This window comes from Mytilus edulis, chromosome 13 (genome assembly GCF_963676685.1).
Source record: "Mytilus edulis chromosome 13, xbMytEdul2.2, whole genome shotgun sequence".
Classification (NCBI taxonomy): Eukaryota; Metazoa; Mollusca; class Bivalvia; order Mytilida; family Mytilidae; genus Mytilus; species Mytilus edulis.
The window spans coordinates 9,121,364-9,265,542 of record NC_092356.1 but is presented as its reverse complement, the minus strand read 5'-3'; the positions used below and the strand labels follow the sequence as shown (position 1 = coordinate 9,265,542).

Below are 144,179 nucleotides of genomic sequence, written 5' to 3'. Positions count from 1 at the left end.
TCATACATCATTTGAAACGTCATGAAAAAGGAAAATGAGAAACAAAACGTAGTATTTGTGATAATTGTCTTTGTTGCATAGGGCATAAATACGTTGAAATTATTTTCGCCGTTATACAGCATTACATTAAATATTGCTCGGTCATATTTCACTATCGAATCACATCTAAAAGCTCAAATTTCAATAATTGTGCATTTCAATATAATTGATTCTATTTGCAAATAGTGTACCACGTGCCAAGTTTAAATTTTAACAACCACAAGAGTGCACTCATTTGAAAAGTAAGAAGAAGTTTTAGATTTTGAAGAGACATTCAAAATGCTTATGTCATAAGGAAATTGAAAACTCCATGGTGAAAAAACGACAATGACGATATTACAAACATAAGTTAACAAAACACCACTTTTAAAACTAGACCTTGCATCTGCAACATAGATGCTCCGGAAGAGTAACCAGATTATGTTCTATATATGGCACACGTTGTGTCGATGACTTTTTTTTCAATATGGTTTTTGAGAAAGAGAGAAGAAAATTGTGGTAACGTCGTTCTTTTTTTTTTGATAATTCTATTGTACACTAAATTTTACCCAATTAACATGTTTTCTATTACGTTACAAATTCATAGTCTTAATATTCCCATGTAGTGCATAACTGATTCGTTTTTTCTTGTCACATTGGTTTTGTTAGACTTAATATGTATTATTAACCTTTTTTTGCAAAGACAATATTTCGTCACTTATTAAATGTCTTGTTCTTACAAAAACTAACAGATGGATTGACTGTGAATGCATTTGTCTATTTTCATTCATATAAACCCTAAATTTTAAAGATTTAATGCAAGTGGGCTTCCAAACTGTTTTATTTAGTTTAAAGTTCTTGTTAAAGTCAAATACGCAAAGACCTTTTCATGTATCTAGCACATTCTAACATTGCATGAACAAGCCATGTTGAGTTATTCACACTACTTTGTTTATATTCTTTAGACTAAGTAAATTTTTATATACATTAGAAATATTTGAACTCTTGGTGTGTGTCGACCAGCTCATGTGTACCCGTGCACTTCTAATTTGAATTCAGATAAATCCCGGCATCCACCTATTTAAATGTCCTTAAATCATTCATGCCAATCTTAATTTCAACAGCAAAAAATGAATATACTCCTTTCTTTTAAATGTTTTTTCCATACTTATTTTGTGGCATGAACTCCATGCTCTTTATTATCCTTTACAAACGTATACGAGATATAAGCATACACTTTACTGCACTTATATACTATACATTAATTTTAACATTAACAGAAAAACAATTTACACTTCTTATTGGATTTTGTGATTCAAGACTGAGGTACAGTGCATAAAAACCGACAAATCATGTTTTATCGTTTCTTTGACCAGATGAATTAAAAGTTAGTCAATGCTCAAACTGGGAAAAAACTAAGAATGGAAATTGAAGATTATGCTGACATGTTTGACATTAGATGAACACAAAAAATAAAATAGGAAAATTCGAGATACAAAATAGCACTTTCAGCCAAATATCAAATAGCTAATTATCAAACGTGATACTAAACTATTGCCTACAATATATGTTGGTTCATTTTGTCCATTAGTCAATTTCTATGTGACATGCGTACATTTTGTATTTGAAAATACTATGTAAATGTATTTTTACGTCAGGATTAAAGTATTATTGATCTGATATATTGTACATTATAATATTTCAACATTGGAACAGGAATCTCTTCAAATTTGTTCCTCGTGTGACCTCTTAATTTTTTGGGATTCTAGAGTCACTGGTGGGTCCCTTGTAGACGAGAAACGCGTCTAGCGTAACAAAATATACTGGTTTCATTGATTGTAATGTTTAAGCTTCTTATAAATACATTTTTTTCTTCTTCAAAATAACACATTTGATTTTGTTATCTTTTTCTTAATGATTCATTTGTCAATAACAGGTTTAAAAAATGACTCGTACCCTTTTCTTAACCGCTCAAATAACCACATAATTTTCAAGTGAACATTAAAGACAATCATTATAAGTTATGGAATATAATTTCCAAGAACATTAAGATTATAAGGTGACATGATTTCTATGTTTCCTGCAAAAGGATGCGTGCCTTCAGTATTATTTTGAGATTCATATTGTACTGGCAATATATTCAGTAAAGAATATAAGCCGATAACAGTCCATTCTCTAAAATATTGGACAGGTCTGAGGCCGCAAAAAAGCAACAAAAACAAGACTTTCAGCGAGTATAATCAACCAGTTGAATTAAAGTCAAAGGAGACAACCCAACACATGAGAAAAATGGCTGTGACATAAGCATAGGAAAAATCGATTTGAAAGTGATGTTTTTTCTAAAGAAACCGTTTTGATGAGTATTGTTTTGAAAGATGATTTTAATAAAAAAAAATTGTAAATGTCATTTGTTCTTTGGTTGTATTTTTTCTCACACGAAGAAAAATTTGCGGAATTGACAGGTTTATTTTCAGTGTTGGACTATCATACCTGTAAGAAACCATTATGCTACCTTCATTTGTCTGATATTTTTAAGAAAGAAGAGGGCTTTCTTTTAAATGTTGCACAGTTAAAGGTAACATAATGGTTTCTTACAGGTAAATGATATTTCAATTACTGAAATAAAGAACGGTTACAACATTACAATGACGTCAGTACAATGTTTTAATGCATAAAACAGATAAGGCATAAATCCCCCTTTTTAATAGCATTTTTAAGTATTCATATTCCTAGCTCACTTTTCCATGTAGCATGTATATTTCTCAATGATGTGCCTACTTTGATTTTTTTTATTGGTCAATAGTAATCCTTTTAGCAGCTTGACTGCTCATGCTTTAATGTTTTTCTACTTTAAGGAGGCTCGCGGGTATAAGATTTTCAGGAAAAAATTAAACATTTATTTTTCATTACAAATTTTATTAGTTACCTTCAGTAGTTATTACTTTATCATATGGTACAAAAATCATTCCAAAAAATCATTCCGTGTTGGCCCCAGGTGACTTTTAAAAATCATTGAAAAAGCTCCAAATTATCTCCCTTTGGTGCAAAATACCATTTTTTGGCATTAAAATTGAAATATCTTTTTAAACTCATTGATGACCTATATTTTTTCATTGCTGTTTCGAATAAGCTGTACATAAACTAAATAATTGTAAAATTTACGCGATTTCTGAAATTTAGTTCTTTCTTTTTAGTTCGATATTACCACTATTTCTCCTATTAGTTCAACAGAAAAAAGGGACATTAACAAAAATGTATGCTTTTTTAGAAGGAAGATTGTGAGCGTAAATAAACAGTGACCCCATTTTTTTATTTCATTTTTTTTATATTAGTAAGTATAAGATAAAGTTCATTTATAGAAAAATATATCGAAATCCTATATTAAATTTAAAAAAATGATTTAGACACGCGAGCCCCCTTAAAGATAATTGTTCAATGTAAGAGCTTGTCTGATCATGGACAACATGTTATCTACACCACATTCAGTAGTGTCTGTTCCAAATCTCCGTGTTAAACCGTACCTTGACCTATAAATTGTTATTTGGATGGACAGTTGCCTCATTGGCACTAGTACCACATCTTCCTATATCTATACCATGATGATAGTTTATTTCTTGCTGTTATGAAATAAAGTTCTTGAGAAGTGGGATATCGGTGGTTAGTGTCGATTGTTTTAGTGTCAACATTTGTTGGTAACGCCTTACACTGCTAATATAGTTCTAAAAAATAATAAGTACTCACATTGCCGGACAAAACCATTGAAAATAACCTATGCTAGTGTATTATTTTACTCATGCACAAGTACTTTTTTACCATGCTATATTTGATATTTTTAGATATGTCGGATGCAGAGGTTGTCGACTTTGTAAATTCTGGTGTAATAATGGCTAAACCAGATGTTGGAATTCCTTGTCCTGACCTGTACTATGCTAGGATGTCCCAATGCATGAATGGGAATGCCTCAATGAGGCCGACGTTTGTCGATCTTTATCATTGTTTTGGTATGATATCCTTCTACATAGCAATATCAAACTCATCTATGTAAAGTATAGTTTTCTTACTTTAATGTACGAAACAATGACTTTTAATACGCCCGTCAAAATTTTGACGGGACGTATTATGGTAAACAACTGTCCGCCGTCCGGCCGTCTGTCCGTCTGTCTGTCCGTATGTCTGTCCGTGTGTCTGTCTGTGTGTCTGTCCGGCGTTTACATGTCGCACCTTAACTTGAGAACACCTTTTCCAAATGTCAGGAAACTGATCATAGTTGTTTCTTATGATGGTCAAACGATCTGTATACTTTTTGGTGCAAATAGGATTTAAACTTTTTGAGTTCCGGGTTTTTATAATTAAAACAGGGGGATGTTTTTTTCACATGTGGCGCCGTATCTCAAAAACGATTTATAATTATTGCTTAAAACTTTATACACTTCTTAGTTATATCAATCTCAAGATCTGTATTCATTATATGTATGGTGATGATTCAAAATTTTATTTTAGAGTTAATGAGTTTTTTGTAAAAAAAAAAAAAGCGGGGGTTTCACATGTCGCACCGTATAAAAAACAATAAATGATTATTACTTAAAACTATACAAACTTCTTAGTTATATTAATCTAAAGATCTGTATATATCTTTTGGTCATGTTTCACTAACGCACACTTGCATACTCAACACTTACCACTTTCTTTTGATAGGTGGAAGTACAATACATAAAAGTTATTTGAGTCAGAAAAAACACACTTAAAGATTTAATTGTAAGAACAATAATATTTATTGTATTTTATTCAATCATCAATTAAATTATTCATTGGATTGGAAAACTCGTATCATCCTTTTCACACAATGTTTCATTCATCCCTTACTTTTTTAACAGATGGATATTTTGACCTGCAAATGAAGTATGAAAACATGGTAAAAATTTCTATAACAGAACTTAAAATAGACACTAAATTTAGTGGCGTAATTCAGATTTGGAAAGGTAAATATTGTTATCACTTTTCAATAATTTCCCTTTATTGATGTTGATCGTTAGTCAAAGGTACCATGATTATAATTTGCTACGCAAAACACGCGTTTCGTCTACACATGACTCATCAAAGACGTTCAGGTCTAAACAGTTATAAAGCCGAACAAGTACAAAGTTGAAGAGCATTGATTATTCAAAATTTCAAAAAGCCGAATACAGTTACGATAATCTGTGCATGGCATAAGAATATCCTTAGTATTTTGAAAAAATCTTATTTTTGTAAACAGGAAATTTATAAAAAAATAACCATATAATTGTAATTGATGTCAACCCAGAAGTGCTGATTATGGGCTAGTGGTACCCTCGGGGTAAAATCAACGATACCATTGATAATCATTTGTGGCATTAAAAAGAAGAAAAAAAACCTTTCGCTCTCTATAATTGAGTAATACTCTTTCAAACTGATGTTTATATTTTTTGGTTCTAAGCTGTCTCAGCAGTCTCAATGGAAGGCAAGAGTTGGATATTCGTACACATACAAATCTTTGTTTTTCTATGCGACTGAAAAAAGGAACAAACATAATAAGCCAAATTAAAAATAAAGTCCATAAGAAATGGCAAAATCAAACGTTATCAATCAATGGAAGTAAAAACAAACTGCCATATTCTTGACTTGGTACATACATTTGCAGAAAAAAAATTGTGAGTGAAACCTGGTTTTATAGCTAGCACAACCTTCAGTGGTATAACTGTAACTTGTAGTATGTTATACTGACAAAACAGACATAATAGGTTAATGAGACAATAATGTGGATGAAGCAGTCAAAACTGATTAAACATTTATCACAGACATACAATAAAACTGACTAAAAAAATCAAACAAATATACAAATAAATCTAACAAAGACTGCATAAAAGGCCTAGTAGATAGTACATTTGACAATCACAAAAAAAATTGTCGTTAATAGTACATACCGTATGTACAATACAATTCTCGATAAGGCAAAGATTTAGTAAATATGGAAAAAAGGATACATAAAATAAAAACAACACTGAAGAAACGCTTTGTGTCCAAAGCCCTCCCCAGGACCCTTAAAATCAGAGATCGTCGTTGATTGCAGCCGTCCATATTCATCAGGCTGTTGACTTTCTCTTTCACAATTTATTCACTTATATAATAAAATTACAATGTTAAGGTTTCTACTAGTATACGGTTTGGGTTTTGCTTATTGTTGAAGGCCGTACGATGCTTTATATTTGCTAATGCTTTCGACGTTGAGCTAATAGTTGATAGCTGTCTCATTCAGTAATCATACCACTTTTGTATAGACGTGGACCTCAAACCTTAAAAACTCAGTGCTTTCGTACGTTTTCAATGAACGTGGACACATGTTAGTAGTTTATGTCGTAAAAGAATGACTTATACCTTATTAAACAGACATTTTTCACTATAAAACTTTTGTTTGTGCTACGTATATTTCTAGAACATAGTACATTTGAAGAGTGAGAAAATAGGTGAGGGGTTCGAAGAAATAATTTTACCAGAAAAATGTACATCCCATATCACTTTTTTTTTCTTTTCAAAATTTTTAGATATGTATTTCATCAATTGTTTATATCATATAAAAAAAGTTGATATTGAATGCTATATGTTCAAAAAAGAATAGAAAAATCCCAAACTTTATTTTAAATATGGCCCAATGGCTGAAAACATTATACATAATTAACCCATATGGACCAATGGCTTAAAACATTATACACGATTAACGGACAACTATGGAAAGGTTTATTATAAATCTTATCTAAATACTTAGCTTGTAATACCCTCAGGTACTTATAGTCCACAAGCAGAAATATCGAGCTCGACCTACTAGTGTAAAAAATGAAAGCAAGATGTTAAATAGTTCATGCGCCCGGAGCGCTTCTCTGTTGTTACTTTCATCAGAAACGCTCAAAGTCGATTATTTGATAGCCAAAAGATATATTAGAACTTAAACATTTGAAGAGCTATATCACCAAAAAGGACATAAAAAATTGAAAAATCTAGCTAACCAAATTTGCCTGAGGGAGATGAAAGTTTTGGTTTCTAACAATTTATCAAGGGACAAATCAAAAAAGGTTTGTTATAAACCATGTCCGTATCGAAGTACTGACTACTAAGCTAATGATACCATCGGGTACTTATAGTCAATCAGCAGAGGTAAGACCTAGTAGAAATTGGTGATACGTTGGAAAATCAGTAAAAATGATGTACTTTCAAAAACCAGTAGAAAAACAACAAAGAAATGCACCGCCATGTTTTTTCCTTCATTATTATTTTCTTGTAGTCATATAAATTCAATAATGAAGTAATAAAAAAAAATTGACTCAGCAGAGGTATACATCCTTAAACGTTTCTTCTTTAATTTATAAACTGGTTCTTCAGAACACGTTTTCATATAGATGTAATCTCCAGTAAAAGTATATTTTAAACTAAAAAACAGGGTGTTTTCACGTCAAACGGTTCATGACTGCCCCACCACACAAACCAACATTAATTATTTGTGTGAATGTATGATATTTTTATTTTTATTTATAAACTACTCGGAATAATAACTGCTATGAAATCAGTTTACAAAATGATATGTAAATTATGAAGAGATTTTTTTTATTTACTGAACATTATATCCGGCATCTGAACAGCAAATAGGCTTTGCATTTAGTTCCAGAATTTTTCTTTCCTCTTATACAAAATGAGGCAACTAAAACCCGGGGGTGAACTCACGGGCTTTCAAAGGGTTAACAGGTCCTGCTCTACATGTGACACACACGAAGTGTAAGTATAAGCCCCGTGATATGTCTAATACGTTGGTTTATATTGGAAAAAAGTGAACGGAATTGTGGCCACAAAAATTGGAACATATCCGTGGTCACCTGTAATACAGATAATCCATAAAGATCAACCTACTCATGAATCTGCTCGTAAACTTTTAGTCCCCGAGGATGAAACTAGCCAAACAGTCAGTACTCTAGTACTGAATTACTGATATTGTGTTATTGTAAATTTCTGTAATAAACTTTTTGAAATTATTTTTAAATTAATTTACCAGTATATCATAGAGTTTGAAATAAAACCATTATTAATTATCTGTAAAATATCCCTATCAACATCACAACTTATACTTAAGTGTACATGTAATATTCCAGTTTTCGTTTATAAACAACATGTTATTTAGTTTGAATTGAATATCTAACAATGTTCATGAAGCAGATAATGGACCTTCTGAAACGCGCTACTATAAATTTCATCACAGGAACCTGGTTGAAGCAACAGTCCAAACTGGTGCGTATTTATGGTTCTCGTCTCGAAAATACTGCCGTAGACATTTTATGCCAAGCTGGAGTAATGCAATTGTGTGATCACAATAATATAATTCAACTGTATGGTATTACGCCAACACTTGATTTGATGGTAACGGAGTTCTTTTCCGAAATCGATCTACAAACATTTCTGCAGCAGTCAGAGAAAAGAAATAAGGAAGAAAGGGTAGACATCGCAAAACTCGTTCATATTGCATCACAGGTAAGTATTAAGGTTTTTATTAATTTCGTTTATTATATGGAAATAGTATGTGCATGTTATTCACAACCTTTTGTTGGAATGGGAATGTGCACAATAAATATCATCAATTTATTTTTCACAGAAAAGGAACAAGGCTGCGCTAGGCTTGTAATATTTCAAAAATATATAAAGTGCCACAACAAATGAACAAATATAGGATGTGTTTGATGTATTTTGTAAGCAGGTGCCATGCACTTATGTAAACTCCAAAACAAAATAAAAGATTAATTAACTCTGCGTGTCAGATGTGATATGAAGAATCAATGTATCAAGATAACCACGTACCTTTCCTTTAAAACCTCGATTTTGTGACGTCAACAAATGCCCATTCCGAAGCTGCGGGGGATAAAAATTTCGGAAGTTTTTATATTAAAATTGTGCATATCCGACCAATTCCTGATTATCCCTACGACCCATTGTCGATCTGGTCTGGTCGAGATCAGTCAGAGATTGTGAATAGTTGATTTGGTATAGATATTCAAGTAAAGATTGTAAACTGATCGGAATTATTGAATAAGTATTCATTTTGTTGTCGGGTTTGAGTCTTTAAGGAGTCGTGAAATGTCGATTTATGGTCGTTTGCAGTCGGATGGCGATCGGATAATAGTCGTAGACAGGCCCGATCAAAAATTTGGTTGAGCCTGGTTGTGGAAATTTGGACAATCAGGATCATCAAGTTGATCTGATTGGCAGTGTGCACCTGGCTTTAGGTAGAAATTGGTGGATAAAACCTGGTTGTGTATCTAGTATGAAAACAGTTTTACGATTTGGGCAAGATTTTTTCTTTATCTTTGTAAAATATTTAACTTTGATTATGTTGATTGCACTTCACCTTTTATATGAGGTAGAACATTTCAGATATCCGCAATATACATACAGTTACTTTTAGTTTTTAGATTAGTTTTGGTTTGAGATTTGACCAACTAGTTCAATCTATATCAATACAGATTAAGCGACCGGGAGACTTGTCTGACTCAATCGACAAGAACGTTCGAGATGGTCGACCTTGGTCGTCATCGATTTGACTTTCTACCCGAGAGTTTTTGACATAAAAAAATATTCGAGTACGGATCAAGAAGAGATCGAGAATTTGTCGAGTAACGGTCGTATAAATTGGAAAAGGATCGTGTTGAGAGCAATTATGGTCGGATTACAAATATTTGACCGATCAGTAATCGATTATTTCGACCTTTGCTCGACTATCCGATCATATCCCGATCAACGCCAACCTGTTTGATATGTGGTCCAGATTAACGCAACCAATGCCCGTTCGCTTCATGATTACTGCGGCTTCTACATTTTTCTTATCCCAGACCTACTCCACGAATACCCGATCTGTACACGACCACATTCGACTACTCTTTGATCTATACTCGGCAATACACGATTTTCTAAACAACATATTTAACTTAAAACTTAGCAACATGAAACCGTACAAAACCTTGGAAGATCGCAAGTGTTTTGGAAGAAAAGCAGATTCTGCATTTTATGCAATGAAAATTATTAGGCAGCTGATGACTAATTTTGCCTTCAAAGTTGGCTTTGAATAACATCAAGATTATATTGACAATTTTCCACAGAACACCAAATGAAACAAACTAACAACTATATGTAACCGTATGGTCGAATGTGTCCAAACAATATTTTTCACGCGAACTTTTTGACACAATTTCCGCAAGTATGAGACAAAAGACAAATGATATTTTTTATTTAAAGATATGATTATGTTTCATAAAAGCTATCAGTCCATGGGATTGAAATTCTATTTTTTTGCCAAATTTTTGGGAAATATGTGATATATTTACCCCCTTTTGTAATAATATTTAGCATGGACAAGCAGGTTGTTGCAATGGACACACCATAAAGAAATATAAATAACAATTCAAGTACTGTATATCAAATCAATGGAAAAACCGATTACATACATATGTGCATGTATGACACAAACAGTAGGTTCGATTTGTAAGAAAGCAAGGAGAAAAGGATGGTAACATATATGAATATTGCTATCTAATATTATTTTTAATTCAGTGACAAATCTCATTTTGTGGTGTCATTTTCAAGACAAGATTAGTTAAACTCCCATAACATGTCAGCGTCCTACTTCACTCTTATAACTGTTGGGGTCATTGTGTTGCGCTCTTGCAAGTCTCTCATACCTATGATTTTGCCATTTGATTGAGGACTTTCTGTTTTTGGATTATCCTCGAAGTCCGTTATTCTTGTGATTTTACTTCATACTGCCCACAAATTTTGACGATTATTCACATCTATCAATGCTCTCTCCCTAACAAATAAAATCAAGTAAAATTTAAAACATACCCTCAATGAACGCCTTATTTGACTTTCACTATCGTTTTTTTCTGCTTCTGGTACACACCCATTTACGTTACCGTAATAGAAAAAAAATTGGACAATTTGATCAATAATTAAGAAACAATTCCTACATGTCATGCTCTATGTCAATTTTCACATCACATTAAAAAAACTAAAAGCAGGTTAACTATATGTTGTTTGATAAACAATATAATATAATAAAACTTTATGTTGGCTGCTAAAAGGTATATTAAAATGAAAATAACGATAATATAGACAGTTAATTTATGCGCATGTGTCAAACATGTTTTGTACTAATAAGAACACGGCTTTTTACAAAGCGTTATAATGACGTCATAAAAGATTTACATTCGATCATGACTAAAAACGCTGTAGAAAATTTATTCATCAGACGAACCCATATGTATGGTCTCCAGCGGATCGGTATTGCCTAAAAATAGTCGGTGTTGGATTCTTCGCACGAAGAATAAATGTTATTTTCCATACTCAGTAAATGGCATAAACTGATGAGGTCAGTTGTCTTTAGTTTGTCAGTAGTTTAGACAGCTGCTGTCAGTACCGTCTATTGTGTACTTGTACAGAAAAGTTATCGACATCGTCCAGTTTAAGACATTTTCTCAGCTTGGAACCCGTGAAGTTAGTACAATCATGTGACCATAACACTACAAACTGTTCAGAGCCTGAATTGACCAGTTTTTGTGCACGACCAGTAAAATCGAGCACACATTTTACTCGACTGTACTTAACTGTACTTAAGTGTACTCGAATAGGTCTCGACTTTACTTAATTAGTCTGATTCAGTACTTGAAGATCTTGTAGTCTGTAATGGTCTCGACCAAGGCTCGATCTGTCTAGACCTGTCTCAGTCTCAACCAGTTTTGACCTGTCTCGACTAGTCTTGACCTGTCTCGACTAGTCGTGACCTTCAAATTTAGTCTTGACTATTCGTGACCTTCAAATTTAGTCTTGACTAGTCGTGACCTTCAAATTTAGTCTTGACTGGTGTAAATCAGTCCATTTAACTAAATTAAATATTGATCTAACAAAATTCAAGCTCATTTGGTAAATTGAATTATTGCTTTGAAATGAAAGAATTTAATTTGACAATAGGTAAAAATAAAAATGATTAAATTCAGATAGGCATCTTTATTTGTTTATATATTTTTTTCAAATCTTCTTGGATTTTCATCAAACTATGCAGCTATCTTAGATATATATTAAGCTTACTGAATCCCCGGTCATTATGTAGTTCGGTGAATTGCTGTCAAGTTTAAGAATCAAATTGATCTAGGTCAAAACGGCTAGGATTTGCGATTTCGGACAAAATAGAGATAGTACACTTTAATTTGTTCAATAACTTTTTCAAATCAACTTGAATTGTCATCAAACTATGCAGTTATATAATTAATATATTGATTTTACTGAATCCCAGGTTGAAATGTAGTTTGGTGTATTGCTCTCAAATTTAAAAATTAAATTAATCTAGGTAAAAAAATCTAGGATTTGTAAATCTGGACAAAATTCAGCTAGTACACAAAATTCAGCTAGTACACAAAATTCAGCTAGTACACAAAATTCAGCTAGTACACAAAATTCAGATGGTACACAACATTCAGATAGTACACACAATTCAGATAGTACACTTTAAATTTAATAACTTTTTCAAATCAACTAAACAGCTACCTTGATAATATGTTAAGCCTACTGAATCCCAGGTTGTTATGAAGTTTGGTGTATTGCTGTCAAATTTTAGAATCAAATTAATCTAGGTAAAAAAGGCTAGGATTTGCAATTTGGACAAAATAGAGATAGTTCACTTTATTTTTTTTAATAAATATTTCAAATCAACTTGGATTTTCAAGAAACTATACAGCTATCTTATATATATATATTAAGCTTACTGAATTATATACACTATTAACTAGGTCATTAAATTTGACAACACCAACATACAAAACAACCTGTTTTTGTGTGAGAAATATATAATAAAGATTTCATTCCAAAAAAGTTTCATTACAATTCAAGCTGATTTTGAAAAGTGATGAAATCTAAAAAAAAAACACCTTTTTTTTTGTTAAAACAAGAATTTAATATTGTGAACTTTCATAACAATCCTTGATAACCTTTAAAAAAAGGAAATGTGTTCCAAAGTTACAGTAAAAAATATTTTGATCAAATTTTTAAATATTTTTTTGGCAAATTTAATGACATGGCACTTCAACATTGTTTAATTATATCAATACAAGTGAGTTTTACAGGTAAAAAGAGAGCCCTACTTTTCTTAAACACGTGTATTACTTATCTAGTGAATTCAAAAACCCTTGCGATTTAGATTTAACAGGATGTTGCAACTTTGAATGAATGTTATTTACAATTTACAACTCTCTGGTAGATGTGATCTTTTTAATAAGTTTGCCCCAAGCAGGAGGTATTGCTTTATAACTCACCGAAAATCAGAAGAACTGTTTTAATAATTTCTTTAATGTTTCATCCCTTTTTTATATATATTTATATAATATATATCAAAAAGGAATTAAACGTTAAAGAAATTATAAAATTATTTTATATATACTTTTTCTCAAATTATAAGGAAAGATATATTTCTTATATCGTAGCTTTTTTTACCTAGATTAATTGAATTCTTAAATTTGGCAGCAATACATCAAACTAAATAACCAATGGGATTCAATCAGATTAATACATCACGAAGGTAGCTGAATAGTTTGATGAAAATCCAGGTTGATTTGAAAAAAATATTAAAAAATTTAAATTGTACTATCTGAATATAGGCCGAACTGCAAATTCTAGTTCTTTTTACCTAGAATAAATTGATTCTTAAATTTGACAGCAATACACCAAACTTCATAACAACCTGGAATTCAGTAAGATTAAAATATCACCAAGGTAGCTGTATAGTTTGATGAAAATCTTAGTTGATTTAAAAAAGTTATTAAAAAAGTTTAAGTGTACTATCCCTATTTTGTTCGAACTGCAAATTCTAGGTTTTTTTTACCTAGATTAATTTGATTTTTAAATTTGACAGCAATAAACCAACAAACATAATGACATGTGATTCAGTAAAATCAATGCATTGGTAAGATAGCTGCATAGTTTGATGAAAATCCAAGTTGATTTGAAAAAGTTATTGAAAAAATTAAAGTGTACTATCTGTATTTTGTCCGAAATTGCAAATCCTAGCCTTTTTTACCTAGATTAACTTAATTCTTAAATTTGACAGCAATACACCAAACTACATAATGACATGTTATTCAGTAAAATCAATACATTGCTAAGATAGCTGCATAGTTTGATGAAAATCTTAGTTGATTTAAAAAAGTTATTAAAAAACTTAAAGTGTACTATCCCTCTTTTGTTCGAACTGCAAATTCTAGGTTTTTTTTACCTAGATTAATTTGATTTTTAAATTTGACAGCAATGCACCAACATACATAATGACATGTGATTCATTTAAATCAATGCATTGCTAAATAGCTTCATAGTTTGATGAAAATCCAAGTTGATTTGAAAACGTTATTGAAAAAATTAAAGTGTACTATCTGTATTTTGTCCGAAATTGCAAATCCTAGCATTTTTTACCTAGATTAACTTTATTATTAAATTTGACAGCAATACACCAAACTACATAATGACCGGGGATTCAGTAAGCTTAATATATATATATCTAAGATAGCTGCATAGTTTGATGAAAATCCAAGTAGATTTGAAAAAATATTAAAAAAAATAAAGACGCCTATCTGAATTTAATCACTTTTATTTAAATTAAAATCTTTCATTTCACAGCAATAAATCAAACTACCAAATATGCTTGAATTTTGTAAGATCAATATTTAATTTAGTTAGATGGGCTGTTTACACCAGTCAAGACTAAATTTGAAGGTCACGACTAGTCGAGACAGGTCAAAACTGGTTGAGACTGAGTCGAGACAGGTCGAGACAGGTTGAGCCTTGGTCGAGACCATTTCAGATTACACCGAATCAGCAAGTACTAAATCAGACTAATTAAGGAAAGTCGAGACCTAGTCGAGTACACTTAAGTACAGTTAAGTACAGTCGAATAAAATGTGTGCTCGATTTTACTGGTCGAGCACAAAAACTGGTTAATTTAGGCTCTGAGCAGTTTGTAGTGCAATCTAATTTAAAATCATTTATTGTTACAAGCGTTACATTCTTTGACCAAAAAAATAGCGATTGATCAGGTTTTAACCAGCGAAATGGTAAAAAGATACTGTAAGACTAATATTTATTGATTTGAATTTAAAAAAAAATTAGAACTAAAACAAGAAAATCGTGTCTCGTCTCCTTTTAGAAACAATGACAGTTGTCAATGAATTTGATGAGACTGTCATTAAAGTGAGAGGGTTAGCGCTATAGAACCAGATTTAATCCACCATTTTCTACATTTGAAAATGCCTGTACCAAGTCAGGAATATGACAGTTCCTGTCCATTCGTTTTTGATACGTTTTGTTATTTGATTTTGCCATGTGATTATGTACTTTCCGGATTGATTTTCCTCTAAGTTCAGCATTTTTCTGATTTTACTTTTTTTTTATCATTAGTTTCTGATGTTGAAATGGTTGTAAACTAAAAATTATTAATAAAATTTCGTCAATATGACATTACAAAATTAGACAATGTTAGAAAAGTTAATTTATATCACATTATGTGCTTTTTAAAATGAAAGATTTTATACATATAAGATTAAGGTGAATAATTTTCCTTTTTTGTTTTCACAATACGATCTCATTACCCTTCCATTCTATCTGTGGAAATGGTAATTGAATTTGATTAACATTTCTTTTTTTAAACATGCTTACACTTGTGGTGAGGTAATATAAAAGTTGCATTATTATAATGAAGTCAAATTTTGTCATGTCACTCGAAGGTGTGAATATGTTCTAAATTAGTCAGACAATATTTTGTCATGTTTTTTCTAACCTATAAATATCGATGTTATTATCAATAAATCAAAATATAACTAAGTATGATTTTTGTAATCCTGTACAGTTACGAACACTAACAGCCAGTGTTCCAGCGAAAGATATTTATCAAACATTGTGTTTATTTGCTGAATATCTGGTTATAATACAAGAACAACATCATTAGTCCATATAGAACTTTTTAGACTGAAAAACTTGTCAAGCAGCTGGTCGCACAAGTTTTTAAATCATTACTTGGCACAGTTGAGCTTTATATGAAGTACATGTATGTTTTGAAAGTGGACCTGCTTCATTCTGTTTCTATGGTCTGACAGACTTGACCAGTTTCACCTTTCTACATCTGCTGTGCTTAATAGTAATACAACACAACACAGCTGTGCTCAGTAAATGCACAATGTTAGAAAATTTGTATTAAAAATAAAGACTACAGAAAAAGATGACCAAGGCACCCTACCAACACTGCTACTTAGACCCTCTTAAACTTTTCCCATAACTCAAAATACCCAAACATATATATTCTTAAGCAAGAAGTACGTAGACATATTTAAGAATATGTAAAATTGGTTACTCAATGCTAGGACAAAATGAGATTGAGTTATCTTTCTTTATTCGTGTGTGCTCCTTCTTTTGAGGATTATATACAGTACGTAGAAGATGTGCATATGATCAACAATATGGCGGCCGATTTTGTTATTTTCATATCAAAAATGAGGGCAGTCAATTACAAATACCTCTGAATTTGCTATTTATTTCACGGGAACAAGTAAAATGATGTCTTCAACGAGTTGATTATGGTTTTCAACTTTCTGTCATTGAAACTACGGTAAACATTGCAAATTGTGCCCAAGTTGTCGTATGCACATTTCTTCAAAGATAATTGCCGACTGATCGATTCTTTTTGAATGAATTAATGAATTAATGTTGATGATCATTAATGACCAATCCGATAAACGGATTATCTATAACAACAGATTGTAACACCAGTTGTAACCGTTAATTAGCTTGGGGTCGTAAACAAAGTCATAAACTTTTTGGCAGGTAAATTTAGTAATTAGCGGATCATATCAATACGAACAAAATAATATACAATCGATCTTCAAAAAGGCAGGGCGTCGTGGAAACTGTAAAAAGAGCACAGGGCGGCACTCTGGAAAGGGCGGACGCCGCGCCCTCTGAAAAAATCATAGTTAGTAACGGCGATATTTATATTAAGACTTTGTACAAGGAATTGTTATCTCACATCCGTTTCACCTTATACAACTGGTGTATACTGCGTGGTTTCATGCATAGTCCAGCTTTGATTGCATTTGAAAATATTTATGATCGAGATGAAACGATATTCCAATAATTGCATGAGTTTACAATTATGATTTTGTGGTAGATTGTTTCTGCTTTCAATGAAGCTAATTAACTAAGAGGTCCAAGTTTTACAGGCACCATCACGCTTTGGTTGACCGTTATAGAATACCTGTGTCACAGTTACCACCGATATGTTTCAATTATCAATCTCATTCTCTTTTGTGGCATCTCAGATTTAGACTTATAACCGAACTAACATAATCAATACGACAGGTGTCAAATATGTATCAGGAACGGCTTACCGCTCAAGCATCAAGTATTTGTCGTTTTTACCCCATGACGGCTGACAAATTGGACCTCGTTATTTTAGTATTATAGATAACGCTATGCGGTGCATTTGTTACTGTTTCATCCAACAAATATAAAAGTCATCAGGAGATTAAAAAAGAATAAAAGCAAACATGTCTACGGGTTTTTTTTATCATTTTGTTTTGTATCTGGGGGTTGTAATTTTCCCAAATTACTTATTCATTTGGGTCATTCTTAATTTTTTTTTATTTGTGTATATATAAAGGGAGAATCTTAAAACCCGCTGATGTACACCTCTTTGTCTTAATTTCTTCTCAGTACCGTAAGGACTAAGGAAAATAATTTGTTTTGCCTTTGGTATAATGCAGAGTGCACGAAGTCTGTAGTAATAAAAAATAACGGGCGCATATAGCGACAAATCAGGATAAGCCATACTCTTAATTCTGAATAACATAAAATTTAATGGTGTGTTCTAACATATATACGTCGTTCTATTTTTCAACCCCCGATGAATTGGCTGGTTTAGATAAAAATTGTACTGCCTGGTTATCTTTTGTCACGACGAAAAGCCATCCCCCTATCTTTTTGACATATACCACACACAGAATATATTCTATTAATCCTTAACTGTGACATTTTTCAATTCGTTCAAATAACACACTTTTTGATGAATTTAAAATTGAGAATGGAAATGGGGAATGTGTCAAAGAGACAACAACCCGACCAAATAAAAAACAATAGCAGAAGGTCACCAACAGGTCTTCAATGTAGCGAGAAATTCCCGCACCCGGAGGCGTCCTTCAGCTGGCCCCTAAACAAATATTTACTAGTCTAGTGATAATGAACGCCATACTAATTTCCAAATTGTACACAAGAAACTAAAATTAAAATAATACAAGACTAACAAAGGCCAGAGGCTCCTGACTTGGGACAGGCGCAAAAATGCGGCGGGGTTAAACATGTTTGTGAGATCTCAACCCTCCCCCTATACCTCTAACCAATGTAGTAAAGTAAACGCATAACAATACGCACATTAAAATTCAGTTCAAGAGAAATCCGAGTCTGATGTCAGAAGATGTAACCAAAGAAAATAAACAAAATGGCAATAATACATAAATAACAACAGACTACTAGCAGTTAACTGACATGCCAGCTCCAGACTTCAATTAAACTGACTGAAAGATTATGATTTCATCATATGAACATCAGGCACAATCCTTCCCGTTAGGGGTTTAGTATCATACCATCATAACATATATGAGAAGAACATAACCCGTGTCATGCCAACAACTGTTTTTAAAAAAAATAATGTGTTTAGTTCCGATGCAAAGACCTTATCAGTGACTCAATATTAACGCCAAAATATGCAATCTTTAATGACTTGACAACAGTATCGTAATTATATCCCTTCTTAATAAGTCTATTCAAAGGTTTTGTAAGTTTCTGAGGTGAATACTGACACCTTTGTGCTTTATAAAGAATATTACCATAAAAAATTGGATGTGAAATACCTGAACGTATTAGAAGTCTGCATGTTGAGCTATATTTATGAATGATGTCTTTATACCGATGATAAAATTTAGTAAATGTTTTGACTAGTTTGTGATATCGAAAACCCTGGTGTAATAAGTTTTCAGTAATACATAAATTTCTCTCGTTAAAATCGAAAACATTGTTACATACACGAGCGAATCGTACAAGTTGAGATATATAAACACCGTAAGATGGTGACAAGGGAACGTCACCATCTAAAAACGGATAATTAACGATAGGAAAGAAAAATCATCCCTTTTATCATAAAGGAGTAGGTCCGGTAAGACCCCTTTTTGGCCCCAAAATATAGCAGTTTTACTAAATTGTTAAAATGTAAACGTTTAGTTATTTATTGGACAGTAGAATGCTTCTGCTACATAAATATGGGCTGTTTTTGACAATACAATGCACATATATCGGGTACTATCACCATTAAGTCATGCTAAATTACTGAAATCTTCACATTTCTAGCATTTTAGTTAAATTTTAGACGGTTTTCGTGTAAAACGAAAGTGGCCGCATTCGTGTTCATCCTTACTATTGAAATGTAAGTTGTATTTTATGATAACACATAACATATATAAAGGTTGAGAATGAACACGGATGCGGCCACTTTCATTTTTGACAAAAACCATCTGAAAAGTGACATTTTTCGGCATATTTGGTAGATTTTTCATATTTAAGCTTGAATCGGATCGTTTTTAATTACTAAATCAGTTAAAATCTTTCACATAAACTAATTGATTCAAATTAAATAGACACTTAAGTGTTTAAAAAGTGGTCAAAATCTTTCGTCAGATGAACCTGAAATTTGAGGCCAAAATCGGTCCTTACCGGACCTACTCCTTTTAGTATTCAGCTTTCCATTAGTGATATAGATATCAAGATCGAGAAAAGGGCAGTGGTCATTGTTAGTATTAGCTTTATTTAAAGTAAGTTCAACAGGATAAATTTCATTAATGTACATACTGAAGTCGTCATTATTGAGAGCCAAAATATCATCCAAATATCTATATTTAAAGTAAGTTCAACAGGATAAATTTCATTAATGTACATACTGAAGTCGTTTCATACTTTGAATGAATAGTGAATAGTTGTAGAGCTACTTATATTTCAATGAGCATGTTTCTTACTATAGACAAATGTCTGTATTATTTTGCAAGCCTAAGAACACCCCCCCCCCTTTTACACGATTAAAGAAGCTTTATAAATAAGTGTAACATAAACTACGAAAAATCTACCTTTAACAAAGTTTGTTACATAAGCATTCGATAAAGTAAACTACAATTGTTGGCATTCAAAACTACAAATCTTTAATCGTTAGTTTGATTAAATCAACGGAGATATGCAAGGAAATTAATAGTAAGGATCATCCAGGAGAACGGAAGATAACAAATGCTGTTTTTAAGGGTTAAAAAAAGTTATAAAATGCACACTTCTTTATAATACCAAATCAAAATATTCAATGTTACTGAAAGGAACTCAAAATTCATTTTTAAGAATTGAATGCTTCTTTTTGTAAATTCATTGGGGTGTAAAATCGTTGATCGAAATACATTTTTTATGAAGCGCGGAAGCACTTCATTCTAAAAATATGCACACGGTCAACCCTTTTACAACCCTATGAAATTACTAATAGAAGCATTCAATACTTATAATTAATTTGTTTTCGATATGATCATGAAAAAGCCGATTTTTATCATTTGTTTCTTTAAATAACCTGTGCACTTTTTTGAGATAGCACGTGTCATCCTGAATGTTAAATGTTATTGGGACATGAAGGTAAATTTTAGTATGACGCACAAGCGTTGTTATCCAATCAAAATGACGGATTTTTCTGAAACATGCATACAATGTAATTATTACCTAATGAACAGTCCAGATCAAAAGACAAATGAGTTTGACTTATAATATAGCTGTTCAGCGTTTTATCTAGCTCGTCCGAATATATGAAAATATTTGAATGAACGAATCTTTTCTATATCCTATGTCTTTTCATGTCACTTCCTTTTTTTACTCAGAGTCAACTTTGTTTTCTCTCGTAAAATTGAAAATGGAAATGGGGAATGTGTCAAAGAAACAAAAACCCGACCATAGAGCAGTCAACAGCCAAAGGCTACCAATTGGTCTTCAATGCAGCGAGAAACTCCTGCTACCGGAGGCGTCCTTAATTGGACCCTTAAACAAATATGTATACTAGTTCAGTGATAATGGACGTCATACTAAACTCCAAATTATACACAAAAAAACTAAAACAAAAATCATTCAAAACTAACGAAGGCCGGAAGCTCCTGACTTGGGACAGGTGCAAAATTTGGGCGGGGTTGAATATGTTTTTTGAGATCTCAACCCTTCCTCTATACCTCTAGCAATGTAGAAAAGTAAAGGCAAAACAAAACGAACTGCAAAATTCAGTTAAAGAGAAGTCCGAGTCCAATGTCAAAAGAGGTAACAAAAGAAAATTAAAAAAATGACAATAATACATAGATAACAACAGACTACTAGCATTTAACTGACATGCCAGCTCCAGACCTCAATTTAACTGATTGAAAGATTATGTCTTCATTATATGAATATCAGGCAAAATCCCTCCCGTTAGGGATTTAGTATTATACCATCATAAATTATATGAGAAGATAACCCGTGTCATGCCAACAACTGGTTTTTAGATAAATGTGTTTAATTCCGGTGCAAAGACCCTATAATTGAATCAATATCAAAGTAAAAATATGCAATCTTTAATGACCTGACAACAGTTTCGTAGCTATATCCCTTCTTAATAATTCGGTTTAAAGGTTTTGTTAGCTTCTGAGGTAAATACTGACATTTTTGTGCTTTGTTAAGAATATTACCATAACAGATTGGATGTGAACTACTTGAACGTATAAGATGTCTGCATGTTGAGTTATATTTACAAATGATGTCCTCATACAGATGATAAAATTTAGTATGTTTTGACTAGTTTGTGATATCGAAAACCCTGGTGTAATAAGTTTTCAGTAATACATAAATTTCTCTCCGAAAAATCTAAAACGTTGTTACATAAACGAGCGAATCGTACATGTTGAGATATATAAACACCGTCAGATGGTGACAAGGGAACGCCACCATCTGAAATGGATCATTAACGATAGGAAATGAAAAATCATCTCTTTTGTCATACATTTTTGTATTAAGATTTCTGTTAATGATAAAAAATATCAAGATCGAGGAAAGGGTAGTGGTCATTGTTAGTATTAGCTTTATTTAAAGTAAGTTCAACACGAAAAATTTCTTTAGGATACATACTTAAGTTTTTAGTATACATACCGTAGTTTTCTTGTATGCGTGTGACCTGCTTTTACGTTGTGACTGACATTTCTGCAATTATTTATTTCTTTCAGCCGAGTTTGTAACCACGATCTTGTTTTGTCTTCTTTATGTCGTTGAGACAATTTGCATATGTCTAACGCAATCGATCAAAATAGAAAAAAAAATATAATAGCAAATATTTTCTGACAAAAGTAACAAAAGAAAAGATTTTTGAAAATTTGTATCATCACACTTGTAAATAAAGTTTCTATTTGCAATTGTTTTAGGGATAATTGCCATTCTATTTGCTGTAGAAATAGAAAGACGGCTGTAGGTAGTTAAAGTGTCATCATCTTAACTTCTAATAACCTGTTGTCTTTACCCAAGTCGACACCTATTCTTTTGATAGTACTAAATGTGAGTATACAGTTCTTTACCGTTCTGACGTAAGTATTTTTATACGAAATTAATCAGTCTATTAGCTACAAAATTAATACACATTGAATAAAACATTTGGTGTTTACATTTTTCCAGGTCGCATATGGAATGGACTATTTAGGAACAAAGCGAATACTACATAGAGATTTAAGAGCAGCTCACGTCTTAATCAATGATAAACTGGAAACGAAAATTTCTGGATTTCATCTTGCTATAGTTCTGAAGGAAGACGAGGATCAATACAACCCAACCCATGGTAACTTCTCTAAAAAAAAATGGGGGAGGGGTTCAGATTTAAGAACATAACAGGAAACAGAAAACCTGAAATTTCAAAATAACAAATACAAAACAATCTACAGGAATTTTATGACACCTTGTTTAAAGATACTTCATAAGACTCTAAATTTTGTGCTCGAAATTCTAAATTGTATGTATGCGTTAACTTTGAAAGTAAATAAATATTTCTTTTCGTTAAAATACCTATTTTATTTTCAAAAGGTTTAAATTATATAATACTCAAGTACGAACCCATTTATTACTTGTATTTTTACATCCTGTATCCTGTTGTAACTACTTTTTATAATGTTCATATTTTTTTCGATTGTTTTTATTATGAAGTCTTAAACGCAATCATTTTGAAGTGATTTTGATGATAAAAGTTGGTGTTTGTATTAGTTAAAATGTGGCATCGAATTCACAATAAAAATAAACATCCGGTATTTTAAATATTTATCTTTTTGTAAGTTGTTGTTTATATTAAAAAAAGAAGATGTGGTAGAATCGCCAATGAGAAAACTCTCGACAAGATACCAAAATTAACAACTATAGTTCACCTTACGGTCTTCACCCATGAGCAAAGCCCATACCATATAGTAAGCTATAAAAGGCCCCGAAATGACAATATACAGTTCTGATGAATCAAACCCTCTCAAATTTAATTTCACAGTTCTAAAACTGACATATCTGAAAGTGTGATCTTTTCAAATTTAGTTGACAGTTCTAATTGTGTGCCCTATCAAAACTGTCTCAGGGTATGGTAAATGTTGAACCCTCAGAAACTTTATAAACCACGCAACATTCCTTAAGTACCTGTCTCAAGCAAGGACCCTGTAATCTAGGATTGTACTTGTAGTTGTTGCCGTCGTTGATATATGGCAATTTCGTTTAACTGAGAATGTATATAAAACTTTTTCTCGAGGAACATTTTACGTGATATGCTGTTATGATACATGTACATTCTTGATTTGTTTCACTATATTTTGGATTTTACTTTTTAGAACGTCTTGGTGTTAATAGTTATCAAATGTACCAGGATTATAATTTAATACACCAGATGCGCGTTTCGTCTACATAAGACTCATCAGTGATGCACAGATCAAAAAAGTTATAAATCCTATAAACAAGTACAAAGTTGAAGAGCATTGAGGACCCAAAATTGTAAACTTTGAAACAATAAACAAACTGTTTATTAAAATTGAAATTAGTTAGACAATGATAATATGTGTTCTGAAACAATAAACCAAAAAGATTGATTTTGATGAAAATACCTTAATAATTCTATTATTTTCTCTTGAAGGACAACTATTTGTTTACAAAAGAATTTTATGATGTTGTTACACTATAGCGTGATAAAGCGATGAGCGTTGAAAGTGACGTGCAACACCAAAAACAATCAATCAATCATAAAAAAAGGTATCACATATGACGCACCAATATTCTGTGAATACAAGAGACAACATCAATTGTCAATATTCGACTATACAAGCAAAGACAAACAGAAACTAATAACACATAGATAGTCTGACATGGCACTGACACAAAATGTTATGGGGTAAACTCAATTAAGGATTATGTACCCTTGCGTTGATTCAATGTTAAACATATGGAAATTTTATAGAAAATCCACAGCCTCCATCCTTGTAATCTCATATTTGGTAATTTAAAGACTGATAGATATAGGATTGTTGCATGCCGTGCTAGCATTGATTTCCTTAAAACAAGTTTATTAATGTAGTTATTGGTTAAAACAAATACAAATAAGGACCAAATCAAGTACACCTATTATGGTGCGCTCGACTTTAGTGACTCAGCACGAGGTGTTTTGGAATTTACAGGTTATTTAGAACTTTTTGTAAAAAATAAACACTAGCACATCATAGAGAAGCAAGTGAGTAATCTATGTTTCAATTTTTATAACAAAAATATCTGTATTAAAGGCTGTGGATTTTCAATCAAAATCTTGGTTTATTTGCCACAAAAGCCTCTTTTCCTATTAAATGCAATGAAACAGTAAATAGTAGTGATTTGCGTCAAGTTTCCCCTTGGTATATGTACAAAATGGCATATCCCTATTATTCATTATATCTGTAGTTGTGATATAATTGAAGTTTGAAAAGTTCGTACAAAAATGACAACAGAAGGGGTCATAAACCTTAACCTTTACAAAAAAAACTGTTCAACAACAACACAAAATATAAAACCCTTCACAGTGCATCTTACAACAGCATGATGGCTACAATCTGTAATCTTAAAAAGGAGAAGAAAAAAAGGTACATAATTTGGAAACAACGGCAAAAAGTGCTCGCTGCTACATAAAGCTTACTAGTATAGTTGCTACCCCTAATATATAAACATTTCCGTTTAAAAAAACAAAGTTTAAAGCAAAATAATCAGAAACAACTCTTCCTAAAAATGTTAAGGTTCTGATCCGTTTTTTTGCTCCAATGACCCAAAACGGCTCATTGAGATCGTCTAATCACTTGGCGTCCGTCCTCGTCCGTCGATGACAAATGTGTCAAATGACAAACCAACATGGCTGACATGGTTAAACATAGAACGTAAGGGTAAAATGCAATTTTGTCTATTATCTTTTTAACCGTTCTAAAGAAATAGTTTCATCATTCGTTTATTTTGTCTACTGTGGATTCATTTATTTGCGTGGGTACCAATTTTCGTGGATTAAGGAAAATTTGTAAGTTCGAGGATATTTTATTTCGTGGTTTTGCTGAAGTCTACATTAAAGCCTTTTGAAAATTTGATATTCGTTGAACATTTGAATTCGTGGTTCACCTGTAACCATGAAATCCACGGAAATTGATATCCAACGAATAATAATGAATCCAAAGTATATGACCTTTTTACGAATTTTGTTTCGATGTCTATGTTTCGTAGAGGAATTAAATTGTAATACCCTTTCAGTAACAGTTCGTATAAATCGATATCTTATCATTTGAATCCATGTGGTAATATTATTCCTGCGAAAACTTGTTTAAACTATTTTTCAGGTGGCAAGTTCCCTGTAAAATGGACAGCAATAGAGGCTGCGTTGTATGAAAAGAAGTATACGATTAAGTCGGACATTTGGTCCTTTGGTATCCTTTTAGTGGAATTGACAACATTGGGACAGATACCATATCCGGGTAATTTATTAATCATTATCAAATATTACTGTTTCAAAAACTTATCAGTACATTGAGCTAACAGGAAGAGAGTACAGCGCACAGGTAGGATTTCAGGCCCAATAGAAAGATTCTCAATTTGTCAGCAAAACCAATGATCACTAGAAGTTCTAAGAGGGCTACGTTGCTAACCTGTACATGCATCTTCAATAATGGCCACCTTTCAACATTAGAGACTAAAATCTCTTTTTGATGGTCTTATATTGCTGATATTGTTTTCTAAAAACATAAAAATGGGTAAAATTGATCATTCAAGGGCAGTTTCCCCTTTGTTGGGTGCATTGGTTGTTATTACAAACTTCTATCAGGAGTCAAATGAATTTTTTTTAAATGTTGACCTTTTTGTAGAAGTTGTCTCGTTGATTGACCCCTCTTCTATCTTTCTATTATAGTTTTCAAGATGAAAGGCAATTAATCGTCATTTATATGAAGGGTAATTACTCCTATGAGGAGTCATCTGCCGATTTTGGCCGTGTTGACTAAGTTCTGGATCTAAACCATCGTGTTATGCAGATCATTTTTGTTAATCAAATTATTATTCAACATATTGTAGTTTTCAAAATTAAAAGATTACAAACACGAACTAATCTTAAATGTCGTCATTTCGGACCTATAACTACTAAACAAATTTAATCAATTGTAAGCGATTCTTCTAGCTTGAGAGAAAGTTCAAAAGCAAAAGTAGTTAGTAAGACAAGATATTAAAATTAGTCAAAACTACAATCATAAGCCGTTAATGCTATCATGTGTATGCAAATAACTTCAAAATGACTTAAAATGAAATATTATCAAAACAATATCAAAACGATGTAAACAATAAAAAAAAATCTGATCAATTAAATACATTCTTAATTTGTATCTAATAAGCATCACAAATTCAGATTACTATATCCGCGGTTAATAAGAATATAGAACATTCGAATATTGCGATGCAATTAAAACAGGAAGGCATACTATATGAACATTTAAATATTTATATCCGTTAATTGGTTAATACCTCACATAATAAAGTAGCATTTGATGTAGAGAGAGGCATTGGTTATGGAAAAATAAATACAAGAAGTTGTTACTAAAACTGAAAATTTATTGATTTCAATTGTAAATAATCAAAAAGATAAGTCTTTGCGAAAAGATTAAATGATTTACATTCTTACTCAAAATAAGAATATCAAACCATTCCTACCATTTCATCCTAATATTGTGTCAATAATTTCTAAAAATCAGTTCCTGATTCCTCTAAGATTTAGCAAAAAATGAAATGCCTGAAAAGGAAGTCATTTTAAAAACTTGAAAGTGATGATAAATGACAAATCTTTTTCGGCAGTTGAGGTAGATATTTTGTAAATATTAACAAGGGTAAAACCAATGAGGGTTTGTAAATACTTCACAGCTGACCAGAGTTTTCTATCACAACTATTCTTACAATTTCCAGACACCTTTACAACATCCGTACATATTTTAATAATGGTAGGCTTTTAACATTACGAATTGGATTAGCCTTATAACTACAGAAGAAGGAGTGCAATAATTCCAATTAAAACAAAATTCCAATTGCTATATATATATCCAACAGATATCGGAGAATGTTATATAGGGCAATTTAGGATCATGAAAAACAATTTGAAATGTATATATTCGTGCAGATAAAACTGTTTTTAAATTTTTTAATTTTATTGAAAATATTTTATGAAAAAAGTGCATTTTCGATTTAGTTTTCAATGTACCCTTGATGTCTTCCGCCTCTTTCTAGCTAAATTGTTTTATGTCTATTTAATAAAAATATTTTTTCTAATAAAAGTTGTTTATATTGCATCATTAGTTAATTTGACAATTATGTTGCATTTTAATCTTTATCGAAGTTCCATATCACATGATCACATCAAATTGGAACTTTAAAACATTTTTGATTTATTTTGACAACGGCATATCAAAGGTGAATTTGAAGATAAACTACCATCATTGTACTCGCCCCAAAGGTTGACTAGAGAATAGAAGTATGGTCACTTGGTCTTCTTCCGACCGGCAGTAAAACGCTTGCCAAAGTGGGGCGTCCGTTTGGCTGTGGGGGATGTATCAAGTTTGCAGTCATGTCTGGTCAGAATGGAGACGTTAAATCCGATGCCTCGTGCAAAGATTGTTCCACGCTCTTTGCACGTTAAGAACACTTGCAACAACTCTTTGAGGGGTCCGTAGGTGGCCTGTTGCAAGGCAAAATGTCTGTCCCTATCCAATATACCCTCATTTCCAGTGGCAGTCAAAAGTTCCCCGACCATCATCCCGGACGGGCTCTATTACAAGACCTGCCTATTGTATTTATTGTTAACTTGTTCTCGTCCTGAACATGCATGAAATATTTACCACTGGACGTTAAGTATCCAACAATCTATCAATCAATAATTGTACTCATATCAGGACGTGTTTATCAATACAGTTGGCATTTACATGGGGACCGACTGCTAGCAGATTTGTTCCTGTATTCATATGAAGCTGGCTTCATACAGAACCAGTATGCGAATAAGCTAGCATTATATATTCATTTCGATTTCCGCTACAAAGATGATGTGCTCTCACTAAATGATTCAAAGTTTAGTGACTATGTTTAATGCATATATCCTAATGAACTTGAAAGAAGGGACACAACAGATATATGTAAGTGTGCCTCATATCTTGAACTACATTTAGAAATTGACATTTTCGGTCGGTTGAGAATTACAACACTTGACGTCAAAAGATATGATTTCAGACTCCCATTTGTGAACTTCACATTTCTACGTAGCAACATTCTAGCTACAGCTGCATATGGAATTGAATATCCCGGTTGATACGATATTCGGGGGTTTGTATTTCTTATTATGATTGCCTTTGTAGAGGATTGCTGATTACAAAGAAGCTATAACACATATAAATGTTGCTCACTTGACAAATGATTGTATTTCATATGAATCTCATGTGAAATTCACGTAAAAATATCACGTCTTAAACTTACAAGAACTGATTTCACGTGAGTTTTACGTATAAACTCGTTTGAAGTGAAATTCACATTAATATCACGTGAGATTCACCTGAAATAAGTTTCGTTTAAGTGAAATTTGACTGTGGAAACCAGGAGCCCTAATTGGTGAAGTTGAACTCATCCGTTATAGAATGTTTGTTTCACAGAGGACGACATATAAGTTTAAATTGACATAACCACAATCCGTTCGTAATTTCCCAAACTGTGACCTACTCACATGAACAAGATGACGGGTGCCACATTGGAGCAGGATCGGATTATCTTTCTGCAGCACCTGGGTTCGTCCCGATATTTGGTGAGGGTCGTGTTGCTCAGACTTAAGTGTTGTATGTTGTAATTTGCATGTTTTTGGCTATGGCGTTGTCAGTTTAGGTTCGACTTTTAGTTTGAATGTTTCTTTGGTATCATTTGCATTTTTTTTTATATGATGTAAGTTCCTGTAAGGAGATGAATGTTGATTTTGGCAATGTTGATATTGTATTATATTTTAAAAATCATCATAGAAAAAGTCCTATAACGAGATATACAGATTAACCGCACCGCGGGTAAATCATCACGTTGTGGTAGGTCTAATTCTTGCATTAGGTGACTTACTATGGATCCGAAGGGGGTAGTAAATTTCATAGGGTGTTCATGACGTCACGTCTACTGTTAGTGGTGACGTTATCTATTAATGTTGGTTTTTTTTTTTATTGCTTATTTTCTACAAAACATAACAGAATAAGTACTTCGTGCAATTATTTCGTTATACGGTTTACTACTGACCCCCTACGAACCAAAGAGATTGAAATAAATTCGTTGAAATTTCGGCCTTCGGCATCCCCCACTATGGATTTTACTTAACCTCTATGGATCCGTTGGGGTCGGCAATGAACCATATAGCTTATAATATCTGTTCGTGTTGTCCTATTGATTGGCTAAGCTACTTATAATATCTTTAATATTAGCTATTTACATGACAAAAACAGATATCAAATAAAAAATAGTCATTTAAGAGCGTTAAATAAGCTGTCAACTTTAGGCTATTTAATTGATTTGTAGAAATTGTCTTGTAGATCATAACTGCTATTGAAATTTTACTGTATCTATCGATTCGTAAAAAAGAAGTCCTCTGACATTATCTGTCAGATTTACAGTAAGTGGATCACAATATTCTGAACATCACTGTCCTGTCATATTTATGCTACTTTGAAAGATTTCAAAGACAAAGTTAAAACTTGCATACAAGCGGGATCTTCGGACATTATTTTCTACAACATAGCCCAATGATGACTTGTAAAGTTTGTTTTCAGGGGAGATGTAATTAGTATAAGTTAAAAAACGAATGACAACGACGACACATAATGGACGTTATGTAATTGCAAAAAGCTCATTTGAGCTTTTCATAGTAAAAGTAATGACAATGATTGGAATGAAAGAAAATAGAATTAAAACAATGCAATAAATTACAGAACGTCTTTCTGTATTTGTTAGGTATGGATAACAGAGTCGTAAAAGAACAGGTGGAAAGAGGTTACCGACAACCCCAACCTAGTAAGTGTCCTGACAATATATACAAGATAATGCTCAGCTGTTGGCATAAAACACCTAACAACAGACCAACGTTTGATTATCTTTTTGATTTCTTTGATAATTACTGTGTGTCTACGGAAGCAGAAGTGGGTAAGATATAGTCTTTTTTATTGCATAACCGTTACATCTTTTAGACCAATATCATTAGATTCGATATTTCTACATATTACTTTTTCAAATGAAGGCTTTTAAATCAAGTCCATTTTTTTTTATCCCTTTTGCATAATGCACATTTCAGAGATGGCTATTTCCAGATCTCTACAAAGCTACAAGTGAACTTTCTATAACTGTTTTTCAAAGTTGAAGTTAAGAGGTTTTTTTTATTTAACCGCGAAACGCGATTTGTTGATTTGAATCGTGAAGAAACAAACATACGTATTTGATTTGAAATCGACTTTAGGCTAAAACTCACATTTTATTTTGACAAAATTATATTATACGTCTGTTTTTCACATTCTAGTTCTGATTTAGTTTCCATTATAAATACGCATCGCGCTAATCGCACTAAAATTAAAAGTCAGGTATTGGTTGTGATTTTTTTTTAATTAAAGTGCACAGTCACGTTTCTCATACATTTTTATCCTATCATGCCTATGTTGAAATACATATCTTCCTTATTTCTTCTTCACGTTAAACGAAAAAGACATTTTAAACACAACGCGTCATATATACTATAAATTTAATCGCTAAAAGATATTCTAGAAGGTCTCATTACGACACTAGTATGCCGCTGTTCGAAAGTCATAAATCGACTGGGAGAAAACAAATCTAGGTTACGAACTAAAACCGAGGGAAACACATCAACTATAAGAGGACAATACGTTGATATATTGATATTCATCAACCTTAAGTCATCTTCTGAGTCATATTAAGCTGTTTGTAGGCAGATGAGATAAATATTTGATCTTTAATGGGTCAACACTATATTCTATCATGTTGCGGCTTGGTTTAGATGTTTGAAGATACCTTGCTCGAATCGCTGCAGGTGTCGTCTTACAATATACAAACATTTTCTCCAACTATGGAACTGATTATTACAAAACTTGACAGGAATGCTTGAAAAAAAACAGTTGAACAAACAAAATTTTTGTGTCATTTTGGTCTTTTGTGGATAGTTGTCTCATTGGCAATCATACCATATCTTCTTTTTTATACATTCAGTTTATTCAACAAAAAAGTCTTCTTTATGTATATTACCACCAAATCATAATACGTCACATCCGGTTGCATAGGAAAATGGGTCGAAAAAAATAATCAATTGCATTTGACAGTTGTAGGTAATTTATCCTACATTTCATTGCAGTAAAACATTTCTGGGTCATAGAAATTTATCTTGGGTATTTCAAAGCACCATTATTTTTATATTTTGGGTTTCTATAGAATATGTTGGACGTTTGAGTGTTACATGGTTACTAAAGCTTGACACAATGTACACATGTTGACAAAAGGGGAACATGTGATTGGTGAAGGCTATTTTTTTTTATATGCTATGAAATGCAATGTGATATTTTTCTATAGAACTGGACAGGATAATACTTAACTCATGCCAAGTATTTTTAATTTGAAACAAAGATAAATTCGTCTTACTTGTGTTAGTATAGCATTCTTAGTTGATCTGGACTGATAAGTTTTGAATTTACGTTTAACATTGTGTGTCTCTTTTTCATGAATATCAACAAAACATTACTCAATTATCTAAAAACAATAAAGATAAACAAGTTACGGCTATACCCGTCTTTAGTTTTTCTATATTTTATTTTCCAAATTGATTTTCCTCTAAGTTCAGTATTTTTGTGATTTTACTTTTTGTGTAGACTTATTATGTCTTTCGATCATTTTCTCGTATTTTTCTATGGCATTTCAGTTGTTTTCGATTAATGATTAAAACTCTTCCATTGGTATCATTTGCTACTATTAGTGTAAGTCCAATTTACTAAGTGTGTTGAACTTGAGTTATATACGTCAAAATTGAGTAATAAAAGGTATTTCCGTATCAATAAAGCGAAGTTAGAAGTTTCGTGTGTGCCAAATGGTGATTTTAAAACGTTAATAACAATTTTTTTCTAATTAAAATTCTTAATCCATTTATAGACGCAAATAGATTTTAAAGTACCTTTGATTGGTTAAAATGCCAATCGACTAATTCTTCTGATTATGATCTGAGGGAAAATGTTTATCATTTCAATGAAAGAGATTGTTTAACGGAGATATTGGAAATTAAAAAAAAACCTTTGAAAATATAGTTGCAGGTTACAAAGCCGACTAATAAGGGAAAATGTCAGAAAGGTTCGATAACGATATAAGACAGGCTATACCAAACCGCTATAATTCTTCCGCAAAAAGATATATTACCAATTCATAAATCGATTGAGAGAAAACAAATCCGGGATACAAACTAAAACTGAGGTAAACACATCAATTATAAGAGAAAAAACAACGAAACAACAGAAACACTGAAGTACAATAAAAAAATCTAAGCGACAATGCAACAAACACAGAAACGAACAATAAGATAATAATTGCTTACATCCACTTCATTTAAACTCTGTCGGACAGTTGTGTCATTGGCTATCATACCACATCTCTTTGTTTTGATATAAGAAGGAGACGCTTCTTCGCGAGTAAATAGGAGAGATGAGGAGGTCAGTGAATGAGTGATAATAAGAGAGTAAGAAGGCATTTGGCGCCTTAGAAGATCCTTCAATTATCTTTTGCGTTCAAAGTTTAAATTTATTTAAGAATTGAATGCTTCTTTTTGTAAATTTATTGGGGTGTAAAAGCGTTGACCGAAGTACATTTTGTATGAAGCGCGCAAGCGCTTCATTCTAAAAATGTACGCACGGTCAACGCTTTTACAACCCTATAAAGTTACAAAAAGAAGCATTCAATACTTATAATTACATTTTTTAGCTATGATCATGAAAACACGAATTTTATATATTTTATTATTTAATTCACCTGTGCACTTTATTGTTGGAGCACGGGTTATCATGAATGAAAAGTTGTATTGAGCATTGCAACTGCTTACGGAATAACACGTGATGTGCAGTTAGCCAATCAGAATAAAATATTATAATGAAACATACATCTAATGTAATTATATATGTTTACAAATTATTTATGTTTTGTGAGGAGAATTGACAATCATCCAACATCTTCTTTTTCGTATAACTAATCTATTTTGACCCAATTTCCTCTTTAAAATAAGGCAAAATTGAGGTTCTGTTACTTTTGCGTTTATATAATTTTTTTATGATATTTTCACAGCGGACTTTAACCCAGAACAAACACAACTTGATATTTATAGAATTTTACAAAAAGAACTAACGTTCGACAAGAAAATTAGTGCTGGAAAAATTGTTGGGGAAATCTGGAAAGGTACTTTAACTCTTTTTCTTAAGTAATATATATACATATTGATGATAACACGTTAAGAATAAAGAAAAAAAACCAAAGCCATATAAATCAAGTATGCAATAATCTCCTTATCTCATACCAACAGTAATAATAATAACATCGTTCTGCTTAGAAATGCCTTCCAAAACAATTAATTGTGTTTTTCAGAAAATTCTTTAATTAAATGTATATGTCAGCACTGAAATAGACAATTGGAATAGCGTTAAATAAAAAACGGCTTTTTTTAAACGGAAGATTAACGAACAGTGATTTAACTGATGCGTTATTTTATTCTTGCTACACCTGTTTATTCATAGCTGCATATTTACTCCCTGCGTCTTTTTAGATAACTTAAAGCATCTTAACAACAGCGTTTTGATATAACTGTTTACTGGTATATCCTGTTAGACAATAATTCAGTTGTTCATGTACAGATGGATACTGTCGTTACCTAACGTTATGTCTGGTCAAAGTTAAGTTGTAATATTTAAATGACTGCTTTGACAGGTGAAAAATTAACATCAAATCAGCATATAAAGTAGATTCGATCCTTAGATTGATTTGAGAGAAGAAAAAGTTAAATTTTGACAGGTCCGCTTCTCATTTTTCTAGTTAATTTCAAAAATAGTATGCATATTCTTTCTACCATTGAGTATTTTGGCTATTCTGCTCAATACTTAAATAAGCCTTTTTTCATACATCTAAATATGTGTCTAAATGTTTTAAGAAAATTACCCTATTTCCCAATATTCACATATTGCATGCAACTTTTTTGTTCATATAATAAACATATATTCTTATTTAAACATCGAAGTCAACGTTCTGATCCGTCGATCATGAAAAAAAATAATGCTTAGTGAAATAATTCAAATATAGTCAGATATTTTCTCTGAAACTAGTGTAAAACTATTCAAACGGGAAAACAAACGGTCAATGCACGTTTTTTCCCGACTGTTAAAGACGTCTTTATACTAAACCCATTCGATGTTGGATGCGTACTGGTTGTTACTTTAGTCTTAGTTACATGTTATTTCATAGTTGTTATTAGCTTTGAACTAGCTGTCAGTAACTGTGTGAGGTCTCTCAGATCTGTATTTAATGTTGTCGTTGTTGTAGGAATTTATAAATACCCTGCCACATCAAGTTTGTTTACTGTCACTTAATTTTGTATTGATTTGATTATATAATACACAAGAGAAGATGTGGTATGATTACAAATAAGACAACTCTGCACAAATGACACAGAAATTAACAACTTTAGGTTACCGTACGGCTGAAAATGTAAAATAATTCAAACGAGAAAAGATAATCGCATAAATTATGTATAAAAAAGGAACTAAAAGCATATATGTAAAACGACAACCACTGAATTAAAGGCTCCTGACAGGCACATACATACAGAATGTTGCGGGTTTAAACATGTTACCCGGATCACAACCCTCCCTTAACCTAGGACAGTGGTGTAACAGTACAACATAAGAACGAACTGTAAAATCAGTCGAAAAGGCTTATTATCTTACGGACAACTTCCTATCCTTATACATGTTTAACGCGAAAAGCACGTGCACGTTTAAATGGACTGTTAAATCTGTCGGAGTTGTATATTTTAAGGAAAGCCTTTTTGATATTTAACGCAGTCAATTTTAAATCATATTAACTTCACATACGTTCCCTCAAAACTTATGTATCTTAATAAAGTTTTCTACTTTCAATACATTTATGACATAGGTCATTTATTTGCTTGCATTTATTCCAGTTCTTACCCTTACATTTTCATCAATTTCGTCTCTACGACTTGTCTTACTTTCGACCAATACTATATTGACAATGATATAATTCCCTGTCTATCGTGTGCACCTATGGCCTTTGCGATTTTCTTCAGGGATTGCAATTTTGAAGCAATAAACTATTGCTCTTTTATATAATACGATAAAATTGAAATCAACAATTTTTATAACTTGGGAATTGTAAAACAAAAAGTGCCTAAAGATATTAAGTGACACTTTCTTGAATTCCTATCATTATGAATTTACTTGCATTAAAATTGACAAATGAAACTTGTTATAAGTGATTGTTATGCCCCATTGATGGGCATTATGTTTTCTGGTCTGTGCGTCCGTCCATCTGTCCGTTTGTTCGTCCGTGCGTCCGGTCGTCTGTTCGTCCGTTAGTCCCAGGTTAAAGTTTTTGGTCGAGGTAGTTTTTGATGAAGTTGAAGTCCAATCAACTTGAAACTATACAAATGTTCCCTATGATATGATCTTTCTAATTTTAATGCCAAATTAGAGATTTCCCCCCATTTTCACGGTCCATCAAACATATAAAATGATAGTGCGGATGGGGACACATTCTTGTTTATTCAGTTTTGTGTATTAATTCATTAATGAAAATAAATAGAATATGTGATATTAAAATAGAAAACTGTTGTTGTTCGAAATCATCACAAAATCCTTTTCTTTGAAGGAGAGTGGATTTTGAAAACCCGGAAACCTGTATGTATCAAACTTTTCCAAGAAGGAGAATACAAAGATTTCATTAGAGAAGCTTCTATCATGAAGTTATGCAGCCATAACAACGTTGTGAAGCTATACGGAATAACAACTACTGTTGACTGGATAGTAATGGAATTTGTTCACGACTTGAATCTTTTGGAATATATGCGGATATATAAAGAGAACAAGATAAATTTTAACCAGATGCTTCATATTGCTGCACAGGTAAACAAAAAGTAAAAAAAAAAACGTAAAGATGACGTACTTGTTTTGACGTTATAGACTAGAGAATCCATAGCCACTAGGGTTAATGTTATATCCGTAACTGCAGTTACGTTTATCCAAAGATGGCGGACGATGTTTCTACTCAATGTTTCTTTTGTCGATTTTGTAATAATTATGTATTATTTTTCGTTATGTAGTGTCTTTATTTTAACGTATTACTACGTTTAAAACTGAGATACATAGGTTTTTTTCAAAGTTAAATGGAGAAATCAGCCGTCCAAAAAAACGCGATGATATGGGTAACTGTTATATAAGTTACATAGTGTGCTAGTGACCTAATACGGTATATATGGGGTCAGTAAATTCCATATATACCGTATTACGTCACTAGCACACTATGTAATGAATTTATCTTACCGACTATCTTAACGTTTGTCAAGAATTTCAATAACGACCGGGAAACAGACTAAGTTCAGTACTGACGCAGGTTATTAAAGTCATATGAAACTTCAAATTAAAAAAAAAATATGCATATGATTTTTTACCACTAAATGGCTGGTTTTTATTATAAAACCTTTGTACATATACTTTTTTCTCAAGTGAATTCTATAATTTGTCCAAACCTAGAAGAAGTTTACAATTCGCCGACACATTTTCCGTATGCAGCGTGACCTTTCTCGTAAAAATCCGGTAATCCCAATACGCACGTGCGAATGGAAAACCAAACGCAAACATCGCTACGTCATCAAGATTAACTACAGTCGACTCTCGTTATGTCGAAGTCAGCCGGACCAGAGAAATATTTCGAGATACACGTAGTTCGACTCAAAGGAACACCGGAAGTTCAACAATCTAAGGGACACAACTCTTGCTTAGCTTGGTAAAGCTAAAATAAATCCGGATGAATATGACAAGGGGATCGATATTCTAGTATCAGATCGATGTATTTGTATGTCACAGTCTTTTATTTCTATAATGACTGTTATTTTTACTTATTCAATTGTTTCAATTAAAAAAAAAATCCTATGGCTTTTCCAAGAGAGTAATTTCCAATCGACAGTTTCGTAATTCAGGTCGCTAATAGCTGACAAAATTGTTTATTCTCGGATACAAGAGATTTAAGAAAATTTTGATTTCTATTCATTTTGTTTTATCTCACTCTTTGTTTTCAAAAGAACATATAATCAGATTAAAGACGCAGTTTGAGTAGTTTTTAGGTGATCATCAACGGAAACCATAATTCTCACTTTATACACACCCAAGCTCATTAGTGTAAATCACAAATTAATTGTTTTGTAAACAATTAAAATACTTTTTCATGAACATTAACAATTTATCACTAATTATTTATAAAAATTCTACAAAAGATAATCTTAGGAAAACACTCATGGAAATAGCATGTCATAAATCAATACAGTGGTCAGTGACCGGAAATTTAATTACACGTGTATTGTCAGATTAACTCTTCAATCCATTTAAATCCCGGAGGTCATGTTTTGACATATGTGTATTAGTTCGAGATAAAAAATGATTTTTGAATGCTTTTGTTAACCTTGGGACCGTAAATTTAGTTCGACTCAACCGAAATTTCGACTCATCCAATTTCGACTCATCAGGAGTCGAATTACATACTTTTGTATGGAATAAAGTTCGGGACCACGTGAAAACTTCGACTCATCCGAAATTTCGAGTCAACCGAGTTCTAGACAACGAGAGTTAACTGTATATTGTATTGTACCAGTTATACATGTGCTTATTTGAATATCAATGCTTCTGTGTTGATTGTTTACAAACGGGTGACAATCGTTAAACTTGGGCTTCAAAACACGATCATTAATTAGCTGCCATATTTTCACAACAACACTGACCAATTGAAATATTTTTTGAAGATCATACAGAATTTAAGCGATAAAAATGATAAAATTGTGCACAGAAGATTAAGTTTATGATATATGTATGCATTGGTCTAAGAATTGGATCAACATTATTTTTCACCGGTGACTCGTTTCATATGACTTTAAGAGAAAACGCTTTGCATTCGATTCAGTAGCGTCCAGAACGTTTTTGTACAAATAAGTACATCGATAAAATAGTTGTTTGGGAATTTTCAGTAATGTTCAGTGCCAGGTACTAGTAAATCTATTGATTTTGGCATAAAACAGTATGTGCAGATTTATAAGGCTTGTCTCCCTTCATTGGAGCTTGGATATAATTTTCAGTGCATTGATAGATTTTTCATTAAAGTGACACAGTTTTACCCGCAAGGGAGCTCTTAGGGAAAATTGCATTGTCTATATTTATAGAAGTGCAACCGCTAACAATGATCTGATGCTCAATTTGCATTAGGGGCTTGACTAAAAATAACTCAGATTTATGTGGGTGCCGTAACTAAGGTTTGAATATTGTCACGTTAACTTTTTAAACTTAATGTAAATATTATTCATGTTGACAATTATGTCATTCTCTTTAGGTCAAGGTACAGTAAATGGGACATGTCACATTAATTGGTAAAAGTTGGCTTGCAGTTGTTGCATGTTAAACTGTATAACAAATAAGGATGTCAACTAGGTGAAAAATTACTGATAGAGTATTCGTTTGTTTTACTGACTGATACTCTAGTACTTTCTCGGAAAATGTCTATAAAATTGAAATAACCTCTAACAATAATCTGAAGCTCGATTTCCACAGCTGAATTATAAGGCGAGGCTTTTGTGAGTGGCGAGGCTTGACTAAAAATAACTCAGATTTATATGCGGTGCCGTAAAAAAAGTTTGAATATTGTCACCTTTTTTTCAAAGTAAATGGAAACATTATGCCTGTTGGCAATTCTTTCATTTTCTCATCCCAGCGGTAATCGAGATTATATATATATTTGAAGTGACAAACAAGCTTACGTTTTTTTTATAAGAATTTTGAACACAGGACCAAGTTATCGTGTATAACTGTGTCCATGTTGTACAATGTTGTAGTCACAATGTCAATGCTAAAGATTGTTATTTGTCAGCAATATTTGCTCTCATTTCATGCGTACACAATACATTTGACATCTTCAAATTTTCGTCGATATGGTGCTCTGTAACTGTTAGATGACTGTCATTTGACGTTAAAGTCCGTGTATGACTAGTTAAAAAAGCACTTTGAACTTATTTCGGTTAAAACATTAGGTTTTCCTTTTGTTCTCCATTCAATCATAAAAGAAGAGAACAATGTCTAAACAGAAAATGGATTAATCGAGTATCTTTTTGGTATTGGATACTCAAGTTATCGAGCACTTGTTGACATCCCTTATAAAACATTTATCTCTTTTATTTTCTGAATAAAGGCAACAGTAGTATACCGCTGTTCAAAACTCATAAATCCATGGACAAAAAACAAAATCGGAGTAACAAACTAAAACTGAGGGAAACGCATTAAATATAAGAGGAGAACAACGACACAACATTAAAATGTAATACACACAGAAACGGACTAAGCATTAGACAAAATCCTATGAGAATAACAAATATAACATCAAAACCAAATGCATGTATTTGGGAAACTTTTTGAATAAATTCATTTAAAAGAGATTTGTATAAAAAAGTACATAAAATCAGATAAAATGCTAATAATTTTTTTTTTCAAATTATCAAATCTCCAATACCAATGCAGATAATTTCTTAATTTTAGATCGTCTGCGTATTTTTTCTTATCTTGTTGTTATATATATTAGGACCCGGGTCTAACATTTCTTGTGAATATCTTATGAAAGGGAGGAACATCAAAGATACCAGAATAATACTACCGACAGAAATATTTTATTTAGCCTTAACTATGACATTTCCAATCCGATCACATAATTACTTTTAATTGAATGGTGATGAATAATTGTAAGCTTGTATATATTTCAGTAAAGTGAGACAGTTTCCATCTAATGCCCAATATATGAATTATTCTCCTCAATCTTTAGATAAGCCTGATTTACGGAAAATATGTAAATAAGTTTAACAGCGACTACCTACAAAAATCTAACATTAACACCTAGAGATAAAACTGAGATAAGCCAACTTATAAATTTATGACTTGGAACAAAACATATACATTCTATAAAGTAAATTTTAATGGTAATTAAGAAACAATTTAAATTTCTAATTACGATCAGTTGTTTGACCTAATCATCTGAGATATGCAATGAAATTAAAAACGTAATAGACCCATGTAGAAAAATTCTATTAACCAGACATGTTCCGACAAAAATAAAAATAAATTGCTGTCACAGAGATTACGCGTTTCGTAATTTTCAAAGTATAATGCAAAGTTTGAAATTTACATGCCAATATTAAAACCTGTAAACTATGAAAATCATCACTACTGAAGGTCCAGGGGCCAAATAACCCTTCATGGAAATGTCAAATGCCAATGCTTATAAGACTGCATATTGAATACCTTTGACATATCATATAAATGTGGTTCCCTTTAAACTAACCTAAGCACACACTTTAACTTGTAAACTATTAATAAGTTGCATATGGCCATATGATCTCCATGGAAATGAGACATGCAAATGCCAATACAAATGTATACCAAATAGCATTGACTTATCATTAGTCGTTTATCTTAAACTGATCTTATCATAAACTTTAACATGTAAATAATGGAAAATGTTAAAGTCCATGAACCGTGAATGGAGGACAAACAATCTCGATGGAAATGAGATGTCCCAAGGCTAATACATCTGTATTCCGAATATTATTGATCTACCACTAATACTCCCCCTTAAATTGATCTAATCAAACACTCACACATGTAAACTAAGCAAAACTTTCAAAGTCAATAGACCATGCTTGAGGTAGCGGGGCCAAATAAGCTCTCTAGAAATTAGATGTGCCAATGCTAATACAAATGCATACCAAGTATCATAGATTGACCTACAACTACAGGTTTCCAATAACTTGACCTAATCACGAACTAAAACAGCGTTGACGCCACCCACACCGCTGTCAGAAACAGCAATCCTAAGACTCGCTTTTTGGATTTCGTCACCGCAAGACAAGAATATTGTATCCCGTCATACTTTGAACCACACACTTATTTTATTTATTATTATTACTTTTACTGTTAAGTCTGTTTTTGTGATATCTATTTTACGTGACTCTGTATTTATGTATCCCGTCATACTTTGAACGACACAATTATTTTATGTCTACCTGTGCAAATTTCAAACGAGCAATTTACACTAGTACTTAAAACCTTCCATCCATTATGGGTGGATTTTACATAGATAAATAAAATCGTATAATATAAGAAAAATGGGGATGTTAAATTTGATGTATGCCTTTATGTGCTTCTTCGTTACATTTGTTGTTTTTATAGTGATTAAGATGATAATACAATGTTGATTGCTGTACCCCTATTTTTGACATTTTTACCTATTGTGTCTGTTTGTTTTGTTCACGCATCGTTGACAATATAATGGAATTTGATGCGCCTGTCATACAAGTGAGAGGTTTAGCTAGCTATAAAACCAGGTTCAATTCACCATTTTCTACATAAGAATATGCCTGTACCAAGTCAGGAATATGACAGTTTGATGTGTTTGGACTTTTGATCTTGCCATTTGATTGGGGACTTTCTTTTTTAATTTTCCTAGGAGTTCTTTATTTTTGTGATTTTACTTTTTTTTCATTTAATCTATTATAATTTCGCTTGAAAAAAAGTTTCAATTTCAACTTTTCTATTTTTGCTATGACCTCTTGCCATGTTATAGTATATAAATACGACTAGTTTTAACTAATCTATCTTACGATTATCAACAGGTGTTGTCAGATCCAAAACATAACCATTTTGAATGTGTGCCAAGCTGAAAGGTTTATAATTTTGTTCTGTTCTGATGTCAGATTTTTTCAAAGAATTATTGAATCTGTAAGCTATAAAACTAATAAGCATTCAAATTAAATTTGATATAATTTGCAATTTACATTTTTTTTTCCAGGTCGCATGTGGAATGACCTATCTAGGAAAAAAGCGAATTTTACATAAAGATTTAAAAGCAGCTAATGTCTTTATCGATGATAACCACGAGACGAAAATTTATGGATTTCATCTAGCAAGGGTTCTTGGGAAAGACGAAGATGAATTCAACGCTGCGCACGGTAACCTTTTTAACTTGTTTTTTTTTCAAAATTTAAGAATTCTCGATAATTTTTTCTTGAAAAAAACAAGAAACGGATAATGGAGGGAACAGACACAATTGGGGTCATCAACCATTTGTAGAAAAAACGGACAGTACCATGGCCCCTTAAAATAATAGTAACCATAACTGCTGTCCACATAACCGTACACAGAAAACTGAAGATTGAGTAATTGTAACGGACATTAAAATCCCCTCTTATGTCGTAAATGTTTACGTACGGAGGGCTCAATGTGAAGTTTCATATTCAAAATATATAGTGAAAACTTAACTGGAGACCGCTCAAGTGTCGGTGATACCTCCTGGTCTTTCAATGTCCATATATTTTGATGATCTTTTAGAATTTGTTTATATACAGATCGTATCAAAAGGATTTTCAAGAATAATGTAATTTCGATATCTACGGGGGTGGGGTGGGTCGAATTGTCACTTTTGAGTTAAATTATGCAGATATTTAATTGATATAAAGATACAAATGACATCAACAGAAATTAAGAAGGTGAATGGTCTTCTATTGTTACGGAGGGCTGAAAATTCCAGTTTGATATTCAAACTATATAGTTAAAACCCATCGAAAATTTTGGTCACAAAAAATTCCTACATCTCTAAATTTACTCCTATTAACTAATAATTAATATCATGCTTTTAGTGTTATCGAATGTTTAAATTTTGTATTACTTTCAACTTAGAAAATTTGAATATCAAACCCACTGCCAACAGCAGGTTGGATATTGAATACCGATAAACGAACCGACCGCTTGCTTCACATTCACAGCAAAACCACCCACATGTATGGCAGTTATATATAGTTCCATTATAATTGGGATACAGCAGCCAATACTGTGTAAACATACATCACAAACAGACTACACACCTTTCAAAACCACCCACATGTATGACAGTTATATATAGTTCCATTATAATTGGGATACAGCAGCCAATACTGTGTAAACATACATCACAAACAGACTACACACCTTTCAAAACCACCCACATGTATGACAGTTATATATAGTTCCATTATAATTGGGATACAGCAGCCAATACTGTGTAAACATACATCACAAACAGACTACACACCTTTCAAAACCACCCACATGTATGACAGTTATATATAGTTCCATTATAATTGGGATACAGCAGCCAATACTGTGTAAACATACATCACAAACAGACTACACACCTGTCAAAACCACCCACATGTATGACAGTTATATATAGTTCCATTATAATTGGGATACAGCAGCCAATACTGTGTAAACATACATCACAAACAGACTACACACCTGTCAAAACCACCCACATGTATGACAGTTATATATAGTTCCATTATAATTGGGATACAGCAGCCAATACTGTGTAAACATACATCACAAACAGACTACACACCTTTCAAAACCACCCACATGTATGACAGTTATATATAGTTCCATTATAATTGGGATACAGCAGCCAATACTGTGTAAACATACATCACAAACAGACTACACACCTTTCAAAACCACCCACATGTATGACAGTTATATATAGTTCCATTATAATTGGGATACAGCAGCCAATACTGTGTAAACATACATCACAAACAGACTACACACCTTTCAAAACCACCCACATGTATGACAGTTATATATAGTTCCATTATAATTGGGATACAGCAGCCAATACTGTGTAAACATACATCACAAACAGACTACACACCTTTCAAAACCACCCACATGTATGACAGTTATATATAGTTCCATTATAATTGGGATACAGCAGCCAATACTGTGTAAACATACATTACAAACAGACTACACACCTTTCAAAACCACCCACATGTATGACAGTTATATATAGTTCCATTATAATTGGGATACAGCAGCCAATACTGTGTAAACATACATCACAAACAGACTACACACCTGTCAAAACCACCCACATGTATGACAGTTATATATAGTTCCATTATAATTGGGATACAGCAGCCAATACTGTGTAAACATACATCACAAACAGACTACACACCTGTCAAAACCACCCACATGTATGACAGTTATATATAGTTCCATTATAATTGGGATACAGCAGCCAATACTGTGTAAACATACATCACAAACAGACTACACACCTGTCAAAACCACCCACATGTATGACAGTTATATATAGTTCCATTATAATTGGGATACAGCAGCCAATACTGTGTAAACATACATCACAAACAGACTACACACCTTTCAAAACCACCCACATGTATGACAGTTATATATAGTTCCATTATAATTGGGATACAGCAGCCAATACTGTGTAAACATACATCACAAACAGACTACACACCTTTCAAAACCACCCACATGTATGACAGTTATATATAGTTCCATTATAATTGGGATACAGCAGCCAATACTGTGTAAACATACATCACAAACAGACTACACACCTTTCAAAACCACCCACATGTATGACAGTTATATATAGTTCCATTATAATTGGGATACAGCAGCCAATACTGTGTAAACATACATCACAAACAGACTACACACCTTTCAAAACCACCCACATGTATGACAGTTATATATAGTTCCATTATAATTGGGATACAGCAGCCAATACTGTGTAAACATACATTACAAACAGACTACACACCTTTCAAAACCACCCACATGTATGACAGTTATATATAGTTCCATTATAATTGGGATACAGCAGCCAATACTGTGTAAACATACATCACAAACAGACTACACACCTGTCAAAACCACCCACATGTATGACAGTTATATATAGTTCCATTATAATTGGGATACAGCAGCCAATACTGTGTAAACATACAGCACAAACAGACTACACACCTGTCAAAACCACCCACATGTATGACAGTTATATATAGTTCCATTATAATTGGGATACAGCAGCCAATACTGTGTAAACATACATCACAAACAGACTACACACCTGTCAAAACCACCCACATGTATGACAGTTATATATAGTTCCATTATAATTGGGATACAGCAGCCAATACTGTGTAAACATACATCACAAACAGACTACACACCTTTCAAAACCACCCACATGTATGACAGTTATATATAGTTCCATTATAATTGGGATACAGCAGCCAATACTGTGTAAACATACATCACAAACAGACTACACACCTTTCAAAACCACCCACATGTATGACAGTTATATATAGTTCCATTATAATTGGGATACAGCAGCCAATACTGTGTAAACATACATCACAAACAGACTACACACCTTTCAAAACCACCCACATGTATGACAGTTATATATAGTTCCATTATAATTGGGATACAGCAGCCAATACTGTGTAAACATACATCACAAACAGACTACACACCTTTCAAAACCACCCACATGTATGACAGTTATATATAGTTCCATTATAATTGGGATACAGCAGCCAATACTGTGTAAACATACATCACAAACAGACTACACACCTTTCAAAACCACCCACATGTATGACAGTTATATATAGTTCCATTATAATTGGGATACAGCAGCCAATACTGTGTAAACATACATCACAAACAGACTACACACCTTTCAAAACCACCCACATGTATGACAGTTATATATAGTTCCATTATAATTGGGATACAGCAGCCAATACTGTGTAAACATACATCACAAACAGACTACACACCTGTCAAAACCACCCACATGTATGACAGTTATATATAGTTCCATTATAATTGGGATACAGCAGCCAATACTGTGTAAACATACATCACAAACAGACTACACACCTTTCAAAACCACCCACATGTATGACAGTTATATATAGTTCCATTATAATTGGGATACAGCAGCCAATACTGTGTAAACATACATCACAAACAGACTACACACCTTTCAAAACCACCCACATGTATGACAGTTATATATAGTTCCATTATAATTGGGATACAGCAGCCAATACTGTGTAAACATACATCACAAACAGACTACACACCTGTCAAAACCACCCACATGTATGACAGTTATATATAGTTCCATTATAATTGGGATACAGCAGCCAATACTGTGTAAACATACATCACAAACAGACTACACACCTGTCAAAACCACCCACATGTATGACAGTTATATATAGTTCCATTATAATTGGGATACAGCAGCCAATACTGTGTAAACATACATCACAAACAGACTACACACCTTTCAAAACCACCCACATGTATGACAGTTATATATAGTTCCATTATAATTGGGATACAGCAGCCAATACTGTGTAAACATACATCACAAACAGACTACACACCTGTCAAAACCACCCACATGTATGACAGTTATATATAGTTCCATTATAATTGGGATACAGCAGCCAATACTGTGTAAACATACATCACAAACAGACTACACACCTGTCAAAACCACCCACATGTATGACAGTTATATATAGTTCCATTATAATTGGGATACAGCAGCCAATACTGTGTAAACATACATCACAAACAGACTACACACCTGTCAAAACCACCCACATGTATGACAGTTATATATAGTTCCATTATAATTGGGATACAGCAGCCAATACTGTGTAAACATACATCACAAACAGACTACACACCTTTCAAAACCACCCACATGTATGACAGTTATATATAGTTCCATTATAATTGGGATACAGCAGCCAATACTGTGTAAACATACATCACAAACAGACTACACACCTTTCAAAACCACCCACATGTATGACAGTTATATATAGTTCCATTATAATTGGGATACAGCAGCCAATACTGTGTAAACATACATCACAAACAGACTACACACCTTTCAAAACCACCCACATGTATGACAGTTATATATAGTTCCATTATAATTGGGATACAGCAGCCAATACTGTGTAAACATACATCACAAACAGACTACACACCTTTCAAAACCACCCACATGTATGACAGTTATATATAGTTCCATTATAATTGGGATACAGCAGCCAATACTGTGTAAACATACATCACAAACAGACTACACACCTTTCAAAACCACCCACATGTATGACAGTTATATATAGTTCCATTATAATTGGGATACAGCAGCCAATACTGTGTAAACATACATCACAAACAGACTACACACCTTTCAAAACCACCCACATGTATGACAGTTATATATAGTTCCATTATAATTGGGATACAGCAGCCAATACTGTGTAAACATACATCACAAACAGACTACACACCTTTCAAAACCACCCACATGTATGACAGTTATATATAGTTCCATTATAATTGGGATACAGCAGCCAATACTGTGTAAACATACATCACAAACAGACTACACACCTTTCAAAACCACCCACATGTATGACAGTTATATATAGTTCCATTATAATTGGGATACAGCAGCCAATACTGTGTAAACATACACCACAAACATACTACACAACTGTCTAAAAAATTCAAACAAACATACAAATAAATCTAACAAAGACACCGACAAAAGAATACTGTGGTTGATTGTAAATTTGACAAAGACGCGATGAAAAACAGTAAAATATCAATTCAAGAGTAAACAAATGAAAACAACACCGTTAAACACTCCTGTGTCCGAATATCAGCTCCAGACACTCTGAGTGAGGTGCCAAGTGTTGCAACCTTTATAGCAATAAATATTAAGTTACGTTTCCATTCATTATGCATTCAATCTTTCTAAGTATTATTCGAAACAATTCATGTTTTGGTACCGATAAAGGCATATATAGCATTAGTTGTATTTGGCACAACTTGTATAAACTTGTTTTTCCTGATATTATAGCAGTGAGGCGGACAAAACCAAGAAATGGGGACATTCAAAGCTCATAATAAGAAGGCAAACTGACAACACAATGTCAACAAAAATGAAAGACAAAGAAAAACAATCAAGTCTATAAATACTACACAGAAAACTAAGCACTTAGGAACACGAACCAATCCAAACACTAAGGGTGATCTCGGGTGCTCCTGAAGGGTTAACAGATTTTTTCCGTACGACGTGCACAAATCATGTCGCTCATGGTACATTGGGATACCTAAAATCTGTCGATAATCTTTACTGACTTAACGTACTTAAATGTTGTCATGGAAAAATTCTTATCTTTTATCATCTAATCACAGCTCCGGTGCGGATATCTAGCTCATTTACCTTTCATTACAGAAGAAAACTAAGATTGAGTTGCAGCAAATGAATTACAATCCAATCATTCAATGGACCATTTGATTAAATAAAAAAAATTGTGTTTGATATGACTCTGTGAAAGTGTAGTGTAGAGTGTTGAAAGTACTATCACAATAGAAAAACAAATGATATGGGGTATACATCCATGACACAAAATCAGTACATGTACAGCAAAAAAACACGCAATAAGCAAACAGCTATTATTGCTGTTCTTCGTCTCAAAGTCATAGTGAGACCTTTAACACGGGGCGAACCCTATTCGGGCCCGGTAAAAAAAGAACATGCTGGAAAGTAGTATATACTAAAAAAATAATCGATTCCAAGCATAGACGAAAATTTTAAACTATATAGCATGTATTTTAGTAATTCAGATGAAAAAAATATAGGACTAGTGATCTTTGTAGAACATAATTTACTGATAATTTTGAATAAAACGAAAATATACGAATGAATTCTAGAATTGAGGGCATGTATTGCCTGTTTCTCAGAAATTAAGTGCCTGTAAACAGTATACCTGTAGTACGTTTTGTGGGTATATTGATCCATAAAATGTTTTGAAGTTAAATAGTTCACGTGAATAGGATACCGAACCAAGAATATGTGGTGTGCGTCTATTAAAATTTTAGTATACAAACTTACCTTAAATTGAGAGAATGACGAGGCACACACAGCCGGACAGCAAATCTCATAATGCAAACCTGTCGTTTGTTTTCTTGTGTGCTGTCTCATTGCAGATTAGGAGTTCTATCAAAATGAAACATTTATAACGACGGGTGACACATGTGGAGCAGGATCTGCTTACTTTTCCGGAGCACCTTAGATCACCCCTAGTTTTTGATGGGGTTCGTGTTGCTTATTCTTAAGTTTTCTATGTTGTGTCGTATGTACTATAGTTTTTCTTTTTGTCTTTTTCATTTTTAGCCATGGCATTGTCAGTTTATTTTCGATTTATGAGTTTGACTGTTCCTCTGGTATCTTTCGTCCCTCTTTTATAAAATGTAGTAGTTTCTGTTTTCAATCATTCAGAAGAAAAGAGATATAGAGCTTGGCATATGACATGGAGTCCCCTCGAGTTGTCATGTCTGCATTTAACAAGATAAAGTACATATATATGCAATTATAGTTATGGTCAATGCCAAGAGTATGGGGATGTATTCTGGGTGTGACAGCTACTAAGTAATTATCAACTTAAAACCCAATCCCCAATCATGTATATCAGATAACTAGATATTGCAAAACATGCTATAAACATGATTAAAGTAAAATGCCAATATACTGTAAAATAAAAACTAAAAATAGAATTTCTTTAAATAGATTATATGTAATTTTGTTTCTTGTAGTGGATATTTATGTATGTATTCAAATAAAACAAAAATCACAACATAAAACAAGGTCATGGGTCTTAATTTAATAATGAGTATGAAAAAAAGTCAAGTCTAAATTGTACCATCACGGACATGTAAATAAAACCATCTCTGGTAACATATACTCAAATATGTGTAGCTAACTACGAAGAACTAAACAAATACAACGTTGGCCTTATATATTATAAATTCTCATTAAGGTGGTACCTTACACTACAGGGAGATAACTCTGTAAAATCAGCAGAACGTTTTAATGACGTTGTGTTCTTAATGGAATATTAAGCTTCTCAATGATCAAAATAAGTGTTTGTCAAACTGCTATATAACCAGTGTAATTTTTCTGATTAAACGGTTGGTTCAAATTTTTTTATTTTTTTATATTTTTGTCAAAGGGTCAAAGTAAATAATTTGTCAAAATTTAAGAAAATTAAACGAGCCAAATTATTTTTAGTTCAGGTGTTAGGTACCACCTTAAATGCAGGTACATACAGCTAAACAATTGTTAAAATAGAATGGACTAAATCATCATAAATAGATATTAATTTATGTAAACTGGATGCAGATTGAACAACCATCTATGGAACAACTAATGAATGATTGCTTGAAGATGGACAGGGAATGAGCACAAACAATATTATATTATGATGTGATAGCATCTTCATTCTTTTGAAATTACATCTGCTAGCTACAAAATAATGATCTGACTCTGTTCAAACTGTTTTCCTCTGTCTATTTCTATGACATATTAAATCTTAGGATGTTTACACTATAGACTAGAGTAGTTTCATTCAGGACAAAACCTGAAACCTTTGGGTTTTGATATCATGTTTACCGCTCATGGTACGTTTGGTTTTTTAATTTTCACAAATTCACGATTTCTTACCGGGTCGTCTTCCGCGGGGACTTATTTTTCTGCGTAGCGACATGTTGACGGCTTTCTAAGAAATAATCTCCACTTGATTCCTTGATTCTCGAATAATAAATCCATCCATGGCACAAAATCAGTGCATACACAGAAACTGAATAAACTCACAATAAGCAAAGGAACATCGCTTTCATTATAGTATAACTAATCGCCGTATTTGAATATCAAAAATAAGACAACGCGTGACCGAACGACGCATGGATTAAACGAGTGCGCAGCACGAGTTTAATCCATAGCGGCGTTCGGTCACAAGTTGTCTTATTTTTGATATTCAAATACGGCGATTAGTTATTCTTTTTATTACATTGGCAAATGGCTTTTTTTTTATGAAATAAATGTGGAAAATGTAAGGAACTATATCTTTTTCCTACGCATTGACAATTTGTTTTGATCCAACGTTATCGACGTCTTGACAACGCCTATTGTTGTATGACGTCAGAGAGTGAAATAACCCCGTTTATTTCACATGTGAAATTATCGGTTTTTATCTAACTGGGAAATCAATGTAATTCATTGCAACCAATGTAATAATTGCTGTTATTTATCTCAAAGGCACAGCGAGGCCTTCAACACGGAGCAAAAAAACACTCAAATCAGTAGCACAATATTTATCTAAAATACCAAAAGACAGCTTTACACTTCAAAAATAAATAATTCATTATTTTTATTACTAAAGTACAGGAAGATAAGTAATAAAACTGTTACTAGAGGAGTAAATGGAACTATATTTGATTTTGCCATGTGATTGTGGACTTTCCAAATTGATTTTCCTCTAAGTTCAGTATTTTTGTGATTTTACTTTTTTCTTTGTAACCAATACATAGTCAAGAATTCAAATACTATCATTCAGAAGCTGAGATGTGGTAGTGACATGGTATGGGGGTTTACTATTTGTTTTCCTGTAAAGCGCACGTCCTTGAATGTAGAAGAATTGATAATATAAATCCTGAGAACTATTGTGTAGTATTTACCTCATGTATATACCCCTACAACATTGTTGGCTGCATTGTCGGCCGGTACTAATTCAAAACGCTTTGGGAATACTTGAGTTACGTTTTAAGTCATCGATATTGACATGGTTATTAAATTCTGTATTATCAACGACAAGTACATCATCAAAGTATTTGTTATCACTGCTAAAATCATATCTTTCTGTTAGGTGGATCATCGGTAATAATTTCCACAGTTAGAATACAATAAAAAGCATAGATCACTGGTTTCATGATACGCTTTAAGAAAAGAAAAAATGGTGTCACCGAACTTGTTTTAATGCTACAAGTAAAATAATAAAATGTCTTTGTCATTCCTTTATAAATAAAATGACCACTTGAGTTATCTCCCTTAAATGATATGGGTGAAAAATTGATTTAAAACAAAAATAATTTAAATAATTCAAGCTTTATTCAAATAAACAGTTGTACAAATTAATTGCAAATCTGAAAATTTGCAGATTTAAGAACTAGAACAAGTGTATACTGTTAATTCACAATCCCAAATGGTGGTATACAGTCAATCTAACTGGCAATGTTTGAAAAAGTTCGTCTTGAATTTTTTTATGAATACTGTGCTATAGTTTGACATGTCCGTCTTTGTTAGACAATAAAGTAAAATCACAAAAATACTGAACTCCGAGGAAAATTCAAAACGGAAAGTCCCCAATCAAATGGCAAAATCAAATGATAAAACACATCAAACGAATGGACAACAGCTGTCATATTCCTGACTTGGTACAGGCATTTTTGTTGAAAATGGTGGATTGAACCTGGTTTTATAGCGCTAAAATTACCGGTTTTAATTATCTCTATAAATTATTTAAGCTTGAATGAGGTATGACAAAAACACCATTTCGCTCTTGACAATATCGTAGAAGCATAACATACCTTTCTTAAATTGATAAGATAGAAACTATTCTGTAACTAAGGTTTATATTAATCAAAGTTGATCTTAGATTGATTTTGGTCCCTGTTGGTAATACAGCTTTATTCGTTTCTCATTTGTTCATGTGCTCATTTGATCTTTTTGATACTTTTTTTTTACAACATTTCATATTGAAACTGTCGGCTGGAAAAACAAATATCTGTGATTCGTAGAGTATTTAAATCGTAGAGTCCTTTCAATAACCTTTTGTATAAATCGGGATCTTATATTTATTAAGTTTGTTTATATGGTAGTATTATTTCTGCTAAGACTTGTTAAACTCTTTACAGGTCACAAGTTTCCTATAAAATGGACAGCACCAGAGGCTGCATTCTATGACAAGTTTACGATAAAGTCAGATGTTTGGTCCTTTGGTATCCTTTTAGTGGAATTGACAACATTGGGACAGATGCCATATCAGGGTAATTCTTTTTAACAATTGCCAATCATTACATGTTTAGAAAACTTAGCATTACTCCATTATACTTATCACACTTTACAATGAGCTGGCATGAATAGAATACAATACAAACAGTAGATTTCAGGAGAAGTGACAAGAATTTTCCTATGTCAGCAAAATCTAATGTGAAAAAACTAACCAGTTCTGTATGCATCATCTTATCTTAAGCCATGTCCAGCGTTAAATGACAAACAAAGAACATACCAATATCGGTTATAATATCAGATTTGCCTCGGAAAAATGTATAAAATCATGCCAAAAAGTTATTATGTCATTTTAGGTGACACACAGTTGAGTAATGATGAAAAAGTAAATCATTACACGGCGTCTAATAATTTACTTTTACAAACTATTATATATAACCTAAAACAAAACATTGGAAAAAGTGTCTCAAAAGGCTTATAATGCCATTTGTTTCTCATTAAAAAAAAAAGACAGCATCTCTTCCTATATATCCGTCAGTAGGTATCCTCGTACATATGTATAAACTTATCCTTTTTATTTAAATTTTGAAACATAAAACAAAACACATATTCGAGCTTGATAACTCGACTAACTAAATATTCAAATAACATGAATAAGACATGTGAAATGTCTTCACAAACATTATTTTAAAAGATCTTTGTTGTCGACGTACGCGCTCGCTCTATGTTTCCTGTCCAAAAATCTATAGAAATTTACCTATTTTCTTTGATTTTTCGTGGAAAATCAATATGAGTTCAACTTGTGATGTCACAATAAAACGCAGGAACGTAAATTTTCAACAAAATGGCCTATTTCCTATCTGTATTAGCTATAATTTATTGCAATATTGGTCAATAAATCCTTATTTGAAATTTACGCTAAAAAGGGGACCATTTTAGGACCCTACCGAACCTTCTCCTCTAGATTTTAATTTCATATATGTTTAATGTCAATGTAAAGGTTTTTATCTAATTTATCCTAATCCATTTTTTTCTTTTAATTTATATGTATGTGTTTAATTTATGTTTTTTTTCACTTAATTTTCGTATTTTTGAAAAAGAATAATTAAGGTCAAGATAAAGTAACTGGGCTATTTCACTGATTTTTGTAAATTTTACTTACATACAACTTTGAACTAAAAATTGTAAAATATTAAAAATAAAAAGTACCTGATATCACCCTGCAGCTTTTGGTAGGGTTCGTCTTGCTCGGTCTTTAGTTCTCTATGTTGTGTTGTCTGTTTGTCTTTTTCTTTTTTAGCCATGGTATTGTCAGTTTATTTTCGAATTATGAGTTTGAATGTCCCTTTGGTACTTTTCGTCGGCTCTCTTTTATTTGTCTCTTTTATTTTCTTAGATATTTTAAAATGTTGTTGTTAAAAATATGTTCGTTTGAATAGAACGCATATAAAATCAGGGGGAAAAGTTCTTAAATTTGTCCTTAAATCATCAAATCCGAGATTACCAATACATAGACGGTAATAACTCAGTAACAGAGACAAATGTATTATTCTATTTTCGAGTTTAAGTTCAAGTTTAACGTACTGCAACTGACTGCAGTATTTGACAAGGATCTGTGAATTTACTTATTCACAGAAAATTGACCTTAAATAACCTTTTATTTTCAGACAAATAAGTTTTACTATTAAAATTGAATTGAATGTGTGCATTCCTTTAATCTGATGAAATCTGCTTCATAAAATCCAATGCAATCATTCTTTTTATCGGCAGTCTGTGTAATCAATATGCGCATTTGCGTTACATAACTTCCTCAGTCATAATAACCTTCCATCATTACCGAACTGAACAAAGAAATAACACGACAGGTACCGTATACGGTGCAGGAAATGCTTACCCTTCCGGAGCACCTGATTTCACTCCCAGTTTTTAGTGGAGTTCGTTTTGTTTCTTAAATATTATTTATAACTGTTGATGTAAATGTCCTTTGGTTTTGTGAGTCTTTGTTTACTCCTTGGTTTTGATTGGTATTGTCTTATGAAAGTCGTCCTGAATATGCATGAAATATTTGCCAGTGGACGTAAAGCAACCAACAATCAATCGTACCAAACGTTGCGATAGTAGTTCCATTGTATAAATGCCGTTGCATACATTTCATTGATAAATTGACGCGGATTACCACGAAAACGTGACGTTGCTCAATTTTGTGACCTCTTTACTAGATATTTGCGATTAGTCTATATTGGTATTATTTTAGTAGGCTTTTCTAAATAAATTGGATTTTGAGTAATTCGATCACTTGCTGAAAAGTGTCCAAAGGTGCGTTCAACACGCATTGATTTACGTGAATTTACATGTATAATTATTGTAAATTGTTTTATGTAAAGCTATGTTAGATATATAATTGTCAATAAATACATATTGTTTTCTAGAAATTTGAAAGAAAACCATTGCTGTCTCTTGTTTTTGTAAATATGTTGTTTAGTTTCCCTGAGTGAATTTTTTTTTTCAAAGGTCAATTAAACCACATCTATACCTCAGCATTTTTAGATTGTAAGTGGATAATTTTATGCTTAATGAATTTTGGATATTTTATTTGAATTAGTACGTGATTAGTTACTTTCCATTTGCTTGATGTGTTTGAGTTAGTGACTTTGTCATTTGATTAGGGACAATCCGATTTGAATTTTCAATGTGGTTTGATATTTTTGTTATTTTACTTTTTAAGTCCATTAAGTATATGCTTACTGGAATTTATGTATCCTAATCCAATTTCAGTGTTGGATATGCTTACTCACAAATGTATGGAATTTAGTTTATGCTAAATTCAATACTTATGACCTCAATTCTGCGCCTAATCTGGTAAAAGATATCTTGTAGTAGGTTTGTGTCATAGGACCAAATTCAAGTTTATTACTAATGATTTAAACCTAGGATTGTTAAATGAATACCGAGGCCAGAACTATACATAAGTAAAAGTAAAAAAAAGGAGCAGGACTGCTTTGTTTTTCAAAGAAAGTAAAAAAAAAAACATTCCTCACCACAGTAACATTTTCGTTTTGTTGATGAAATACTTTGATTAACATTACCTATTTCAATCGTCAACTCCAAAATAAAAAAGACTAACAAGTTTGCAGTTTTTTAATTGTGAATTTGTCGATTAAAATAGAAATTAAAACTGTCATATTCCTGACTAGGTATAGGCTTTTTCCAAATTAAAAGGGGACATGATTCTTGTTAGTGGTTACGACCGTCATCTGTGAAAAAGATATCCCATAACAGTAATTTGTCATTATCTAAATAACTGACTTAGTTTAATTAAGAAAGCATATGTTATATAGATAGCTGTCCGTAATAAAATAACATGTCTATATTTTCAAACACTTTCTCTGGCTATTTCATCCTTTTTTCCTGCAAACACAAATCAATATATCCCCAAAGACATCATCAGCCTAGTAGCATACTTTGCATGAAATTCCGCAGATCAAACAGGAAACTGACTAGAGCGTCATCGAGTATTATATACACAAACCAGACGTCTCTATGGACACGTTTGCTTTTGAAATGGCACTTGACCCCTTATCACCAGACATGACAAATACCTCGAATGCCACACATTCAGATCATCATACTTATGACAGTGACAATAATCTTTGTACGCAGCCGTGGTCATTTTGGATTTTAATGACTGAACAATTATATTGTTGTCCCAGCAGATAAAGCCCTAAACAACATCGTGTTTGTGTGTGAATAGCATTATGTTCACTGCTTCAAAAATGCTTTGGGTATTAGCTATTGAAAACTCGAATTGAAACTGAACATATACTCTAAAGAAATCTACCTATGAGGAAATACTGGCTAAACATGAACGTCTGTTCTGTGTTCCTTTAAAATTAAAAAAACAACTTTATATTGCTGCGTCTTATAAGTGCTCAACGAAACCTCTTTCTAAATTATTAACATCAATTTTATCACTATTCAAAGTCAGGCTTCAAAGTTATTTTGAAACTACATATTCCAGAGGTAGCGTAAATCAGATGTCGATACTTCAAAATTCCAAAGATTTTTTATAATACGTACAATATTAGACTCTTTTTTTTTTTATCTTATATACAATAGTATTAAAACATTTGACTTCTCTACACTTTACACAAGTATTCTTCATTCCAAACTAAAACAAATTGAAAGAGTTGATCCTGTATTGTTCCATAAAATTGAATGGCCTACGTAGATGCAAAGTTCTTGTTTAAGGGAGTAGTAAATCGTAAAAACACACTCTGATTTAAACACCTGAAATTGACATTATCAAGAGGCTTGATTCCTTGATTGACAACATATTTGTTATGTTTGGAGTAAGTATTTATCATAAAACCATCGGTATTAACATGGTAACTAACTGTACTCTTTTACTTTTCGACTGATTTCTTTTTTGCATATGATGCCTACTTCCTACAGAAACTTCTTAGGATGACAAAAAAAAAGTTAACAGTAACATTTAACTTCTCATTCCGCTATATTAGTAGATAATGTATACTAGAAAAATACTTCAAAATTCAGTGACTTATGTTGATCTATCCCATCAATCTTGAGATAAAGAATACAACAAATACAGTTAAGTCCGTCTCATATCCTGACTTACTTCTACAAATTCACAAATTGTGTCTTGTTTGTGTTTTTGTTCTTTTTTTGCAATGACGTTGTCAGTTTAATTTCGACGTATTAGAAGAAAATAAACTGATTACAGACCTTGGGTTTCTTTCGCCTCTCTTTTAGATGAACAGCAGGTATTTTAAGAGTACAGTGCTAAACAAATTGTTGGGTTTTTTTCTTTATTCAACATTTGTGTATGCCTGAATTTTAATTCATTGGTATCGTGAGCATGTTTGTCTTATATGACCAGCTCAGTTTACATTGAATTTAGAACTATTGTTGGTTAATGTTTCAACAATGGAGGTGTTCTTTGCAATAATAATAGTTCTATTATTTGTAACTTAGTTGTTTTAGTATTTATGGTTGCGATTGTTATCATTATCATTAGTAGTAGTATTTTAAATGAATAAATATCTACATATGCATAAAAAATGGTATTTGTTTTAGGACTTGAAAATAGGGACTGTTTAGAGAAACTAGAAATGGGATTCCGACATGAAAAACCAGATAACTGCCCCGAAAATGTTTATAAGCTTATGCTGAGTTGCTGGAACAAAGAACCGACAAAAAGACCAACTTTTGAGTACCTTTTCAACTACTTTGATGATTACGTTGTTTCTGTGGAATTAGAGAAGGAAGGTATGATTGATCGCTAGCTTATTATATGAATTTCTGCCTGATATAGATAACTACAATATGACGTTAAGCATGATAAAAAATCATAATAATTGATTTCGTTTCATACTAATATTGTATGCACAATTTTGAGACTGAAATATGGAAAGAAAATAATTTGAATATTTGAACGGCCATGATTTCCTTGTTTGTCTGCTCAGCGGTCAGTACTTTGGTACTGAAATGATTTATAAAATTCCTTTCTTAAATTTTCTGTTGATAATCTAGTAATTAATGCCAAATTAAGGGTCAAATTACTTATGCAAAGTTTACCTCACGGAGAAATTGGCGTTTTCAAAAGTCTTCTCCTGAAGTATCTATAATACTAAAATTACGAGGTCCAATTTGTCAGCCGTCATCGAGTAAAAACGACAAATCAAAGAATTAAACTCTATATATAACGAATATAGGACAATGGTGTAGATTAAAAATTACACCACTCCAGACCCTTTTGTTTTCAGCATAATTAATATTGCAAATAATTAACAAGTTCCGGGTCGAATCCGATACCGATACAAATAGTATATTCAGCTATTATCTTATCTGTACGTTCCGCATTTGACAGGCGCACCACCAAGCGGTGTATTTAGGATTTTGCTATGTACACGGGTCATAATCAAAGGACTGACACTACTAAATTCAATCATTGTCAAATTGTTCCCTATTGTAGTTTTATTCAGCAATCAGCAAGACTTTCTAAGATAACTAATATAGGACAATGCTGTTGATTAAAAAATACTCCATTCCTGGATAGCCAGGACCTTTTGTTTTCCAAATAATTAATATTTCCAAAAACTGATAAGTTCCAGGTCGACGGGTTCAAACAGAAAGATTTGAAAGCAGAGAAAACTGTGTATCTTATAATCGACATGACTTATCAGATGACAATACCAATTACTAAAATAAGGCTTAGGCATAGTTATATACTTTAATTCAGTCACGGACCCGCGATATCACGGGTGTGTACTTGTTCAATATAAATGCATATCATTAGCCTTCATCATTTTTTTCTTTTTTCGTTCTTTTTTTAAAAGAAGGCAGCTACATAGATATATAAACACATCAAAGTGATTAAGTTATTTCTACAAGTCTGTCGAATTATATTATAAGCTTATTTTCATAATGACAATGAGGGTCGGTTAAGAACTGTAATTATACGACAAATCAGATGACGTTATCTTTCCATTTGTGTCTTAATTTATCGTGTGAATTGATCATCACATAATATTTGACAATAGAGTAACATTGAATTCACGTTCTTTATAAAGGAAACTTTTAGGAAATGGAGATAAAAACTGTGCCATACCAAATGATAGGCCGTAAACCCACACAGAAAAGGAAAGTGTATCTAAATTTGTATTTCTCCTTAGAAAACTTTGAGTTTAAATACACAAAAGATACACCACGTCATGAAATTGCAGTAATTCCAAATACATGTATGGCCCGAGTTCCGATGTTTCAACAGGAAACCTTAACAACGTCAAAATGCGAAAGTAGAAAAGGACCTAAATATGCTCCTCTTTAATTATCAATTTCAAAGAGGGTCGTAATATCAGCCACAACTCATTCCATTCTAACTGTATAAAATGAATAAAACGAAAAAGGTGATGAAAAATCCTAAGATTTTTTCCAATTCAGTAACGAAAATAGTTTATATTTGTATTAAAATTTTAAATGTGCCAACATATTATTATTGTTTGGCGTAAATTTTATAATGAGGTTCTGTAAATGAAAATCACAAACACATTAATTAGTCAATTGTCTTGGGAGTGAGTAAAGGACAATTAAGAAAAGCTCACAATTTCAAAGTACTAATTTTCTTTTGTTTAAATTTGTTTTCTTTCTTTTCAAAGGATAAAATTTCATATATATTTTTTTATTAATCACATTGGGACACTTAGTTGTATTCCAAACAATCATTCGACTCTTAATGATTCTCAGAAAATACGCTAATAACAATACATATACCAAGTTTATGTTAGAAAATCTAAAATTTGTTTGGTAGAGCTATAGAAAATAGAAAATCGAGGATCGAACATATTCAATACGTATTTAGTGTTAGTTTTTCTTTACCTCTGTATGTATATGTTGTGTACAAATTGTAATGTTGTACAAATTATAATTTGTACAGAATTTTTGTACAAGTTATCAGTGTTTTAAGACCTGCTGAACAAAAATGGATGATGCAAGCACACAGTCTTTTGCTCCGCATATTTCTGTCAATTTTTCACAACTTCATGATACAGTCTAATACTGAGCATTGATATAAAAACATTATAAGACCTCACAAAGATTTTGTATAGATATGAATATGGTATAAGGAAAAAAATAAAATTAGAATTTAAACCATTCAGGTATCCTCATTTCCAGTTTGAAGGCAAGGAGAATAGCACTAAATGTTAGGTTGACATATATTTGCTTGAATTTAAAACATTACACTGGTACATTTTATAAGTTAAACCTGTATCACCTGTTGCAAGAAGATAGGTGTCAAAAAACTTATAACTTGTACAAAAACCCTGTACAAATTATAATTTGTACAAACTTACATCTTGTACACAACATATATAAGGAAGAGGTCAATTGCAGAAGAAAATGTAATAATATCATTGTGCTCAGTCATTCTTAGTTACTAAGAACACTGAGAAATGTGCTCTGCGAAACTCATTTTAACGATTGCTTTTACAGGATATAACTGAATGTTGTTGAACTATAAATAGAAGATGATTGCATTTCAAATTAAATTGCCATTCAATATCTATAACGGTTTTCTGAGAAATAGATAAATCAAGTCGTTTCAGTGTAAAATATAAATCATTTTGAGCCCAACCACAGAGACAAGACGATTGTTTAGTATATCTAGAAATAAAGTTGAGTTAAATTGTTGAATATTTGATACATCATTTGTCCCGGGAACTCTTCACCATTTTCCTGTCAAATGTCACTCATTTCTACTTTGGAGGAAAGATCCTCACTTTTATCTAGATGAAAACACTTGTTAGTCAAATGAAGACATTTTAACTGAACAAAGACAAATGAATTTAATACCTTGTAGTCTTTATATTTATTTGAGCTTCTTTTTTAAAAGACGTACAAAAGAGAGAGAAAAAACAAAAATGAACAATTTTTAACTGTATATGAATACCTGAAGCATTTGTATTTGCAATTTTAAAGAAGAAGAAGAAGAAGAAGAAGAAGAAGAAGAAGAAGAAGAAGAAGAAGAAGAAGAAGAAGAAGAAGAAGAAGAAGAAGAAGACAATAAGGAGCCTAGTGGAATTGAAGTGCTCTCAGACGCATCAGCAGATAATAAGATCCTGCAATCTGGACTGCCTCCTCGTAATTAAGAATCATAAAGCGATTCAAAAAGGTAACACACCAATTTGAATAGATAAGAAAATGTTCAAATGTCGACAAACTGATGAATTCATATTACGTAGACAATAGATATAATTTACACATTTATTAGAATATCACTCTTGTAATATAAATGTTCCAGACCATACGAGTATTTGGACCGTACGCGTACGGTCCGACCATACGCGTACGGTCGGACCGTATGAGTATACGCGTACGGTCCAGCTGACCATACATGTTTTGGGATCATATGGGTTAAATGTTAACAAACATTTATCAAAATCTTTATTTTTAGTTATACAAATTGTTATTATTACAATTAGATGGATAAAGTGAATAAGCGAACAATTAAAATTAAATATTTGTTTAATTTTATATCCGTGAATCCTATTTTGTTACTCTGGCCCAAGATAACACTTGCTTCCACAAGGAACGTCATATATTTTTAACATTAACATGTTTTGTTCATGCATGTTCCTTTGCATATGCATTTTTTGTAAAGTTCCTAAATATTCTAAAACAATTGTCCTCCCACATCATGTTTACTTCCGATAACTTCAATTTCAATGAGCATATTGGGCTGTAATTAATGAATTACTGACATGCTAAGTACAGGAGATTAACAGATTAAATAAGCCTGATTTTTTACAAATAATTAAAATATTAAGTTTTTATTTCAATAACTATTCAACTTTTTATATTAATTTGAGATACAAGTTATATTGATCTGTTATATACATTTGAATCTAATAAACTTGACCAAATTCTTAATATTAGTCAGACCGTACGCGTACGGTCCGACCGTATGCGTATATTGAAAAAGTACGCATACGGTCCAGACCGTACGCGTACGGTCCAAATACTCATACGGTCTGGAACATAAACATAATTCATTGTTTTACATTTTAATTGAAGATTTTAATAAATTGTAATAATATTTTTGTACCATAATGATTCTATTTGAATTGCCGATAAAAGATGTTCGAAACAATATTTTTATTCTCAATTCAAAAATATTTCTAAGTTCAAATATGATTAGAATAATGATCTTAAAAAGATGCAGGACATACCAAACGGACGTTCAAAATTTACAAGTCGAAACGAAACTAATAACACATTGACAAAAATTTACAAAAGACAAACAAGTCAACAATTCAATTCACAGAAAACTAAAGACTGTGCAAGACGGGGAGTTTTCGTAATAAAATTAAAGACGATTTCCAAGACGCCATCGAGGTTCTAGTCCTCTTATATTTGATGTGTTTCCCTCAGTTTTAGTTTGTAACCCGGATTTTTTTTTTCTCAAACGATTTATGAATTTCGAACAGCGGTATACTACTGTTGCCTTTATCTAAGACATTATCGTTATAATTATGTTTGAATCACAACCTGTGTAAATTTGTGTAACATTGGTGCGAGATAAAAAAAAAAAAAAAAAAAAAAGATAAAAAAAAAAAAAGGTGTAACACACAGTACAGATCCGGTATATTCAACTTGACAGCAGTGTATGGAAACACAAAAAAGACTCGTATGGTGCATGAGGGCAACCAGAGATAGGGAAAAGAGACGGAGAATGTATCTAGTATCCATGAAGAGAAATCTTGAACTGTTTAAAAAGAACAAAATTGCTGATTCAAATTGTAATTTATAAATTTCGATTCATATTTTGAAGATGTTGACAGTCATAAAGAAATAACAAGTAAAAAGGATGACCCAAAAGACAAGCAACTGGTGATTGATTGTAACAACGCATATATTGGAGGATCAAGAACCTCTGTATATCTTAAAGACCCCAGGAATCGTAAGGTCATGCAGATGTACACTTTTTGTCTACCTTTTATTTATAGCTGGAATATTCCAATATTTTATATTCAAATGCGATTCTTATAATCATTTTAATATCGTTTTATGTGTATCTAATTCAATACCAACTATGTTGATAATTGTATTGTTTAAGAATTGTTTGATATCCAACCATTATATCTTATAATCTGTTTGCTTTCTTTTTGTTATTTTTTATTTGAAAATCAATGTCGATTCATAATTTTTGAAGTAGGAAATTGTCATGATGAATATTTTTGTACATAATGAATGACATCTAGCTTTCTCTTGAGATTTTCCTTATTGTTTTTGTTTTAAACTTGACTCAAAGGGTCACTTGGTGTCCGTCAACTTTCATCGTTATTGTCGTTGTTCGACTTAGTCGGTTATATTTTACAAAGAAATAGTTTTCTGTCAATTGGAATAATGTCTGATCACAATCATAATTGGAGTAATTTTTTTTAAATGTGTCTGATAATACCGATATCCAACAAAGGCCACTACAATTAGAAACCGAACATAGTCAAGAACCTGATGTTCAGTGGTTGTCGTTTGTTGGTGTGGTTCAAAAGTGTTTCTCGATTCTCGTTTTTTTTATATAGATTACAGCGTAAGAAAGCAATAGACTACACAATTATATAGATCCTGTTTGAATGGTTTTACATTGTTGAAATTATAAGTGACTCCTTACGGGACTTACTGCCTTTGGTGAATCTTTTTATGTGTTGATGGGGGACTATAGAAGATAAAGAGAAACTGTAAGTCTTCAAAATACTAGTCAGTGACGCTCCAATTAAAATATCAACAAAGTTTAAAAGGCCAAATAAAGTACAAAAATTAATAGCACTGAGGACACAAAATTCCGATATGTTTTTTTCAAAAAAAAGTTAATGTAATCTATTCGTGGGATAGAAAATCCGTAGTATTTCGAAAAATATCAAAGTTTTGTAAACTGTTAATTCATAATTATGGCCATATCATTGATATTTCATGTCAAACACTGAAGTGCTGGTTACAGGGCTAGTGATACAATAAAAATGGACAACAATCCAGGTGGGAAACACAGGTTCTAGCTATTTTTATTTATACATTTGTAATGTAATTGCAATTTAGATAATTTCCTCGTTGCATGCTACATTGATATATCATTGTGTAGTCTATTGCTTTCTAACCCTAGTATTTTAACAGTATAATGTTCTCAAAAAAATGTTTCAAACTGTTATATATTAAAAACTCAATACATTCCCGTTCACAATCCTATTCAGGCCGCAACCTTATTGGTTGTATAAATCAATTGTTCAATAAGTCCAACCGATTTCACGAAGGACAGATACATCTTTTTCATTTTAAGCTCACCTGGCCTGAAAGGCCAAGTGAGCTTTTCTCATCACTTGGCATCAGGCGTCTGGCGTCTGGCGTCGTCCGTCGTCGTCCGTCGTCGTTAACTTTTACAAAAATCTTCTCCTCTGAAACTACTAGGACAAATTTAACCAAACATGGCCACAATCATCATTTGAGTATCTAGTTTAAAAAATGTATCCGATGAGCCGACCAACAAACCAAGATTTTGTAGATTTTGGCTTATATCTCTGAAACCAAAGCAAATCTGATATGGGGAAAATTGTTGATAAGAGCAAGATATATCTGCCCTGAAATTTTCAGATGAATCGGACAGCCAGTTGTTGGGTTGCTGTCCCTGCATTGGTAATTTGAAGGAAATTTTGCCGTTTTTGGCTATTATCTTTAATATTATTATAGAAAGAGATAAATTGAAAGCAGCAATAATGTTCAGCAAAGTAAGATCTACAAATAAGTTTCTCATGACCAAAATGGTCAGTTGACCCCTTAAGGAGTTATTGTTTACAGTCATTTTTTACCAATTTTTCGTAAATGTTTGTAATCTTTTACAAAAAATTTCTCCTCTGAAACTACTGGGCCAAATTTAACCAAACATGGCCACAATCATTATTGGTGTATCTAGTATACAAAATGTGTCCGGTGACCCGGCCAATCAACCGAGATAGCCGCCATGGCTATAAATAGAACATAGGGGTAAAATATAGATTTTAGCTTATAACTCTGAAACCAAAGCTGGAATTTTCAGATGAATTGGACAACTGGAGGCGGGTTGTTGCCCCCCCCCCCCCCACCCCCACCCCCAACCTATTTGGTAATTGTTAAAGAAATTTTACTGTTTTTGGTTATCATCTTGAATACTATTATAGATAGAGATAAGTTGTAAACAGCATTAATGTTGAGCAAAGTTATATCTACAAATAAGTCAGCATGACCAAAAAGGAGTTATTGCCCTTTATAGTCAAGTTTTAACAATTTCATTAATTTGGTTTTTGTTTGTAATTTTTTACAAAATATTTTCCTCTGAAACTAAAGGGCTCAATTTATTATTGATAGAGAAAATTGTAAGTAGCAAGAATGTTCAGTTAAGTAAGATCTACAAACACTTCACCATCACCAAAGCACAATGTTGTCATGAATCCATCTGTGTCCTTTGTTTAATATGCACATAGACCAAGGTGAGCGACACAGGCTCTTAAGAGCCTCTAGTTTAGAAAATACAGTAACTTTAACTAAGCAGCAAATATTTAATGATAATTCAGAGATGTCGCATTTTAAAGGCACATTAGGGTAGCCGGTCTTTTACTTGACTGACACGATGCTTCAGCTAACAAACTTATTTTCGTCATTGCTACTTATTCTTTTATCAGGTAAATGCTCTTTTAATGCGTCTATGATATCACGTTTTTATGTTATTGGAAAAATGCTACACGATCTCTCTCAACACCTATTTTAAAGGATCAATCGTCTCTATTCTGCGGTCCTAATAGGTATCCTATATCAATTCGTACAAAATTGAGCTTCTTGATTGTATATGATATTTTCTTTTTTTAATAATTAAAAGATATCTTAGACATATGTTAAAAATTGTATTTGATATCTTACAAAAAAAGTAGTGATCGATATTTTATAAACTTTTTTGGTATTCTGAGAAAATGCCATATCTATGTGTGATATTATCTGCATTATTACACTGACAAAGAAGATGTGAATTAATAGCTCAGGAGATAACTATCTACCAAACTGTTATATATAACTGTTTAATGATATTGGGTGATTAATTGTTGAAAAAAAATAATAGTGAAACTTAAATTCCGTTTTTGATTTGTGTAATTTACACTATTTCTATGAACGCAAAACCTAAATGCACAAGTCATAAGTGACCAAAATTATATTGATGGTTAGTTTATGGTATAAAATGGTACATGAATGCTTTCTTTTTTTCGAGGAATGATTGATTTTTTAAATTGGAAAAAATGACGATGCAATAAAAATAGGTGGTTAACTTTTGGCGGACTGTATATATTTTTTTCAGTCAGAAGCAAAAATGGCAATTTCATAATGAATGCACTAGTTTTTATGTTCCGATCATTAATGTGTCAAAGTTCTGACTATCGAAACTAAAATGTGATGGAATTGAATCTTAAAAATCAAAATAGATATAAATATACTATATAGAAAATTTGACAAAGGCAAAATGTTCAAAATATTTAAATCTAAAAGATCTTAAATTCCACATGCTTTCTATTTTTCTCAAAATTATTCAGATTTTGGATCAAATATTTTCATTTTAATGAACCATTATTGTCTTAAAAGTTTACTGATTAGTTAGTTTTAGTCCAGTCAAACTAAGTTTTAACCTCAAACTAATTGCAACAGAAAATGTTTTAGTTCTAATCTATAGCATTAAGCCCTAAATATACACAGAAAAAAAAGTCCCATAAAATCTAACTTGAGGAAAACTCAAAATCAGCATTTTTAATTTCCATTGGTAGGGGAGATAACTCCGCAAAAATGGCTCTTTCTTTGTCAGTTTTTTTGTTGATTTTCTTAGATTTATGTAAAGTATGATACTTTGATTGGGTTATGAGTTCGTATTTGACTATATTAAATAATCTTATGCTCATGAAATGTACAAAACAGTATTATGGGTTATCGGTATTTTTTTATGGGTGGATTTTTCATTAAAGAAATTGCAAATTTGTGGCTTTGTGACCATTTTGAAAAAATAATGTGAAAATTTGGTATTGTTAATATCTGTATATCATATTTGTTTAGCATCTACCTTGTTTAAAGAAGCTTTAAACCACAAAAAGAAGAATATATGCTTAATTATTTTAATTAAAATTGAGATTCTTTACCTTGACATGTTGAAAATTCAATAAATGGTCAACTAATGAATTACGAAATCTAGATTGTAGTTTGATAAAAGATATGAAAACACCTTAGTACTTGTTTGTCATATTCAAAAGACGGCTAAAATATCAAGAATCCATACATTCTGTTGAATAGAGGCGGTAAAGTTATAATTTTTTATCAATTTTTATTGATATTTCTGTCTTTCTTGCAGAGTTTTCTCCCTTTTCAATGCAAGTCTCCATAGGAATTTTAAATCGTGATTTTTTTAGTCTTCCTCGAGTAAGATTTAATGGGACTTTTTTCTGTGTATATTTGAGGTATAATGCTAAAGATTAAAACTTTAAAGTCTTCTGTTGCAATTGCTTTAAGGTTAGGGTCAAATGCATGCTAGATTGACAGGACTATTTGTTTGTTTGTCAATTTAGTATATATGATACCCTGGGGTAGTATGAATATGGATATCTAAAGGGATTACAACATATATTTTAACAATCTACTGGTGTCTTTACAACTCGGAATCATTTCACGAGAAGCAGTACAGAACCATGGCTGATATAAAACGTTACATATGACGAATGCGCAGGTCCTAAGGTTTACAAAGGAACTAGTAGTAGATGGAAGCGTATATGTATGATTTAGTAACTGTTCAACATCATTTTTTTATTCCAGTATTGCTGAATCAAAAATGAGGAATCTTCCCTCAAAGATTTCAAATATTCCTTCTTTTTTTAATGTACTTGCCGCTAAAGTTACCTGTTCGTCATTGGTAAAAATCTTATTATTATTATGATATGAAAGCAGGTTTTTTTCATGTACAATTTTATAAAGTCCATCTTACATTTTTACATACAATTTTTTTTAAATTCTTTTAGAAAATGAATCATTTCTGGAACACATGAAATCTGCTGTCTAGTTAGAAATATTTCATTTCAATGCAAAGGTAACCTTAAAATAGTTATTCATTCTTATATCAATACGTAATAGGGACTACTAAATTGGTTTTACCCAAAAGAGTAACAAAAAGACTCAGAATCTGTGACTTTTACAAAAACAAAGGAGTGTTTGAAAATACAAAGCACTAAAGACGCCTGTATGTGTTTGCTAACAATTTGTAGTGGATTGGCACTCTATGCAGTACAGTTTTTGACGTAACAATTTTATTGAAGCCACCATCCTACACAGTTTATGCAGCTAAGTTTGACAAAGTTACTGGTGTAAAAATCGGAAAAGGATGAAATAATACAAGGGTCTCGATATTGTCTGGTGGTCATCAAAAAGCTTCTGTCCAAGTTTCATTTAATTACATGAAGTTTTGAAAAAAGTTATTGATATTTCATAAAACTATTTTCAACAGATTGAAACAAAATGTTGATAAACACAGACTGTATGATCGCTATGTCTCATTTTTGCGACATTCGTCAACATATTGCTGATTAGGAATTTCAATTCACCTACAGTTTAAATCAGGAAACAAACAAACAAAGAGGACTCCTGTTTCTGGTATCTGAGAAATGGACTGACCCATGAAATGAGTTGGAGGTGAACCTTGTCTAATGGACATGTAAACCTTGCAAGGATCCAATATACCAAATATGAATATCATATTACTCATGATAAGAAATTCACATAAAAAGCAGTTGATAACAATGAAAATCAGGTGAAGGACAATGGACATATGACAGATGAGAACTGTGTAACATAACCCTGTTAGGTTTCTATATAAAAAGTATTAAGCATCCAGATCTTTTTCCATATAAAGCTTTATACAAATAAGTAACACTGTTTAGACAAACACTACACTGCTTGAGTTTCGTGCATCAAAACGATTTTTTTATTTACCCTCTTAAGGAGTGCTCAAACCTAAAAATTTGAAAAATCCAGGAATTTATAAATAGCTGAATATGTGTGGAGTTATATGACCAAAAGAAACAAATAAATTATTTTATTTAAGGTCAACTTTTCATGAAGGAGTTAGAACCTCATTTTCTTAATAATTTCACTCAATCCAGAGGGAGTTCACATTTCCCAACTTTCATACATGTCAACCAACTATGCAGACTCAGCCAAATGGAGCAATTGTTTAAATTTTTTCATCATATGCATGAAATATCTGCAGGTCGGCATTAAGCAAATAACAAGTTTTTTATCAATGTTTTGAGAAAAAGCCAAACTTGTTTAGGAATGAAAAAACAAGATGATTTTGTACATGTTTTAATGTTATCTCATATTTGTACAAGTATCATGAATGTGAAATATATTATATATACATATTATAAAATCATACTTAATTACTTTAATTATGCTGTAGCTAGTTAACAATCACTTAATAAGGCAGTAACACAATTTGTCATATTTAGAGTTATCTTTCCTGCAAAAATGTGAAAGCAGTTATCTCCCCATGAAAAAAAAGAAACCATGATTGCTAATTTATATTTTTCAAGAACCTGTGATAGAATCAGAAAATGTGTCATGATAATTCAAATGAAGGTAAAACTTAACATCGATAACAAGTTTTAAAATCAGGTTTACTTAGACATAAACATTTTGGAAAGACTATTTCAATCATGTCCTTTTTTCAGGTGGCTAAGAAAAATGACATCATAAATTTGTGTGAACTGTTATTTGTACAATATATACTGTTGCAAGGTAAAGGGAAGTTTGCTTCAAACTGAACCAGTACCTTCAATAACCCTTGATAATTTCTTTGAAAGAAAGCAAAAAATTCAAAAAGTTTTTTTTTTTTCATTTCAGAAGAATTTTATTAAACTTCAAATAAGAATTACTTTTTAAATTAGAGATATTTTTACAGCAATATATCTTAAAGAGTTATTTCTTCCTAGATGACCAGCATCTATATTTTTAAACTGTTCAAGTACAATTTCACCAGGAAGTATTTAGATAATTATAAATAAATAAGCATTCATTTATGTTAATTCTAAAAGTTAAATCTTTAGTCACAACTTCCATAATATCACTTACGAAAAAAATTTGGCTGAGATGTGCCATCATCATGTATTGTCTACAAAATATATTCTATTTACTGACATGTTATTACCATTGACTGTTGCCAAGGAAAACAATATTACCAATGTCTGTTGCCAAGGAAAACAATATTACCAATGTCTGTTGCCAAGGAAAACAATGAGACAGTAAAAAGTGAAAACACATTTAAATTTTCCCATAGGCAAGTGATTTATTATATGTTTTTTTGTGTTAAAAATGTTAGGCTAAGCCATATCATTACAAGGCAAGCTAGCAAATGTCAATGCTCTCCTTTTGGAAAGTGGATTTTGAAAAGTTGTCAATCCCTGAAAATGCTCAAGTCTTTTTTATTTATAAATAATAACACATGCTACTAAAATAAGAGCAACCAATTGCTACCATGATTAATATCCTTATGGCTATTCCAGAAAAAAATGTATGGAGGGGTTGGAAGGCACATTATATTAATAATACATGGGTGATGGTATCAGAGCAACTTTTCACACTATAAAGCACTATAATTCTCAATTACAATTGTCTGGGTGGCGGGTGCTGACAAAAACTGCCTTCCAACTCCAACCCCAACCCCCATACATTTTTTTCTGGAATAGCCCTTAACCTATTTCTTTGCTACAAATTCGTATAATATATATTTCCCCCTCAACATAATCAATAACTTTCAAACTGCCTATTGGGTTCTCTTTCTTCACCAAATTCCAATTGTTATTATTTTTCAATGTCAAAAACTTTGCAAATTAATGAAGCAAATAAACAATTTTGCACCATTTCCTTTTAATACAGTTTGTTGCACCATCTGGTGGCCATAAAAATTGTCTGCGCTAATAATTGTATGTATCATCACTGCTTCTCTCCCCTTTTATTTAATACATCTTTCAAATTGCTAATGACAGCTTTTTGGCTCAATTCGTCTTCTAGTGAATTAAATGACCTTAAGCCGTTGACAATGTCCTGTGTTTTACCAAAATAAATCTCATTCAATGTCATCCGTATTTTGTTCTCCATCTCCTGAAAAGTAAAACAAACAGGCATTAGCAAAATCATTACTTCAAACAATGGCTTCCTTTCACATTGAGAGTTTAAATTTAGCGTTTTAAAAATTTAGAGTTTTTTTTAGCTGTTTTTTTGTACATATCTACATTCTTTGCTAAGTGAATTTTACGAAATCAATGAGGTTGGATTATTGTCTTGCAAGTGAATAATTCATCAGTGATTTCTCCAAGCTTACTTTGACAAAATTGAACCAAACAGCCTGCTTAAAGCAGATTTTAATTTCAATTTATCACATGTTATTTTGATGTAATTAAAAAAAAAAGATATCAAAAAATAACTAGATGCTCCACAGGGCGCAGCTTGATACTACAGCAGAGGATGAACCCTGAACAGTTGAGGCAATTGTGGACACAATATTCAAGCTTGCTACAGCTCTAAATTTGGATTGTGATTAAATAGTTGACACAGTATAGGTTTCTAACACAGAATGAATGTGATCTAAGAACTTAAAAACTTTAAATTGACATTACCTACATGTAATATGGTCCAATATCCTAATCTAAATACATGGTTAGATTCAGCATATCAAAGAACCACAAGAATTCATTTTTTGATGAAATCAAATAAAATTCAATTTTGTAACCCTTTAGAACTCAATGTGGACCAATTTGATAAAGGTTCAGCATATCAAATAACCCCATATACTTATTTTTTTAATAAATCAAATAAGTTTAATTTTTTACCCTTATTTGGACCAACTTCAAAAAATAGGCCCATAATTTAAAAAATTAAATACATGTTTAGATTCAGCATATCAAACAACCCCAAGAATTCAATTTTTGTCAAAATCAAACTAACTTTAATTTTGGACCCTTTGGACCTTAATGTAAACCAATTTAAAAACATGACCAAAAATTAAGAATCAAACTTACTGTTACATTCGGTGTATCAAAGAACCCAAATAAATCAATTTTTGATGAATTCAAACAAAGTTTATATTTACTTATGCTAAAGTTATTGTTCGAAAAACAAAGAAAAATGCTTAGTTGTGCCCCTTTTTGGTCCCTAATTCCTAAACTGTTGGGACAAAAACCCCAAAATCATTCCCAACCTTTCTTTAGTGGGTATAATCCTCGTGTTAAAATTTTATTTATTCATATCTACTGATACTAAAGTTATTATCCAGAAATCATCCGTCTTCTGACAACGCTGACAATGACGACGTGATACCAACATACAACCAAATTTTTTATATTTTTTGTGGTCGTATAAAAACCAGGCTTTGTACTTGACATGGTTTGAAAGCTTTACTAGAACCTAAACATAGCTGCTCAAAACAGAATAATTTGAAAGCCAAGGATATAATGAACCAAAACATTTCAAGAGATGAGAGGAGTAAGCATACACAGTATCACAAGTAAATTATCTGTAATTTTTTAACCGAGAAGTATTTTTATTACAACCAATATACCTTACCTCAACCATTCTACCAATGTTAACAATATGAGGAGCACTTTCGCTAACAGTGTTATCTTGTTCTCCTTGTCGAGTCAAACTTCCTCCTAGATTCATGATTCCTGATCCATCCTTGGAGGTTTGTAACCACAGCATAACTGTTGATGTCAATTTGTAGTGAGCACTTTTTCCACTAGATTTCTCCTGTAAATAATAAAGCTTTCAGTTAATAATTAATACATGTAATGATAGAGTTATCTGCCTTTGATTAACTTATTCGCCCACAATCCCACCTGTAGTCGTGATAAAAATATACCACTCACAGGCCGATAACGACTACAGTCGTGGTTTGTTTACCTAGTTCAATGGCTGATCCCGTCTGTACTCGTGGTCGACACCACTCTGAAAGAACCGCTCCGATTGGTTATTTCTTAGGGGATTTCCAGAATTTAAAGAATACCGTCCGATAGAAAAGGGTTTAACATTTCATTGTGTGAAATTTATTTATTCTTAGTGCAAAGGTTACGCCGTATTAAGACATTCTTATTACACGTGTGTACGCGCGGTTTTCAATAAAAATGTTAAAACAATGGCTGAAATTTTTTATAGTAGCGAGAGTGAAAGTGAGTTTGATGGCTTTGAATTACGGGATATAAATGCTGCAGAAGAAAGATATTTGCAGCATATTGATGCATTGAATAATATTGATTCTGATATCGAATTTTCAGACGTCGATTCTGATGAAAATGAAGGTTTTAATAGCGATGATGACAATGTTGCACTTGCCGAAATTGCAAAATGGGGTGATGAACTTCGGCCGGTTCAAATAAATGATTTTACGGGTCCACGGCCCGGTCCGACCACGCAAATGAACAAGGAAAAGACGGAGATAGATTTTTTTCATTTAATTTTCCCGGAGAGACTTTATTCGGAAATAGCAACGCAAACAAATGCTTACGCAAATGGGAAGCAAAATGAAAATTGGACTCCAACTACTAGTGATGAAATAAAAGCGTACATAGGGGGTCAGATTGTTATGGGAATCGTTCCTGTTCCCAATATGGATATGTATTGGTACAAAGATAAACTTTTTCATTCTTCTAGTCTTGAGGAAAAATTTTCAAGAAACAGATATGAGGAATTACAAAGATATTTACATGTGGCAAACACCACACAAAATCCACCCCGACTTCAACCCGGACATGATAAACTGGCCCATGTAAGACCGATACTCGAAATAGTTCGTGATAAATCCTTTCAAGAATACAAACCACATATGGAAGTATCCATTGACGAAGCAATGATTGGTTTTAATGGCAGGTTGGGGTTCAAACAGTATGTTCCCTTGAAGCCTACAAAAAGGGGGATCAAAGTTTGGGTTCGAGCAGATCCAAGTAATGGCTACATAAATGACTTTCAAGTCTATACTGGAAAGACAGCCAATAACCCAGAACAAAATCTTGGCAAAAGAGTTGTTCTTGATCTTATGACCCCTCTGTTTGGGTTGGGTCATCATCTTTATTGTGATAGTTTCTTCACTTCACCAGATTTATTTACAAGTTTATGGGACCACGGAACTTATGCGTGTGGCACGGTTAGAGCAAACCGTAAAGGATTACCTGCTGGTTTAGACCGTATCAAACTCAAAGAACAAGGCCAGTTTGTTGTCAAGCAAAAAAATTATATGCGAGTCACATTTTGGAGGGACAAGAAAAACATTAACTTATTATCAACAAACTGTTTTGGTGAACCGGACAAAGTCAATCGTAAGCAAAAAGATGGTACCATCAAAGAGGTATCTTGTCCTCTGTCAGTCAAACATTATAACATGTTCATGAATGGGGTAGACCATGCAGATCAGTTGAGGTCTACCTACAACATCTCCAGAAAGTGCTTGAAATGGTGGAAATACCTCTTCAACTTCCTTGTGGACATCAGTATTGTCAACGCATACCTTCTTATGAGGGAGTCTGTCAATCACCAAATAGTGACAAAAAAGAACAGGCCCCGTCAAATGACTCAGCTAGAGTTTAGAATGAAACTAGCTCACAAAATGCTAGGACAATTTCATGGGAAAAGGAAACGGTCAGTCGATCCAAGACCAGTACTCCAACCAAGTAATCATTGGATCGAAAATATGCCAAAGAAGACATGCAAATTGTGCTCACAAAATAAAATTAGAAAGGAACCCAAAACTGGGTGTGCTCAGTGTAATGTAAATTTGTGCATAGAATGTTTTAGGCCATATCACAGAAAATTATTCCCACAGTTGTTCGTGTAAATAGAGGATATATTCATGGAGTTTTATATATTTTTTGGAATAATTTTGGAATTTTTTACTTACCTGGATAAATATGTGATTTATTCTGTATATATTTTGATAAAATTTATATGTGTGGAAAGACAATTTTTTCTTCTTTATTCACTGAAATTTTTATGGATTAATGTTGGATAATTACTGAGCAATCAAGGTAAATATCATGCATGTGCACGTCTCACAGTAGAAAAGTTAATTAGATAAAAATGCTCTGGGGCACAGCCTGATAACTGATAAATTTGTACTGGCTTATCACTGTTGCAGTGTAAATATACTGTTGGGGGTGAATGAGTTAAGTTGTAATGCAATTTTAACTCTTTTTGAAATTTAATATCAATCAAATGTGTCGAAGTTATCTTTTCGTTGGATGTGTTTGAGCTTTTGATTTTGATATTTTATTACTGACTCTGCGTTTTGGATTAAACTCAAGATTTCAGTATTTTTGTTATTTAACATTTTATGTTTATCATAATTTTTAAAACTCCTTTTGATTCAAATTTAACACTAATTTTCACTTTATAATTTGTCTTCATATACTAAGACCTCATGCATATTTAAATGAACCTATAGTAGTTTTTATTTATAAAAAAAAAAAAAAAAAAGAAAGAACCTAAATGGCTGCTAAAAGCGAATTTTAACTTCACTGTTTCACTTTTATTTTTTTCTATTTTTCATAGCAAGTGACCCTTTAATATCAACAGTATACCTGTACTTCTATCACATGTATAGAATCCCAACAGCCTTTAATTTTCTTTGACCCATCACCAGCTTTCTTGATTAATATAACACCAGCAAAGCCATGGTCTAAATCCCATAAATATACAGATGAGACACCTCCTTCAAAATACCTAAAATAAATAATGCAGAACTTTTCAAATACACAGACGTAAACAACAGCTATAAGGATTTTGCCATTATGACCACTCAATTGAATTTAACATTGTCATTTAAATGTCCAAATCATGACCACATTTTAAATTGGGAACACATTTGTTTAATCCTATGAAAAAAAAGTAAAAACACAAAAATACTGAACTCCGAGGAAAATTCAAAAAGGAAAATCAAAAGTCCAAACACATCAAACGAATGGATAACAACTGTCATATTCCTGACTTGGTACAGGCATTTTCTAATGTAGAAAATGGTGGATTGAACCTGGTTTTATAGCTAGCTAAACCTCTCACTTGTATGACAGTCGCATCAAATTCCATTACATTGTCAACGATGCATGAACAAAACAAACATACTCAAAGATTACTGTAAATTCAGAAACTTTTTAGTGCATTTCTTTATTTGGATTTCTAAAGACAAAATGTGATATTAATTAATTGCCATTTCAGGATAATAGTCATTCCGATAGGTGTTTCATATATAGATCTATTATTGCCAAATTACAGTATTCAGTAATAATTAAGAAATTTAAGAAAAGCTAAATGTATATAAAATATTTTTCCTGAATCTTGATTTAAAGTTTTGAGTGGTTGCGAGTGATGTGTATCTGCATCATTTGACCAATCAATAATGATTAATGTTAATGTTCAGCCTAATTTGATATTTGAGGCTCCAGGATGAACAAAAGTAATACAAATCATGAACTTAAACACCCTGCATTTGTTTGATCCAGTCCCAAGTCAGGAACCTGATGTTCAGTGGTTGCCATTAATATGTGGTTCACAAGTGTTTCCTGTTTTATTATATAGATTAGACTGGTGGTTTACCAATTTGAATTGTTTTACACTTGTCATTATTGGGGCCCTTTATAGCTTGCTGCTTGGTGTGAGCCAAGGCTCCGTGTTGAAGGCAGTACCTTGTCCTATAACAGTTTACTTTTACAAATTGTGACTTGGATGGAGTGTTGTCTCATTAATACTCATACCACATTTTCCTATATCTACTTAAACATGGTAATTTATAATATTGTAAATAGCTTCCCGATGAGACACAGTTATCGTAATTCATTATCAGCGACACCTACATTTCTCTGTATTGATCAAATGATCTATTGGCTTCTTGTTCTAGTTTTCTGAGTCTTTCTGAAGGCATGGCACCATCATCTAAAGGAGGGAAATAGGTGTTGCTCCATGGTGATCTGAAAATAGTCAATTGTACAATTTAAAAGATCATCTTTAATGTGTAAGGATAAATACCATTAATACAGAAGATTTTCAGGATGTACAAAATTTTTTTTTATGTATCCATTCTTGTCCAATCAGATGCATCATGCAGCATAAATTTTTCTAAATAGTTGAAGGCAATACAATGACATACATTTATTTGTCTGTATTCATTGTTCTTTGATTGATAGTAGTCTCATTGGCAATCATACCACCTTATTTTCATACTTAGATGAAAAAGGTGATACCTGTGAAAAATTTTCATATGTTTTGGCAATCAGATATATATACAAATTTGCTGGTATATATATACTTTACAATATAACATTGCTGTGTAAAATATATCCTTATTTTAGCATTGTTTAGAATCAATTTTAATTTTTAATACTGTAAGGGAATTTTTTTAACCAAACCCTCCTCATTTTAGAATGAGTTATTATTTTACTGTAAGGGACTTTTTTAACAAACCCTCCTCATTTTAGAATCAGTTATTATTTTACTGTAAGGGACTTTATTATAAGTACTACTTACCTGTAGGAATCGCCATCTCTATTATAATCACACAATAGAAAATCTTTTCCTACATTTTTATCTCGAGAAATCTTTAATGGTTGGTCTACTGATGATAATAAATCTTCACATAAATTTGGCACCTGCAAGTATGGCAAATAAAATCCTCTTCTTTACATGAGCATACAATCTAGTAAATATCCCATTCAACATGTTCAAAGCTACTGTAAACTGTGATTAGCCCCTACCAGCTCATTTCGCCATCCTGGTACCTTTGATAACTATTTACACCACTGGGTCGATGCCACTGCTGGTGGACGTTTCGTCCCCGAGGGTATCACCAGCCCATCAGTCAACATTTTGATGTTGACATGAATATCAATAAAGTGGTCATTTTTATAAATTTCCTGTTTACAAAATTTTGAATTTTACGAAAAAATAAGTATTTTCTTATCCCAGACGTAGATTATCTTTATAGCCATATTTGGCACAACTTTCTTGGAATTTTGGATCCTCAATGCCCTTCAACTTTATACTTGTTTGGCTTTTTAAATATTTTGATATCAGCGTTACTGATGAGTCTTATGTAGACGAAACGCACGTCTGGTGTACTAAATTATAATCCTGGTACCTTTGATAACTAGTTAATTTCACTATTTTCAGGTTTGTAATTGTATGATGTAGTTACATGAGGAAAGTTCCAAGTTTTACATACAGTATATGCGATGATCTTTCTTTGCGTCATTTTTCTACTCGCAAAGTTGCGAAAAATAAATGGCCTGAGAAGATTATATGATTTACAGTATACAGAACTTACACATGTATATGGAAGTACAAAAGGTGATTAATCATGTAAACAATAAATGTTCCTCTGACAACTCACGTTTTGTTGAGACTTCAACTTTTGTTGAAAAGCGATATAAAGCAATCCTACATTCCGTTGTCGGCTGTGTCCACAAATATTCACTTTGTGGTTAAAGTTTTTGAAATTTTTATATCCTGGATTTGTACCAGACTTGGCCAGAAGCTTGTTTATGATCATAAAATAGTATCCAGAGCTAAATTTAGTAAAAAAAAAATATTTTTTTCCTGTAGTTTACTTACATCTTTAAATGGACTTCTGCCAAGAAACATTACATTCACTCTGTGGTTAAAGTTTTAAAAATTCTAATATCTTTCTTAAATTAGCCTAGATTTGTACCAAACATGGACAGAAGCTTTTTACAATCAAAAGATAGTATCTAAAGGAATATTTTAATTAATTTACTTCCTCATTTTTGTTGAGCCTGCAATTAACAGCAAAAGTAGGAAGGACACTGGGTTCTGCGGAACCCTTACAAATTTTTATATACGATTAGCGTGTCAGTGATGCATCTGGCGAGAATTTTCTCTATTCAAATAACAGATTCTCTTTTTAGCAACATGAGAATGATGAGATAAATCACTACACATAACCCAGGGTCATGAATAAATGACCACACCATGTTTGTATACATATATATGTACATGCATCATTGTGCATACAGAAATACAACTACAAATGTACTCACTAAATCTATTAAATCTGTTAAGTTTTTCTCTATTTGTTGTGGAGGAAGCCTTCTCATCAAGTCTAACGCACAGTCTAACTGTTGTTCTGTCTGAAAAATAAAATCATTCATCCAGAAACTGATAAACTAAGGACAACAAATAACAAAGTTTGTTTCTAACATACATTTGTACAATCCTTCTTTTATAAATAGGCTTGGTTGGTCTGGATTTGATTTTAAATGAATTGATTTTTTCAATACTGGATTTGATTTTTTGCATATGTTCACAATTTGTCTGAGTTTGAATCTGTTTTATACTTTTAGGCAAAATAATAGTACATGTGTGGATGCAGTTATCTGATTGACACCCCCACCCCACCATCAGACACTAGAACTTTTTTTTTCATTTCAGAAAAATAATTTATGGAATGATAAAATTTAGAGATGCAAGTTTAAATAATCAGACTCAGAAACTTTTGTCATCTGAATTTCCATTTGAAGTAACCACTAAAGCTAAATTACAACAAATTCTATAAAACTTTTTATGGGCATCTTAAGAGAAACGAAGGCCTCAGAGTAAATGCCATGTGATTTCCCTTGCATGTACATGTATAACCAATATTTCCAAGGGGCATAAAAATATTCTATTGGAACTTATTTTCGAATGTGAATAGACCTATAATATAAATTTCATTTATATCTGGAAAGTACACATAAGAATGCTCATCTTGCAATTTTCCATATAAATATTTCAAGGGTACATACATGTAACTCTTTTACAAAATATTAATGGGCACTGATTTTTTAACTCATCAAAGACATTGCTGATATAAACCTATGATTAAAGTTTCAGGTAATTCTGGCAAGAATTGTACACAGTGCTAACAATGCAATTTTCCATGCAAATAATGCTTCTAACATGTCTAAGGGACACAACACTTTTAAAAATAATTGATCACCACTGATTTTCTGATTTGTCATAAAAATCTAGAAAGAATTGCACATGAGTTTGCTTGTTAATTCTGTCAAAAATTAGTAAATTTGGTTTTTTTTCACACAAAAAAGTTATCAAATGTTCTTCATGCAGAGATCTAGATAAACATGTACTTGATGTACAAGTGTATGAGGCAGTCTTCACGCTAAATGGCAGCCCAGGCTTGTAAAATTGCTCTCGGGCCTGTAAAAATTTATCTAAGCCAACAGAATCTAACTAAAAAATTTCAATAATTGAGCTACGGGCCTGAGGATTTAACAGTTCATCGTGAAGACTGATGAGGCAGTCTGTTGCAAACTGTTTCAGGATTTGTCTGACCAAAAAAGCAACTAGAATTTTCCTCCTATATATTCCACCAAAAAAATCCTGAAAGTTTGGTCTGACCGAATGATTTTATGGTTTCCTATGCCTTATCCAAGACATCTATTCTTCATTTGTCGGTCATAAGTCATTAAATATTGGACTTCATAGATGTTTCCTCAAAATTTTCAGGTCAAAACTAATAGTCTTTTGAAGAGAAAATGTCTGAAGTATTGGAAAAGTGAAAGTTGGATGACATCAAAAAGTTCCAAGTGTCACAAATACATGTACACCTATTTGGAAATTTACACCAGTTTACCAGAGAATCTGCACCTCTTGAACTACTTATGTCATACAACAATCACTTTTCATTTTGTTTTAGTCCGAATAATTATGACGTCTTGAAAGGCTTTTATACTTTTAAGTTTGACATTTTACATTGATGTCATAACGCTGAACTCATATTTTCAGTTGGACTCAAAGGTAATTATCTGTGTTAATAAAACTCTTGGGTTGATTTTTCTCAAAGATGCTTCAATTGAGTATAAAATATATTTCTGCACTAAACTCCGTAAAATTTGACATACCTGGATTTCTGGATAATATAAAACAAAGGTTTCAGAAATTGAGTCTGTCAAATTTTACAGAGTTTGGCGCAAAAATTCATTTTTTACTCTTCTTTAAAGAAATCAGTTATACATGTAGATGTTTTAAATAAAGCAGAAGATAAACATCAACCTTGGACAGTCAGAGCTCAGACATAAACAAGTCGATTTTTGATTTTGACTTACAGAAGTCAAAACATGTATTTATTACAAGAGTGCACACACTGAAATGTCTCGCCTTCTTTACTAATCATTGATATTATGTTGATAGTCCTAAGTATAAAGCTTTATTACAACTGTCACATAAACTTAACATTAACCAAGATAGCTAAACAAAGACCAATGAACCATAAAAATGAGGTCAAGGTCAGATGAAACATGCCAGGCAGATATGTACAGCTAACAAAGCTTCCATACAACAAATATAGTTGACCTACTACTTATAGTTTAAGAAAAATAGACCAAAACACAAAAACTTAACACTGTGCAATGAACTGTGCAATTGAGGTCATGGTCAAATAAAACCTGCGGGACTGACATATAGATCATAATATATTTCCAAACACCAAATATAGTTGACCTTTGGCATATAATATTAGATAAAAAGACCAAAACTTAAAAACTTAACTTTGACCACTGAACCATGAAAATGAGGTCAAGGTCAGATGACATCTGCCCGCTAGACATGTACACCTTACAATCATTCCATACAACAAATATAGTAGACCTATTGCATAAAGTATGAGAAACACAGACCAAAACACAAAAACTTAACTATGACCACTGAACCATGAAAATGAGTTCAAGGTCAGATGACACCTGCCAGTTGGACATGTACACCTTCCAGTCCTTCCATACACCAAATATACTAGCCCTATTGCTTATAGTATCTGAGATATGGACTTGACCACCAAAACTTAACCTTGTTCACTGATCCATGAAATGAGGTCGAGGTCAAGTGAAAACTGTCTGACGGGCATGAGGACCTTGCAAGGTACGCACATACCAAATATAGTTATCCTATTACTTATAATAAGAGAGAATTCAACATTACAAAAATTCTGAACTTTTTTTTCAAGTGGTTACTGAACCATGAAAATGAGGTCAAGGACATTGGACATGTGACTGAGGGAAACTTCGTAACATGAGGCATCTATATACAAAGTATGAAGCATCCAGGTCTTTCACCTTCTAAAATATAAACCTTTTAAGAAGTTAGCTAACACCGCCGCCGTAGCCGCCGCCGTAGCCGCCGCTGGATCACTATCCTTATGTCGAGCTTTATGCAACAAAAGTTGCAGGCTCGACAATAAAAATGTGTTTTCAATTTTAGACTTATCTAAGGCAGAAAATGACAGACTTGTTTAGGTCTATTTATGTTGATGAAAAAACATAATTTGACTTGGTGGCCAAAGTACACCACCTACATGTATGACAGCAAAAACTTGTCTGAGAGTTCACAAAGACTTGAGCTATCTATATTTAATTATCCAATTGAACATTCTAACTTAAACTAAACACAGATGTTTTACCTCATTAAGTGTGGCTCCAGGTGGTTGCATTGTAAGGTTAATTAACATTATCTCCGATTTTTTAGACTCTCATTCATATTTTTCTTTAGAAGACAAAGCATTGTTTTTCAATGTGGTCATTATTTGATTTAGATGTGTGACCTTTTTATAAATATGCGTGGGTCTTGAAGTTTACCAATGTTGGTAACTTATTGACTTGTAGTCCGTATTTGCAACTTTTTATTTCTTGTCAATTATTTCTTGCTTAACAATATTTGACTTATTAAAGTCGTATTTTGTCTTGCATTAAAGGGAGACAAATCCTAAAACTTACAAATTTAGACTTCTATGAGTCAAAAGCGGATTCAGACTTATTTATGTCTGAGCTCTGACTGTTGGATGGACTTTTTTAACATTACGAAAGACAATTATTGCAGGGATCTCCATGGATGAAAATTGAACGATGGAGGAACTTTCACCATTACAAACCGTGTCTACACTGTTTTCGACATGGTTTAGTGAATTGAGAGTAGATTACCGTGAAGAGGAACACTGCAGGGATTATGAAATTAGTTTAGTGTTAAAGGAAAATATTCACTAAATCGATTCATATAAGGCAGTGTTCTAGGATTCCCATTACCCGTTACCCGGGGTAAGTGGATTAGGACAACGGGTAAGTCATTTTTTAGCCTTTGTCACCCGGTGGTAAGTCAATTTTCAAGTTCAGGGAAGCCGAAAAACTCTTGAAATTTTCCGGTCCTCTTCAATTTTCCCATATCTGCTTTTTATTTTTATTAAATCACGAGAAAAAACTTTGACATGTTTGATAAAAGATCGAAGATTTTGTCGATGTCTATCGGCGCTTTTATTCAAACACTCGTTTACTAGGTGTAATCAAGCGCAAAAGAGACCACATTCTTCTCCTATCATTCTAAAAGTCGGTCACAGTATCGGTAAAATCGGAAAATCCGGATTGATAACTGGTGCTTAAATCCGGACATAAACGATTTTTTTTCTTGTCATCGGAGGAAAATAAACTTACAGTTGCATTTATTATAGCTCTTAATAAATGACATAGTAATAACTATAACATATTTGTCAAATTTAGTAAGAAATCGTTTTTTTTAAATTTTGTACAAAATTCAATCGTATCCGAATCCAGCTTTGTTCAGACAAACTTCACAACATATAATTTAAAGCATGTCATAAAAGTTTTTAAATTTAAAATCTATGTGCAACACATGACTTATCCTTAATCACTAATGTTCAGTGAATCAGCCTGAAAAATATTCAGTATTTTATAAAGAGCATGTCTGATTTTTAAAAAGAGTTGCATGTAAGTCCCTTATTTTTTTTTACAGTGGATTATTGGTATGAAAGTCAGTGAAGTTCTGTTATAGTTCAATGTACTTTTTTGGTGGTATAGGTATATAGTTACAATTAAGCCATATATTTCAAATACTTTTCAATACACTTTAGTCATCATTGCTTCATACAAAACATCATTTGACATCACAAAAAAGGGTACTTTCTGAAGCATGAAAAAGGTGCCAGGAAATGGCTAGAATGCAGGATTTTGCATCATTTACCCCAGAGCTTATGGGGACCTTGAGCGGCCCCCAGACTCCCGGCCATAACGGCAGCGGACGGCGCAGGCGGATTGAACTTATAGATGTGGGTAAGTAATTTTTTTATTGATCTTACCCGTGGTAAGTCAAGGTGCCAAAAAAATCCTAGAACACTGTAAGGTAGGGATTTTTAGCATTAAGTTGAAGGGTAGAAAAAGCGTCCGAAGCGGAGACTGTCATGACCTAAAAAAAAATTCGTTAGCCACCTTCTTCTATTTATATGGATAGTCGACCTTCCTGTGGATAGAAACAAAAGCCTGTGATATTAGCCCATCAACACGTCATGATTATTTGGACTTTTTTCAGTTATGACTTCAAATTTTTCCAGATCCTTTTGTTTTGAGATGTCCAGTAATGGCAGATAAATAGCTATCTCGGGTCAAGTGTTGCAGATCCTCTAATAGGGTTCAAGGTGAAGACTGTTAGTGTAAACAACCATTTTAGTCCATTTGTTATTTATGAACTTTGAGTTTATGTACATGTATTGTTACAATCGACTATAAAGCTGTATTTGGCCATACATTTATTTCACAATAATGTCTATTTTAGTACAATCAACTGTTCTAAGCATGCACAATGTCAATATATTCTGATATTATCAATTCTGAAACCCTGAACGATATGGATACATCGATGGGTAATCCGCCCTCTTTTGAGATACTTAGCTTTAATGTCATTAAAATTTTTCTAGAAGTAAATACTGATTGAAAAATATGAAGTATAATTATTATATTTTCGATCTATAACAGTCTAAACATTTATGCAAACCATTTTGTGGAGATAATACTCAAATCTTTTGATTCAGGAAGCAAGAGTTCGTAGAAATGGCCTCTACATCCGGGACAGCCTTTACTGGTTTACATGAGAGCAAGCATAGAAGAAAAAGAATTAAACCGGATATCAGTAATGGGTCAATACAAAATGCAGCATCGGAACGGATTTATTGTTTGTTCGTTTTCAGTTTTGCACAAATAATAAAAAAATCAACGTCAACCAGATTTATTAAAAAAAAATAAAAAAAAAAAATCATATTGTAATATAAATATCAGATAAGAGCCAAAAGAAATACAGATTTGACTGTTTTAACAAAAGGTTATTATTTAAAGGCGTATTTCAATAAAAACTTACTTTCTTATCCTAGCCACTTTTAAAAAAAATGTGTTTGATCTTTGCTAGTAATTTTTTGTGCAGCCAGTACATCGAATAAGATTTAACATTTTTAAGCAAAGACACAGATGATTTTTTAGAGCGATTGATAAGATATTGATTCCTGAATATGGTCCAAAACAACCAAAATGGCATGTCTCTAGACCGCCTGTTCAACATTCATACTCGTAAAAAAAATATAGAAATACATTTTATTTTTACTTAATATAAGTTCTTTAATAATTTTGTTAAGAGCCAAGTTCAGTCAACATATTTAAATAAACAGCTTTTAGCATAGGATTTTCAATTTCAGAAGGTTTGTCCCTGACAAAATGTCCAATATAAATATCAGATAAGAGCCAAAAGAAATACAGATTTGACTGTTTTAACAAAAGGTTATTATTTAAAGGCGTATTTCAATAAAAACTTACTTTCTTATCCTAGCCACTTTTAAAAAAAATGTGTTTGATCTTTGCAAGTAATTTTTTGTGCAGCCAGTACATCGAATAAGATTTAACATTTTTAAGCAAAGACACAGATGATTTTTTAGAGCGATTGATAAGATATTGATTCCTGAATGGTCCAAAACAACCAAAATGGCATGTCTCTAGACCGCCTGTTCAACATTCATACTCGTAAAAAAAATATAGAAATAAATTTTATTTTTACTTAATATAAGTTCTTTAATAATTTTGTTAAGAGCCAAGTTCAGTCAACATATTTAAATAAACAGCTTTTAGCATAGGATTTTCAATTTCAGAAGGTTTGTCCCTGACAAAATGTCCAATATAAATATCAGATAAGAGCCAAAAGAAATACAGATTTGACTGTTTTAACAAAAGGTTATTATTTAAAGGCGTATTTCAATAAAAACTTACTTTCTTATCCTAGCCACTTTTAAAAAAAATGTGTTTGATCTTTGCAAGTAATTTTTTGTGCAGCCAGTACATCGAATAAGATTTAACATTTTTAAGCAAAGACACAGATGATTTTTTAGAGCGATTGATAAGATATTGATTCCTGAATGGTCCAAAACAACCAAAATGGCATGTCTCTAGACCGCCTGTTCAACATTCATACTCGTAAAAAAAATATAGAAATAAATTTTATTTTTACTTAATATAAGTTCTTTAATAATTTTGTTAAGAGCCAAGTTCAGTCAACATATTTAAATAAACAGCTTTTAGCATAGGATTTTCAATTTCAGAAGGTTTGTCCCTGACAAAATGTCCAATATAAATATTAGATAAGAGCCAAAAGAAATACAGATTTGACTGTTTTAACAAAAGGTTATTATTTAAAGGCGTATTTCAATAAAAACTTACTTTCTTATCCTAGCCACTTTTAAAAAAAATGTGTTTGATCTTTGCAAGTAATTTTTTGTGCAGCCAGTACATCGAATAAGATTTAACATTTTTAAGCAAAGACACAGATGATTTTTTAGAGCGATTGATAAGATATTGATTCCTGAATGGTCCAAAACAACCAAAATGGCATGTCTCTAGACCGCCTGTTCAACATTCATACTCGTAAAAAAAATATAGAAATAAATTTTATTTTTACTTAATATAAGTTCTTTAATAATTTTGTTAAGAGCCAAGTTCAGTCAACATATTTAAATAAACAGCTTTTAGCATAGGATTTTCAATTTCAGAAGGTTTGTCCCTGACAAAATGTCCACTACGAAACGAAGTCATTAATATTTGCTAATTAACAGTTTTATAAAATCAATGTAATTTTTGTTTGCAAGAGATATAAACATTAGGGTCTTACAAAAGAAGTGATGCTTTTATAACGGCAATTAAATTGTTGGTAAGAAAAATTGAGCACATCAAATGGACCCGAGTGATACCGTATTTTTTTTAATGTCCACTACGAAACGGGTCAAATCTTCTTCAGTGTCTGGTTTTAAGATTATGAAAAATATCAGTGTACAGCTTAATACATGCTTTGATGAATACAATCAGTCTTGTTACTATTGCAATATAGGGATTGTGGGGAAAAAATAAAACATGTGAATATGTTCCCTACGAAACGGTCGCCTATATATACGAAACAAGTATGGGAGAAAAAAACGTTTCGTAGTGGACACTACCACTACCATGCAGTCTTTTTTTAACACCTTTTTCAATTATATTCGTGCAAAACAAATAACAAGGGTTAGTTTCATGTAATTTTTATTATGTTTTTATCAACATAGAATAGGGGTTGATGTTAGCTACGAAACTTTTTGTCCACTACGAAACGGTTTTGTCAACTACGAAACGCATCAAAATGTAACATGAGTTGTACCTTCATATGTGAAATACTGTCTAATCTTTATCGATAAAAAATGGTTCTCCAATTCAGAAAAAAAGGAAATTTTTCTAGTATATAAAGTAAAGAAACTGGAATGTCTATAGGCAACATATAAAATTGCAAAAATATGTGTGTTTAGAAGCAGTTTAATAGGGGACCGAAACAGTACACATTATGAAAATAATATCATTTAAAAGAATATTTAAGATTGCACTTTTTGTTTACAAACAGGTCTATAATAGAGGTATTCAAAATAACTCTTGAAATTAAATTTTAGACAACTTGATTTTCCATTATTTTTAGGTCTAAAAGTTACGCTTTTATTGAAAAACGACCTTGTAGCGGACATCCGGCATTGGCTTTGCTCATTGTGGAAGGCCGTACGGGGACCTATAGTTGTTGATTTCTGTGTCATTTTGGTCTCTAAAACTTGTGGAAAGTTGTCTCATTGGCAATTATACCACATCTTCTTTATTTATATTAAGACAGTACAATGTGCAATTTGCCATTACTCATTTTAACACGGATTTGTTTTCTCTGATTTCTATCTGTCGATTTATGACGTTCGAACAGTAGTATAATACTGTTGCCTTTATTTATCCATAATTCATGCAATTCAAAATAATAGTTTTCAAAACTTGCAGATAGCTTTAGTATATTTAGAGTTATCTTTCTTAGAACCATAAAGGAATCAAGTTGGAATGTAAATGGCTTCGGAGATAAATACAGAGATGATCAATTCATGTCTTGCCTCAAATATGAGACAATTGTTGCTTAGAATCGGAAAGTTCAAAATTGAGAAACTTCGGAAAGTTCAAAATTGGGAAACATGACTTATCTCTTTTGTCAATATCCAGATACTATTTATGAAAAGAGGCAGACATTCTGTATCTGTGGAATCCAATGGGAGAAATCAGAGACGACATAATCTTTATCACAGAATATGTAGTTGAATGAGAATGATTGTAGCTTCTTTTCGTTCTTCCGAGAAGCTTGTGTATATAAGTCGTCTACCTATCATGCTTACGAAAAAGAAAAATCGACAAAAGGACCATTGCTTCCAATAGGAATGTCAATAGGTTGTTGACCAACAAGTGCTCTAAACGTGACAAACATGTCAATTGAAAAATTCAAACAGACATATTACTATAATTGTTATAGTTTAAAAATTTGTTTAGTAAGAATCAAGTGCGTTTTTGAAAATCATGTTTTACCTCTTCCTATGACAAGATAGCTGTTAATACATTGGCTTAATTTATGAAACAAACAGACTCTTTCGATGTTTTAGAATGATTGATATTGTTGTAAAGGATAAGAAAGTCAAATGTTTTCTAATGGAAAAGGATAGAGACTTAGATTGTACTTAGATAATACATCGTTTTAAATATCCACACTTGATTTACACGACCCATAGAGATAATTACTCTGAAATTCCGATTTGATTAATTGTAAAATATAGTAATATTTTAGAAAGAGTTTTTTAAGCAGCACAATTGAATGCTGGTTGTAATGGAATCTGTGTTGTTTTGGTATTTAGTACTGAAAATGACGTTCCAGTTGTTGATATTTTTTTCAATTTACAGAAGACTCACCAGTAAAACTCGAATAAGATATAGTTGGGAAAAATAACTATATAAAGTACGAAGTTGAAGAGCATTGAGGATTCAAAGTTCCGAAAGTCTGGCCAAATTCGCTGGATAGAAAATCGTTAGTATTTCCCAATTCCTTAGGTAGATGTAATTGAACGATCCCAATTTGATATATAAATATTCCGAATTATATAATTGCACGCGAGTACACCTAACCAATGTTGATCTGCTTTGTTTTATTGAAAGGTAAGCAGAATTGTCGTGTTGTAAAGTTAACTTGTAAGTCTAAATCGATAGGTTTCTTTCGGGGCAAAGGAGGACGGGATTGTGGAATGACGATAATCGATTGGAACGTATTCATCTTCATCTGTGAAACATATGTTCCATAACGGTACACCAACATGTGAATAAATAAAATCATCATAGATACCAGGATTAAATTTTGTATTTACACCAAACGCGCTTTTCGTCTACAAAAGACTCATCAGTGACACTCGAATTTAAAATAAGTTAAAAGGCCATGCAAAATAATGTGCAAAGTTGAGGATTATTGAGGACCAAAATTCCTAACAGTTTTGCCATAGACAGCTTAGGTAATCTATTCCTGAGGTAGAAAAGCCATAGTATTACAGCAGATTTCAGTCAGTATGTAGCTAATGGTAAAATCTTTGGTTAGCTTGCTTGTTAGCTGAACCGTGAAGTCATTGTTAGGTAAGGTATACTACCCTCCTTTTAAAGTAGCTTAGTCCTACAGAGAGATAGATTTTTTATCTGTTGGGCTAGTCTACTATTAAAGGAGGGAAGTTTACCTTACCTAACAATGACTTCACGGTTCAGCTAACAAGCAAGCTAACCAAAGATATTACCATTAGCTACATACTGACTGAAATCTGCTGTAAAGATTTAAAAGTTTTGAAAACAGTGATGTGGTCCTGAAACTTTTCGACGGGATATCAAGTTCATCACTTGGAACTCTTGGTTTAATAGCTTCGTTTGTAAAGAGCAAACCTCTATTAAGAAATTCATGATAGGAAAAGCTATACCTGGAATATCGTACCAACTGGGAGATATAAACTCCATATGCAAAGGCTGATGGAATATTGCTTCATAGAAATGGAAAGTTTACAATTGGGAAGCTGAAATCCTATATGTTGTCTTAAAGCTTTGCTTTGTTTAGACATTAATTGTAAATTTCTATTTATAAGTCAAGATATGAAGCAGAATTATCAAATATATCTTTCGTATCCGTTATTTCATGTAAAATGGGATAGATGCATTCAACAGATGCTGCTTGAGGTACTGATACCGTGTGTCGAACTTAAAAGTCGACGAACCTTTGGGTTTCCTCTACCATAAATGTAACCGGGAGAGTGGCTACTTGATTGGGGATGATAACGAGCTACAACCCACGACCGGTTGACGTTGTCGATGTAAAGGGTAGACAATGACTATGAGTATCGCTCTAAGACTAGCATGACAAGGTCCATTTTAAACATTTGAATTACCGCACATCAAATAAAATACTGTCTGTAATATAAAACTTATCAAAGATACAGACTAGAATTGGTAACAAGATATTTATATAATAGATATGTTTGTCCATATGCATTCAACTGCAAATAATGCAAACTTATACTATTTAGATTATATGTGTGAAAAAATACATAATGAATAAATTAACCTTTGTTTCGACCGTTGACTTCCTTGTTCAAAAATTTTCAACAATATGGTAAGAATATTTTTGATATTTCACTTTTTGTTTCGATTTGTTATCATATGCAACTTCTGTACAAAATACTTTTCATGGGAAGAATAAAACTTGCGGATGATACACAATTAAGGGACTTCAAAATCAGAAGTTGAAGAGAAACTGACTCCGTCGTGGCTAAAAAAAAGAAGATCGAAATGACACACATCAATCCTTAAATATAAAGAACACTTAACACTGAGCAACCTGAACCCCATAGATAATCTCTGGTCTCAGATTATCCAAAAAGGACACTCAGATCTTGCTCCAAATGTAAGAACCATGTATGTGTTGCTCTAGAAGGTACACATTTGGTAATAAATCTCTTTCGATGAGTCACAATAGAATGAAAGAAAATGAGATGACTTAAGACTGTCTCAAATCCAGTTTACATTATACGGCAAAACGTTAGGTAATACATTTCAATGTACAAATAACTTTAATGTGTTGCATTTATAATTTAAGCATATTTATTTATATAGGATTGGGAAACAAGTTTTGCAACTTATATTAATCCCTTTCCACTTTGCATATATATGATATGGTTAAATTTATTTTTAAACCAACAATTAACATATGATTTCCATCTTTTTGTGGTATGATTTTGACAACGTGTTACATTTAAGTTAAAGATGGAATTTAAAATTAATTCCCAGTTTAAATTTTAGATGACAACTAGTTCCAAGTTTAACTTATTTTGTGTTTGAACATTTCAATGTTTAGCAATGTCTTAATTAACAGCGGCGGTGGAAACAATGAATAAAGCGAACAGAAAAGAGGCCTGCTTTAATTGCATAAAATACACAAAAGTAAACAAAATACGTTCGAACCGAACAAGTGTAAACCCTTCGCAGGAGCACTGTAATCAAACATATCAATTTGACTCTGATTAACACAGTGTGAGCTGCTTACTACTGATACGTCCCTAGCTTAGAGAACTAGACATTCAGATTACGACAGTGTGAGCTGCTACTACTACTGATACGTTCTTAGCTTAGAGAACTAGCCATTTAGATTAAAGACAATAAACGAAGAAAACAAAACTAACATAAAACAAAAACCAAATGCACCAATTAAAAGGTTCTCGAAAGCAAACTCAGTCAATTAGTTTTAGCTTGTTACCCAGATTTCTCTCATGACTTTCGAACAGCGGCATACTACTGTTGGTATATTTATATTTACAAATAAACAGATTAAACATTTTCTTCCATCTTCCAAATGGAGAAAAAAAACAAGAGTGTTTGAAAATCAAATTGGCAGTATCCTTAATTGACTAGTCCTTACTAAAATCAAATTAAATGATTTAATAACTAGCTCAGTGAACCATGATACATGAAATAAATAATCGTCAGTGTCAATCTCCTTTTCCTGTGTTAGTTATCAAAAATAACTTTTTGATATTTTGCGCTAAGTTTTTTTCATCCCGAATTATATTACAGTATTAATTGTGACAAATAGTTAAAGGGGCACTAGCTACGAGATATATAAAAAATTTAAAGTTTGATTTTTTTCTGTCCAATCAATAATGAAAGTGAAATAACAATTCGCTTTTTGCAGCCAAAAAGGTTCAATTTTGTCAAATTACGATAAGAAACATTGATAATTAGTCATTCACTTGCAAGTGAATGAGTCGACCTCTTTAAATCTGTATTCATGTGAACTTCAATTTAACCCCTCGCTAGAGATCGACAACGCATGCATTGTACGTGTACTGGTTATTTAAAGAAAAATAATGTCAACAATGAAAGTGAAACTACGGTAAATCATTTGATTACTAATTCGATGCACATAAAATCATTCTTATACGGTTAAAAGCAATGAGGAACATCTATTTTTAATCTATAAAATCAAATCAAACAGACCTAAAAAAAAATCCAATTGCATGTGTTGGTTTAAGCTATTCATATCTTTATTTATGTTTACATCGCTTATATGGTCATCTGAGGTGAAATCGATAGTTAATTAGATGGCGTCTGGACTAAAATACACAAGAAATGAACCTATATATTATCTACCCCATGCTCTTAAACTGTTTATTTTAGACTTTTGATAGTTTGGATAAATGTTTTACATTGTTATAAATCAAATATGAAAATTTGAGTGAAATCGGTGACCATGAGTTTGACAGCTAGTGCCCCTTTAAGTATATCGCAACTGGACCTGCACTATAACTTTAACAAATATGTATAATTTTCAGATATTATAAAGACAATGGCAGCAACGAGTGCAGATATCTGCACACTCTACACCGAGGGTGATATATCCAATAATGCAATCACCTGGTGTACAAAATGTGAAGACTTTCTTTGTATATAGACTGCGAAAAACATCACAAAAGATCAAAGGCATCTAAAGAGCATAGTACGATGTGTACTGTTGATTATCACAAATTACCGCAGTCTATGCACGAAAAGAGCAACCGGTGCAAAGACCATGACACAAATTACGAACTTTATTGTTCTCTCCATTCATGTCCTTTTTGCATTCAATGTATCGCCAATAAACACCACAAGTGTCAAGACCTGAAACCCCTTGATGACATTTTGAAAGATTTTAAATCATCTGCTGTTGTTCCGCTCCTTAAAAAAAGATTTAAAAGATTTGAGACAAAGTTTCGAAGAAGGAATAAAACACTTACAGGAAAAAATCAAAACAATTCACATTAAAAAAAAACGAAATGAATTCAAGAAGTAAAAGGACAACGCGCAAGATACTAAATGATTACTTCAACAAATTAGAAAGGGAAATCCTTGACGATTTAGAGTCACAACATTCGAAACTGGCATCAGACATGAAGGCACTAGCCACTGTGTAACAGGGATGGTACTGGCTCAACAAACGGAAACCCGCGCAAACGGATTGATCTATTACAGGATGACTTTTCTACTATGACTAAACATGCAACTGAACTGCAAACATATATCGGCCTGCGTGAAATCGAAAAAACTACATCTCAAGAAGCAAAATACTTGAATGAGTTAGGGAGTGGCAGCCAGTTAAATGATGTGGAGATAACAGTTTCTTCTACTGTAAAGTCCGTTTTTCAAGATATCAAATCGTTTGGAAATATCTCTGTCAAATCATCAACAAAAACATCCAGAATAAGACTGGAAGAAAAGATCAAGCCCAGCAGTTGGTTCCAATGGTTCATGGAATAGAGTAAATCAAGCCTTCGCTTTTGAACGGCTTAAGCGTTCCGAAAGGTGAAAGTCTTAAGCGTATTACCAGTCAGATATTACCAGACGGTACATTATTTCTTTTTCATAACACAAAGAATAGCATGATGCAGTACAATAGTGATGGTACCTTTATGAAAGAGCTGATGGCATTCAAAGAGCAACCCTATGATGTATGCTTTGTTAAGGATAATACAGTAGCTCTCACGTTTTATCATGATACAAAGGTGCTGCTGGTTGATGTAGGAAGGAATCAACTTATAAAAACTATAGAACTTGCTCATTAAATGATGGTGAAGCTTTGGTTATCAGTCAGAAAGAAGCTAGAAAAACTACGATACTGAATCTGAAAGATATGACCGAAGAAAGTTTAGAAGGAATTTGTCACCACCGTATTGCACTGTTTAATGGAAAAAATTATGGCACTTATTATTATGAAGACAGAGTTGACTGCTACAGAATAACTGGTGAACATCTATGGACATTTACTCACGAGGATGTATATCAACCAGAGGTAATAGCTGTAGATATAAACGGATTTGTTTATATATCTTCTCTAGGGGAAGATAGAATTGTGGTCTTGTTATCAAATTGTAAATCAAGTAGAAAGATACTTTGTAAGGAGGATGGAATCATGGAACTGTATGCCATTGACATCAACATAGAATTGAAAACCATGCTGGTTGCGTGTTGTGTGGATGGAAAGGCTAATGCTTTCATTTTCAACATCTAATCTATGAAATTAAAAAAGATATCGAAAGATTTACTATCATACCAGGATGTTTGTGTATATAAAAATATAATTAGAACGTGTGATTTCAGCTATCTGTAATCTTTATTAGTTAGTTGTTGCATAAATATAAAAAAAACATCTAATCTCCTACAGACACCAAAATACTAAAAAAATAAAACAATGGCAGGGTTAGAAAGGTGGTCTCTAGACTGTAAAGTATATTTCGACACCAAAAGCGCTATTTATTCCAGGCAACCCACAACATCCGATGGAAAAATCAATCAACCATATTACTCCTACAAGACTCTATTTAATAGAAGTAAACATAACCACATATCTTGGAGTTGAACTTGGCAATAAACTAATTAAACTAGAATCAACACATCACAAAAACGTAAATAAGGCCACCTTATAACGTTATTATATATAACGAAATTTACCCAATTGTCCGCAAAACATCAAGACCAAGTATATTTGGTACTAGTTAAACCACCTCTTGAATACAACAGCTCGGTAAGGGAACCCACTGGAAAAAGGATGTACATAGAACAAAGATGGCACAACACCATGCAGCGAGATTCGTACCAAGCATCTATCAATACCGAATTAGGACCTAGGATAAACATCATGTGACAGTCATACTAAAACTGTCCAACTTAGGGGAAAAGACGACAGCCGTAATGAGGCTAGTCTTATAACATTCCAAACCAGTATGTAACATCAAGTTACAACAGAGTTACTGCAATACTACACTATCTATCGAATACTAGACGACCAAAATACAGTCACTCCATGTAAATAATGTAGCCAAAATACAGCACTGTGGAGTATCAAAACATGGTTTACCCCTTAACAATCAAAGAATGGAATCTTGACAACAGGATTGACACAATTGAAGATCAAGAAAATTTCCAAAAATGAGACTGGTCAAATTTCTATCGAGCAATAGCCATAGACATAACAGCACACCTATACTACCATTGCATGAATTTACGAAGATCTAACAGGAAACTGGCTCGGACGTCGCCCAGTATAAAAAGGTCCGAAACAGACGTCACCATGGACACGGTGTCGTCTGATACGGCAGGTGTCCCCTCATCACCAGACATGACAAACATGACTCATTCAGATCATCGTCCTAGTGACAACAGCAATATTACACATATACAGCCATGTTCAGTTCTCCTTAAAGACATTTTGGTTTTTGATGACACAGTACAACACTGTCGCATTTCGAAATGTGAGACCAAAGGCTGCAAAACTTGTGCAATTTTAATTACAGATGCTGAATTCACTAGCAATTTGACCAAGAAGTCATATGTTACCAGAAGTTACGATGATCTGAATTGTAAATCGATAAATGTCGTCTACGGATTAGAGTGCAACCTTTGCAGATTGGTATACGTCGGTGAAACGAAATGAAGGCTAAACAAACGTATGTGCGGTCATAGATCAGACATAAGCCTCAATGCTAACGACATTCTATACCAGCATTTCAATCAGCCCGGTTATTCCATCGTTTCCATGACAGTTCGCATTATCGAAAAGATATACCATAGCTCTAACAATCCTAATCTTTCAACACTGAACTCTCCGTAGACAAAAAGAGGACTACTGGATTAGACAATTGGACACTGCGACACCTTATGGTTGCAATGACAAAATTGATGGTATAGGTATTTTATCTAGTCCTTCGTGTAACTCTATGAATGTGATGAATATTTTCAACTCGACTCCTCGACGTAGACGCAGTCATGGTCATCGTCATTATACATCACCTTCTCTGCATGATGTATCTATTAATGACTTGCTGCCATTTATACAAAAGCCGTTAGGTATTCATCACATTCGCACGAAACTTTATATTCATTACCCCTTTCAAAACTTCATTCTCTGTTCATTTTATGTTTGGAATCCACTGTTACAAACCCTCATTCAAACCAATACAAAATTACAGCTATAATTTCGGATATTGCAAGTCACAGACTTTTCAAGCCAGTCCGCATTGGCAAAGATGAAAAAGAGAAAAGATCGTTCCTTAATCTTTCCTTTGCCAACAAAGGTATCGATGGCGTCAACTTAGGCAATATCCTTCATCATAAATTAGTTCAATCGAAAATACCTCCTTATTTCAAAGACCAGTCTGTACCAATCATTTCTTATACCTATACCAAACCTATTTCAACTAAAATTACAAACACGTTTCGCAGGATCTCGATATTGACGACTTCAAGTCTAAACCTCCTGATTGCACTTGTGCTAGTTCCCAATTCACATATAATCCTGCTGGTCACGTTATTACCGGTGACCTCAACATTGTTAATAACACTTCTCTACGATGTGATATCGAAAGGTCCGAAATATCGTGACCCTAAATCCATAAATTGGAAATACAACTTTAAAATTTTGATGGATTCAGTTGAGGATTATGCCAGGCAATGGGCTAAGCGCGAGAAGGAAGACGTAGACACTCTTTCCGAATGGATTATGGCAGTGGGGTCGTTGATACAGAATTAAGAAACTGAATGGGTCTATCAATGCCCATGCTACGTCAATCTTTAAAGACCCAAATGTTGCAAAACACCTATCCTACCTCCATGACAAATATGTTGTTGTCCCCGCAGATAAAGCCCCAAACAACATCGTTTTTGTATGTAAAACTCATTACATTAACTGCTTGATAAACGAATTAGGTATTGACAATTCACTTGGAAACTCAACATATACCCCCACGACACTTACCAAAGAGGAAATCCTGAATAATCATAGGTCTGTTCTGTGTTTCTTTGGAATTTCAACCAAAGATGAAGAACTAGATCTGCCATCACTGTATTGGATACCTAAACTACATAAGTGTCCTTACAACAACGGTATATTGCTGGGTCTTCCAAGTGCTCCACAAAACCTCTTTCTAACTTATTAACATCTATTTTATCAGCAATGAAAGACGGGCTTCAAAGTTATTGTGAAACTGCCTATTCTAGAGGGGGCGTGAATCAGATGTGGATACTTAAAAATTCCAAAGATCTTTTAGAGTACATACAATCTAACTCTCTTTCATCTTGTAACAGTATTAAAACATTTGACTTTTCTACTCTGTACACTAGTATTCCACATTCCAAACTAAAAGACAAATTGAAAGAGTTGGTATTGCTTTGCTTCGTAAAAAAGAATGACCAACGTAGATACAAGTATCTTGTCTTAAGGAGGGATAAATCCTACTTTGTAAAGGATCACTCTGATTCGAACAAAAAATTCTCTGAAACTGATATTATCAAGATGCTTGATTTCTTGATTGACAACATATTTGTTACGTTCGGAGGACGTGTTTTCCAACAGACTGTCGGCATTCCAATGGGAACAAACTGTGCCCCTTTACTTGCCGACTTGTTTCTTTATTATTATGAGGCTGACTTCATGCAGGAACTTCTTATGAAGAAAGATAAGAAGTTAGCAATATCCTTTAACTCTACTTTTCGCTATATAGATGATGTTCTTTCACTAAATAATTCAAAATTTGGTGACTATGTGGAACGCATCTATCCAATCGAGCTAGAGATAAAGGATACTACAGATACAGTTAAGTCGGCCTCATATCTTGACTTACATCTAGAAATTGACAATGAGGGTCGGTTGAAAACAAAACTTTACGACAAAAGAGATGATTTCAACTTTCCAATTGTGAACTTTCCATTTCTAAGTAGCAACATTCCAGCAGCACCTGCATACGGGGTATATATCTCCCAATTGATACGATATTCCCGTGCTTGCATTTCCTATCATGATTTTCTTGATAGAGGGTTGCTGCTCACAAGGAAGCTAGTAAACCAAGAGTTCCAAATGGTGAAGTTGAAATCATCCCTTCGTAAATTTTTCGGACGCCATTACGAGTTGGTTGACCGTTATGGAATAACCGTTTCACAAATGATATCGGATATGTTCCTTACGTCGTAACTACATTCCCCTGCCCTTTCATGAATGTGACCTACCGAATTAGACTATTTACCGGATTTGTTATCACACAAGCAACACGACGGGTGCCGCATGTGGAGCAGGATCTGCTTACCCTTCCGGAGCACCTGAGATCACCCCTAGTTTTTTGGTGGGGTTCGTGTTGTTTATTCTTTAGTTTTCTATGTTGTGTCGTGTGTGCTGTTTGTTTGTCTTTTTCATTTTTAGCCATGGCGTTGTCAGTTTGTTTTAGATTTATGAGTTTGGCTGTCCCTTTGGTATCTTTCGTCCCTCTTCTATATAATGAATCCATTCATCATGTTTTTTTTTTAAACTCCACCGATCGAACCGACATCTATTAAAAAAAATGTAAATACACAATGTAAAGTAGTCCTGCAATCAGAATTTGACGGCCCTGATGCGGGATAAATAATCCTTTATTGACTAACGGAAGAAAACGTAGAGTATCGGGGCAACACGAACTTGCCCCACTGAAAACTATACCATGCAGTGATTACAGGTGCTTCGGAAGGGTAAGAATATACTGCTCCACATGTGGCATTTGTCGTGTTGCTGATGTCAGTACAGTCGACTCAGCATACAGTCATTGGACAAAAATGAGTTCCCACTAAAATAAATGTCCTATCATTTCAACTAAACTCAAATATTTAAAAAAAAAAAAAAAGATACCAAATAACTACATGAATACAGTAAAAATGAGTAAGATTTAGACATGTTTAAAGTTTAATTTTTATTTGGCCATGATATTATTCATGCTCATTTTAATTTTATGTCGAGGTGAACACAGAGTAAAAAAATCCCTTGAAAGCCACGGTTTGCTATATTTTCTTTTAAAACCAAGTCTTGATTAAAATCATAAGCAGCTGCAATTAATTGTGTTTAACCCATTAAATAATGAAACCAAAAAATACGGTCAAATAAAACAATAAAACTTCAGACATTTGTACATATTTAATATTGTATATATTTTATAAAACTCGCTCATACGGTAACTTTAATACTTGGTAATATATTTTGAAATATATCGATTTTAGTAAAAAATTATAGGACATTTTTAGAGTGCCACTTTTGTCCTATGCCGTTTTCAACAGTCGAAGCACTCTTTTTTTTTTACCTCAGTGATTAAAACGTTCTAATTAAACATGTTAAAACAATATATATTAGGTAAACTAGAAAATAAAAAATGACGGTCAAGTTCAATCGAAATTCATTTTCCTTCTCCGGACCATGTATAATCTGTAGTAGCATCTTACTATACCTATATTAGGGAATCCTAAAACTGAGTCAACCAATAAAAATGTGTTGTCCATTTTTGGTCATAAATGTTTCAATATTTTGCCAGTTCAAATCAATACTTCTAATAGCACCTTTATCTCAACTCAAAAAAATATATCTCAAATAAAACATTTCAATAAGCATGAGATAGAAAGCATATAGGATCATATGGTATTCAAAATTGGGAAATACCTTTAAAAAACGACAAGTCACGTGATTTCCGGTTTCTTTGTAAACATGGACGGACTTTAAAAACTGAAACTCTGTTTTCATTTAGAAGTAAGTTAAAGGTAAATATATACAAACATGTATTTCTTATTATTCTTACTGATGTTATTCATTTAAAAGTGTTGATACCGTGAACAGAATTCGGTCGAGATGAAGTTGGTCGGCCACTTTCTTTCCGGGGACCAAAGGGACACACCTGATGTTCCGGCGCTGGTCGACCGACAAAAAGTCTCATATTTTGATGTCTATCGTTCTTTATAAGTTCCCTAAAGAATGAAATGGTGTTAAAGTTGGTTCTTGTTTCCTTGTTGCAAGTGGGTGGATGTTTTGTGTTAAGAGACCACAAAAATATCCGAGTTGTTTATGGAGGTACAAACACTAAAACAGGTTGGGCACCTGTCAAAATTAGACACCTTATCAAGCATATCAAAGACGTTGGCTTTCTATAGCACATTGGTTGATACCACTCAGCTAAAATGATCCTTGTATGATTTCAAATGGTGAACAAGTATCACAGAATGCTAAAAGAGATAGCTTTGGAAATAGTTTCCAAAATGATAAGTTACAAGTATCCCTCCTTTTTGCTACATTTTGTATTTACCATTATATCTGAGACTACTTTAACACTATAGTAGTCTCAGCTTATATCCAGCAATACTAAAGGGTGCTGAGCCAATTTCATTTATTAACATGATTAAGATAAATGTAGTATGAAACTGAAATATGAATAAAATGACACAATATTTTCAAACATCAATATGATGAATGTATAGTCTTAAGGTTCATGTGGACCCTATGGCTAAAATGGCCGTATTTTCACCTCAAAATTTACTCTGAGTACAGACAAACCTGCGCATCTGTAAAACATTTCAGGCATAGCATGCCCTAGATAAATGAAAACTTACCAGGATTTTGCCGTGCACTTTTTTCATTCCTCCAGAAGGTGCCAAAATAAACTAAGTTGGGAAACAGGTTTGAGAACTTCCCCACAGGTAAAAATTAAAGTGAGCATTTTTAATTGACATGGACATTAGATGGACAATAGATACCTGACAATAATTGGTTATTTAAACTGTGTACCTGAGTGGACCATATCAAGGTAAACTCAACTGTTTGTTAATTTTATCATCTTCTGCAGAGACGAAAAAAAGTGTACAGCAAAATCCAGTTAAGTTATAAATTTTCTCAATCATACAATGCATTTGAATTCTATTTATCTAGGGCATGCTATGCCTTAAAACTTTTTTAGATGCACAAGTTTGCCTGTACTCAGAGAAAATTTTGAGGTGAAAATACGGCCATTTTAGCCATAGGGTCCACATGAACCTTAAATTTTGAAAAATGCAATTACAAATGTTTTTTTTTAAATAGTAAAATAAATATTTAAATTGAGTTCAAAAGAAATTACAAAAAGAAGAATGGTTTTGTAATTCATCATGTCCATAATTTGATGATTGTTCAAGGTTGGTCATCAAACATGGCATGTCACCACATCATTAAAATAATATGATCTTTCAAAATGTAAAAAGAAATAAACTCTATAGAATGTAACATTCAGTTGAATCAACAAGGAATCATATTTTTATTAATAATGTTCTTATGAAAAAAAGCTCACACTACAGTACTTCGTCATCTAAAAATGATTGGGAGAAGTGACTTGTCCTTTATGTAATTGATAGGGAGAAATGTTGAGTTTTGAAGAGAAGTGACTGTTTGCTTGCAGCGCTACAATGATTATTTTTTTACAAATGCACTATAATGTAAAGGGCCACATGTATCTTAATGTAGATCACAAATTGGTTTTCAAGCAGGAGACTGTGAAGAATTAATTCTTAGGCCATGCATAAAAGATTGTCAATTAAATGTGTAATTAATTATCAAAGGTACCAGGATAATAATTTAATAACCAAACACGCATTTCGTCTACATAAGACTCATCACTGACATTCAGATCAAAATAGTAATAAAGCCCAACAAGTAAAAAGTTAAAGAGCATTGAGTACCCAAAATTCTACAAAAAAAGGTTGTGCCAAATACAGAGCTCTAAGGTAATCTATTCCTGGGGTAAGAACATCCTTAGTTTTTCTAAAAATTCAAAGTTTTCTAACAGGAAATTTATAAAAATGACCATATCATTGATATTAATGTCAACACCAAAGTGCTGAGCCTGACTAGTGGGCTGGTGATACCCTCAGGGATGTAACGTCCACCAGCAGTGGCATCGACCCAGTGGTGTAAATAGTTATCAAAGGTACAAAAATGTACCAGTATTATAATTTAATATGCCCGTCTGGTCTGGGTTTTTCCCCTCCAGGTCAACATATGGTCAAATTTGTCTCATTTAAATTTGATGAAACACATAGACAGCTAAGAACCACAACACAAGGAAGGAGCTCGATTTTAGTTTGTTAGTCATATTGTCCAGGAGCTCTTTTACTGGTCATGCTGATATTTTTAAAGAAAATAATGATTGTGATTTCCACTTCTTCAATACATTGTTGACACTTGACAAGGGACATTGAATGTTTGTAAATACTTAACATTCTTGATTAAAACAAAAAGCTTTCTTAAACCCATGTTTGAATTTTTGATTAACCACTTATTGATTAAATTTTATCATTAAATGGATTTATCAAATATTGAATGTTGAAGTAATATAAACATGATTAACACCATTTTCAACAATAATATAAGCTCTAAATTGTAAAATGGTCTGAAAAATGTTATGAAAAGAAACTAATATTGAATATCAATTACAAATGCATTTATTTGTTTAAACGACAGTGTACATGTAGTATGGTACAGGCTCGTAGCCAGGAATTTCCAGGGGGGGGGTATTTGGACTCACAAACTCGACTTTAACAGTCACAATTCGAACAGAACGTTGACTTTAACAGTGCTTATTTGTTTTCAAGGGGGTTTTTCCAACCCCCCTAGCTACGGGTATGTGGTATTCAATCAACATTGTTTTACATGGTCTTATCATTTCAGGGCCTTTTATAGCTGACTATGCGGTATGGGCTTTGCTCATTGTTGAAGGCCGTATGGTGACCTATAGTTGTTAATGTCTGTGTCATTTTGGTCTATTGTGGATAGTTGTCTCATTGGCAATCATACCACATCTTCTTTCTATGTCATCAAAACAACAAAATAGAAAATATTTACAAAAGTTTTATAAGTTTGGAAAGATCCCTCTTATTATCTGGAATAAGATAAAAGTTTTAGTTTAGACTCCTCATGCAATGATAAAAAACTTGTATTCTTATCAATGAGATACATGTACATGAGGTAAGCTCTTCAGTACAGGATGTACATGTAGGATAAAAATGATTGACATGTCATAACAAGGACACTCAGTTAATAAAAGATAATACATACATGACATATATGTACCAATAATATTCGTACATACTGTATTACTGTACACACACTTTGGATTCATTTATTTTCGTGGGTATAAATTCTTGTGGATTGCTGAAAAGTTCTATTTTTGTAGATATTTAATTTAAGAATGTTTAGTGGTTTTGTCAATCTCTGTATATATAAAGTGTATTGCAAATATGTTATTCGTGTAACATTTGAATTTGTGGTTCACCTGTAACCAGGAAACCCACAAAAATTGGTGTTCAACAAAAATAAATGAATTCACAGTAAACATGTATGTGTATAGTATATTATCAATTTTTATTTTTTTAGAAGAATCATGCCAACACAAGAAAGAATGGATGATGATAATGGAATACGTATGAAGGTTGGATATAGTGGGTAAGTAATCCTATTGGATAAGGGATTATTTCTATAAGACATATATACAGCATTCCAACAACTATATAAAAATCTAAGTAAATTTAAAAAATGAGACAACTCTCCTCAAGAGACCAACATGACACAGAAATTGACAGTTATAGGTCACCGTACAGCCTTCAACAATGAGCAAAGCCCATACCACATAGTCAGCTATCATGATAAATGGACCTGAAATGACAATGTAAAATAATTTAAATGAGAAAACTAGCAGCCTTTTTTATGTACAAAAAATGAACGAAAAACAAATATGAAACACAAAAACAAACCACAACCACTGAATTACAGGTTTCTTACTTGGGACAGGCGCATACAAGTACATACAGCAATGTACAGAATATGGCGGGGTTAAACATGTTAGCGGGATTCAAACCCTTCCCCTAACCTGGATAACTTCAGATGGAGACTGCCTTCAAATCTATTACCATGATTACAAAAAGAATGAAGTACTAGTAAATCATTTTATGTTAGCTATCGAATTCCCTATGATCATGATCATGTAAATTCTATTCAGTGATACAATAAATAACTAGGATATTTAATAGTTAGGTACAAACATGTGCAATCATTAGAACATTGTTGATAGTTCATGAACATAGTTATCAAAGGTACCAGGATTATAATTTAGTACGCCAGATTTTCGTTTTGTCTACATTTTTTGTACATAAGACTCATCAGTAATGCTCATATCAAAATATTTATAAAACCAAACAAGTACAAAGTTGAAGAGCATTGAGGATCCAATGAAAATAGAGGCAACTACCATCATTGCATTTGGGAATGACTATTTCATCACAATTTGTAACCCCTCTGAAGTAAATTATATACTTGAAAATCTCTTAAAAAAATTAGTACAGCCCTATAAACACTTTAAAGAGATCAAAATCTGTTACGGTAAATCAATTCACTTTTGCATTCGAGAGTAGAAAAATCCCAATGATGACAAATGTAACAATCTTTCAGTTTCTATTATATATATATATATATATATATGAATACGACAATGGTAGAAAATCACCACATATATTGCTAAGAAATTGACATGACAGAGCTAAAAGTGGAAAAAATATTACTGAAAAAAGTTTGTTTGCAGTTATTCTTGAGTTTGAAATTTTACTGTTTTTATGAATAGCTATTTCTTTTCAATTGGTATTTTTACTTTCAGGAATATATTCATATCAAACCTTCAGCATGATGTTCTATATGAGGATTTCTGTGCTGAGATTAAAGACATATGTAAATTTGACGACCAACAACCTTTCACCATGAAGTGGTTAGACGAAGAAGGTAAGAAAAGATTGATGGTCATTTAGGGTAAATAGAGAGAATTTGGACTGTAAACATGTACACTATATATATACATTTAATAAAAGACAACCTTTCACCATGAAGTGGTTAGATGAAGAAGGTAAGAAAATCTTGATGGTAGTTTAGGGTAAATAGATAGAATTGGGATGGTAAACATGTACACTATATACATTTAATAAAGGACAACCTTTCACCATGAAGTGGTTAGATGAAGAAGGTAAGAAAAACTTGATGGTAGTTTAGGGTAAATAGATAGAATTGTGATGGTAAACATGTTCACTAGTACTGTATATAAGGATAACAAACAACCTTTCACCATTTTAGTATATTGACCATGTATTTTGTAGGAGATCCCTGTACATTATTTTAGAGTGTTAATGATATAAAATTATGTTTGACATTGTATTTTGTAGGAGATCCCTGTACGATATCATCACAGATGGAACTTGACGAGGCAATCAGACTTTATGAACTGAACAAAGATTCAGAGCTTTCTCTTCATGGTAATCATAGGAATAGTGAAAATATTACAATTAAAATACAAATCACTTTTTGAATTAAAAAAAATAATTCTGTAATTAATTTCATTATAAAATTTCCTACAGAGATTGAAAATAGTACACCTGTTTAAGTAGCCATCTGGCTTAAATGAACAATTATACCCTAGTACTGGTTATAAAAGCAAAAGTTATATGCTTTCATAAGCTTCGCATAGTCCTGTATTACATTTTCCTTTACTGAATTTCTAAGTGTGCAATAACAATAACTCACATTTTAAATTTTGATGTTTTTTGTTTGCAGCAAATCCAAATTTTTGTCATCTGTTCAATATCTCGATAAAGAATGTGTGCATACATTTCTAAACTATAGTTACTTATCTTTAAAGATATTTTTATTAATTATTATTTTGTTTCAGTCTTCCCAAATGTACCCCAAAGACCAGGAATGCCATGCGTTGGAGAGGATAGTAAGTTCAATTTTAAAACTTGTCGCTATGTTTTCATATAGGTATTAGAAATCAACCTTTTGCAAGTGAATGTATACATGTACATGCAGAAGACTTAGGTCGATTTTAGAACATTTGAATACAAAATAAAAGATGAGTTTAGTTCTGTTATGTAGGGTTTTTATCACAACTCAATTTACAGACATTTACACACTTACTGTAGTGCTTTTTTCAACAGGAAAAAGGTTAACAGATGTATTGCTATACATTTACATCAAGTCGATTTATATCCGCCTATCCCAATCATTTATTATAATTGTTTTCAATAGTAGTAAACTTTTTATTTGTTTGATGATTTTTGAACTCTAATGACTAGTTATGTAGTTATTAATATTGGAAGGTCAAAGGACCATATTTCATTATTTTTATAAAGGTTACAAAAAGAAATTGATTTTAATTTCTTTTTTGTCACATTATGGAGCTGAACTGTACTCGTAACAAACTTATGTAGATAATGTGTGAATTTTTTATAAGATGATTTTAAAGAAGTTGCTGTGACTTGTAACAATTTGTCAGTTTGCTCATCAAATATGTGACTTTTTCTAACTAAAATTTATATTATTCTTCAAATGAAGATTAAAGGAAACAAATAAACTGCCAAATACTGAATTGTGTTGCACTTAAATAAATTGTCATTATCAATATTTGTATACCTTCAGCAACTAAAAATGTTTAAAATAGATTGAATCCATGTTATTGTTTATCTGTTATTTAGAGAACATGTACAGAAAAGGAGCCAGAAGATGGAGAAAGCTTTACAGAATGAATGGTCACTTATTTCAGGCTAAAAGATTTTCTAAGGTATTTAACATAGTTTCTTCCCCTTGAATTTGTAAGTCACTTATTTGCTAAAAGATTTTCTAAGGTATTTAACTTAGTTACTTCCCCTTGAATTAGGTAAGTCACTTATTTCAGGCTAATAGATTTTCTAAGGTATTTAACTTAGTTACTTCCCCTTGAATTTGTAAGTCACTTATTTCAGGCTAAAAGATTTTCTAAGGTATTTAACATAGTTTCTTCCCCTTGAATTTGTAAGTCACTTATTTGCTAAAAGATTTTCTAAGGTATTTAACTTAGTTACTTCCCCTTGAATTAGGTAAGTCACTTATTTCAGGCTAATAGATTTTCTAAGGTATTTAACTTAGTTACTTCCCCTTGAATTTGTAAGTCACTTATTTCAGGCTAAAAGATTTTCTAAGGTATTTAACATAGTTTCTTCCCCTTGAATTTGTAAGTCACTTATTTGCTAAAAGATTTTCTAAGGTATTTAACTTAGTTACTTCTCCTTGAATTAGGTAAGTCACTTATTTCAGGCTAATAGATTTTCTAAGGTATTTAACTTAGTTACTTCCCCTTGAATTTGTAAGTCACTTATTTCAGGCTAAAAGATTTTCTAAGGTATTTAACATAGTTACTTCCCCTTGAATTTGTAAGTCACATATTTCAGGCTAATAGAATTTCTAAGGTATTTAACTTAGTTACTTCCCCTTAAATTTGTAAGTCACTTATTTCAGACTTAAAATTTTTCTAAGGTATTTAACATAGTTACTTCCCCATAAATTTGTAAGTCACTTATTTCAAGCTAAGATTTCTAACGTATTTAACATAGTTACTTCCCCTTAAATTTGTAAGTTGCTTATTTCAGGCTAAAAGATTTCTACGGTATTAAACATAGTTACTTCCCATTAAATTTGTAAGTCACTTATTACCTCAGACTAAAAGATTTCTAAGGTACTTAACATAGTTACCTCCCCTTAAATATGTAAGTTACTTATTTTAGACTAAGATTTCTAAGGTATTTAACTTAGTTACTCCCTGTTAAATTTGTAAGTCACTTATTTCAGGCTAAAAGATTTTCTAAGGTACTTAACATAGTTACCTCCCCTTAAATATGTAAGTTACTTATTTTAGACTAAGATTTCTAAGGTATTTAACATAGTTACTCCCCGTTAAATTTGTAAGTCACTTATTACAGGTATTTTAAATAGTAACTTCCCCTTAAATTTGTAATATTCTCTACTTATTCTAAACATATTTTGTCACTTATTTAGACTAAAAGATTTTCACAGGTTGTTATAAACATTACTTTCCTATAGATTTATAGTATTCTCTACTTATTTTAAACTTATTTAGTTGGTTATATCAGGTTAAAATGTTCTCAAAGGTCACTAACTGATAATTACGCAAGAAAAGACCAAAATGAGCTTTAAGATCCTTTCCATCAATACATCCTGTCAAAAGGGAGACAATAACACATTTGAGGGCTGATGAATGTGTAGTTTACCATAGAAAACCTTTCACAGTATGTACAAAATTATCTCTTTAAAGTCACTTGTTCCACACTAACGAATTTCTGTTGTATAATGTCTGAGTTATTTACAATCATGTAAATCATACACAAAAAGGAAACTAGGCGTAGATGTATAAATAGAATAAAAGTTTCTCAAGCTCAATTTCAGTCTGCAGATTTTATTGAGGTGGGGTAAACATATTTATAGAAAGAATACGTGGTAAACAGTCATAAGCTAATATGATTAATTAAAAAAAATGTTGTTACAATTTAACACATAGTTTTTGTTAAAAAGTACAAAGCTAAGTGTTTTAAATTTATATGAGTTTTTGTATCTTATCAGATATTACAATCATTAATGTTGTTTTATTTTTTTTCAATTTTAGAAAGCCTTTTGCTCATTTTGTGCTGATAGAATATGGGGTCTTGGTCGCCAAGGATACAAGTGTATACAATGTAAACTAACAGTACACAAAAGATGCCATAAATTATTAAAAGTTGTCTGTGGTGCTCCACAAGTGGTAGGTACCATTGATGTTGTTAGATTAAATTGTTTGTTATAGGGGGTATCATTGGGGGGTTCTGATCACGATCCTGCTTACTGTTTTGTCAGATTCCTGTATCCCGCTGAAACTATGTACATAAGCAATTCTCAATTTTGTCCAGCCTTGACTATAGTCGAAAAAGCGAGACTAAGTGGTTCTACATTCCTTCAGCGGCGTCCACAAATATTCACTCTGTGGTTAAAGTTTTTGAAATTTTAACAACTTTCTTAAACCATACTGGAGTTCTACCAAACTTGGACAGAAGCTTGTTTATGATCATAAGATAGTATCCAGAGTAAATTTTGTAAAAAAAGAAATCCATTTTTTCCATATTTTACTTATGAATGGACTTTTTTTCTGCGGGAAAACATTACATTCACTATGTGGTTAAATTTTTAAAAATGTTGATAACTTTCTTATACTATTTTTAATTTGTACCAAACTTGGACAGAAGCTTGTTTATGATCAAAAGCTAGTATCTAGAAGGAAATTTTGTTAATTATTTTGTACCTGTGTATCTGTATTTTACTTATAAATGGACTTAGTTTTTCTTCCAGTTAACATTACATCCAGTCTGCAGTTAAAGTTTTTAAAATATTTATTAGATTCATAAACTATCCTTGTTTTTACCAAACTTGGACAGAAGCTTCTTACAATAAAAGATAGTATCAAGCGGAATATTTTTATTGATTTTTTCCCTCATTTTTTTGGAGCCTGCAATTTACAGCAAAAGTAGGCGAGACACTGGGTTCCACGGAACCCTTACGATTTTTTTTGTAATTTCCCATATTCCACTAGACTTCATGTCCCATTTTCATGGCACTATAATTTGACTTTCACATGTCATGCTCACAAAAAATTGGCCTCCCACTTCACTCTTAGACCCCAATGAGACCAACGTTATAGGCAACTAATGAGTATATTTGTGGTAGACTTCATTAATTATGCTTTGGAACTTAATTCTATATGTGAAAGTAATAAAAATCTCATTCATTTAGAAATTTAAGGAATCTTTATTAATTGTATCATGAAGGAAAAGTTTATTTTTGTTAAGACATGGCTAATGCAGCTACATGGCAACACTCGCACCAGCCAAGTGGAGAGGGATTTATATAAGTTGCAATAACTTGTCTCCCCAATCCACAATTGATAAATGTTACTTACTTAAACTTAAACTACTTAAAGATGAACATATACACAATACAGATTGATATTTCTAAAGACATGTTAAATGATATAAATAGAATGAAATATTATGTGTTGCTTTTTAGAATCAAAATGATGGTCCAAGACCTGATGTAAAGTACCAACGTCCACCACCCAAGTTACAAGATGGCCAGGACTATATAGGCCTCAAAGACTCAACTAATGGTGAATCCTCAGGTATAAAACAATCGTCTATGTTTGTTTAATCATACACTGTGAATTCAGAATACTTATTGGAGTTAACCGAGAACATGGGTATTTCATTGTATGCACAACTTTTTCAAAGCACTAAACCGATTATCACAAAAATACAATTTCTCTTCAATCCACTATAATTTGAAAACAATAAAAATGAATACATCTTCAGTATAACGGGTTTTGTTTATTTTCAGATCATGTAGCTTCTATGGAAGTCGTCACTGGGGTATGTGTATTGTTTAATCACTGTAAAAATTACACGTGTTACAGTTTGGACTGTAAAATTCCTTATTGATATTGCACATTCTTCAGAATCTTATTTGAACTCTCAAATTTTTCTAATTATAACATGTATTAGTCAAAACTTAAATGCTAATTTTTAGACATGATATTTCAACCATGAATTAATTTATTTCGAAAAAGAGCAGGCTAATGCCACTACAAGGCAGCACTCGCACCCGCAAAGTGGAAAGGGATTATTATAAGTTGCTAAATTGTTTCCCAATCCACTATAAATAAATATGTTTAAATAAAAAAAAATAAAAAATAATAATTTAATTAAAATTTATCTCTATAGCAACTAATTTTAGCTTTATTCTACCAACTTATTTGCCAATCATATGTAGATACCCCAAGTGATTGCATCATTGAAATTTATATGCATATAAATACATAAAAAGACTTACGAAAACATTCAAACACAAAATATTTTTGAATGTTATGTATTTTTGTTGAAAGTGTTTATATTGTTATTCAGACAGAGGAGAGTGAAGTTAGGAGTGAGGTATAATTTTATTTGTATGATTGTTTTATGTTTTGTATTGCATGTTAAAAGATATGGCTTCCATGTTCATTGTCAGCAAGTTAAGTAAAAAAATATGTGTATGTCGCACCTACGATAATAGAAGGCAATATGTTCTGGTCTGTGCATCTGTCCATTATTCTGTTCGTTTATCTTTCCTGTAATAGGTCTAAGTTCACATATGAAATAAGGAGATGTTGTATGCCGATAAGACAACAATTCACTTGAGAACAAATGATATATATGTTAGCAGTAAGAGGTCACTGTACAGTCTTCAACAATGATCAAAATATATTCCACATAGCTATAAAAGAGGGACGAAAGATACCAGAGGGATAGTCAAACTCATAGATTGAAAATAAACTGACAACACCATGACTAAAAATAAAAAGACAAACAGACAAACAACAGCACAGAAGACACAACATTATAATTAATATGAAAATGCCCTGCCATGACAAATGTGAAGCTTCTTAAATGAGAAACCTCTGTTAAGTCAATTTACTTGGACCTGAACCTTTTTTTCAAAGTTTGCTCAAGCCCTAATGAGTTATAAGGTTAAACATTAAGGATTCACATTCTCTGATTAACAGATACATGTTAGTATTGTTCTGTTAAGTTGAAGCTTTCAAACGATTAATGCCTGCTTGAATATTAAAACATATTTAATGGACATTATATATAAATAATTACCCTGCTAAGAATTTAGGTGGCATGTTCAAGAGTTAAGTCCCTTTATAACATTATATGTAATCAAGGGCATCATCTGTGTCCCATGGCCTGATGGGCACATTCCCCATTTATTTTCATACCTGTGTTATATTGTCCAACATGGAAGCCATTTAATATGAAGGTTTGCAAGAGTACAGCACCATATTATTTGCCAGGCTGCAAAATTGTATTCAGTTTTGTTTTGTCTGCTGTTTAAATATTAACTTACTTTAACTTTAATAAATTTTTATTTAATGATCATGAGTAATAGATTTAGATATTTTTTCTTTAATTCAAGATTTTTTCTTTGTATTTATTTATATTACATGTCTATGTATTTTGTATTTGATCATTTGGTCGCACTAATGCATAATACTAGGTTACTTACAATTTTATGGAGATATTCAATAGTTTGGTGAAATAATGTATTCATATCATTTAACCTTCCTGATTTTAATGTGTTTCAGACATATTTATTCAACCTAACAGATTTTTTATTATTATGAAAATAAAACCAAGAAATTGCACACAAAAATTCCAATAAAAGCGATATTGTCTGCATGAAGAGGGATTAGTGTATATACAAAAATGCAATAATTTTGCCATGTTATTTATAAATGTTTTGTGGCTCTGAAAAGATTTGTCTCCCTTTAATTGACATTGTATACGTACATCTTCAAGAACTGATGAAGAAATGTCAGAAAGGTCTTTTAAATTCATTTTTTTTGCACAGCCTGTAGTAGTTATTACATTCATGTCAGCATGAAAAAAGAGAGAAGAGAAACTAATTCTAACAATTTTGTCTACAAGTCTGGTCAAGTTTTAACTTTAATCAGGAAACTTACAATACATGGTGAAGTAATAATGTGGTATAATGAAAACAAATGTAATTTCTTAAACTTCTTACAGTTCTGCACTACAAGTATATTAATATTTTTTTATATGACAAATTTTTAGAGAACACAACATTTCATTTCTCCAATTGATATCAATTACTGCTTGTAACTAGTTTTTAAAACGATTACTAAAATTTCAGTCAACCAATGGAAATGAAGCTGGTAGAATATCGTTAGAACAGTTTAATCTCCTACGTGTGATTGGTCGGGGAAGTTATGCTAAAGTGCTAATGGTGGAACAAAGAACAACACAACGTGTCTACGCAATGAAAGTGATAAAGAAAGAATTAGTTAATGATGATGAGGTCAGATTTAAAGCTCCCTGTCATCTATTGAATATTTAATTTTGAAAAACCATTCTTTTCTGAAACAAAATAAGATACATTGTGTGTATATAGTTCCATGACGAATGATTATTACCCAATGTTTTATATAAGTATTGAATACTTCTTTTTGTAATTTCATAGGGTTGTAAAAGTGTTGTAATTCATTTTGTAAAAAGTGTGGAAATGCTTCATCCAAAAAAATGTGCGCACGGTCAAGGCTTTTACAACCCTATAAAATTACTAAAAGAAGTGTTCAATACTTATAATTACATTTTTTTGGGGAAATTGCTATGATCATGAACAATCAACTTTTATCGTTTATTTCCTTTTACTAGCCTGTGAACTTTTTTCTGATAGCATGTGTCATCATGAATATTAAACTTCATTGGATATGAAGGTGAATTTTAGTATGAAGGCTAAGCATTGTTATCCAATCAAAACAATGGATTCTTCTGAAACATACATGCAATGTTATTATTTCAGGATATTGATTGGGTCCAAACAGAAAAACATGTGTTTGAAACAGCAACAAATTATCCATTTCTTGTTGGTTTACATTCCTGTTTCCAAACAGACAGCCGGTGAGTAAGCAGTTACATATAGTCCGTGAGTAAGCGATAACGTAGAAGTTTAGATGTCCCCCAAAATCAAATGTGTTTGAAACGTTAGCACCAACATTTGCTCAATCATGAACAAATATAAAAAGGAAAAAGTGTATGAACATGATGAAGGAGATAGAAACTCAACAACATAAAAACTGTCAAAGTTGATCTTTTTCCAGTCAAATTGTATAGAAAACACTAGTTCTACATTTGTATTTCACTTAACTTTTGGAAATATTACCCAGAATGCATTAGATTCTGAAAAATTAGTTGTTTACACCATATGTTGATTTTATTGAATAATTACCATGCAGCCACAAAGATTTTTGCAAAGTCAAATTTATTTTTTGTGTTTTGAATTCAAGCCAATTCTGAATTTATTTATCAAATGATTGCTTGTCCCAGTGTTATCACACTCATGGAGCAATTAATTATTTTAGAATAAAACTATATTAAACAATAGGTCTTAAGGAGGCTCGAGGGTATAAAAATTTCAGGAAAAAATCAAACATTTGTTTTTCATTACAAATTTTATTTATTTCCTTTTGTAGTTGTTACTTTATCATATGGTACAAAAATCATTCAAAACAATCAATTCGTGTTGGCCCCAGATGACTTTCAAAATGTATACATCATTGAAAAAGTTCCAAATTATCTCCCTTTGGTAGAAAAATGCCATTTTTTGGCTCTAAAATTGAAATATCTTTTTCAAATCATCGGTGACCTATTTTTTTTAAAATAATTTCCATATAAGCTGTACTTAAACTAAATTATTGTAAAATTTTAGCGATTTCTGTAATAAATTTCTTTATTTTATTTCGATCTTACCTTTATTTCTCCTATTACTTCAACAGAAAAAAAACACCTTTACCAAAATGTATGCTTCTTTTGAAGGCAGATTATGAGCGCAAATGAACGGTGACTCCATTTTTTTAATTTTATTTTTCTATTAACTATAAGATAAAGTTCATTTATAGAAAAATATAGAGAAATCCTATATAAATGATTTAGACCCGCGAACCCCCTTAAGGCCATTGTATTTGTTTGCAGACTACTTGATTATGAGACAGCATACAAGTAATGAGATGCATTTTGAATGTGGAAGGACATAGACCTGATATAAACTGTGAAGGGAAAAGTCCATGATTCTTGACAAGGACTATAGAGATCAGAGACTAAAGAAAATTTGACAATGTTAATTAGGAGATAACTGTATTTTATTTTAAGCTCAAACAGCATCAGTTGGTAATTTGATGGTTGCAAATTAAGTTTACTGGCGACACATTTGCAGAGCCAGTAAACAAATATTTGTGACCTTCAAATCACCTATTGATGCCCTCAGAGCTTAAATACAATATTGTTATCTCCATTCTAATGAAATTGACAGAAAACAACCTCAAATCATACATTTAGAATCTGCCATATGTGGTCTGTCCATGTGGATTGTCAATTGATGCCATGAAAATTTATGACGTTTTCCAATCAAATTGAACATTACAAGTGTTGCATTAGAATGGGAAAATATTTATTGTTACTGTAAGATATTGTTAATTAGGCAATTTCAATGTTTTATATGTTTTTGAAATTTTGATTAATTCATTTATTATTATTTTGTCTTGCAGGTTATTTTTTGTGATAGAGTTTGTTAGTGGTGGAGACTTGATGTTCCATATGCAAAGACAACGAAAACTACATGAGGAGCATGCAAGATTTTATGCTGCTGAAATATGTCTTGCCTTAAATTTCCTTCATGAAAGGGGTAAGGATAGTCAGTGAAAAGCTAATTAGTAGATTTTTATTATGGTGTTATATGTGCTTCAACTTTGGATTCTTTAAGGAGGTACACCTAGGTTAAGGGAAATAACTCTTAAAATCATCAGTACGTTTGTGTCAACCATTTCCAAAAACATATTCTAAGCTTCTAGGTTACATAGATTATTTTCAATCTGTTTCAGGTAAATGCTTAAAATACATAAATGAACTTGACTTTTACAAACGCTTAACTGATTTCAAGAGTTATCTCCCTGAACCAAGGTCTACCCCCTTAATTGCCCCATTGGAATTAGATTTCAAACACATGAAACGAATGGACAACAACTGTCATATTCCTGACTTGGTACAGAAAATGGTGGATTAAACCTGGTTTTATAGCTAGCTTAATCTCTCACTTGTATGACAGTCGAATGAAAATTCAATTATATTGACAACAATGTGTGAACAAAACAAACAGATACAATAGGTATAAAACCTAATAAAAAGATGGTAAAAAGTACCAGAGGGACAGTTAAACTCATAGATCAAATAATAATCTCTCCTTTTTTTCAAGATCTTTACACTGCAAACACAGTCTATAGTAAATTAGTAATAGATATTCAATAGACTATTTTTATATTACTGACTATATAATTTGTTGACTGGTTACCTTGGACATCATGGTACTCTGTCAAGTTAGAGCAACCAAAATAAGTAAAATCAAACATGTAATGGGTGTAATTTGAGGGAAAGTTTACTGCTTTCCAATGATTTGTAATGAAAAAGAATGTTAAGCAGGTTATTTCCCCCCATTCCCGATTGAAAGCTCAGTTTTACTTCTTTAGCTTGCACTTACCTGACTTGGTACAATGATGTCAAAGGTAACCAGTCGACAAATCATATAATCCGGAGTCAAAAGTCAGTCATATAAAAATAGTCTATTGTTTTACTGATATTTGATTATTTGTATTTTACTACCAACTGCATGGAAAATGTAAAATAACAAAAATACTGAACTTCAAGGAAAATTCAAAACGAAAAGTCTGTTATCAAATTGCAAAATCAAAAGCTCAAACACATGAAACGAATGGACAACAACTGTCATATTCCTGACTTGGTACAGAAAATGAAGGATTAAACCTGGTTTTATAGCTAGCTAAATCTCTTATTTGTATGACAGTCGAATGAAAATTCAATTATATTGACAATAATGTGTGAACAAAACAAACAGACACAACAGGTATAAAACCTTAAAAAAAAAGAGGGTAAAAATATCAGAGGGACAGTCAAACTCATAGATCAAAAATAAGCTGACAACGCCATGGCTAAAAAATAAAAAGACAAACAGACAAAAATAGTACACAAGACACAGCATAAAAATGTCAAAATTAGGAGTACTAGACAACATGTGTAAAATTAGAAAAAAAAGTCAAATAAGAAATATTTGTCACATTGATGATATATTTCAAACTGTGTGAGTGTCTGTGTTTTTTTTAATTTATTTCTTGTTATGTTTTTTTTTTTATTATTTATTATTATAATCCAGCCATAAATTAGGTGGCAGTACTCAGTACTTTTACCCTCCTATGTAACTGATAAGTACCGCCTGTACTCAGGATTTTTTTTTTTAAATGTTCATTGAATATATTGAAAAGAACAACCTTCAAATACAAATGTACCAGTCAATATGAATGATAATAAAATGTGTTTTCTCCAGGTATAGTGTACAGAGACTTGAAGCTAGACAATGTGCTACTGGACCATGATGGTCATGTAAAGTTAACAGATTATGGAATGTGTAAGGTAAGGTCAGAGGTCAACTGATGTCGTCTTTCCATATACCAACAAAGTTTTGAATTAAAAAAAATAGTAATAATTGTCAGATAACAAATGTTGGTGAATTATGTCCTGAGTAATACAGCCAATTGCATTGAGTATGAAGGTATAGGTAATATCTTTGGTAAGCTTGCTTGCTAGCTGAACAGTGAAGTCATTATTTGATCAGGTATACTACCCTTCTTTCGAAGAAGTATAGTCATACAGACAGATAGATTGGTTATCTGTCAGACTAGTCTACTCTTAAAGGAGGGTTGTTTACCTAACCTTATAATGATGTTAGGACTGATATTAGCTTTGCCTACACACTCCATGAAATTGGCTGTAAACAATTGGATGTATGATGTGTGAAATATCTTTTGAAAATTCATTACTTAAACTGATAAATGAATAAAGGCTTGGGTGATGTCCACTAAATTGGCTGTCACTTAAAATGCTCAAAATGATCCCCTTACAGGAAAAAAATATGATATCATTGGTATTCAAGGTCTTTAAAAAAACTTGTCATTATAAAAATAAACCACATTAATGTAAATGGGGCACTGACAGATTATAATTGTTCAGTGTTACGAAACTGTTTCGATTTGCCCAACAATTTTCTGTTATTTGTCTAATTTTATTTCACACTTTGATGATCTCTAAAGTCTACAGTCATCGAAAAAACAAAATGATGGTTTTATAAGATAATGTTGAAATGATTGTTGATGGTTAATAGTAAAATGGTTGTGTATTATCCAGGAAGGTCTACGGCCCGGAGACACGACCTGTACTTTCTGTGGTACCCCAAATTATATCGCTCCAGAAATCCTAAGGGGCGAAGAGTATGGTAGGTCTGCTATAGTGGGTGTGGTCTTAACCTGTCAATCAAGTATAGCTTCCTGTAAATAGTATTTCTGAGTGTCTGTTACCTCAACCTACCCTTTCAGAATCTAATGCATTCTGGGTAATATTTCCAAACGCGGACACCAAAACATTGCGATTGGTTTAAAACTTGATAAACAATAGAAATTTAACAAATGACGTAAAGTTATTTTCATTTTGGTGTAAGAACAATGAAATTTCCCAAAGTTCTTTAAATTCAAAAAAAGTGGAATTATATGTCCATTTACAATTGTACCTGTTATTTTGATATTGGAATGAGAAAAAGGTGAAAATCATAGACTAAAAGTTTTTTAAAAAGAGCAAAAGGAAAGAATACATTTTTTAAGGTTTTCTTCAACAGAGGAACATCTTCATTTTGTCTTTTTAATTTGCATACTGCTGTTAACAAGGGAGGCTATGCTTGATTGAATTAAATTTTCCCACTGGGTATCTATGGTAACATTTCTTTGATTTTTTTTTTTTTTTTAATATAGTTTAATTTATTTTACAGTAGCACTTTCTAATATACTTAGAACAACCATGATAAAATATCACAGGTAGACAGCATTCAAATTCTAAAGGTGGACCATGCATGACTCTCATTGATAGTCACGGTTGGGTTTTAAACCTCTGTCATAGTATTACTCAATTTATTTCACTTGACTGGGCGGAGTTTAATCGGTTCGCTCATAATAAACCAGTCCATCTATAGATAGGTGTTTTAGGATGAACTCATCAATGAAGTTTCCAGTTATTCTTTTATAAATTCCATTGATGACACTGATAGGTGATTAGAAATCAGTGATAATAATCACGGCAATCATCCAAATTAAAGCATAAGGTCTGCCCGATCAGTTGAAATAACATTGGTAATAGCAGAGTGTAAAAGTACTATTAAGATGTACTATATAGGAAAATAAAAAAAAATCTTCATTTTGAAGTTTTGAAAAAGCTGCAGACAAGTAATATATCTTTGAACTAAATTTCAATAGGCTATTTTCTTTAACGGACTTTAAATTTTTCAACAGGTTACCTTTGCTGTGGTAGGTTAAACTGATACTCTGTCAATTAAGAGCAACTAAGAGTTAAAATTAAGCTTATGATCCATGCAATTTGAAACTGTCATGTTTTCTATTTATGACAATTCATCTGAAAACTGTTAAATTTTCTCCCCCAATTGCATAATGATTTTACCTATTTTAGTTGCTCTTACTTGACCAAGTACCAGATTTACACTGTGGTATGTAAACTGTTGAAATTTTTCAAAGCAGTACTACAGAGTAGCTAAATTCAAGTAATGCAGTCAAATTTGGTGAAATGGTGAACCCAACATGTTTGGGAGATAGTCATGCCTCACAAAACAATTTGTTCTTTATCAGACAGTTTCGGATACGTTTTATGCTTGTGATATTTTAACATTTTCTTCACTCTTAATTCAGGATCATTGTTTAATATCATTAAATTGAGAAGGTACTTTGACCCTTGAACTTAGAGTCTAGCTCCTGTCAATTAGAATTCAGTAAAAAGTGAAACATAGTTTATAACTTGTGCATTTAAAAAAAATTTTTTTTTAAATATTTTAAAAGTCTTAAATTTTTACTGACTTGAAGAATTTTTTAATTTAATATACATACACATTTAGGGATAAGTTATACACATGGTTCAATTTACTGCTAGATTCTGATTTTTTTTTTTTTTTTAGTTCAAGCAAATTCATATTTCAAATATCAACGTTTTAGGAAGGATGGGATAAGCTTTTGAAATGATGACTGTGAAGAGGTCAAGGTGAAATTTGTAGATATGATTTAAAGTTTTGAATTGAAATATGATTTGTTTGTTTTCTCAATAGCTTTGTACTGACCTTACCTAAGAATAATTATTTACCAATATTTCAGACAAAGGTTTTGAAAGAAATATTAAGGAATCAGGGTGACACTCATCATTTTACCCTCTCATTTATAATTTGTTATTGTCAAGGATCACTAGATCCTATATCTATCTAGGCAGAGTCTCATTAATTATAGCAATTACAGCTATTTTCCTAATGCATGTAGTTTAAAGGTTTGGTTGGCTTGCTTGCTTTGTTTGTATACATGTTTGCACAAGCATCCAATAACATTATAAAATCTGAAGCACCATCTATCTATTAATCACAATTGTAAAACTTAATTAAAATGCTTGAGCATATATTTATATACACAAAGCAAGCAATCCAACCAAACCTTTAAACAACATACATTAGGGAAATAGCTGTAATCAAACTTCAACTATAGTGCCTTTTCCTAGCCCTTTACAATTATTTTGCTGATCATGACCAGCCCTGAAACATTGGTAAATAATTTATAACCTTCTTGTAGTGTTCTTAACTTGTCAGCTTTGTTTAACAATATAATTTTGCTTTAAAAGGAAGGTCTAGTTCCTGGTGATAGAACTAACACTTTCTGTGGAACACCGAATTACATCGCACCGGAGGTGTTACGGGGAGAAGAATATGGTATAAACATTTCTCTTTATTCTCACTGTTGTGTATGAGCAAGCATTTGCAACAAAAACTTTTCATCTATTAACAAAATTTCTTGGATCTATTTGAACACTTACACTGTCATATGAAATCCGACATCTTTTACTTTGAAGACACTTGTCCCAAAGCTGTTCCAATTCTGATTTAAAAAAAAATTAAGTAGCTTCTTTTGAAGAGGCAATTTGATTTGGTAAATATATGAATTATTATTGTTGTATCACACTTTACAGCGATTGCATCTCACAATTTTCAAAATTTGTCTGCTTTGCATGTTTTCTGTAAGAGCTTCCCTTTATGTTGCTATATATTCAACTTGCTGTTTCAGAATCTAATGCATTCTGGGTAAGATTTTCAAAAGCGTACACCAAAACGTTGTGATTGGTACAAAATGTTCTAAACAATGGAAATCCAACCAATGACCTAACGTTATTTTTATTTTGGTGTATGAACAATGAGATTACCCATAGTCCTTTAGAATCTGAAAAGGCCAATTATGTAGGTTTCATTGGAAAATTTTGTATTGTTATAAATGCATTTATTGTGTACAAAGAAGAAGATCCATTAAAATGCTGATGTGGCCAAAGAAAACTCTACATAGCCAAAAGGGACATAACTTTTCAAGACTTGTAGTTTTTGAAATGTGTCTGTAAGATTTTGAAGGCAATATTACAAATAATTACAAGTCCCTTGTTTTTAAAAATGACAGCCCATTCTCATAGCACTTTTTAATTTCTACAACAGGACTTATTTATTTATAATTTCCTTAAAACTTCCTTTCATTTGGCTTTTGCCACATTTTTAATAATATTCCTAACATGTTTTTTTTGTCACCTATAGACAGGGTTTCCCCTAGGTAAATTATTTTTTTCGCCACCTCTTTCGCCAAAACAATATATTTTTCGCCACTTTATTATTTTTTTCGCCAAGTAATGTAACTATATTTTTCGTTTAAAATTTACCTTTTTTCTTACCCCCCCCCCCTTTTCCCTTAAATAAGGTGATTTCTATGATTATTCTGTCAAACTTATTTTAGAGTTTACATTTAATGAATAAACACTAAACATTTACTTTCTTTTCTTGACCATCGTAAATGAAAAAGTTGAGACTTAAACTATGCTTGAAACACACGTGTCACTCAAACGACTTTAAAGTAGTCTCCCTAATCAATTACCTATATTAAAGTCAAAGGATAATTAAAGTTTTAAATCGGAGATTTTTCTTGCTTTTGAAAATTTTTCGTCACAACAACAGCTTTCTTTTCTAAACTATCTTTAAAAGGAGAGGAGACGTCAAAAGTTTGCTTCAAACACGTGCGTCGCAAAGTCGTAAATAAATTCTGTATGTGACATTTAGCGGAAGCCATTTAACCATATCATTTTGTCAAACAATTCAATCAACACCTTTATTAATTAGTCCTTTGTTGTTGATAGCTATAAAATGCAATCAGCTGATTATTGATTTTTTGTCCAAATCTTAATGAGGTCAAGGTGAATTCCGAGTATTGTTTGATCGGGTAAAGTCCGAGAAACTCGAAAAAAGTAAATAAACAAGATGGAGGAAAATAAATCGTTCTATATATTTGTTTCGCCAAATTCTTTCGCAAATGACGAATTTTTATCGCCACAATTATTATTTTTTCGCCGACCGCCAGCGGAAACCCTGCCTATAGAAGAAGATTGCACATTGTCCGTCTGTCTTGTCTGTCTGTCTGTTTGTTCGTCAAATAAGTTTTCCACTCTTTTTTCTTCATGCTTGATGATATTTACTCACAGAATGCTTGTTTAACCAGGCATTTCACAGCATTTTTAGATGAGGCAGGTACCCGGTATATTCAATTTCATTTTGAAGGTGGTTTTTTTTAATTGTTTTTATGGCTATGGCATTCAATATGAGTGAAGCAATTTGTTTCAGTATATTTTAAAAATTATTTCAAATATGTATGAGCTGCAGGCTGCCCTAGTTGGACAGGTTGAATATACATTCACTAAATCTGTCTGATCTCTTTTGAACATTGCCAGCTGATAAAACAGCCAGTCTTGTATTTCTGCATCTACTACATTGCTTTTGTTTGGTATTGGTTGATTGAAAATTTAATGATTTTATTTGATTGACTTACAAATATTGCTCTAATTAATAATTTAATACACTATTCACAGATTTTAGTGTAGACTGGTGGGCATTAGGAGTACTTATGTTTGAAATGTTGGCTGGCAGATCCCCCTTTGATGTGGTGGGTGGAGCAGAGAACCCTGACCAAAACACAGAAGATTACCTCTTCCAAGGTAAAGTATTGTAATGCAGAGGGTATGTGGGCATTTAAAATGTAATGCAAGAAGGTATGTTGGCATTCAAAATGTAATGCAGAGGGTATGTGGGCATTCAAAATGTAATACAAGAAGGTATGTGGGCATTCAAAATGTAATGCAAGAAGGTATGTGGGCATTCAAAATGTAATGCAAGAAGGTATGTGGGCATTCAAAATGTAATGCAAGAAGGTATGTGGGCATTCAAAATGTAATGCAAGAAGGTATGTGGGCATACAAAATGTAATGCAAGAATGTATGTGGGCATTCAAAATGTAATGCAAGAAGGTATGTGGGCATTCAAAGCTGTCAACTAGTAGAATAGATATAATATTTATATTCTTGTCAACCAGGAGAATAGATAGGTATATTTATAGATGATCATTGATCATCTCAACAAGATTGATTTTCTCTCTTGACCCCGGGGTCCATTTACCCTGGGGTTCAAAATACCATATGACACCGGTACGGCGAAAGCAAGAAAAGCAATAGATGACCAATGATCATGATGATAAAATTGAGAATGGAAATTGGTAATGTGTCAAAGAGACAACAACCCGACCATAGAACAGACAACAGCAGAAGGTCACCAACAGGTCTTCAATGTAGTGAGAAATTCCCACACCCAGAGGCATCCTTCAGCTGGCCCCTAAACAAATATATACTAGTTCAGTGATAATGAACGCAATACTAAACTCCAAATTGTACACAAGAAAGTAAAATTAAAAATAAGAATTATAAATAATTATTCAATTCAATAATCTGTTTATTGCTATTTCACCTATGACGACATTGTTACTTTCGTTGACAAGGAGCAAGTGCGCCCTTAGTTTCTAGCGATAATTTTCATATCATTCTATTCCGCTGAGAAAGAAAATTATCAGTCAGCAAGATCAAAGGAAAATTTCATAAATAGCGATAACATATTTGTATTATTGGATAAACATTGATGTAGATGAACAGACAATTAAATTTCAAGTTTTCTGCTTGAGTTAGTTTGATAGATTCTACTTGTTATTCATATAAAGTTGCAATACTGTTAGCACATATCAGTTTGTTGACCATTTCTAATTATATTAATTATGTTTATTCTTTTGTGAATGTATGGCATTTCCACACTTGCACTATACATTTAAGGATTGATTTTAGTTCTTTGTAATGAATGATCATTTATTATAATTTAACAGTTATATTGGAAAAGACTATAAGAATTCCTAGGTCGTTGTCAGTAAAGGCAGCATCAATACTCAAAGGATTCCTGAACAAGGTGAGAGACAGTATTACTTTAAGGATAATTCATGTCTTTACATATGATAGATACTATAGGAAGATGTGGTATGAGTGCCAAAGAGACTACTCTGCATCCAAGTCACAATTTATAAAAGTAAATAGATCCATGAGTGAATTTCCCTCTGGTATCTTTGGCTTCTCTCTCTTGTCAATGCAACCTTTTTAATAAATATATTTTTTTTTAGCCTAATTAAACTTGACTCCTTGTAAAACTTTTTGCCCCAAAATAAATATCAAATATATAAACTAGATTTCAGAAGACTGATTATTCGTTGGATTTTTTAGAATTGCACTTTCAGATTAAAAAAAACATTTTTGTAAACTACTGCTTCATTATGCGTATATTTAGATAATCCTATAATTTGAAATAGTAACTAGAATAAATTTTCCATGTCAAAAATATGATTTAGTGATAGAACATTTATTTTTAGCTCACCTGGCCCAAAGGGCCAAGTGAGCTTTTCTCAGCACTTGGCGTCCGGCGTCCGTCGTCCGTCGTCTGTCGTCCGTCGTCTGGCGTCGTTAACTTTTACAAAAATCTTCTCCTCTGAAACTACTGGGCCAAATTTAACCAAACTTGGCCACAATCATCATTGGGGTATCTAGTTTAAAAAATGTGTCCGGTGACCCGGTCAACCAACCAAGATGGCCGCCATGGCTAAAAATAGAACATAGGGGTAAAATGCAGTTTTTGGCTTATAACTCAAAAACCAAAGCATTTAGAGCAAATCTGACATGGGGTAAAATTGTTCATCAGGTCAAGATCTATCTGCCCTGAAATTTTCAGATGAATCGGACAACCCGTTGTTGGGTTGCTGCCCCTGAATTGGTAATTTTAAGGAAATTTTACTGTTTTTGGTTATTATCTTGAATATTATTATAGATAGAGATAAACTGTAAACAGCAATAATGTTCAGCAAAGTAAGATTTACAAATAAGTCAACCTGACCCAAATGGTCAGTTGACCCCTTTAGGAGTTATTGCCCTTTATAGTCAATTTTTAACCATTTTTCGTAAATCTTAGTTATCTTTTAGAAAAATCTTCTACTCTGAAACTACTGGGCCAAATTAAACCAAACTTGGCCACAATCATCATTGGGGTATCTAGTTTAAAAAATGTGTCCGGTGACCCGGTCAACCAACCAAGATGGCCGCCATGGCTAAAAATAGAACATGGGGTAAAATGCAGTTTTTGGCTTATAACTCAAAAACCAAAGCATTTAGAGCAAATCTGACGTGGGTTAAAATTGTTCATCAGGTCAAAATCTATCTGCCCTGAAATTTTCAGATGAATCGGACAACCTGTTGTTGGGTTGCTGCCCCTGAATTGGTAATTTTAAGGAAATTTTACTGTTTTTGTTTATTATCTTGAATATTATTATAGATAGAGATAAACTGTAAACAGCAATAATGTTCAGCAAAGTAAGATTTACAAATAAGTCAACATGACCGAAATGGTCAGTTGACCCCTTTAGGAGTTATTGCCCTTTATAGTCAATTTTTAACCATTTTTCGTAAATCTTAGTCATCTTTTAGAAAAATCTTCTCCTCTGAAACTACTGGGCCAAATTTAACCAAACTTGGCCACAATCATCATTGGGGTATTTAGTTTAAAAAATGTGTCCGGTGACTTGGTCAACCAACCAAGATGGCCGCCATGGCTAAAAATAGAACATGGGGTAAAATGCAGTTTTTGGCTTATAACTCAAAAACCAAAGCATTTAGAGCAAATCTGACGTGGGGTAAAATTGTTCATCAGGTCAAAATCTATCTGCCCTGAAATTTTCAGATGAATCGGACAACCTGTTGTTGGGTTGCTGCCCCTGAATTGGTAATTTTAAGGAAATTTTACTGTTTTTGTTTATTATCTTGAATATTATTATAGATAGAGATAAACTGTAAACAGCAATAATGTTCAGCAAAGTAAGATTTACAAATAAGTCAACATGACCGAAATGGTCAGTTGACCCCTTTAGGAGTTATTGCCCTTTATAGTCAATTTTTAACCATTTTTCGTAAATCTTAGTAATCTTTTACAAAAATCTTCTTCTCTGAAACTACTGGGCCAAATTAATCCAGACTTGGCCACAATCATCATTGGGGTATGTAGTTTAAAAAATGTGTCCGGTGACCCGGCCAACTAACCAAGATGGCCGCCACGCCTAAAAATAGAACATAGGGGTAAAATGCAGTTTTTGGCTTATAACTCAAAAACCAAAGCATTTAGAGCAAATCTGACATGGGTAAAAATTTTATCGGGTCAACATCTATCTGCCCTGAAATTTTCAAATGAATCAGACAACCTGTTGTTGGGTTGCTGCCCCTGAATTGATAATTTTAAGGAAATTTTGCTGTTTTTGGTTATTATCTTGAATATTATTATAGATAGAGATAAACTGTAAACAGCAATAATGTACAGCAAAGTAAGACCTAAAAAGAAGTCAACATGACCAAAATGGTCAATTGACCCCTAAGAAGTTATTGCCCTTTATATAGTCATTTTTTTAACAATTTTCACAAAATTTGTAAAATTTTACTAACATTTTCCACTGTAACTATTGGGTCAAGTTCATTATAGATAGAGATAATTGTAAGCAGCAAGAATGTTCAGTAAAGTAAGATCTGCAAACACATCACCATCACCAAACCACAATTTTATCTTGAATCCATCTGTGTCCTTTGTTTAGTATTTACATAGACCAAGGTGAGCGACACAGGCTCTTTAGAGCCTCTAGTTTAGTGAGTCTTTCTTTTAATTACATTGATTTAAATGTAAATTAAATAGAAAATGAAAGGAGCTTTATCTGAAAACATCTTAGCAACACCGACTGTTTTGCTATGTCAGAATAATTAAAGATTATTGTTGATCATCTCAATGAGATTGTTTTTATACGACCGCAAAATTTGAAAAAATTTTCGTCGTATATTGCTATCACGTTGGCGTCGTCGTCGTCGTCCGAATACTTTTAGTTTTCGCACTCTAACTTTAGTAAAAGTGAATGGAAATCTATGAAATTTTAACACAAGGTTTATGACCACAAAAGGAAGGTTGGTATTGATTTTGGGAGTTTTGGTCCCAACATTTTAGGAATTAGGGGCCAAAAAGGGCCCAAATAAGCATTTTCTTGGTTTTCGCACTATAACTTTAGTTTAAGTTAATAGAAATCTATGAAATTTTGACACAAGGTTTATGACCACAAAAGAACGGTTGGGATTGATTTTGGGAGTTTTGGTTTCAACAGTTTAGGAATTAGGGGCCAAAAAAGGGCCCAAATAAGCATTATTCTTGGTTTTCGCACAATAACTTTAGTTTAAGGAAATAGAAATCAATGAAATTTAAACACAATGTTAATGACTACAAAAGGAAGGTTGGTATTGATTTTGGGAGTTTAGGTCCCAACAGTTTAGGAATTAGGGGCCAAAAAGGGACCCAAATAAGCATTTTTCTTGGTTTTTCGCACCATAACGTTAGTATAAGTAAATAGAAATCTATGAAATTTAAACACAAGGTTTATAACCATAAAAGGAAGGTTGGTATTGATTTTGGGAGTTTTGGTCCCAACAGAATAAGGGGCCCAAAGGGTCCAAAATTAAACTTTGTTTGATTTCATCAAAATTGAATAATTGGGGTTCTTTGATATGCCGAATCTAACTGTCATGACTGTGTATGTAGATTCTTAACTTTTGGTCCCGTTTTCAAATTGGTCTACATTAAGGTCCAAAGGGTCCAAAATTAAACTTAGTTTGATTTTGACAAAAAATGGATCAGTTAGGTTCTTTGATATGCTGAATCTAAAAATGTACTTAGATTCTTGATTATTGGCCCAGTTTTCAAGTTGGTCCAAATCGGAGTCCAAAATTAAACTTTGTTTGATTTCATCAAAAATTGAATAAATGGGGTTCTTTGATATACCAAATCTAACTGTGTATGTAGATTCTTCATTTTTGGTCCTGTTTTCAAATTGGTCTACACTAAAGTCCAAAGGGTCCAAAATTAAACTTAGTCTGATTTTAACAAAAATTGAAATATTGGGGTTCTTTGATATGCTGAATCCAAAAATGTACTTAGATTTTTTATTATGGGCCCAGTTTTCAAGTTGGTCCAAATCAGGATCTAAAATTATTATATTAAGTATTGTGCAATAGCAAGTCTTTTCAATTGCACAGTATTGTGCAATGGCAAGAAATATCTAATTGCACAATATTGTGAAATAGCAAATTTTTTTTAATTAGAGTTATCTTTCTTTGTCCAGAATAGTAAGCAAGAAGTATCTAATTGCAAAATATTGTGCAATAGCAAGATTTTTTTTTAATTGGAGTTATCTTTCTTTGTCCAGAATCAACTTAAATCTTTGTTATATACAATATACAATGTATATTCACTTTTTACTACCAACTGATAAATTAAAATAATCTTTACCATTCAGTGATAACAAGCAGTTTTTTTACATCTTAATATTTTATGATGTATTTAAATGAGTAGTTATTGTTGCAAACTCCATTAGAAATTTTAATTGAGATTAGTTTTGGAATAAGGGAAAGGGGGATGTGATTAAAAAAATTGGGTTCAATTTTTATACGACCGCAAAATTTGAAAAATTTTTCATCGTATATTGCTATCACGTTGGCGTCGGCGTCGTCGTCGTCGTCCGAATACTTTTAGTTTTCGCACTCTAACTTTAATAAAAGTGAATGGAAATCTATGAAATTTTAACACAAGGTTTATGACCACAAAAGGAAGGTTGGTATTGATTTTGGGAGTTTTGGTCCCAACATTTTAGGAATTAGGGACCAAAAAGGGCCCAAATAAGCATTTTCTTGGTTTTCGCACTATAACTTTAGTTTAAGTTAATAGAAATCTATGAAATTTTGACACAAGGTTTATGACCACAAAAGAACGGTTGGGATTGATTTTGGGAGTTTTGGTTTCAACAGTTTAGGAATTAGGGGCCAAAAAAGGGCCCAAATAAGCATTATTCTTGGTTTTCGCACAATAACTTTAGTTTAAGGAAATAGAAATCAATGAAATTTAAACACAATGTTAATGACTACAAAAGGAAGGTTGGTATTGATTTTGGGAGTTTAGGTCCCAACAGTTTAGGAATTAGGGGCCAAAAAGGGACCCAAATAAGCATTTTTCTTGGTTTTCGCACCATAACGTTAGTATAAGCAAATAGAAATCTATGAAATTTAAACACAAGGTTTATGACCATAAAAGGAAGGTTGGTATTGATTTTGGGAGTTTTGGTCCCAACAGAATAAGGGGCCCAAAGGGTCCAAAATTAAACTTTGTTTGATTTCATCAAAATTGAATAATTGGGGTTCTTTGATATGCCGAATCTAACTGTCATGACTGTGTATGTAGATTCTTAACTTTTGGTCCCGTTTTCAAATTGGTCTACATTAAGGTCCAAAGGGTCCAAAATTAAACTTAGTTTGATTTTGACAAAAAACGAATTAGTTAGGTTCTTTGATATGCTGAATCTAAAAATGTACTTAGATTCTTGATTATTGGCCCAGTTTTCAAGTTGGTCCAAATCGGAGTCCAAAATTAAACTTTGTTTGATTTCATCAAAAATTGAATAAATGGGGTTCTTTGATATACCAAATCTAACTGTGTATGTAGATTCTTCATTTTTGGTCCTGTTTTCAAATTGGTCTACACTAAAGTCCAAAGGGTCCAAAATTAAACTTAGTCTGATTTTAACAAAAATTGAAATATTGGGGTTCTTTGATATGCTGAATCCAAAAATGTACTTAGATTTTTTATTATGGGCCCAGTTTTCAAGTTGGTCCAAATCAGGATCTAAAATTATTATATTAAGTATTGTGCAATAGCAAGTCTTTTCAATTGCACAGTATTGTGCAATGGCAAGAAATATCTAATTGCACAATATTGTGAAATAGCAAATTTTTTTTAATTAGAGTTATCTTTCTTTGTCCAGAATAGTAAGCAAGAAGTATCTAATTGCAAAATATTGTGCAATAGCAAGATTTTTTTTTAATTGGAGTTATCTTTCTTTGTCCAGAATCAACTTAAATCTTTGTTATATACAATATACAATGTATATTCACTTTTTACTACCAACTGATAAATTAAAATAATCTTTACCATTCAGTGATAACAAGCAGTTTTTTTACATCTTAATATTTTATGATGTATTTAAATGAGTAGTTACTGTTGCAAACTCCATTAGAAATTTTAATTGAGATTAGTTTTGGAATAAGGGAAAGGGGGATGTGATTAAAAAAATTGGGTTCAATTTTTCTCATTTGAAATTTCATAAATAAAAAAGAAAATTTCTTCAAACATTTTTTTGAGAGGATTAATATTCAACAGCATAGTGAATTGCTCTAAGAGAAAACAAAAATTTTAAGTTCATTAGAACACATTCATTCTGTGTCAGAAACCTATGCTGTGTCAACTATTTAATCACAATCCAAATTTAGAGCTGAATCCAGCTTGAATGTTGTGTCCATACTTGCCCCAACCGTTCAGGGTTCAACCTCTGCGGTCGTATAAAGCTACGCCCTGCGGAGCATCTGGTTCTCATTTGAAATTTCATAAATAAAAAAGAAAATTTCTTCAAACATTTTTTTGAGAGGATTAATATTCAACAGCATAGTGAATTGTTCTGAGAGAAAACAAAAATTTTAAGTTCATTAGAACACATTCATTCTGTATCAGAAACCTGAGCCTGTACGGCAAAAGTGAGAAAAGCAAACAAATTGAGAAGACCATTGATAATCTGTTTATTTCTATTTTACCTATGACCACGTTGTCATTTCATGTCAATTTCAATAACAACGCCACGCGCCCCGTAGTTACTATCATTAATTTTTAATATCACTCGACTCCACTGAGAAAGGAAATATCATAAAATTGAGAATGGAAATTGGGAATGTGCCAAAGAGACAACAACCTGACCATAGAAAAACAACAGCAGAAGGTCACCAACAGGTCTTCAATGTAGCGAGTAATTCCCGCACAGGGAGGCGTCATCAGTCAGCTATACAAAAGGAAAATTTCGTTAAAAATCTATAACAAGATTTATTTCACATGTCAACATCGAAACCTCTATTCCATTGTAACCAATGTTTTAAATAGAATGTCAGAATAACAACATTTATTTCACATGTCAACATAAAAATGAGAATGGAAATGGGGAATGTGCCAAAGAGACAACAACCCGACCATAGAGCAGACAACAGCAGAAGGTCTCCAACAGGTCTTCAATGCAACGAGAAATTCTCGCACCTGGAGGTGTCCTTCAGCTGGCCCCTAAACAAATATATACGGGTTCAGTGATAATGAACACCATACTAAACTCCATATCTGTTTTGTTTTGACCTGGGAACCTCTGTATTCCATTCCAACCAATGCTTTGAATGTCTATTTATAGAATCCTGTAGAAAGACTTGGTTGTCATCCACAAACAGGATTTAGTGACATCATGTCACACCCATTCTACCGTTCTATAAGCTGGGACCAGTTAGAACAGAAACAAATCAAACCCCCCTATAAACCAGAGCTGAAGTCAGACAGGGACCTAGAACACTTTGATAAAGCTTTTACAGATGAGCCAGTACAGCTTACTCCTGATGATCCGTATGTATAATACTTTAAACTCATAAATTATGGCGAGGTTTTTTATTATTGTGAATTATTCGACTAAAAACACTTTCGCAATAATAAGGAACTTGCATTATTATGTCTGTTACATATATCTTTATGCAGAATTTCCTGATATCGCATTATACTCCATTCATGAAAAATCGCAATAATAAATGAATGCAATAATTTCTAAATATACAGTACTCTTATGTGTTTTCTTGGGATTTGTTCATGAACATGGCACATTAAATTTGGTTTTATTGGTTTATTTCTTTCTCTTTTTTGAAAACATCTCTATTACCATATCCATAACTATATAAGGTATTGATGCGTAAAGTTTTATGACTGAGAATCCTTCATGAGCTCCCAAAGGTTATTGGAATTTGTATGTTTGTTGAGCTTGTCATCATACTTTTACCCACTCGGCAGGAAATTGTATGCTCCTTAGTTATGTATAAGGAAAAATCCAGACAGAAAATTCATTGTCTGCATGTTTTTAAAAGGATATTTACTATATAGACTCAAATCGACACTTCTAAAATTTATGATCCCTTTAATAGGAGTATTAAAACTTATTTCCTATACATATATTAAAAGATCCATGTAATGGAAATTTAACGAGTCACTGGCAGAAAAATCAATTGAGCAACACAAACTCCACTAAAAACAAGAGATGAACTTGGGTGCTCCAGAGAAGAAGGGGTTTTTTGTCCAGCCTGCAACTTTTGTTGCAGAAAACTCGACATAGGGATAGTTATCCAGAAGCTATGGCAACGACGGCGGTGTTAGCTAACCCCTTAAAAAAGCTTAATTTTTTAGAAGGTGGAAGACCTGGATGCTTCATACTTTGTATAGGACTTCCTCATGTTACAAGTCAGTCACATTTCCAATGTCTTTGACCTCATTTTCATGGTTCAGTGACTACTTGAAAAAAAAGTTCAGATTTTTTGTAATGTTAAATTCTCTTTGATTATAAGTAATAGGATAATATATTAGTATATGCGTACCTTGCAAGGTCCTCATGCCGTCAGACAGTTTTCACTGGACCTCGACCTAATTTCATGGATCAGTGAACAGGGTTAAGTTTGGCATATCTCAGATAAGCATATCTCAGATACTATAAGCAATAGGTCTTGTATATTCAGTGTATGGAAGGACTGTAAGGTGTACATGTCCAACTGGCAGGTGTCATCTGAATTGACCTCATTTTCATGGTTCAGTGGATATAGTTTAGTTTTTGTGTTTTGGTCTATTTTTCTCATACTTTATGCAGTAGGTCTATTGTTGTATGGAATGATTGTAAGGTGTACCAGTACTTGTCTAGCGGGCAGATATCATCTGACCTTGACCTCTTTTTCATGGTTCAGTGGTCAAAGTTAAGTTTTTAAGTTTTTGTCTTTTTATCTAATACTAGTATATGTAAAAGATCAACTATGTTTTGTGTATGGAAATATTTAAATGATCTTTATGTCAGTCGTGCAGGTTTTATTTGACCTTAACCTCATTTTCATGGTTCATTGCTCAGTGTTAAGTTTTTGTGTTTTGGCATAATTTTCCTAAATTATAAGCAATAGGTCAACTATATTTGTTGTATGGAAGCATTGTTTGCATGGCATAGTTCATCTGACCTTGACCTAATTTTCATGGTTCATTGGTCCTTGTTTAGTTATCTTGGTTAATGTTAAGTTTATGTGTCAGTTGTAATAAAGCTTTATATTTAGGACTATCAACATAATATCAATGATTAGTAAAGAAGGCTAGACATTTCAGCATGTGCACTCTTGTCTTAGTACAAAGTCAATTGAGCAACACAAACTCCACTAAAAACAGAGATGAACTCTGGTGCTCCAGAGAAGAAAGATGTTTTAGTACAAAGTGGAAAGAAAATTATTCAAATGATCATATGAACCACAAAAATTCAAATCCCAGAATTGAAGTTCTAAAGACTTACTAATTGTTTTTTTTTTTGTTGTCTGTTTACAGGAAGTTGATATCAGAGATAGATCAAACAGAATTTGATGGATTTGAATATGTTAATCCATTGCTGATGTCACTAGAGGAAACAGTATAACAACAGGGAACCAGTTTAAAGACAGGGCAACAGTATACTACTGATGATTGTGATATTATATCTCCGGTTGTGCTTCCTTTTATTTAAAATTTATAAATTTTTGTAAACACTAGAGTGATTCACCCTTCCAGAATCTAATGCATTCTGGGTAATATTTTCAAAAGCATACACCAAAAAGGTGTGATTGGTTAAAAATGTTCTAAACAATGGAAATCCATCCAATGATGTAAAGTTATTTTCATTTTGGTGTACAAACAATGAGATTACCCATAGTCCTTTAGATTCTGAAAAGGCAAATACATTGAACAGTTTTAGAAGTAATTTATGTAATATTTATCTAAGATGGTAGTATAAACATGTGGGTTAGTGAATCCCAGTGAAACAGGATGAATGCTGGTGATTTAGGTGACAACACTAAGATTTTTCAAATGTGAAGCCTATGGAAATAGAACATCCACAATCAGTTGATTTTCTCTGTGAAATTTAACTACCAAGAGTGCTTTTTAAATTTAACTTATATATATAAATAGTACAGTTAGTACCGTTATTTGACACATCTTTTTTTACTTGGAAAGGTTAATATAGAATTAGAGACAATTGAAATTAAACTTTAAAAAATATTTAAAGTATATTTTGAGATATCGGAATGAATGCAAGCACTACAAAACCTGTATTCTTGACACTTCTATGTAAACAAAACAATATGTGTCATAGTTTGTTGTTGTTTTCACAAAAAAAACCTTACAACTGAGATTAATCATAAGCTATGAACAATTCGTTATACTTAACATCAATCTGAGTCGTAAGATTATTTGTGAAATCAACTCCAGGTTTACTCCATATTTTTGAACATGTATGTTGATTTGAAGTTAACAGCACACAGTATTAGAGACATTGTTTATCATGTTTATTATCAGTAAATCAACATCAGTTATAGGATTTCATACAACTGCACAGTTTTATTGTAAGTTTATGGGTGTATTTAGATATATGCCTCCTATGGGTAACCATAGGCTGCCTCAGGCGTATATCCAAACACACCCTTTATGTTATGGGGCCAATAGTTTATTTTTAGTGCAACATATTGTTGACTTTTCATTGTTTTATTCTTTTGAAATGTGAAAACAAATATTTAAAAGTCAACAAAAGAAAATATAACAAATAATGTCAGCTGTTCTGATATAGTACTTTATTTGTACTCTTTTGATTTTAGTCATTTGGTCATGGTTTTTCCAAGTGCCTGTTTATTACTGCAAATATAACATTCATATTTTTTGGTATCAAGAAATTCAAAAAGCTTCAATTGACCCAAAAGTTTGTGAAAAGATAATTTCAATTATATATTTCCAAAGCAAAACAATGCTGAACATGCATATGTGCAGTAATAGTATCTGTTTAAAAAGGCTCTATAATGGGATGTAGAAATGAAACAGTTGGGAGACATCTGAAATATTAAAAATTGAAAATTGATGATAATGATATCTTTGTATAAAATGTAAAAAGATTTATTTATTATTAAGACCAATGAAGATTTTTAGTTGCTTTTTTTTTAGATTAAATGACATTTTAAGGTCAAACTTAATTAAGATGTCTTTGAAGCAGTATATTAAATATCATTTGCAGCTATTTGATAAAGTGATACGAGAATTCACCATAAATTGTACAGAACTTTTTACGTTTTTCTAATTCAGTATTCTGTATTCATACATATCATATTTTTATACATGTATTTTAATTATGTGGAACTTATTAGTATAACGTACATTGTAATAATACTGTGGATTCATTTATTTTCGTGGCTTGCAGAAACCTTGCATGTTCATTGTTATCGGTAATTCGTATATTTTCCCTTTGATCTTACTGCCTAATATTTTCGAGTATCCACGTACTGGCTGTATCACTGAAAATATTAGGCAATACATTGTGTGACGTCATAATTACCGAAAAACAGAATAATAGGTAGTTTCGTTTTTTATACTGACCATATCATGTGGAATATCGAAACTGGCCCTAATGGGCTCGTCTAGATATTCCACATGATATAGTCAGTATCAAAAACGAAACTACCTATTATTCTATATATATGTGAATTTGTGGTTCTGCCAAAGTATGGATACAATTTTATAGAAATTGTATTTGGTTGAACATTTAAATTTATGGTTCACCTGTACCCATGAAACCCACGAAAATAGGTATTCAATGAATAATAATGAATCCACAGTAATTGATTATTGTAAACAAGGACATTTTTGCTGCAATTTTGTTTTCAATACTTTTGCACTCCAGTTGAACTGCTGTGTATATTTCATGGAAACTAAATTAATAGGAAAGATTTATTTATATGTATATTTAAGTACTGTCTTAAAACAGTAATTCAGAGGGCTCATAATTAAATTGAAAATCTGAAAGTAAAATTGAGAATGTAAATGGGGAATGTGTCAAAGAGACAACAACCCGACCATAGAAAAAACAACAGCATAAGTAAACTGCATAAACATTTCCCGGTTTACAGTATAAAAACCGGAATTGATTTTCTGAAACAAATGTGAAATAATATAAAGAATATGTATTTATTCTGAGACAATCTTTCTTTGAGGAAATTGAAAGCCAATACCTTTTAACTTCATATTGAAGTAGTTACAACATATATACTAATTATACAACCTTATTCTGTCTTAAAAGTACAAGCAAACTATCTTAAACTGAAGTTTTTAAAGGAAACTAAAAGTTACTGGAAAATGATACAGTTTATGTCCAGATGTGCTAAATATATTTTTGTTGTTGAAGTATTTTCATATTTTTGTATAAAATACCCCATCATATAAAATTCTTAATTCCTATTGGATAATATTGTGAGTAGTGTACACCAATATATTTTCACTGGAACAATAACTTATTTTCATTTTGCTGTACAAACAATAAAATCAGTGTAAGAATCTCAGTAGGCATTAATGTAAGTTCTTATGACCACTGTGCTATTTTAGACAAATATTTGATGTGGGCTTCCAAAAAGAGGCTAGAATAGAGTTATTCAATTGTAAAATGAATTGGTGCAAAAGGTGGATATGAATCCAACGGTGAATAATGTTTATTTTTTTTATAGTATTTAGAAAAAACAGTTTTTATAACCAAAATATTTATATTAACATACAATTTATATATATGATAACAGAAAATAAAAGTATATCAATTAATCTAGGCCAAGCAAATACAGAATTGGGATTTACTTACTAAAAATATTTTTATTTAAGAATTATTAAATTTTTATTTTCAAATAAGACAGGTTCATTAACAGTTTGATATGATAAAAACTGTATTTCTACTATGGCATGAAAAAAAAACTGTATTTCTACTACGGTATGATAAAAACTGTATTTCTACTACGGTATGATAAAAACTGTATTTCTACTATGGCATGAAAAAAAAACTGTATTTCTACTACGGTATGATAAAAACTGTATTTCTACTACGGTATGATAAAAACTGTATTTCTACTACGGTATGATAAAAACTGTATTTCTACTACGGTATGATAAAAACTGTATTTCTACTACGGTATGATAGAAACTGTATTTCTACTATGGTATGATAGAAACTGTATTTCTACTATGGTATGATAAAAACTGTATTTCTACTATGGTATGATAAAAACTATATTTATAGTATGATATAAATAATAATGAACAAGTTATAGAAGAAGACAACACAACATAATCTAGTCTATGTAGAAATAGTGTATTATAAGAATCTCTTTCTAAATAAACATTTCAATTTTGTATTTCTGATTTTTGTCGAGCCTGCAACTTTTGTTGCAGAAAGCTCGACATAGGGATAGTGATCCGGCGGCGGCGGCGGCTACGGCGGCGGTGTTAGCTCACTTCTTAAAAGCTTTATATTTCACAAGGTGGAAGACCTGGATGCTTCATACTTTGTATATAGATGCTTCATGTTAGGAAGTTTCCGTCAGTCACATGTCCAATGTCCTTAACCTCATTTTCATGGTTCAGTGACCACTTGAAAAAAAAGTTAAAAATTTTTGTAATGTTGAATTCTCTCTTATTATAAGTAATAGGATAACTATATTTGGTATGTGCGTACCTTGCAAGGTCCTCATGTCTGTCAGACAGTTTTCACTTGACCTCGACCTCATTTCATGGATCAGTGATCAAGGTTAAGTTTTGGTGGTCAAGTCCATATCTCAGATACTATAAGCAATAGGGCTAGTATATTCGGTGTATGGAAGGACTGTAAGGTGTACATGTCCAACTGGCAGGTGTCATCTGACCTTGACCTCATTTTCATGGTTCAGTGGTTATAGTTAAATTTTTGTGTTTTGGTCTGTTTTTCTCATACTATATGCAATAGGTATACTATATTTGTTGTATGGAATGATGGTAAGGTGTACATGTCTAGCGGGCAGATGTCATGTGACCTTGACCTCATTTTCATGGTTCAGCGGTCAAAGTTAAGTTTTTGAGTTTTGGTCTTTTTATCTAATACTGTATGCCATAGGTCAACTATATTTGGTGTATGGAAATATTTTATGATCTTTATGTCAGTCGCGCAGGTTTTATTTGACCGTGACCTCATTTTCACGGTTCATTGCACAGTGTTAAGTTTTTGTGTTTTGGTCTATTTTTCTTAAACTATAAGTAATGGGTCAACTATATATGTTGTATAGAAGCATTGTTAGCTGTACATGTCTGCCTGGCATGGTTCATCTGACCATGACCTTATTTTCAAGGTTCATTGGTCTTTGTTTAGTTATCTTGGTTAATGTTAAGTTTATGAGACAGTTGTAATAAAACTAAGCTTTATACTTGGGACTATCAACATAATATCAATGATTAGTATAGAAGGCGAGACATTTCAGCGTGTGCACTCTTGTTGTTATGTCTTTCTCACATTAATATATAATTATATCTTCTTATACCCTACAAAACGAAGTTGAGCAGGGTATAATGTTGTTGACCGGTCCAACCATCTGTCCGTCCGTCATTGCAACTCCTTTGAAACCACTCAGCAAAATTTTATGAAACTTTGAAGATTATAAGGACATACTATGTATATGTGCAAATCAAAGGAAATTATGATTGAACTTTGGGGTAGTATATTGGTATTATGTTGTCGTCTTACATATAACCTCCCTTATCGTTCTTCCCTCTGCCTATATCACCCTGCTCTATTGCTCCGTAATTCTCGTATCAAGACTTCAAAACGAGACCAGGCATTATCAGTGACGTCACCATGTGAGAGGAGAAGTTATCAGTGACGTCACAATGCGAGAGGAGACGTTATCAAGCTTGCTTTTGTCAAGCATAAAACTGTCTTAGGGAGAAAGAAACGACCAGTAATAGAACGATAAAAAGATAATCAGGTTTCCTTCGTATAGATATCGTAAAATATCAGCCGATCGACACAATGTGAAACTTTTTAGCTCGTTCGCTACGCTCACTCGCCAAAAAGGTTCACATTGTGGCTCGCGCCTGATATTTTAAGATATCAATGTGTAGAAAACCCGATAATCTATACTTACACTGCTTTAAAACTATGTATAAAGAGATTTTGTATTGTCTTGGGGAGATTAGCTGTCAATTTACATTGAGAAATTACTATTAAGTTTATGCTGATTAAGCAATATTAATTTTCTATATTAAGAATTTTATGATGTATTTAAATGGGTAATTATAGTTGCATCTCCAATTGAAATTTGAGTTGAGATTATGTCTACAACTTGAGGAAAAGATTTTTTTGGAAAAGGGTAGGGGTGATGAAAAAAAAGGGGGGGATTAGGGAAGGAGCAAATTTTTTTTTCAGAAGTTAAAAAGAAAAGGTCTTCATATATTTGGTTTCTGTTCTCTAACTTTTGTTTGCCTCAACCAAATGTTATGAAACTTATACAAAATGCTTAGTACCAAAAAATACAGATCAAGTTGGAATTTTGGTGACGTCACTTGAACTGTTCTAGAGTTATGCCCTTTACAAATGGAAATATTGCTGATTTTTTTGTTTCTGTTCTCTTTCTTTATTATGTCTGAAATAAATGTTATGAAACTCTTACACAATGCTTAGACGCACATAACACAGACCAAGTTTAAATTTGGTGGTGTCACTTTTACAGTTTTAGAAAATGCTTACTTTTTCATTTCCATTCTCTAACTTGAATTTGCCTCAACCAATGTTATGAAACTTAAACACAATCGCACTCGAGTGGTGTCCCGTTAACGGAGGATCTACATACATTCATATGAATGTAGGACGGAAAGTCACAGGACAAAAAGCCACAGACAAAAAAGTCACAATTCAGTTTTGAGATTATTTTTATATGAACAAGAGAACACAACTATTGAAAATATTTGATTTGTAACTTTGTTGATTTATTATATATATATATAAAGCAACTTAGTTATTAAAATGTATTCAATAAATATAAAAAATGATCAACTAATTGTTATGAAAAATAAATGTCAAACTGGCTTTGTACCTAAAAGGCTTCATTGTGCCAAGAAATATATATCCTTTACATGATTTAAATTTAATAAATTTTCATTTATCAATGTTTAAGACCAATTTCCTAAACTTAAAAATTAATACATGTAAAAAGAAAATACTTCAAGATCTTTCTTTTTCACATACCCGTAGCCAGGGGGGTTTGGATGAACCCCACGTTGAAAACAACTAAGCATTGTTAAAGTCAACGTTATGTTCAAATTGTGACTGTTAAAGTCGAGTTCATGAGTCCAAATACCCCCCCTCCCCCCTTAAAAAAATTTGGCTAGTTACATATATTCAAACAATTGACGAAAAATTATTTGTGACTTTTTGTCCTATCAAATTTGTGATTTAATGTCCTGTGACATTTTGTCCTGTGAATTTCTGTCCTACCTACCTACCTACCTACCTACCTACCTACCTACCTACCTACCTACCTACCTACCTACCTACCTACCTACCTACCTACCTACCTACCTACCTACCTACCTACCTACCTACCTACCTACCTACCTACCTACCTACCTACCTACCTACCTACCTACCTACCTACCTACCTACCTACCTACCTACCTACCTACCTACCTACCTACCTACCTACCTACCTACCTACCTACCTACCTACCTACCTACCTACCTACCTACCTACCTACCTACCTACCTACCTACCTACCTACCTACCTACCTACCTACCTACCTACCTACCTACCTACCTACCTACCTACCTACCTACCTACCTACCTACCTACCTACCTACCTACCTACCTACCTACCTACCTACCTACCTACCTACCTACCTACCTACCTACCTACCTACCTACCTACCTACCTACCTACCTACCTACCTACCTACCTACCTACCTACCTACCTACCTACCTACCTACCTACCTACCTACCTACCTACCTACCTACCTACCTACCTACCTACCTACCTACCTACCTACCTACCTACCTACCTACCTACCTACCTACCTACCTACCTACCTACCTACCTACCTACCTACCTACCTACCTACCTACCTACCTACCTACCTACCTACCTACCTACCTACCTACCTACCTACCTACCTACCTACCTACCTACCTACCTACCTACCTACCTACCTACCTACCTACCTACCTACCCTACCTACTACCTACCTACCTACCTACCTACCTACCTACCTACCTACCTACCTACCTACCTACCTACCTACCTACCTACCTACCTACCTACCTACCTACCTACCTACCTACCTACCTACCTACCTACCTACCTACCTACCTACCTACCTACCTACCTACCTACCTACCTACCTACCTACCTACCTACCTACCTACCTACCTACCTACCTACCTACCTACCTACCTACCTACCTACCTACCTACCTACCTACCTACCTACCTACCTACCTACCTACCTACCTACCTACCTACCTACCTACCTACCTACCTACCTACCTACCTACCTACCTACCTACCTACCTACCTACCTACCTACCTACCTACCTACCTACCTACCTACCTACCTACCTACCTACCTACCTACCTACCTACCTACCTACCTACCTACCTACCTACCTACCTACCTACCTACCTACCTACCTACCTACCTACCTACCTACCTACCTACCTACCTACCTACCTACCTACCTACCTACCTACCTACCTACCTACCTACCTACATACATACATACATACATACATACATACCTACCTACATACATACATGTACTGCCCCCAAATGTTAAATAGAATGGATTTGGTCAGTGCAGGCTGGTAGCATATAAGCTTGATCTGAATTGGAAGGAGTTGTGATTCTTGAATTTTTTTATGAGGTCATAGAAGGCTGGCTTTTCATTCTTATGGTTTCTGTTCCAGCCTTCTATGTTGTTGTGAGTCCTAGTGGGTTGGTTTCATTTAACACACATTACATAGTTATCTGATAGAAGGGCAGTGCATGGTGATCCAGAACTGAAAATTATATATTCATCTAGATTTACCTTTTTTCATTATAAAGATTGGCGAGTTTGCAGTGATACTAACGGAATTTAAACCATTTCACAAGAGGGTCGATTTGTAAAAAATGTGGGG

General features: G+C 32.4%; 5 protein-coding genes and 2 long non-coding RNA genes across 21 annotated transcripts in view; 6 read left to right on the top strand and 1 right to left on the bottom strand.

The window, feature by feature from the left end:
* Positions 1-26,058: 26,058 nt before the first annotated feature.
* On the top strand, positions 26,059-34,152 carry LOC139500826 (uncharacterized). The gene is made up of 3 exons (XR_011658373.1): positions 26,059-26,171; positions 30,697-30,885; positions 34,063-34,152. It is a non-coding gene; the product is annotated as an uncharacterized lncRNA (long non-coding RNA).
* An 18,880-nt stretch (positions 34,153-53,032) lies between these two features.
* LOC139502010 (tyrosine-protein kinase SRK3-like) lies at positions 53,033-59,141 on the top strand. The gene is made up of 3 exons (XM_071291329.1): positions 53,033-53,063; positions 53,745-53,876; positions 58,933-59,141. Exons 1-3 carry the CDS (start codon positions 53,033-53,035, stop codon positions 59,139-59,141), a joined length of 372 nt encoding a protein of 123 aa, XP_071147430.1.
* Positions 59,142-62,337: 3,196 nt separating this feature from the next.
* LOC139501195 (uncharacterized) lies at positions 62,338-65,411 on the top strand. Its single transcript, XR_011658485.1, has 2 exons — positions 62,338-62,527; positions 64,187-65,411. It is a non-coding gene; the product is annotated as an uncharacterized lncRNA (long non-coding RNA).
* A 5,334-nt stretch (positions 65,412-70,745) lies between these two features.
* Positions 70,746-86,404, bottom strand: LOC139500825 (F-actin-capping protein subunit beta-like). Of its 4 annotated transcripts, none has more exons than XR_011658371.1 (8): positions 86,275-86,404; positions 80,490-80,579; positions 78,961-79,082; positions 78,291-78,404; positions 77,022-77,163; positions 74,020-74,202; positions 72,145-72,558; positions 70,746-71,951 (listed from the first exon to the last, which is right to left on the bottom strand). XR_011658371.1 is itself a non-coding variant. In XM_071289701.1 (7 exons), exons 1-7 carry the CDS (start codon positions 86,275-86,277, stop codon positions 72,391-72,393), a joined length of 822 nt encoding a protein of 273 aa, XP_071145802.1. In that variant the 5' UTR covers positions 86,278-86,404; the 3' UTR covers positions 70,746-72,390. The 4 variants fall into 4 exon arrangements, 1 of the variants encoding a protein (XP_071145802.1); XR_011658370.1 differs by having other exon boundaries at positions 70,746-71,944; XR_011658372.1 differs by having other exon boundaries at positions 72,152-72,558.
* On the top strand, positions 74,963-76,279 carry LOC139501812 (piggyBac transposable element-derived protein 4-like). Its single transcript, XM_071291030.1, has one exon. The coding sequence runs from the start codon at positions 75,035-75,037 to the stop codon at positions 76,277-76,279; it is 1,245 nt and encodes a 414-aa protein (XP_071147131.1). The 5' UTR covers positions 74,963-75,034.
* Positions 86,405-101,531: 15,127 nt separating the features above from the next.
* On the top strand, positions 101,532-139,391 carry LOC139501894 (protein kinase C iota type-like). 12 transcript variants are annotated; one of them, XM_071291181.1, is made up of 19 exons: positions 101,532-101,721; positions 105,367-105,435; positions 106,640-106,761; positions 107,196-107,285; positions 107,699-107,749; positions 108,504-108,589; positions 110,465-110,599; positions 111,895-112,006; positions 112,222-112,253; positions 112,785-112,811; positions 114,577-114,741; positions 115,246-115,343; positions 116,987-117,123; positions 118,834-118,919; positions 119,691-119,778; positions 124,491-124,616; positions 125,825-125,904; positions 133,331-133,536; positions 135,526-139,391. In XM_071291181.1, exons 2-19 carry the CDS (start codon positions 105,374-105,376, stop codon positions 135,611-135,613), a joined length of 1,791 nt encoding a protein of 596 aa, XP_071147282.1. In that variant the 5' UTR covers positions 101,532-101,721; positions 105,367-105,373; the 3' UTR covers positions 135,614-139,391. The 12 variants fall into 12 exon arrangements, with proteins under 12 accessions (XP_071147282.1, XP_071147287.1, XP_071147285.1 ...); XM_071291182.1 differs by lacking the exon at positions 119,691-119,778 and adding an exon at positions 122,220-122,307 and having other exon boundaries at positions 101,622-101,732; XM_071291180.1 differs by having other exon boundaries at positions 101,622-101,732.
* Positions 139,392-144,177: 4,786 nt separating this feature from the next.
* Positions 144,178-144,179, top strand: part of LOC139499941 (zinc finger protein 227-like) — a 3,005-nt gene continuing 3,003 nt past the window's right edge. Inside the window, exon 1 of the mRNA XM_071288604.1 lies at positions 144,178-144,179. This exon is cut by the window's right edge and continues 99 nt beyond it. The gene's annotated coding sequence lies outside the window, so the exon portion shown is untranslated.

Excerpts from the sequence above, each read along its gene's own strand:
- LOC139502010 (XM_071291329.1), top strand. The coding sequence starts at position 53,033 with ATGGTGGTATACAGTCAATCTAACTGGCAAT. Across the intron at positions 53,064-53,744 it reads CAGTCAATCTAACTGGCAAT|GTCACAAGTTTCCTATAAAA; the intron begins GTTTGAAAAAGT and ends AACTCTTTACAG. Across the intron at positions 53,877-58,932 it reads GGGACAGATGCCATATCAGG|GACTTGAAAATAGGGACTGT; the intron begins GTAATTCTTTTT and ends TATTTGTTTTAG.
- LOC139500825 (XM_071289701.1), bottom strand. Across the intron at positions 77,164-78,290 it reads TTTGATCAATACAGAGAAAT|GTATTTTGAAGGAGGTGTCT; the intron begins GTAGGTGTCGCT and ends TATTTATTTTAG. Across the intron at positions 74,203-77,021 it reads TACATGTGATAGAAGTACAG|GAGAAATCTAGTGGAAAAAG; the intron begins GTATACTGTTGA and ends TATTATTTACAG.
- LOC139501812 (XM_071291030.1), top strand. The coding sequence starts at position 75,035 with ATGGGAATCGTTCCTGTTCCCAATATGGATATGTATTGGTACAAAGAT.
- LOC139501894 (XM_071291176.1), top strand. The coding sequence starts at position 101,993 with ATGTTTTGTGTTAAGAGACCACAAAAATATCCGAGTTGTTTATGGAG. Across the intron at positions 102,040-105,366 it reads TATCCGAGTTGTTTATGGAG|AAGAATCATGCCAACACAAG; the intron begins GTACAAACACTA and ends TTATTTTTTTAG. Across the intron at positions 114,742-115,245 it reads AATTAGTTAATGATGATGAG|GATATTGATTGGGTCCAAAC; the intron begins GTCAGATTTAAA and ends TTATTATTTCAG.